The 121,896-nt window shown below is 39.4% G+C and overlaps 1 protein-coding gene across 2 annotated transcripts; it reads right to left on the bottom strand.

Moving 5' to 3' along the window:
- Window positions 1-13,048: 13,048 nt before the first annotated feature.
- GADL1 (glutamate decarboxylase like 1) lies at window positions 13,049-96,228 on the bottom strand. Of its 2 annotated transcripts, XM_039711158.1 has the most exons (16): window positions 96,097-96,228; window positions 85,392-85,497; window positions 84,801-84,970; window positions 83,873-83,999; window positions 82,104-82,194; window positions 81,406-81,512; window positions 79,821-79,936; window positions 73,182-73,261; window positions 73,012-73,066; window positions 69,630-69,746; window positions 62,827-62,891; window positions 62,509-62,590; window positions 55,467-55,666; window positions 51,160-51,211; window positions 48,059-48,148; window positions 13,049-15,377 (listed from the first exon to the last, which is right to left on the bottom strand). In XM_039711158.1, exons 3-16 carry the CDS (start codon window positions 84,948-84,950, stop codon window positions 15,204-15,206), a joined length of 1,506 nt encoding a protein of 501 aa, XP_039567092.1. In that variant the 5' UTR covers window positions 84,951-84,970; window positions 85,392-85,497; window positions 96,097-96,228; the 3' UTR covers window positions 13,049-15,203. The 2 variants fall into 2 exon arrangements, with proteins under 2 accessions (XP_039567092.1, XP_039567082.1); XM_039711148.1 differs by lacking the exon at window positions 85,392-85,497 and having other exon boundaries at window positions 96,097-96,212.
- Between the last annotated feature and the right edge of the window lie 25,668 nt (window positions 96,229-121,896).

The raw sequence follows: 121,896 nt of genomic DNA, 5'->3' as shown, positions 1-121,896 counted from the left end.
TACTTGGCAAACACTCCTGCAAGTCGGTGCACACCATGTGTGTGTTGAGAAGGCTCTTGCTGTGGGGGGGATGGCAAAATTTCGAGTCTCAGCCTGGGTCAATGTAAGTGATGCCCCTCATTGCAGGATTTTGGTGCTTTGTTGTTTTTTTTTTTCTTTCAGATACCTATGTCCTACTTGGTTACATTTCCCAGCACGACCCACAAGACTCAGTTGGCTTGAGCCCATGGTGCCCCAGCCTGGTCATCTGGACCCCATTTCCTCTCCATGTCTTCACCTACTGGCCACTCTCAGCTACTTTTGACCTCTGGGTGCTGAATGGTGCTTCTCATGGGCAGAAAGCTGGAGACAGTCATTGGTTTGTTGAAATACAGCCAAATTGTGAGGCTCCTGAGACAACCATGCCCAGGAAATAGATTTAAAATTCTTGACTAATGAATGCTTTGAGCACCATTTAATCACTTCATGAAGAGGCAAAGGCAAAAGGCAGCTCATAAATTATCTGTTGTGAATTATTTGCTCAGCTGTAATGGTGATAAAACAATCTCTTCAGATAGTTTCATTTAGGTAGCTAAACTCCTAAAAAGATTAGACAGTCACCTGATCAAGTTTGGCATGATTAAACCCTCACTGCTAAAATGTCTCTCTCACAAAGACGTTGCCATGTGAAACCAGGGAGAGAAAAGATCCCTGGCATTTCTTCCCAGGCTGACCCTGTCCTGTGTCACAGGGGGGAGCACTCACAGCTGAAAACACTTCTCTTTCTCCTCTGCTGCAGCAAGGATTTTCTGTGGAAGAAAAAACAAAAAGCAATTCACCTTGCTCTTTGTTCTTTCATCCATGGCCTCAAGCCCAGGCTGCCGGCAGCCCCTCCCAACCACTCCTCTTCCCCAGCACCCTCAGATGCCCAGCAAGGGCTGCACGGTGACCTTCCTCTCCCCTCGGTTTTGGATCAGGGTGCTGGTCTTCCTCTCACAAAAACTCCCCTCTGTGTTTGTGTTTCAGAAAAAAGACCTGCAGCAGATATTGCATGACCTCCCAAAGGGCACCTCATCTTTGTTGCTGATCAGGCTGGAGCTGTGCCCTTCCTCCTGCACCCCTCTATCCCCCAGCCCCATCTTTACCCCAGCAGAGACTGCCCTGACCACCAGGGTCTGTCCTCCAGAAACAGTCCCTGAGCAAGCAAACCCACTGCATGCACCTGTTTAACACACTGCCCCTTGGCTCTCTTAGGGCAGAAGCCATACAGAGGAAGCAAAGCCCAAGAGAACCACACATTGGATGTGTTTTTAACAGGCTTGCACAGACATGGTGATGAGGTTTCTAGCCAAGTTTGCTGTCTTTCTGCTCCCATGAGTGGTTGCATGAGGCTCTCTGGCCCACAGTTGTCTTCTTCTCTTTCTGGAGCAGCAGACAACCACATAATCTGCTCCTGGTACTGCTGGGGTGAAACTTCCATCAGTTTGTAACACACATAAGCAACTTGCATTAGGTCCCCCAACCTCACTGTCAACTCTCAACCCCCTCCCCATGAATCCCAGGTGCTGAGCCAGAATGAAAACAGTCCTACAATGCTTCCAGGGTTTCTGTATTTTGCAGCTCAGCCACCTGCCAGTGTAACATAAGGCTCTCTGAAATGTCCCAGTTTTTACAGAGTGCTTCAGCCACCAGCTGGCAGTGTGTGGGGCATAGGCAAGTGCTTTATTTTGGATTGACTGAACCAGCTTGAGATGCAGGACCTGTTGTCAGACCTGTATGCTGAGCTACAGAAATGGAGCTTCCCCTCCCCCATCTCAATAAAGCCTGTGCCACACAAAGAGCTCCAAAAATAGATTCCCTTCCGTTAAAAATATGCCAGGATCTTCATGATTCAACCTTTCAGGAGACAATTTAAGGTTAGAAATTTTTTTACAGAATCTATTGATTGCATCTAATTCCTGCTGTTGCTTGAAGGTGAAAGCTGTCTTTCTAGTTCTCAAACTGAAGCCAGTATAAACTTCTCCTCAGATAAACATCTGTCTGTCTGTGGCTGCAAATGTTCAGCTCTTAAGGCTGGGCTTTATCTGACTTCCTTATACATGTATGTGAGTGCTCTGCACTCACTGATCAAAGCTGTCTTTGCTATGACTACTCAGTAAAAAAGGATTTGAAAGATATCCATATTAAATTGGGAATACATTGTTTGGCAACATATAAGAAATACTTCCCCAGAACCAGAAGTGCCAAGGGTTGTTGCTTCAGTGATTGAGATGGAAATACAAGGCCTATTCTGGGGTCTCAGAGCATTCTCACGTGACTTTTTGAGAATCATTTCAAGTAAAGTACTGTTTTTTGAAAGAGCAAAGCTTTTTGCATGCCTAGAATGACAAAAACCAGTGTTTCATCTTTGATCCAACAAAACTGAAATAAAGGCTGTCAGGGAAAGGATCCAGTGAAAGAAAACACAAAGCCCATCTGCTCAAAACTGCTGCCACCAAGGAGAATTACAATTTGCAGCACATGGGTTAGCAGACAGCACATTCAGGAGCAGACCGTCAATAAGACAGGCACTAAGCAAGTTAAAAATAATAACTGCTGATACTTGAATCCAGACATTTCTGGAAAGATGAGGTTTCCTCCTTTCATCAAATTAAAGTCAAGCTACTGATTCTCTTCAACAAAAATACTTGCTTCCATAAGCCATCTGGTGCTTCTGGAGGCAGAAGAAAATAGGCTATATCTTTAATTAGCTAAAAAAATTTAGACAGGACATAAATCTCATACCAAGACTTTTATTTTTCTCGTTGGTAAGTCCCGTACAATTCTACACAGACTCACTGATGTACTTTGGCTACCACCCCTTTTGCTCATCTAATCTCCATGTGAGCAGCAGGAGCAGTGTTTCTGTGAAATCACTGACACTTCAGCCCCTACACTGAGGAAGAGTCTGCAAAAGCAACCTGCAGGGGATTGGATAACAGGAAAAAGTTCTTCATCCAGAGGGTAGTTGATCACTGGAACAGGCTCCCCAAGGAAGTGGGCACAGCATCAAGCCTGACCGAGTTCAAGAAGTGTTTGGACAATGCCCTGAGGCACAGGGTGTGACTCTTGGGGCTGTTCTGTGCAGGGCCAGGAGTTGGACTTCATGATGCTGATGGGTCCCTTCCAACTCAGCTTATTCTGTGATTCTATGATTCCAAGTATTTCTTGTAATGCTTATAATGCCATAGTGGAATGCTCCTGTGTTTTGAGCATAAGAACATCTCCCATTAAGCAGCAGGTTGTTCAGCTGGTGTACATCTGGAAAGGACATGTAAGCCTTATTAAATAAGAAGGATGGGGGGGGGGGGGGGGGGGGGGGGTAATAGCCACCATAATTTCATTTTAATGTAAGAATGTTAACATTCATTTTCTTGCCTTGAAATAATTTCTGGAATAGTTGCTTTAAGAACCTCACCTTATGAAAGCTGTAGGAAATGGAAGAAAGAATTTAAATTAACTTGTTTCAACATTTCTCAATTGTTTAGGTTAATCACAGTAAACCAAACAGGATCCAGCCATACTTAAACACAGCCTTTGCACAAGTATAAACTGTTTACTCTAGCCATGACACACAACCAGACAAAATTAATTCCTGATCTGGAGAAGAGTCTAATTTGCTTTTATTAGGTCTAGATGAAAACATTTTGGCAGAATAAGGTTTGCTTTTCAATGTGAAAGATTCTCAAAATGTCCGGAGAGCAAGCAGGCGATGCAGCAGTGTCACCATCCTCACCACAACATCAGCTTGGCCCAAATGTGGCTCCTGTGGCCAGGTTGGAGCAGGGATGTGCAGGGAGGGGCAGCCTCAGCATGGGCAGCAAAGGGTCCCACAGCTGAAGCCTGGAGAGGAGAAGCCTGCTCCATGTGCTTTCATGGGGGTGCTTTGGGATCATCCCTTTGCTTCACCAACACTGCTCAGGTCAGTGGAGATGTGCAGGGAGCCAGGGGCAGCCTCAGCATGGGCAGCAAAGGGTCCCACAGCTGAAGCCTGGAGAGGAGAAGCCTGCTCCATGTGCTTTCATGGGGGTGGTTTGAGATCATCCCTTTGGTTCACCAACACTGCTCAGGTCAGTAGAGATTTGATTTGACTTCAGCAATTTGACTTTGCATGCAGGCAGGTTTTCAGGACTGACACCATGCTTTGCCCACCAACACGTGGAAGATGCTCACAGAATAGCTCAAAGACTGGTTGTTCTATCCTTTAGAGGCCTTCACATTAATGCTAATAATACAAAGTATTTAGCTAAAAAATTGAAAGGCAAAAGTTTTTTTGTAAAAATCCATTGTATTTCTTGTTTGTAAAAAAAAACTTTTGCCCTTCAATTTTCCAATGTGCATTTTGACAATGCTTGCTGAGGCCTGATTGCCACGTGGGATGGCTAGGCTGGAGCTCTCTATTTTTGCACTACTTGTCCTGATGTTCAAAATCAAACATATTAGCTTCTAGAAGAGATAGATTTTTTTTTTTCATGAACAAATGCATGAAATAAAGTTTGGATACAGGGTCAGAAAGGTCAATGCTGATGTTCATATTTTCATCTCCTTTTCCGTGTGCACAGCCAACACATTAGCAATAGGAATGTATGAATGCTATGAAGTGAATACCTTGTCTTTACCATCTAGCAACACACTTCCTGCTTGAGCTACATATCTTATCAATCATAAAATTATTAACTTGAGGATATGTGCTGGGGTAATTTTCTTCCCAGTGGTTTGTACAGAGCTGTGTTTTGGATTTGTGCTGAACACAGGGCTGACAGTACAGAGATGTGTTTGTTGGTGCCGAGCAGGGCTCGCACAGAGCCAAGGCCTTTCCTGCTCTCCGTACTGCCACACGGGCTGGGAATTTGGGAGTGCATGGGAGATTGAGAGGAGACACAGCTGGGACAGGTGACCCAGGCTGACCAAAGGGATCTTCCGGAGCTTAGGACATCATGCTCAGTTTATAACATAGGGGAAGAAGGGGGAAGCAGGGGACGTTTGGAGTGATGGTGTTTGTCCTTTTAAGTCACTTCCATGTGATGGGGCCCTGCTCTCCTGGGGATGGCTGAACAGCTGCCTGCCCATGGGAAGCAGTGAATTAATTCCTTGTTTTGCTTTGCTTGTGTGTGCAGCTTTCACTTTCCCTATTAAACTGTCCTGATTGATTCTGGCTGGATGCCAGGCACCCACCAGAGCTGCTCTATCACTCCCCTTGCCAGCCGGACAGGGGAGAGAAAATGCAGTGAAAGGTTCATGAGTTGAGATAAGGACAAGGAGAGACCATTCATCAATTATCATTACAGGCAAAAGATACTTGAATTGGGGAAATTAATTTATTACTAATAAAAATCAGAGCAGCATAATGAGAAGTAAACCAAATCTTAAGACACCTTCTGCCTACTCCTCCCTCCTTCACAGGATTTACCTCAGGATTTACACAGTGGCACAGAGACAGGGAATGGGGGTTACAGTCAGTTCACCACAGGGTGTTCCTGCCACTGCTCAGGGAGAGGAGTCCTTCCCCTGCTCCAGCCTGAGTCCTTCCCATGGGCTGCAGTTCTTCACAAACTGCTCCAGCATGAGTTCCATCCATGGTGTGCGGAATTGCATTTTTAAATGACTGCTTTAATTGTCTTCCAGTGGTAATTAAAATGAAATCATAGGTATTGTGAGCTGCATGTTGTGCTTTCATTAAGACAGTAATTATGGGGAAAGAGCTCTTAATTGGGAAGGGGAATGGCATTTCTTTTTTAATGCCATATCTCCTACCATATTGTCTCATCAGGTTCAACACTCCAGGTCCAGAGCAACATTTTTGTCCTCCAGTTCTAAAGAAACCTAAAAAACTAAATGCTGAGGGTATGCTTTATGAAGAAAAACATTTAAAAAATCAAAAAACACACAGAAAATAAAACCCACCAGGAAGAACTGAAAAAGAGAAAAGTAACTGGAAAGGTCAAACTGTTTTGCACTTGTTTGGCTATATTAGTCTTCTCTCTAACTACAATCAGAGAACAAATTATTAATTTTCGAAATAGCACAGCATAACAAGAAGGTGAAGAATGCTTAGTGTGTCTTATTGTTTCAGCCTGACTGATCTGGATGAGATGCATTCTCACAATCTCCTACTTAGCCACACTTCTCTTTGACTACTCTGACTTTCCTGCATAAAATGAGAGTATATGTCTGTCTCCAAATCCAGATGCACGTCCCAACCACATCATGACTCTGTATCAAGGCAGGATTCCAATGTTCCCTCATCTTCCCCATCCCACGACCTTGCTTTCCCATGGAGTCAGCAGCCAGGCACACGGCCTCATAGCCCTTCCTGCACCTGCCAGCCTCAGCTCCATCCACACCCAGCCTGGGGTTCAACCACTTCAGGAACAAATTCTCCAAGCTGCAACATGCCCCCAGCTGCACGTCTTACTCCCATGTTGTCCAAGGGGCAGAGCTGCTACTTGTCATCTGTAAGGGTGCAAGAGGAGCTGGGGAACCCATTCAGTCCCTTGTATCTCAGATAATTACAAGGGGTGGGAAGGATCAATTTATAGACAACTGGAAACCAATGAGAGAAGAATAGGAGACAGCATGGATTTAGGCAGCATTTGAATATGGTTCCACAGTGACTCTAATTCCTATCCATTGTTTTAAATAATAGCCTAGGTGATGGACAAAAATATCAGCTTATTAAATATGCAAACTGCATCATGCTGGGGAGGCTGCAATTGTTCTGCAGGACAGACAGACTGACAATTTGAATTGTTCTTGGCAGATTAAATAAATATTTTGAAAAAATATCATTCTCTTTAGTGGAAACACTTACTAAAGACTAATTAAATGTACAGATATCTAATGGGGAAAAGCCACTTAGAGCAGTTCACCAAAGAAGCTCTAATTCCCAGGGAGGATCACAAACCTGGCAAGAATCAATCATGTCTTGCTGTTACGAAAGAAGGTGAACTGTGAACTGTTTAGCCACTGTGATGGCTAAACAACAGTGGTTGCTGAGACATGTAGGTGATCCTGCAACTCTTTTAAATCATGGTAAGGTTCCAGGGGACTACTCTGTCTTGTTTTGGACATAATAATCAGAAGATTTTAAAACATGGCCTCTGAGGAAACATAAGAGCAATTACTAAAATGCAGGACCAGACAAGAAGACAATTAAGGATTAATAAGATTAGAATCTTTGATGATGTAGAAAACACAAAGGGGGAAAATACTTGTTGGCCCTAATCATGGTGGTTATCAAGGATGTAGGAAAAAATCTGAAGCATCCATTACAAAAACCTCATGGGAAGAATGCAGATTTTCCAGAATTTTTGGTCATGAATTATAGACTAGGAAAAGGTTGGACACTAGTTCTCTGATATCACTGATCTTGTTTCAGGATGGAGGTCATATTTTCTCAATGAGATCTTGAGATCTTTTCCTGACGCAGATGTTCCAGGGCTGTGTTCAATCAATGCCTCCAAATGTCTGAGTTCAGAGTGGCCAAGAAGCTGGAAATTTTGTTCTGTGGGAAATTGCAAAATGTTCTGGAGCATGGGGGCAGGACATCCTCTTTTGCAACTCCCTATAGAACATTGATATTTCTCACGGAAAGGAAAATTTAAAAAACCCCTGACATTTGGATTGCTTCAGAATAAAGGTCCTGCACTTCTCTGTACTGGTGCAGACTCGTCTGCAGTTGTGGGAGCAGATTTGGTCACCACAATGTAGAGAAGACATTAATCTATTAGAGAGTGTCCAAAGGAGAGCCACAAGGACAGTGAAGAGTCTTTAGGGGAAGTCTGGTGAGGAGTGGCTGAGGTCACTTGGTCTGTTCAGACTAGAGAAGAGGAGACTGAGCGGAGACCTTATTGTGATCATCAGCATCCTCAAGAGAAAAGGGGAGGGGCAGCTACAGATCTCTTCACTGTCATGACCTGTGATAGAAGTCAAGGAAATGGCATGAAGCTGGCTCAGGAGAGGTTTAGGTCGGATACCAGGAAAAGGTTTTTCACCCAGAAGGTGGTTTAGCACTGGAACAGGCTCCTCAGGGAAGTGGTCACAGCACCAAGCCTGACAGAGTGCAAGAAGTGTTTGGACAATGCTCTCAGGTACCTGGTGTGACACTTGGGGTGTCCTGTGAAGGTCTAGGAGGTGGACTTGATGATCCTGATGACCCTTCCAACTCAGCTTATTCTCTGATCTCTTGATTATAAAATCAAGCCTGGAAACTGAGCATTCTGAAGCCATAAAACATCAAAGTGGTTTGTACACTCCTGAATTCCTTTTTTTTTTACCTTGGTAAAAAGCAAGGGTAAGGAATTACTGCTTGGCTGGGGAGCTCAGAATCAGGGAAGTGAATTTTTCATTGTTCATCTTGGTTGCCTCAAATGCACCAGTGTCATAATGGGTTACAAGCATTCTGGTCACTACTTAGGCAGGATAAAAACAAGCAATCACAGGTCTGCATATTTTCCCCCAAAGTCCATCGAAATCCAACGTTTTTAAAGGAGACTGCCAAAATCAAAGCAGCAATTTCTGACAAATAATTTTTGCCAAAAAAATCCCAAGATATTTCACTTCCATTCCCTCCTCATCCGCATGTGGGAGGCCCAGGAGTGCTCTTTGGAAAAGACCCCCTGGGTGTGGTACAAGTGGGTTACCAGAGGATACACCAGTAGATGGAGCACATGACTCTGCAGAGCCATGCTTTAGCTCTGTAGCGCCAATCAATATTTTCACTATTCACTGCTCACAGCTTGATGTACCAAAAGAGCTGGACCAGCCACTGAGCCTGCTGCCCAGCTCGAGTTTCCTTGCTGCTGTTCTCCAGATGACAGGCTAGGTCTGCTTTGATAGCCACTGAATTTCTTGGCTGAGTTACTTTATTTACATGTTATTTAGGCTTAACTCATACACTGCTTTTTATGCCATCATTATACTTATCTTCATAATTTTCTGGTTTGCAGGTGTTTAGTTTGTCCTACCTTAAACAAAAAAATGCTTGCTGCTTTTGCAAGTCCCCAAAGATTTTGCACTTTTTTTTACTGTCTCCTCTGCCACACATACTTAGAAGTCACCTAGTTCTCCATGTACATCGAACTCTAAAATTTCCAAGAAAATTTCATCAGCAAATTTTGTGAACATATGTCTGATCTTTCTGGAAAGGTTAGTGATGACAGTATGAAGTTAGATTGGCTCAGAATCAATACCAAAGTATCATCCTGTCCCCATTACTCATCTTTCACTAGTAGTCCTACTCACTTTACATTTTCAGTCCTGCTTCCCATCTTATGTAGATTGTCCCAAATGATAAAACAGTAAATACTTGAAGAGTCTAGTCTAGAAAATCAACTAAAAATAGCTCTCTGCCTAGTCTAGCAGCACTCCCACTCCCAAGCCCATATCAGAGTATGCCCCATTTTTCACTCACTGCTGTCTCCTGTTAGTGACTTCTTCCACAATTTTTCTAAAGCTACGGTACAAGTTTTCGCAAAAATAGAAGTTTTAAGTTCCTTGTGTATCATTCATCTGTAAAACAGGACAAGTAACATTTCTCTCTGTCCCTCTTTGTCTTACTCAGTGTCTCAAGGCCAAACTAGTCTCCCATGTGAAGTCTTGATTTTGGTGTTACCATAGTTCCAGCAGAAGCTGTGGCTGCTCATCATCTGAGCATCTGGACAAATCCATTACTGGAAAAAGGAAGGCAAAGCATCCCACCAGGATAACCTGAGCACTACATTTGCTTCAACTTTCAATCTTAGCCCTTATGCTACTCTGACATTTTTCCTATAGCTCCAAATATTGAAAAAACCCTCTGAAAAATAACTTTACAGGCATGAGAGAGGGTACAGAAGCAGAGAAAGAATAAAAATCCATATCAACTGGCATGAAAAGAAAGGATAGATAAAGCTGCCAGTGTCAGTGCCTGACAGATTTAAGGAGTCACTTCCCAGAATGACAAGCTAGCTGAGAGTTTTCTTAGAAGAACTGTGTTGCAAAGTCCTAAAGAAAAATGTTACTTTCCATGGGTCTGTGCTGTTTCATGGCAAGTGCTTTCATCATACTTTCAATTTTTAAATAGCTTTGTACAAGTTATAAGAAATAAATTACTGAATGAAATCAGAGCATCTGTGTTTGACAGAATTATTGAGTCCAGATCTTTCTATTCTTTGCCTTCGTCCTCGACAAAATTAAAGATTTTACAAGTTTTCTTTCATGAATTTTAGAAATGTGATCTATTGTTCTTTAGTTACACATGAGGTACCAAGGCTGAAAGTGGTCCTCTCTTTTGGACTTTTTAAAGATTACCCCTTCAGTGTCACTTTTCTTACTAAGACCACTTTAAAATGAACTTTACCTTGATACATACAAAAATCATCAATATACGACAGTGTCCAGACTTCTGGAAGGGCTTCTTTAGGATATTGGATGGGCCGTGGCATGCTGGGGCAGATTGCTGCAGTGCCAGGGCAGGTACAAGTTCTTTGATGACTCCATGAGTGGAACAGGTTCCCTGCTCTGCTCCTGCAGCACAGGCACACAGCAATTCACTTAGCAGAGGTTAATCATTCACATAGCCATTCTGTGGGCTTGCCTTGAAACCTTTGACATTCTCTTTTTTATTCCTCTTGCAGAACTAATTTCCTTGTTTTGTTTTATTACTCAAAGTAATTTTTTTGTTGATTATTGTGCAGTTATAGAATTAGAGTAATAACATCTAATTGTATATCTGAAGAAAAAACATGTAATTGTGGGAGAGTAGATTCAATTTAAAGAAAGAAAACCCCTCCACCAGAGTTTCTTGTGGTGTACACAGTGCATTTGCCAGGCAGTGCGGCTCTGATTGCATCTAACCAGCAATTAGCATGAGCAATTAAGACAAAATTAACCTGTGCAATTGTATTATTTCAGGATTTAACAGTAGCAATATTTAGCAGTTACCGCACTAGATGCAGCGCTTATAAGCTCATATAATTACTAGCATTTACCAGTTACACCACCGAAAGGAGGACAGGAATGAGTGGGCTGTACCTGCAACATCTGATTTCCAGAAATTGATTTTCCACACTCAGCCACTGAAAAGCCCTGAAAGTAGCCAATGGGGAAGAGAGGCTGGGCAGATGTGGCACTGTAGAAAATGTGGGACTCAAATGTCACTTTTAGCTCACTTTTGCCTTGTCACAGAACTCCTGTGTGATTAACAGAAGAGATCAAACTCAACATTTAGTAATTCTGAATTGTTCTCCTCTGCCTCCAACATTTCATATCAGTTTTGTAAGCCCTATCACAACACTTGGAGATTTAAAATAAAAACCACTTGAGCATGAATCAGTGCTGTGGCCTATCTGTATGAGGAAGCCACATGCACATAAGTTTTTACAAACCCTTACTTGGCATTCTGGGAATGCAACTCTACCAGTTCTATTAGGCTTTTCTTAAAGAATATTTCTTGTTCTTTAAGGACAGGTCAAATGATATTTGAAAAGCATCTTAATGCATCACTGAAGGATACAAATGAAAGTATGCTTCAATTCAGTCTCACAAAAATAAAGATAAATCTGAATTTCTAGGCATGAACACAGAGCAGATAAACTGAGGTGCTCAAACTGCTGTTGAAATGAGAGATCCCAGTGGTAAGACTTAGGGTCCAATCCAGCAAGGGCTTCCAGTTAAATCAGTAGGATTTAGAAGAACTAAAAGCATATGCAACCAGACTGTGATGATTAGCACTCATTTATCACAGAAAATCATAATAGAAATCCTGAGACAGCAACTGCTGACCCTAGGCACAATGATTTATGTGGATGATTTTGCATGTGAACCCATAACAAAATGCCCAAAGTTTTCACAAGATGCAGCCAGACAACCAAGAGTAAAACCTACCTCTGTTTCCCTTCCAAATATTTCTTTCCTTTTCGATTGACAAAATTATTACAGGTAGAAACAAGAAATTACAGGCAACAAATGGATCAGCTTCTATACTGATTTATGCATGTACCTCACTACTTCCAGAACTTTGTTTAGCATCCTGAGTGATGGAGCTTGCCAGTAACTATAAGAGGGAGCTCACGGGCCAATCCCAACTAGCTAGAATAGCAAAAAAAAAATTAAATGTCTTTTTGCACAGACAATTTAGCTTCTGCATTTGAAAGCAGGAGTAAGATAAATTGTGACATGTTTTCACCCAAAACGTTTATTAAAGATGATGTGGGCACAGCACACAGATAAACCACATCCTGAAGCAGGCTTAAACTAGGTTTCACATTTTAAAGCTGAAGTGCTATTTATCTGGAGTGCTTAGAGGTACTTCTGTGTTTGTATATGCAGTTTTAGATTGACAAATGACAAAGACAGCCTGTATTTATAAGGGTGTCATTTACTTCACTTTTTATTAAAATCACCAGCTACAAAATAGACATTTTGTACATACTACTCCAACATAAGCAATTATGAGAAAATTACATTAGTCCTGAAATGAAACCATCATATTGTGCACCTGGGACATGGTAAGAGGTCAGAAACAATGGAAAATATATGGAGATTGGATAAGGTACTCACATCACACTGGAAGGTTAACTATAGCTTCAAAGAAATCAGTGTATATGTTGATCAGAGACTTATTTTCTTCAACTATAAAAAAAGTTCCAGTTTACTCTCATTTAAAAATACTACAAATTACATTAGTCCTGAAATGAAACCATCATATTGTGCACCTGGGACATGGTAAGAGGTCAGAAACAATGGAAAATATATGGAGATTGGATAAGGTACTCACATCACACTGGAAGGTTAACTATAGCTTCAAAGAAATCAGTGCACATGTTGATCAGAAACTTATTTTCTTCAACTATAAAAAAGTTCCAGTTTACTCTGATTTAAAAATACTATAGCCACTACTGCTACAGAAAGGAACTGTGTTACTTCTGCCTGACATGTGCCACAAATGTCACAGTGTCTGGAGAACATGAAGAGAAACAAGACAGTAACACTTTTTTGATAGTGGTGGTGTAACAAAACAAATTTGTTTTTTGTTTTGTGTCTGGAGAACATGAAGAGAAACAAGACAGTAACACTTCTTTGATAGTGGTGGTGTAACAAAACACCACAGACCAAATTCTTAGCTGATGAAAGGTGTTATAACTTCTCCATGAATCAAAAAATCAGGTACTCACCAAGAATCTGGACCATAAAAAAACATCCTGACACTGTATTCTGTCTTTGCCTTCAAGGTCAAAGAAAGAGAAGGAGAAGGGGTAATGGTCCTGTCTAACTCAAAATGAAAGCGCAAAGTTGTCTCCTTTATGCAGCATTCCTTGTGCACTCTGCACTCCACCCAGAGTGACTGGGAGGCAAAAAAAAGCCTTATGGGCCCTGCATTTAGGCTTTCCAAGATCAGGATAACTGCTATAGCCAGAAGCACACTCCGTCAACAAATGATAGAGTGATTTGTAGGTACTGAAGAGCAAAACCCAGGGGCCACATTGTGATATTTATTTTATTATCAACATGAGTTTTGCTTAAAGTCTAGTGTGTCACAATGATAGCACAAGTATATCCACTTCCAGGACACTGCTAAGGGCACCTGTCACAGGCTGCAGGTGACCCTTGCTTTTAACTGCTGCTCTGACTGTGTGACCCCCTTGGTTACCATGACTTTGGTAAGCTCTGCACACCATCATCCTGGAGACTGGAAGTAGGAATTTCATGCAATGTTGGATCCTAGTACAATGTAGGAAATGAAAACAGGGAAGCTTTGTGTTTATAAACAGCTTTCAGGAGGACAGAAAACATTATAGCAGGAAGGTTCATAGTGGTCAGTGCTATTTCAAATACAGAATAAGGAACAAACAGCAAAACATTAACGTTGAGCAGACGTTGATTACAAGGTGAAAGACATGGCTGTTTCCACTGGTTTGCTGCAACAACTTCATCACAAGAAATACATTTCTATCTTTATAAAATGTATTATTTTTACAGAATAAAAAACAGATGAAAAGTATATTCTAATTATTAACACAAAGTGCAGAACTTAATTTGTAATTTAAGATTGACCAAAAATGTTCAAGCTGTTAATACCCTAAAATCACAGGAAGACCTTCTCTGATCACCACTACTGTAATAGCAGAGTAAAATTACAGATTATACCCTGATAACATAAGATTGTGTCATCTCAAATCTGTAGGAAAATACAATGACAAATAAGCAATTTTTCTATATTATTAACATAAAGAAATCATGCATAAAAATAGGTATCTTCCAGGTAAATATATATTTTTTCTGTGTTAAAATTTTAAAGTGCATCTAAAAGCTTCTAAATAAATCTTTACACTTTAAAAATTAATGAAGGTGAACAGCAATTCAGAAATTATAGGTAACTCCTGTTGACAAAGAAGTAAGAAGCTCTAAATGTTATTCCAATATTTTCAGCTCTCCTAAAGTGGTGATATTTTAGATGGGCAGCACTGGCAAACACTGACTGGACCAAATGACTGTGTTTCATAGAATCACAAAATCCTATGGGTTGCAAGGAACCATAAAAGGTCATCTGACTCAGCCTGCTCCTAGCAGGGTCAATATTGGTTACTCAGGGCTTTGTGCAGGAGCTTCCTCCTGGTGCAATGACTGCACTGAGCCTCATTTTACTGACTGCCTGTGCTCACAGTGGAAAACCTGGCCAAGGCACCTAGTTAGGTAGCCCTGAGGAAACAATTTCACATGAGTTCACAATTTCCAGTCTTATCATGTTAATTACCAAACTAAAATATTGACAGAGTAGATAAGAGAATTAACTAGCATATTAAGGCTCACTGACAAATCCACTTGTAACAGCAACTTCAGAGGAATTTTGCCTGCATGCATAAGTGACCAGTTTGAGCTACACTGTGCACAGGCACCCAGTAAATAGCTGCCTTTCCTGGGGCATAGACACCATTCTCAGAAGCACTCCCTTCTTGAGGAAACACTTCCTGGAATGGCAGCAATTGTGCTGGAAGCACCAGCCTGCCCCCCAGCCCCTGCCAGCAAATGCTTTTCTGTGAAGGGATGTTCTACCTCCAGAGTTCTCAACACCAACCTGCAAAATGACAGTTTCCAAACTATAAGTCAAGCTTTTTACTACCTTTCAGAAAATAGCACCAGAATGCTGCTGCCACTCTCTCCATAAATATCACACCTGAGCAGCACCTGATGCTGTGGAGCTACAGCTACAAGTCCTTAGCAAGAAGCTCGATTTCATCCAGCAGGAAGTCCATGTCCTCTCGGCTAACTTGTGGGCTGATAACCACCTGGCGGAAGAAGTTGACTTTGCCCCAGTGAGGCTGGTACCCAAGCATCATGCTGCCCTTCTTCATCATCCTCTCCTTAATTATAGGAGCAACCTAGAAGTAGAGACAAAAAAAAAAAAAATTGTTTGGTGTCACACTCAGAAATACAGCATGTTTGGGCAGGAAGTGTATTTTGTGACTTACGGAGTTTTCTGAACTGAGTTTTGCACTCCTTGCCTGACTTCCCTGCAGCCTGCCCCAAGGAAAGCCAAGCCCAGACCTGCAAGTTTAAACCACTGAGACACTTGTGTTCTGTAGTTCCTGAAAGAATTGGAGCAAGATCTAAACCTGGTGCTTGAGGCATTCATCAGTGACCTGGGAAAGGCTGGGTTAAGGTCCCTACTCTTCCTCCTTTAGATCAAAGGTTTGAACTCAGGAAGAACATCAGCTGCAGCTGGTTAAAAGCAGGGTTTTTCTCCTTGTGCTAACCAGGTTAAGCATGACTTCTTGCCCTTGATGACCCTTCTCCACCACATCTGCAAAGCAGCTGTTCCTAGAGGACATTCTGCTTTGAACCCCTGTGAAACTCAAGTTGCCAAAAAACTCAGTGTGATGCAATATTAAAGGACAAGGCCTGATTCTGGCACATAAGATTTCATCTCGTAGATTTACGATGTGAGTAGCTTTTGGCTACACCACTCTTGTGTTGCATGGGATGAAATCTTACTACAGAAAAAACCCCATGAGAGAGACTGGCAGTCAGGTCCTATGGCAAAGAATTTGATCTCATCCCAGCAGGGCTCATGACTTTGGCCAATCAATCTTGTGCATAGCTTAAATCATGTGAGTAGTTCTGCATTGTCACGCTTGAAATAGGTCATAAGCTTAAATGCATTGCTGGACTAGACCTTGGAAGGCAGAACTAAGTATTCTGACAGGAGTATTTTTTAAAAGAGCTTGCATTTTAATATATTAGTAATAACACCAAAGCATTTCAGAAGAGTGAGTTCTTCTTCTATTTGTGATTATTTGACTTTGAACTAAGAAAATAGGTGTGTGACCTAACCTTGCTTTCTGCATTAATTTATTTCAGCTCTTAAACTTTGTGCCTGATTTGCAAAAGAAAAATGAAATGCCAAACCTACCTAATAGCTTTATTTTTACATTACATATTTCAGTAGCTTTTTTGCTCAGACAGAAACAGATAAAGTTCTCAACACTAATAGCCTAGCTTTACTGTGTTTCTTTAGTGGCCAAGTCCCCTGAGAATGGGTCACAGCAGCAGAGGAGCAGCTGCCATTTCCTCAGAACAACATCCCAACAGCACGGACATGAACTGCAGCTAGTTACTTCTAAATGTATTCATCTAGTTTGCTTGTGGGAGTAGCATGCAAATTAATAACAAATTTAATTTAATTTATTTCTTAAAAAGCAAAGTAAAATCCTCTCCACTTCAGACCAAACATATTCCAAACTGCACCTACACCATTTGTGTCCTGACATTACCTTGACACTATGACATCGTGCCCCAGAGGTGGTGTGCTGGGCACCATGTATACACAGAAAAGAAAAATTCCTCCACCTCTGTCCTTGACAGAGCCCCCGGGTGACTTCTGCTCATGGAATAAAGACACTACAAGTGCAAGGGGAGAAGTGAATTCTTCTTAATACACTTTCTCAGGCTCTTCTTTAAGATTCAAATCCCTATGGCAGCTTTTAGCCTTTATTGATGTTCCATCACAGTTATTTCATCTTTTGTATCACACTATTGATTCTTTTCATCCCAACACCTGATGCTCCATAATCCATCATCCCAAAATGTGCAGTAGTACAAACAGAGGCCATGAAAGCAAAAACATTTACAGCTTCAATAATTTGAGGACGTAAATATACTGCATTTCTGTAGGTCTTCTCTCATGGTAAGGAAAGGTAGAAAAACCTCATTTACATTACCTCATTTCTTATCTCATTCATCCTCCATGCTATGAATCTGTCCTCTTAATTTGAAATGTGTTCATCCCTTTTTGAAAGCAAAAAAACCTCTTCCTACACAAATAAAGCAAAAAAAAAAACTACCCTGATTTCTAAGCTTTTGATGGGATTGGTTTTGGAAAGACTTTCCATCACATATTTTGCATGTACTTTTTGCTAAAGTGGTGCAGTCAGTGTAACAAAAGTGTCAAGGATCCTATCCACAGAAAACAATAAGGAACAGAATCTATGTTCGAATGTTTAAGCACATGTCTCACAAAAGAACCATTAAATGATACCTGCATGCTGAGGCTGGGACTTGAGTGGCACAGGGTATGACTGCTAACAGAAGGGAAAGGCAGCTACCACTTTGCAGCAGAAAAAATAGACCTGTAAGAAACTAATTGCCTAGTGAGGAGTTCAATGAGTTTAATTCTCACTGAAGTCAATGAGAAATGAGGATGCTCAAATATCAGAAAGAGCTGCACAGTCCCATTCAGGATAGGCTCCTTGGAAAGCAATTTAGTGAGAGTGAGATTGCTTCACCAGTCAAATTATTTTCCTACGGAACTTTGTTCAAATTGTAAATCTAATTCTTTATGTGGCTCATCCATGGAGCAGTCTCAGAATTTTAAGTGTAATATACACTAAACCTGAAGGTCTCTTCTCTCCTTTGCTCCCTTCACTTCTTCCTTCCCACTGCTAGTCTCCCCTGCTAATCTACCCTGGGGATTATTGTTTCAAATACTCACTACAGCAGAGTAAAAGCTATCAGACAGGTTCTTCTTCCACCTCAGAATGCGGGGAGGAGGTGCCGTGTGTGCAAGGCCATTCTACACCAGAGTTTCCCACAGTACACTGTGCAGCCAGAGCACAGGGGGCTTTTCCTAAGGATTGATGGGTGCATCACAGTCTGCTGTGCAGAGCTACACAGCTGCTGTAACAGCTCATACTTCCCTTTCTTCTGACAGCAGAGCTTTTTAAAACAGGACAAAGATTGCAGAGTAGTTTAGCTGCTTCTCTACCTACTTGAGTGACAGGTTAATCTCTTTTCCCACTCTCAGCCAGCACTCAGCCACACTACCAACAATAAAAAGTTTTAGCCCTAAACTTTAAGCTGTTTCTATTAAGTGTCCAGACCACAGCTGATCCTCATACATATTTACATGGAAGATGTCAATGCTTCTTCCCAGCACATACACACACAGAGCAGTATGATAAGTAGCTGGGATCAGCTTAGACACTACAGCTGAAGTATCTAGTGCACCACAGGGACCAGAAGAGCAACAGATGTCCTTCTCCATATCTCAAGTATCCTTGATAAAAGTGATTCTGCACAGTCACACCACAGTGCAACATTTTTTTTTACCTTTAAACCACTGTGTCCTACTAATTGATCCATCAATGAAATTTAATCCAAATTTCTCCAACACTTTAAGAATCTCCATCAGGCTAAGGTTATAACAGCATAGCAAACTTCAGCAACCACCATTACAGTCTGACTCAACAAAAGGATAGAGCACATTCTCACCAGGAGAATCCCATACCCAGTGTCTCCAAGAGTTAGCTCCCAAATTTGGACAATAAAAATCTATTCAGAGGACTTGATGAAAGTCCTATTTGAGAAAATTTCTTTTTCCAAATAGCAAGTCCTCCAAAACCATTCTCACCCTTGGTCAAGCTATGCAAACCTTTTTCTTAGGCCAAGAACAGCCTACTAGCACATGGGTTTGTTGTGCAAAGGGAAAGAGGCAGAGCAGCTCTGTTAAACAGGTAATGTTCTCACTCTGTTAGTCATGGAACAGTATTATGTTTTGGAATTCATTCACCATTATCTGCCTTTTGGTGAACATTATGGACATTTGTAAGAACTGGTTTGTAGATTTTATTCTAATAACAAAACAAAAAAGAAAAATCACAGTATAGGTAACAAAGTGCTTAATTTGTTCAAAGCACATCTCATTGACTTCTAAAACACATACCCCACTATCACCAGTTTGTAGTTCAAGTTACGCACTTGGTCCAAAATGGCAGATACCTTCAGATGTGAAAGAACACAGAACAGAGTGACCTGGCTCCTTTGTTCATACCAGTTTGTAGTTCAAGTTACGCACTTGGTCCAAAATGGCAGATACCTTCGGATGTGAAAGAACAAAACAGAGTGATCTGGCTCCTTTGTTCACATGAGGTAAATGCACCGAGCCCCCAGCCCCAGCTGCACTGGTGCTGCTGGGCATGGATAGCTAAATAAGTTGTCCCAAAGAGAAGCAGAATGCCCCAGAATATGCTATCTTGGATTTATTTTTTTTTTCTGAAGCGAAGAAATCAGCACCTACTGGTTTTAATTAACCCCCTACTTTTCTAAGTTAATGTTGCCCCCGGCAATTGCAATTAACAGATATGCTGAACGTGCAAGAAATCTCAGGCTGGACAACTGCAGACTGGCTTGCTGATAATGGAAGACCATGTCAACCTTGATTATAAATTTCTTTCTCTAGTATCCTCCTTTAATGTAAGTGACCTCATTTTAGACCTAATTGAGTAATTTCAAACTGTCCCATCACAAATTATATTCCCTGCCCCTGACACATTTGTTACCTGGATGCCACCAGTTACTGCTCTCATTCTCACAGACTCCAGCTGGATTTCTCTAGTCATGCCTGATATTACATATCACAACAGTTTTTCCAAGCTGTAGGCTAGAGGCTATAAGCTTTAAAAACAACATTACATTTTTGTTTTTTTTTTTTTTTTTAACACTAAGGCAAAAGGAGTGAGTTGCAAAATTCCTAACAATGCTGGGTAAAAGTATTCTGCTAAGCAATGATTTTATGAAAATATAGTGCTTTGGGGGAGGAAAAAAAATGTGAGTTTGAAAAATAGCCTAAGATATAATCAGCCAGAAAAAATAAAGAAACCAGAAAAGACTAAACTTTTTCTAAACTTTGGAAACAAACATATTTTGAGTATTTGTTTCAAAATACTGTTTTCAATTAAAACTTAAATTCAATTGAAAATTGACCCATTTTTATTAAAGCCCGTAGAAAAGGACAGAGAAAATCTAAACTATGTGAATTGCTTCATTTAGCTTGCCTGAAAACAACTTTCTGATCAACTCAAACTAAGAATTTCTTCCAGTTTCTCAATTCAATGGCCAAGCAAAAAAGAAATTAATTATTTGTACAACCATAAGTATGTGGGATCAAAAGTGCTGACACTGCTTAAATAAAACATCTGCAGAATTGTTGTCCCTCAGAAAAGAGAAGAAAGTATGAGAAAACTCAAGGGACTGCCCATTATGTTGGCCAGACCTGTCTGGACATCCCCTGTGAATAGTTTTGAGTAGAGTGGATGAGTCTAAATGTGCTAACCCAGCAAGGACTGCAAAGACAGAACGCCTACAAAAACTAGTGTTGATATTGGCAACTGCTATCAGAAACATTTTTCCAAATCTTTTGAATAGTTCCCAGGTGGCTGAGCATCTCTGCAACATGAAGCTGAAGGGCTGTTCCAGTTGCTGCCAGCAGTAACTCACGGGACCCCATTCTGCTTCCCCTGATATTAATTTCCAGAATGCCATGCACTTCAATGGAAAGAGAATGTAATTATCTAAATTTCCTGCTTAAGCCTCTGCTTCAGGTGGCAGTTTGCAAACAGCTTTCAGCTTTTTCTACAGAAAGTCACATTCACAGTAAATCAATAACCTTTCTAGGGATCCATAAAAGCAGGCTAGACAGCTTTGGAAGAACAGGAGCATATCAGCAGCTCAAACTATTTCTCTTCCTCAAATACAGCCTTGATTAAATTTTCCAAGGTACAGAACACCACATGAGGAACTGGCTGAAGATTCGTAGCTAAAAGACAAAAAAGCTGCCCTTTTGACAAAATGGAAAGATCACATTCTCACGATTTCACAGATATGGGAAACACATTTTGTGTCCTTGTCTAAATTGTTCCTTGCAATGGAAGACAAGTTTATACAGAACAGTCCCTCTCATCTGACCACAAAAATCTATTTTGTCTCCCCCAGAAGGGGCAAATTTTCATTTGGAAGTTCATGATTTTTACTTTAAAGGCAACTATTGGCTGTTCAAAGCCTGACAAGTTATTCTTTCTGCTAGTAATGACCAGTTTGAATTCATGCATATTAAGAACAAAACAACTATTGTACAGCAAATGTCACCAAAAAAATTAAAAGTCAATAAAACCCCAATTTATGAAGTATTTTGACACAATCTTAAATTTTTACATAATGATCTATCAGTTTCAGGGGTTTTTCACAATACAGTTTCTTATCTTGCTTAAATGATAGAACAACGGTTTGAAGTACTGGATACAGATTCCACAAATAGGACTGGTCCCAGACCCTGCCAGAGGCTGTTTGGACAAATTACTACATCTCTTTTGGGTAACACACTTCTTTTTTCCTATATAACCATTCTTCATTCCAGTGAAGTCTTTGTGTGGTCATACATTGGTGAGGGTTGGTCTCTTCTCTCAAGTAACAAGCAATAAGACAAGAGAAAATGGCCTCAAGTTTTACCAGAGGAGGCTCTTAGATGGGATTATTTGAAAATTTCTTTACTGAAAGGGCTGTCAGGCACTGGAGGAGTCTGCCCAGGGAAGTGATTGAATCACTATCCCTGGGTGTATTTAAAAGCTGTGTAGATGGTTTAGTGATGGACTTGGCAGTGCTGGGTTAATGACTGGACTCAATGACCTAAAAGGCCTTTTCCAACCTAAATGATTCTGTGATTCTGTCTATTGAAATTAGCCAACCCACTACACCATGATACAAGTGGGCAGAGCATTCACAAGGTATGATACATGCATTTTATAATTTTTGTGTTAAGCAGGTCTCACAAAGACCTGACACAACATGCCTGCTGCATTTCCCAGCGTGGCTGCAGAGGATAAGCTTGATATCAATTACCAGTCAATATCATGTAAGAACAGTAGCTGACATTTTAATATCCATCACTGGATGCAATACAAATGAACAAAACACTTTTCTTGGTTGGCTGTAATCACAAAACTAGCTGAATAGTATAAATATTTGGAAATTATAGTGCTTTCATCATATTTTAACACCGAGGAAGTGTATTCCCCACTGTTAAATATCTTTTCTTGCCTTTTGCTGCAACATCAGTTGCTGGCTTTAAAACAGGCTTTTCCCCTCCTGGTGATAATTAAAAACAAACTCAGACCATTTTTCAGCTGTCACAGCAACCAGGACAATCGAAATACCAAATATTTGCACACCCAATCACAGCTTTGTTCCTGTAGCCAAGGCTCTCTGCAAAACCCAAACATGTTTTTCTTTTGTCTAGAATTTGTTCTGGGCCCACATCCCTAAACCACTAATAAATTATTGCCTTACACTATTGCGCCAGTGTTCCCTTGTGCCACACCACGCAACAAAAGCAGAAATAAGTGCATTTGTCAAAATAGCACTAACCACTTCCACGTTCTTTGGGCAACTAACATACCAAAGAAGAACAGATGCTGCTGCATTTTTGTCCCAGAACCAACATTCTCTGTGCACCTTCGACGCACACTCAGGGCTGCACACTATGTCCACACTACCATACATTGTACATCATCTTCCCATCCACTGCTTTTTGCCAGAGGACTTGTTATAAATCCCAGAAGTCCCTGAATAATAGGAGATGGTGGGCTGGCTTCAGATTTTGATTGTCTTCAACGACTTCTTTAGGCTGGTCATTTATAAAGAGATTTATACATAAAGAGGCAAGAGAAAATAGCCTTCAGACAAAGTATTGGCCTCTTAAAAGGAGGAGCCAGGACAAACAGCCCTCAGAACAGAATCAGCACTTGAACAAGTTTGTGTGTGTTTTTGCTCGCAGCTAAAAAGTACATTTTATGCTTGCAGCTAAAAAAGCAGAAATAAGTGCATTTGTCAAAATAGCACTAACCACTTCCACGTTCTTTGGGCAACTAACATACCAAAGAAGAACAGATGCTGCTGCATTTTTGTCCCAGAACCAACATTCTCTGTGCACCTTCGACGCACACTCAGGGCTGCACACTATGTCCACACTACCATACATTGTACATCATCTTCCCATCCACTGCTTTTTGCCAGAGGACTTGTTATAAATCCCAGAAGTCCCTGAATAATAGGAGATGGTGGGCTGGCTTCAGATTTTGATTGTCTTCAACGACTTCTTTAGGCTGGTCATTTATGAAGAGATTTATACATAAAGAGGCAAGAGAAAATAGCCTTCAGACAAAGTATTGGCCTCTTAAAAGGAGGAGCCAGGACAAACAGCCCTCAGAACAGAATCAGCACTTGAACAAGTTTGTGTGTGTTTTTGCTTGCAGCTAAAAAGTACATTGGTGAGCAACAGGTGCATAGTCCCACGTCTGCTTCTGTCTGAGCACATGTGGTTTTTCAAGACAATTCACATGGAATTCTTATTATTTTTCTGTCATTTCTGTGTTGCTTTACCAAGATCTTATTAACAAGCCATATAGAAAGTGCAGGCATTAAGATAACACCAGAAGCTAGCACACAACACTATGATTCCAGTGTTCTGATCTGTTCAAAAGAGTTGAGCACTACTGGTTTTATAAAAGCAATTATTTTAAGAGCTTTTGAAGCTTACACAAGGTTCTTTGTGCACCATTTTATTAAGTTCCCATTTTAGTGACTAGGATTTCCAGTCTTTCAACCCTGCCAAAGCTCCCCTTCTCCATCCAGGATGAAAGGGTACCATGTCATCTTGAAAGCAAGAGTAATAAAAAAACCTATCCTTTTGGTTTACACTCACAGGGCTGAGATTCCCTTCCACTCCATTGAGGGAATAAAGAAATCATAGTGCAATGTGAATGTCTGGGGCTGGGAGAAACACTTTACAACAGGAGATGTTTGCATTACATGGTGACACAAGTTCAGGAACTCAACATGCTTCTAGTGTAGAAAAAGTAATATCACTTCAGAAACTTGGAATTATTCCCCACTGTTAAGATCTTATTTACTATTTGCACAAGTCAGCTTCTGGTATAAGATATCAGCACCTTCTACAGTAAGAACTACAGAGCAGAAATGCATATTCTTTAACTAGATCTAAAGACCTAAAATTAGGTAACTTTCATACCTTCTTTTTTTCTCCTTAAAGTCATCATACTGACTCTCAGAGGCTGCATGCAATTCCTTGGGGAGCATGAGGGATGGTGCCTACCATGACCCAAAATGCTAACACAAAAGCAAGGTAGTTGTCTAAATCAACAATTAGGTAGTCACCTAATTTAATATAGCAAATGATCCCATTTTCCCCTCCACACAGTGAAATACAAGACCAATAATTGTTAGTTATCAAAATTGCTTTTCTACCTGAGACTCCATTTTGTGAAGCCTGATATGGCTGTGAAATAAAAGCCACTGAGCCCTATCAAAGTCAACACAACATTTTTCCCATGTACATCTTCCCCCCAGACAATGTTCACTCCAGCTCAGCCTTGCTCCTCTCCTCGTTCCCAGTGAGCTGTTTTATCTTTTTTTTTTAATCCCCAACTGAAACCCAACATATGTTACAAACCTCTGTGATTAATGCATGGACGACCAGGAAACTGAAAGAACAAAGCAGGATCTCTAGGGTGTCAAAATGTGCAATTCTATTGCAGTCTGAAAGGGTGAAAAATGAAAGGAAAATAATGATTTGCACCTATGAGTATTTGCAAACTAAAGACTCACAGTATAGGTAATGATGATTAATAACAGTCTGAGGTAAGTAGAACTAGACTGCATTCAATCCCTAGATAATTTAAGGTCAGTTGAAGGGGGAACAGCAGACTGGGCACAAAATTTAGAATCCATTTTCCAAGGATTTGTTACCTCAAAGGAATACACGAAATAAAAGATAAAAGATCTGCTAACCTTGGGCCTAAACCCTTAGAGATATAGTTATAGCTCAGTATTCAGAGGCACAGGTGAAATTTTCTAGTCCCGTACACCAAATTGCCCTGAGGACCTTATTTTTTCACCAGTCTGACCAGGTATTCCCTACTTGCCATGGCAAATGACACAATTTCCCTTAGTGCCACATCTACCTATAAATCACACACAATCAGAAAGAAAATAAAAGCAGGGTAAAGTACTTGCATGTTTTTGTCAAGGTTTTGCACCAGCATACATAATCTTACAGAGAAGGAGAGAGAGCAAGAACAATGTTTTGAAAGCAATTATGATCTGCTATACAAACCTTATCCATTAAAGTCTGATAGATCCCACTTCTATTATTGAAAAAGTTCTGCAGAACTCAATAAATACAAATAGTGTTCCTACAAAAATTTATAAATTTTCTGATTGGTCAGTGTGTCTCGAAAAGTTTCTCTACATTAATCAACATTCACGTACAGAATTCTGCTATTGAAGTCACTGGGAGTTTTATAGCTAAATTCACCTTTGATAGAGTTAGACTAACCTATGTTTCCTTATTAATATCAACTACTAAATTATCTATTAAATTTGAATGCAGGGTCTAAATATCTGCTGAATGGATATCAGTCTCAAGGATTTTTAACTGGTTTAGAGGAATGGTTCTCAGTTATAATTTTTTTAGACTTGTAGATATTTCTAACCATACTGACCCCTTTGGAGCGTAACAAGAAATTGCTCCCTTGTAGGCATGAAAAAGAAATATATTCCATCTCTTTCCTCTTGAAACTCTTACACCTAGAAAGGAATCTGTGCTTAAATATCTGAAGCACAAAATGGAATCCGAAGTCCTAGAAACAACTTTGTATCTCAAAAGGAGCAGGATTTGTATGAAGGAGCAGGATTTCCTCCCACTCAACCCCAAAAATATTTTTGACAGCACTCACATAACACAAGTACAAAGACTGCTTAATCATGCAGATGATGCAAGCTGTACACCTTTTCTGTGGCATTAATAGTAATTGATTTTTTCTGAACATTTCTGAAATTTCTTATGAAGCAACAGTAAGGAAGGACAGTTTTATGAGAAGAAAGGACAGTTTAGGGCCCAGATCCTTTTTCTTCTATCTGCAAATTCAATGTTTACCTTCAATTCCTGAAATAAGTGTTTGATACAGAAGGAGAGAAGTGCAGCTGCCCTCTCCTCCTAGTGAAGTTGGTGATAGGAAACAGAAGAGTGCTAATGTAATAAGTAGATACTAATTTAAGTGGACACAAGCTTAAGATTTATTGACCTGAGAGCAAGAGGTCAATATTTATTCAGAGAACAATAAATCTTTATACTTTGTTCTAACAGATGTTAATCCAATGTATTATTAAATCCATCTTATTAAAGTTAATTAGACTGTGTGTCCTCTTGGGCCTTGTTGCCAATAGTCATTAGTATTGCATGGGTCGTTATTACTGTGCTTTGATAATTAAATCATATAATATTCAATAAAATTAAATATATGGGGATAGAAATATTTATTTTTCTGTATCATGACTATTTTGTTGCACATTTCATTAGGTTCTCCTTAATGCTGCTATAAACCGTTCTTACATTCTTCTGTCATGATCAGCACAATTAAGGAATCAAAGGTTCTGTTTGAACTACGCCATATTTTAAACTTTTTCATGTGTCTTAAAAACCTGATGCTCTTAAAGCCACAACCATCTACTTGTCATGCTCTAGGCAGGTAAGAAGGAGAGACACAAATCAGTAAGCGGCTTTCCAACCTAAAAAGAAAAAGAGAAAAGAAAAAGAGAAAAGGAAAAGGAGCCATAGTCCTAAGTATAAGTGAAAAAATCCTTCTATTTTAGAGTTTTACAGTGCTTTCCATCCTCACATTTCAATGTACTTCTTAGATAAGAAGAAATACTATTATCTCCACTTTAATCTCTGAAAGGAACTGAGTCACACAGAAAGGAAATAATGACTGAGATCTTAATCACAGCTCTATACCAAAGCTAGACATCGCTCAGGTACACTAGTGAGCAGGACAGGGTATTTTTAGTGCAAACTGGCCTTGCAAATATTCTTGCAGAATGCACATAAACTCATCCAGTTTGGGTCAGAGAGGTTTTCTTCCTGGAGGAACCTCAGCAGCAGTATGCAATGCAGAGTGCCCCCCTTGCAGTGCAGATGCCAGCACCCCACAGTTCACACCCAGGGCTGCTGACTGCTGTGAGCTTCACTCTCAGTGAAGGCTTAGTGAGGGACCACAGAAAATCAAATCCTGGTCACTCCATCTTCTTTATACCACACACATCACCAACACAGACTACTATTTCCCAAGTTCCACCTCTGTATATTGACTTAGATTGATCTTTGACAGTATTTTTCCTTCAGGACCCACACTGTTTACAGACTGTAGCTGGTTATTTTTGTAAGAGCCTCACACATAAGGGGAGCTTGAGAGGAAGTGTTAGGTACATTGAACTTTACAACATGTTACCCAGAGACACAGCCTTCAGCACTGAAGATAAAATGTGGAAGTAGGATTCTATTCCCATCATTTTGGCAGTGTAAAGGTTAGACATCTAGCCTATGCTAGCCATATAGGCTTTGCCTTTAGTTAAGGGAGAAAAAGAGGCACTGCTAGGGAGTGATTAATCTCATCCTAGAATAAGATAGATGGGCTCAGTTTGGAAAATCTTCTCTCCTCCTACATAGGCTTCAGCAGAAGACCTCTGCCTAAGTTTTGCTAAAGCAAGGTGAGATGAAGTCCATGCAGACAGTTTATCTTGAATCAAAGCTATATAAAACCCATGTTCCTCTGCTGTTCCCAATTTATGGTGGACTGCTCCAAAAGCTGCACTGAATGAAACACAAAGGGAGGATATCCAGAATACAAGAAGATTCAAGGGGAACCAAGTGTGAAAAATGCATTATGCAATGCTTAGGTGAAGAATCAAAGGTGTGAACAGAGAGAGGTCAGGAGGTCTTTTCTGACCTAAGTGATTTTGCACATTAAAATACAGGGAAAATGAGCAGATACAAACAGACATATGGTCAGCACCCTTACCTATCTCAATCCTGCACTTAATCACTGCAGACTATCCTTTATTCTTATTAAATCAAATTTCTTTCTTCTGTGTGGGTGTGTAAACATTAACAAACTCCAAGATGGACAAGCCAGATAGCAGGACAGGAGGTCTGAATACCTGCAACCAAGGTGTCAGCAACTCTACCCAATTTCCAAAACCAGCTACTAGAGAGATGGGAATATATGTATACTGCAAGACTTCAGTCCTTACCAGCTGAAGAGAATATGATTGTTTGCAGTGCCCATGTCTGTATGACATGATTTTAGATGTGTTCATGGGGATGTCAGTAAAGATACTGCCTTCTGTGTTGATCTCTGCAGCCAGTTGTGTGTATATCATGTTTGGGTTTGGTTGTTGTTTTTTTTTTTTTGTGTGTGTGTGTGTGTGTGCGCGCACATGGGCACCACTTGGAATTTGTGTACTTACTGGACTTGAGGACAGGGAACCACAGTGGTCTCACACCTACCGGGCTGAAAAAGGAGCAATGTTGCTGGGCCCAAGTCCAGCCACCTTCTGATATTGTACTGAATTGCCTCTGCTCTCAAGTCTTTTTTGTGGCTGATGAACCAACCCAAACCATTCTATGACTCTGGGGTTTTCACTGAAATGGTAGGGATCTGTGCTTTGAATAATTTTCTGTATATAAGAAACAATTTGCATTTTATCCCAGGGGCATCCCATTGGTACCACAAATGCAAACTGATCATTAGAAAACTCTGGGGTGGAGCTTCATTTGGCATGAACTTGAAATGGAGCTTCAGACTAGGATTAAATCCACATATGTTTCTACCTCATTATTTTGGCATATGTTAAATTCTCTAAGATCAAAAACTTAAACTGCACAGAATGAGGCAATGTGAGGTTTGCATTTCTGATGCTGTTTGAGCAAGAGCCATCTTTAACCAAGAACAGTTGTGAGAATACGTGCAAACACCATCTAAGGGTGTGCCTCAACTCTCTTGACGCTATTTCCTTTCTATGTTTGGAGCCAGTTTTTATAAATTTAGCATATACGAATTCCTTCGGTGCACTACTGCCAAGCTGGCCATGTATACATGCAAAGATCAATTTTTCCTGAAACCACAGATTATTGGCATGCATATGTTACATATATGTATACATGCAGCTGTGTAGGACCAATTTAGAATGAAAGCCAGGGTTGCAGTGGACGCCTCCAAAAAACACAAACACAAAAAACAAGCCAAAGGAAAAGCTCCATCTTGTACATGGAACAGCTCTCCAACAGGCTGCAGAGCAAATGACTCTTACATCTAGCATGGCTATAGGCTACTGCCCTCCTACGAGCTTCAAACTGTGGTTATTTTACTCCACTCAGATGATTCTCATTATAACTGGGATGAGTGCTGAGTGAAAAAGTCAGTCTATGAATCATTTCATCAATTCAGATGTCTGGAATTCTGCTTTTCCATGCATTTCCTCATTGCTACACAGATCACCAGTGTAAAACATGTTGTAGCTGCATCAAATTTCCTTTTGCTCTTTTAACCCTACAATTGCCTGTGAGCAGATATGCACTTGCTGCTATCCAGCTTCCTAATCACTGATGATCTGTGCCTTCACTGCCTGCCTCACAGAAGTCACAAAGAGTTACAAATATTTACACAGAGGTTAAATCCACGGGGGATCTCTTTATCCAGCTTCTGGGCTAAAGAGTCTGTACTGAGTGCCTGTGTTCTGCTCAGGAGGAAAAAAAAAAAAAAAGAAGAAGAAGGAAAAAAAAAAGACTACCCAGATGTTCAGTGTAAGCCTAATTTAAGCCATGCCATTGCTCCGTGCACCATCAGATCTCATCCATCTTTCCATACATGGAGGTGGCTCCAGAGCACTGCATCTTCTGCCATCGCCATCATCCATGGCACCTCCTCCCACACTGCAGAAGAATTAGGGTTCTTTCCACCAGCTTTTAACCTTGCCAGAGGAAGGATGTATGCATGTGAGTGGCTCTGAGCTCTAGTCACAAGACAGGCTTCTACTTCCTTACAGATTTACACAGAGAACAAAAAAGAACTTTTCCATGCTATTAACATTTACTGTTCATGTGACACTCTCCCTCTTTTAGTTGTTTATTTGAACTATATTTTTTGGCACATAATAGCTATAGTACAGTCCAGTGTGTGTTGTACATCATCATCTTACAGTCCTGTGTTTTGTACATTTCCCTCTTGCTATCTAAACACTGCACCACTGGTATTTTCTACCTACAGTCACTCTGCACTGTACTGCACTAGATTTCCCCTTGTCCCAGATCTATCTAGGTCCACCTATCAGCCTCCATTCCTGAATATTATACCTTGCCTTTTCCAGTAAAAGAATATTTTTGACTGATTCCCTTCAGTGGAATACATTTTTTTCCAGCTACAGAGTACAAAACATGTCTTGCAATCTTCCCTTGAAGCCAGTAGTAATCTGAAAGTACAGAACTAGAGCAGGTTTTATAATTTTAGGGTGGGCAGTACAGAAATGTTTTTTGCTTGGTTCGCTTTTAATCTTATAAAAGACTGTAATCATGTTTTCAGAAAAATGCCCTCCTGCTTTTTCATTACTACCTTGTCTTAGCCAATGGTAATCAATCTGTACATTCAGAGACTTAAGTTTCAGTCCATGGCAATTATTCCAAAACTAGTATATCTGAATTCCTTTATTATGGAAACAACACTAACCCCAGCTTGAAGTTATGGAATATTTGATGAATGTTTTACGATCTGACAGAGAGGAGCATTTCCTACACTTTTATCCAACAACTGATTTTTAAAAAATCACAGAACAGGACATATGAATTTAGCAGCACCTTAATCTCTAAGATGATTCTACTAAGTAAATTTATCATTACTGGACAGCAAGAAAAGTTTAAAAGCTTGGTAGGAAAAACTGTCAGTCTTGTGCTTTCATTTTCCAATGTCAGCTGTGATTTTCGGAAGAAGAGAGAACACAACTTGGGCTGCTTTTGATCACCATCTAGTGCATGAATTAAAGAACTGCACAGTTTTAAGGACTGACTGATTTAAAGTTAAGCAGCAGCAGGATTAACAATTCTTTTCATCATTTCTAAAAGACCTCAAATAGGCTTAGTGAACTTGAAAAAGCAGAAATTTCCAGATGCCCCTAGCTGCCTGATGAAAGTCAGTTGTTTCATGAAAATACTGTTTTCTAGTAGTCTTGACTATGATGGTCTAAGGACATAAAGAAAGCAAGACCTGCATGGTGAAATAGTGTCTTTTTCAGTTCAGCTTACTTAGTGAAAAGGAGCAACGTGTTTTCAAGCAAGGAATCCTTTCACCAAGCCTCTTCCATATGTTTAAATGCTACATTCATTTCACTGTTTTCTGATTTTTTTTGTCAAGTCAGAAACATTATTTGTAAAATTCTTCACTTACAAAAATTAACTGTGTTCATTGTTACAACTAAAGCCCAACATTTATCCATGCAATGGGGAGGACTTCAAGCCTGGTAAATCAGCAGGATGACTGGACAGAGGAAGACTATGACTACCACTTTGGATAAAAGCCCCTGGCAGCTTTAGGTGTTGACCATTGCATATAACTCAGGACAACTTGGACTACACTTTTCAACAGTACTGGCCAACCAAGGCCAATTCTTGGACAACAGACTCACTTTTCAGAAGTCATACTGTGGCTCCACCCACAGAAACTCAATATCTTCACCCTCAGGAACCTACTTAAAAAGACCAAAACAAAACTGAGAATATGTCTTTACTAAAACAGGCCTATACCTTCAATATTAAATGTTAATACTTTCAGAAGTCATACTGTGGCTCCACCCACAGAAACTCAATATCTTCACTCTCAGGAATTTACTTAAAAAGACCAAAACAAAACTTTACAAAAACAGGCTTATACCTTCAATGTTAAATGTTAATAATGTGAATTTCCACCAAAGATTAGCAGGAGTTTCAGGAGACACTGGGAAGAAGACTTTGCCTGCAGACAGCAGAACAGCCTTCTTTTTAAGGGAAAAAATGCTTCCTTTCCCCCATTTTCTTATGAGGCCAGGTGAAGGAGCAGTCAAAGATGCTTCAACACCATGACTTACCAGTAGCCTACAGACACTGTTATACAATATCTAGCCATGCTAATAACCACATACACCAACAAGCCAGAAATAACTTCTATAGGTATCCCTTTACATCTGAAATTCAGACCATCAGCTGAACTTTCAGGGAAAAAGGAAAAAAATACAAAAAACCAAAAAACCCCAAAACAAAACAAAAAAATAGCACTCAACTACTGTTAAAAATGTATACTAAGTCCTCAAATATTACTGTGTTCAGACTCCATATAAGGCACTCAAATGCCTAGGAAGAACAGTAAAATCCTTACAAGTTTCATATTTTATTAGACACTGATCTCTCAATGACAATTATTCAATACATATTATTCAAGGTAAGTTTTTGGTCTAAACCTTGCAAATCAAGATATTGATATCAACTTTAAACAACGGACTGAAAGGGAGGAAAAAAATAGAAAAGAAAAGAAAGGAAAAGCTAGTGCTGCTGGGAAACTAGGGGATAACTCATGCTTGCTAGTTTATTCTTTAACAGCTCATGCCTTCAAAATAGAGCTTGCAGTATTACTGAGGAAATTATGTTGATTTAAGAAATGGAAGAAATTTCTTGCCCCCCTCAAACACAGGGTTTTTTCCACGGCTGAGCCAAAGAGACATTACCAGCAGCCTGAGCACTCGCGAGCAGCTCCGGCGCATTGCTGTCGTTCTGGTGCCCCCCGATGGTCACGGGCCCTGCTGCTGCCGGCGGCTGGAAATCCTCTGGGAAAGCCGCGCTCCAGAGGTGAGCCCCAGCTGCACGTGGAGCTCCGCAGCCGGCCGGAGCCGAGCCCTGAGCCCTGACACAGCTACGGACACAGCACAATTCCCATCTTTGCGATCCAGAGCGGGGCATCCAGGGCAGGTTCTCCAGCCAGGTCCTAACCACCATCCCTAACCACTTCCAGCAGAGCACCTTGGCAGCTTCAGCAGTGAGTCCTGCACTCAACACAACCACCTCGTAGCTATTGTTGATTGTGAAAAACAGCCTGATTCACAAGCACAAATGCTACACAGAATAGTCTGAGTTGACCTTTCAAGGTCATCTGGTCTGATGATGCAGCAAGCAGGGAAACATTCAACTACATCAAGGTTGTTAAATGTCCCATCCAGCCTGACCCTGAATCTTTCCAGGGATGGGATAGCTGGAGAAATCTACATCATATTAATCAAACTGAGGCATCATTCAAGCAGCCAAGACACATGGATACCCAGCACTGTCTCACCTTCCTTCCCCAGCAGTCACCACATCCTGTTACCACACATGGATCCATCACATGCACAGACTCTAATTTGTCACATTTATATTTTCTGAAAAATCCCTTTGCCCAGGATTTTTCTCCTGGGAAACTGAGATGCCTCAGAGAAAAAAGAAAACAATTTTATCTCATTTGCTTCTCCTGTATTTTGCTCCTTTGGAATGTGGTTGGAGATTGTTTATCCAACAGGTTACTGTTTCATTAGTTTCTGGTGAGAATTATTTTGAGTTATTAGCCAACCAGGGTCAAGCTGTGTCGGGACGCTAGAGAGAGCCTTGAGTTTTCATTATTATCTTTTTAACATTCTGTAAGTATCCTTTTTGTATTCTTTAGCATAGTTTAGTATAGTATTCTTTGATATAATATAGTATTATAAAATAATAAATTAACCTTCTGAGAACATAGAGTCAGATTCATCATTCCTTCCTTCATCAGGGCACCCTGCAAATACAATACTAATTCATACAACAATCAGTTTTGCACGCACTGTCCCGACTCATCAGCAGACCCAGTATGATACATCTTCATTTCCAACCATATTGTGGCCCAAAGAAATTACTCACTGGTCTATAAATCAGCACTTCCCCCTGTGAATTCATCACAACCTAACTATACTCAGTGAAGCCTAAGGAAAAGGATGGTCACAATCACAAAGACTGCTTTATAGGACTTAATTTCCAAAGAACTTCAGGTGGAAAAGATAGATGAAGGCTTAAAGCTCTTTAAGAAAAGATTAGATGGCCAAAAGCTGCAATCCTTCAATCAAGAAAGAAGACAGCTTTATCTAAAAGCCCATCCCAATTTATTGGCAAGGGGAAGATAGCAAAGCAATATTTAACAAGCTGAAAAAGGGAAGCAGATCAGATAGCAATCAATACAAATGTGACATGAAGAAAATTTATCAGAAGGAAAAGAAAACCTTGACTGACAGGACTAAGGAAAGAAGAAGAAGTTTAGTATGTACATTAGGGATGGCTGAAGCCCTATGCATGGTTAAATCATTAAAAATGCAGGCAAGGCAGAAACGTTCAATAAACTTTCTCTTTCTGCTGGGAGGGATTCCTACCACAAATCTGATGAGCTTTCCAAGCCATCAGCAGCCATCAGGATGTTAAAGATCTACTGAAGGGAAATTTTTAGGTCTATAGGCCTGGATGGCTAAGATTAAAAACAGCTCACTGAAATTTGTGGATAATTTTTGAGGATACTGTGGAAACTTCAGAAAACAAGCACTAGTATTAGAAGTGGTAAGGAAATAGACCTAGTGAAATAAGGTTGCTTAAGTCAATGTGAACCTGAAATTAAAATGAAAAGCTCGTGCTGGATTTAATTTATAATGAGTTAAAGATAAGAATACATAGAAATTCTAAAATTTATAGAAACAGATTCAAAATGTAGTCTTTTGTGTTCAGTGATATTTATATCTTTGCCAAGCACATTTTTTTTGGGTCAGCCCACCCTCATTATTTTGCTGATATTCCAAGTTTTCTTGATGATTTATTTGCACTTAGAGCATTAATAGGAAAGCCTTACACAAGCCATTTAAATGAAAAATAGCAGGAACAATTCACACAGGAACAGCACAAAAAATCGGGACCACACAACAGGAATGCAGTTGAACCAAGCAAAATTTGAATAACTACCATATCTCTCACACAGGAAAAACAAAATGTCAATCAAACATTACTGCTAGTGAGGCTCCACAGAGATCAGGATTAACCTTGATGCTGATCCTCACTGTTGGTTTTCTGAAAGTCAACAAATGACAGCTGATACCATTTGCAAGTGAGAGACTCACAAAGGGAGAAAAACAAGGAAGATAAGCCATTGCACAGACCTGGACTGCTCAAACTCACTCGAAAGGTAAGTTATGCATGCAAACAAAAAACCATAGACAGCTCAAAATGGATGACTACCCTAAAAACAGTGACTCTGAAAAGACTGTAGCAGTCAAAACCAAAACAAAATTCATATGAGCTTCCAGGTCACACATCAGAAGCCAAAAATCCTTCCTGGTAAGAAACTGACTTCTCTGCAATTGTTTTTGCTCTATACCCAAGCCAAAATCAGCTTTTAAAAGTTCTGTCAAGAGGCAGACTACAAAGTTTTGTAATTAGGTCATTTATGTGAGTGCTTTAAAACAGTCAAGACTGCTCTTAAACAAAGATTCATAGATCATAGAACCACTGGTTTATCTGGGATGTCAGCTTGTTTTCCTTAGGCCAATGGGAAAAATAACCCAAACCAACCAAGATGTCTTGACAATTTATTTTGTGCACAAATTAGTAATTTATACACACAAGAAAACTTTTCATTTCATCATTCATCATCTATACATATATGTATGTATGTATATGTATATATATTTTAGAGACAGAGCCTCCCAAAGAAATACAGTAGAAGAAAAAATGTAATATGACCCACGATTTTATAAACAAGTGCACAGGCCTTAGGGAGACAATTTTATCTCCACTTACTGTAGTGGAAACAGAGGTGCTGGTAAGCAATACATAGTTCAGATGTTTGTTGGGGTTTTTTTACAAGAACGAAAAATGGGAAGGATGATGATGACAGCCACAGAAATAACTCAATGTCTAATGAGGACCTAAAGATATTAATGTATTTAGTTTATAAATAGAAGAATGAGAGGTGACTGGATGATAACTTATGAGCAAAAGGGAAAAACACATTAGAGAAGGCTATTTGAGTGTGGATAAGCTTTTTTTCACCACCATTTTGTACAGGAAGGCTAATTAGCTATTGAAAGGAGGTACCAAAGAATATGTTAGTTTTATCATTCCTTGATGTTTTCCAGTCAAGAACAGATGCCTTTGTAGAAGATGTGCTTATACAAAAGTCACTGGTCTACCCAGAGTCCCCAAAATACAGAGCTGGCCAAGCAGACAATGACAGTACCCTAAAACAGCCTCTAAACTATTCTTTTATTGAATATTTGTGACCTATAAATTATGACTGCAATTCTTTTTTAGAGATGCTGCATTTGCCCAATTGCCCACATCCTTTGAAACTCCACTGACATGGGAGTTCCCCACTTATGTCTCATATAACAAATAGAGTGAAATATTTTCCCAGATAGGCTAAGCCAGTGGTGAAATTATCACCCTGTTTCAGACTACAGTGGAAGTTTACCTTTACTGCGAGGCAAAATAAAGACTTATTCTGTTCAGCAGCTGCTCTTTTCTGGTTGATAAAGCAGAAAAAAATCTTATTTTCCATCAGACACATAGTAACTCATGTTGTAGCAGTCCATTAATTAAGGGTGAAACTCAAAGATTTTATTTTCCTTCTGTCTAACTCATGAGAAAATGACCAAAAAAAAAAATCACTATGTTATTTATCTTATGATCACTATTATTGCAATATGGTCAATTCACTGCTGTTATTTATTAAACATGTCAAACCCAACAGAATGCTAGAAGACACTTGTTTCATTCAGAAACCACAGCAGATACCAGCTGGCAGGGATGGTACCCCCACCAATACCACCAGAAAGATTTGTAACCAGAAGGAACTTTAATCAGTAGTGTGGAAATGGTTCATTTAAAAAATCACTACCAACTGACCACACTACTACTCACTGTCCATCCATCCACCTGCAACTTCTGATATTCAAGTACCTTTATGTCTAAAGCACTCAGAGAAGGTCCTGTTACCACACCCTTGCAGAGGGAAAGACACCAAGAAATGGTGCCTTCCATTCCACCCTGCAGTTTAACTAGTGCAAAAGCAAGACAAATAATGCATTAACAATTAAACAACTGCTCAGAATAATTTTTGCTTGGCCATGCTCTTTGCTTTCATTCTCATTAAGATTCCTCCTATGCACAGGAGCAAGGGGAGGGGTAGATATTACTGTTATCCTACACGTACCCTTCAGCATTGAAATACCAATTATTAGTGAGGTTAATGAGTATATATAACCATCATAAAGAAATATATATAGCCATCATGTATCAAGCCAGTGGCTTGGGTGGGCAGTTCCCTCACCAGTCCCTAGTGCACCCTAAAATGCTCACCTAAAAATCACTTCAGTCCTCCAACCCCATTCAGTTCAAACTCCCATTGTAAAACAGATCCTCTGAACCATGTACCAAAATCCTCCCAGGGCCAGGGAGTCACAGCTTGGGCAGCTGCAGGAAGGCAGCTCTAGGAGCAGCTTACAGGCACAAGGTGAAACAATGCAGTGAAAACCTGCTGGTCCTCGAGGAGCGCCATTAAGCTCCGTAGGAGGGGACTGACCTGGGCTGCAGGGCTGCCTCGCTGCCCCAGCCCCAAGGGCTCCAGATCAGCCAGCACAGCCTGCAGCAGCCCAGTCCTGGCACAGTCCCACATTGCAGCCCCAGCACACCAGCCAGGGCGTGCCCTGTAATACTCAGTCAAGAAAGGTTCAAGGGTCTCAATCTTGGCAGGATTCCTACAGTTTCATCCCAAGTTTTTTTCTTTGCCAGGGTGCTAGAAAAGTCAATCTTCCTTCTACCACATTTAAATAGGAAAATAATTTACCCCTTGTGCAAACCACAGAGCAGCAAGTCCACAAAACCCTTCTGTTACTGCTGTTTTTCTGAGACGAAACTATCCTCACCATACCCACACAGAACCACCTGTGCAGCTTCAGGCTTGCAAATTATTGCTTTCCCATCACCAGGAGACCAGTAAAGGATCCTTCAGAGAGCCCCTGAGGCTTCTCATATGAAAGGAGTAAATTCAGAGCTGGCAGACAGATAGATCAGCTTCACAGACCCAGAGAACATGTTCAGTGCTCCTGAGGGACCATTCTGCAGACACCAAGGACAAAGATGAGATAGCCATGAGTCAAATGTACTGGAGATACTCTGAAATGCTAATGTCTCTCAAGGACTGCTTTTCTCATTTGCAGAAAATTAGGAGTTGGAAGGGGCTGAAAAAGGGTTTATTGTTCCCCTGAACATCGGATAAAATAATTTAAGTGAGTGCTTTAAAATATTATTAAAATTCATTATAAAATAATAGATGATAGGGCTTTTTTCAGGTAAAAACAACACAGAATGAAGCTTCTAGGGACCTCAGCACTCCAGTACTTAGACATTCCCAGAATGCTTCAATTATTGAGTTCCCCTGTGATATATACTGGGTTTCATCTTGATCCACAGGCTATTAAACATGATCTATGATAGTTTCAGAAAAGCAGTAATTTGGAGTTCAACATGTAACTTGAACTTTTTTTTCTTCTATCATTGGTTATTAATGTGCATATGGCACCGAGAGAGCAGAATGAAGGGGTGCACAGATATTCAGGAGCACAGTGCTGCTTTAGGAGAGCAAAGTCCATAAAGTCAGGCAGAACAAAATGTGTTGATGCCTTCAAACTCCTCTTTCTTGCTAAAAGCAGTACTCTTCACAGAGAGGCACAAAAGGGCATTTAAAATATTAGCCAATATGTTCTAACTCCAAAATGAAGCAAAGGAAGTGTAATTAGTACCATTTAAGCAGAGGAAAATACATGCTGATTGGGCAAACAAGTGCTAAGTAGTCAGGAATCTGAATGTAGTTTTTCATGTCAGGGTGATGAAACACCTGCCCTGGGAGGCTATGGAGTGTCTAATCCTTGGAGATATTAAAAAGTCACCTGGACATTGTCCTGGACAACAGACTCTAGGTGTCAGGAGCTCAAAGACCTGCAATGTTCCCTTCAAACATCAACTGTTCCATGATTCCTTTTACAAGTTTTTTTTACAATGAAGTTACTTGAGTAACTCTATATGTTATTCCATCCTCTCCCTTTCAATACTAATTTTCCTTTATATGTTCCCAGGGGGTTAATACGCACCCATATACATGTATGCATAGGAACACATATGCATTTACACTGAAACACTGCATATGGACAGTTCTAAAGAGTTTCACAGTGTTGCATTACAAAATATGAATTTGTTTTCATTTCTATAGCAATAATGAAGAAAAATGCAATACTGTTCTGTGGAGCAACATGACTCCAAGTAAGAAGTACATATTTTTGTTATGCTATTGGGAAATGATGAAAGGTACAAACAAGGATGACATTGAAGTGCTCTTAATGCAAACAAACAAACAAAGAGACATGATAAACCCTTACATTCATTACAAATTCCCTTTTGCTTTCTATACTCAGAAAATAGTTTAATATTTGCTTTTTAAAAATGTCATAGTTGACATAATTTTCAAATTAGCTTTTTCAATTGTGCCCAAACACAGAGAAAACAATTTTTGTTGCCAACTAGCTGCTTAATTTCTATGAATTGCACCATTTTCACATAGTCCCCCCAAACATTTACCTTTCTGGAAAAGAAATGGGGTTGTTTTACCCTCTTGGTCTTTCCACAGTTTAAGAGACGCTTAACAATGGGTGCAAAGCATCTGCTGCTCTTGGTAACAGGTTGTATCTATTTGAAAGCCATACAAATTAAAAAGTACTGTCTTTGTTCACACAGAAGCTCTTATGCAGTGCTTAAGTGCCCTTTAGTAAATTGAGTCTGGGCAATAAAGCAGAGAATGCAGTTCCACTGAATCCCCACCACCTCTGTCAACCTATGAGTCACAAAATAAGACTTTTTAGAAGCTTCCTGTATACAAACAGAAAGATTCATTATATGTGAAGCTTTTAACAATGCAAAGATCGAAAACAGGTTATTTTCAATATCTAAACTGAAAGCTAGAATGACGCTCAGGAGGCAGCCTGCAAAAATTGTAAGACATTGGACAAGTGGAACCCATGTTTTCCCTGTAAGAAAGGATTACACCTACACAAAACATATACCACCACCACAGATGACTGTTCTGAAAGAACAGTCATGTCAGCTGTTCCTTTTTTAACCTGAATTAAGTACCATGTTTAGCCTGTGGCCATATGGCTCCTAGTACTTGAGCCAGCTAAGGTATCATCACAGAGCATTACACACCATGATGGAAACACCTTGTAGTCACCTCCTTGGAAGGTTTGGTCCCTTACTTTGAATCTGTGGGTCTCTTGTGATTTTATTTCCTAACCATATTTCCTTCCACTTTGCCTACTGCCCCCAGCTTCATTTCATGCCATTATGTCTATTACCACATGGAGAAATTATCGGACCCTCCATTATCCTTAAAAGCATTTCAAGCAAGAAACTACTAGTGTGAAACTTACTTCATCTCAGGAGATCTGAGCAATCTTGCTCTGCAGGTGGCTTGGGGAAGATGAAATCCTTGTTCAGGTTGAATGCAACATATGGAGTTGCAGCAGACTCCCTCCCACCAGCTTTGATCGTTTCAATAGGCTGAGCACCAGGGATCAATAGACCTCAGTCCCCAGTGTGCCTTGAACACACACAGCTCAATGTTAAGTCCCTGACAAAAGCTGCCCTTCATCTGGTAAACCAAAACCATTCAGCATCAAATCATTGGGGTTTCTTCTCTCTCTCTTTTTTTTTTTTCCCCAAGAATTGAGGTGTAGTTTTAGCATCTGTGCAGCAATGCTTTTAAAATAGAGTTGTTTGCTGACAGATGTATTATTTAGCGACACTGATTGTTGCCTATTTGCATCAACTGAGACAAGCACCACTGGCCTAACATATGTAAGGATTTCTGCATGAATGGGACTGTCTTTCACTGGAGCCCAACTGCTACTACACATCCCTGAAAAGTCAGTCTGCAATAAGGGATGAAGTAGAAAGCTAGAACAGAAATATGTCTGAAATATGTCAGAAATATGACTGTCATGTCATGAATTACTACAGTATCACTTAGGACTATTACAGAAAGCACAGGTTGGAAGCAGTTCACAGCCTTGTCTTATCTTATTACATCTACTGTAGTTACAATACAGGCATAGAAATATACTTCAGTTCTAGCCCCATACACACACCTGACATCCCACAAGAGAGCAAGTGTGGGATCACATCACTCTCACACACCACTATAGGTGGCTGAAAGTTAGGCAAGTGTACAACCTCACCAATGTAAAATATAAACTGAAGTGCCCCTAACACCTGGGTGGAGTCCTAAGGTGAAATGGGCACTGTCAAGTGCATTGACTCCTACTTCTCTTGATGAAGACTTCACCAGCCAATTCAGACCTTTAGACTAACACCACTACTTCAGTAATCAAGCAAGAATAAATACAAAAGAGAAAAAAATCCCCATAAATTCCAGTTATAAGCAGATACACACTCAGAAACCAAAATATTTTACTTTGAATTAACATTTTTTTTAAAAAGCATGTTATTTTTATATTCTTATAAGCCAATTCTATGGAGAATACATCTAAAACAAAGTAATGTTAAATACCCTGTTTAATTAACAGCTACAGTCACTTTTGTACTGATGAGTTATATAAAACTGCAGAAGAAGACACATATTAAAAGGGAAAGTGTGCAAATCCCTCATTAACGAGGTACTGAAACACTGCTATAATTTTTCTCTGCTATTATATTATACTGTACTATTTCGTCTCATTTATCAAAGCTTAGACCTTTCTTCTTAACAATAACAGTCATTTATATGCAGCCAAACTACAAAAATTTTATTCATCTGGTATGGTATATTATGCAGTATTAGTTGCAAAATAAGAGATGTTGCTACTTTAAAAAATTCATGCCTATTTTATTATTAAACTTCTAAGCATCACCTTCTACTAAGGAATGGTCACACTACAACCTAAATCCTGATTATTATCTTGTTATTCATTCTGTGGCTTTAGTGCTTGTTGAGCCTCTTTCTCCTAAGGTCCTTGCCTGCCTCCACGGGGCCTCCTGATTTCACCTCTCCTGGAACGCTGCATTTCTGCCCCTCTTGAACACAAAGATGAGAATGTGGCTAGGTCCATTCAATCAGGAGGAGGTTTTGCAGCCCTTCTCCCCAGAAGCCTGTGAAATAGAACTCTAAAACAGCATACAGCATGCTGAGGATTTAGTGTTAGGTTCTTTTTAACTGTATTAGAAAGAACACAGCCAATCGGGGGTCGTGGCACCTCTTAGGTTCCCCTTCTGAATAATGAAGTCTTTCCCAAAGGTGCTTCTGACTGCAGGTTGCCTAAGTCATGATCTGGGAGCTCCTTTCTTGTTCTCTGTGTTAAAGATGGTGGGAAACCAGCTAGTTCCTCAAGCAGCTTGCCTGGGTAAGTGCCTTAAGTTTTACAGAGTGAATCTGAAGCTTTTGTTCACCTTGATTTCCCTGACAAATCAAATTTCTTCAAAGAGCCCCATATCAGAGCCCATCTGATATGCTGAAATGACAATTCACCAATCCCCTGTCTAAAAGAAAGATTGCCAAAGCAGTCTCTTCCTCCTGCGGACTTTTGTTTCTTGAAGTCCACAACAGATTTGAAGGGTACTTTAAGAGAATCAAAGACTTTGAGAGACAGCACCAGTGAAGTGTAGATGGACAACATCCATGCCCTTTCCTTCCTCACTAAGCTGGTCACCTTGTCATGGAAGCCAATGATTCGGCCAATCTAACTCCTGTATCTTTCTGTGTGCAAATCTTACCATTTGTTTTCCTGTCATTTGCTGTGGCCCTCCACCAAAACTGGTGTCAAACTGAGCTAGATGCTAGAGACAGTAGGCTACTCACTACCATAAAAGTTACTTAGGTAAGGAAAGTTCACAGAATCCTGTCTCTGCCATTACTCTTCAAATACACACATTAAAGTATTGTTTGTTTCCTTGTTCAAGTGTAAAAAAACCTCAAAGTGTGGTGCACAGGGATGCCAGCAAATAAAATAACATTTTGCACACAAATCCCAATCAGAAATACACTTGCAGTGACATATATAGGACCTTTCTTATGCATAAATCTGACTTCACTGCATTTAATACTGTGGTTATAACTTATGTGGTTTTTGTCTTGTTCTTCCAAAATGCAGAGGACAATCTTTGTCAATATAACCAACTGGAGATATTGTTTTCCCTTCCTATTCAAATCTTGTATCATAATCAATAGGTATTTTAAATACATAAATATTGCTGAATCTGGTCCTTGATTAGGTTTCGGGTTTTTTTATTTATGTTACAAAGACCACAAGATTCAGGGGTTGCCAAGGCAACACCTCTTCAACCTTCTTACATTTATGCTTTGATATGAAATCTCTCATTACACAAATGTATCACACCATTATTCAGGATGACAGGATATTTTACAAATATGCTTTCAGATAACAGATATATTCTTCTCCTAAGTAGGAGAGAAAGACTGGAATAAGGTTACCTTTCACTAAGGTGAAGAGAGGAGGGGCAAAATGGCATTCCAAGCTATACAGGCTTTAGTAGGACATTACTACTTTAATATGACTTTGCATCCTGAGCCAATAAATCTTGTATTACTTGACCAAAAAACCTCAAAAGAAAAAGAAGGAAACAAAACCAAAAAACACCAACTGCATTACAGAAGTGAAGTCTGAGATTCTAGAATCTCAATTACTGAATCTAATAACTGTGTATAAAAGCTTTACTGAACCACTGCAAATCGAATACTCCAGCATATGATTTTTAGAACTACAAAGCAGGCAAAGTTTAGTAAATCACAACAGGCTTACTAGGAACCTACTGCGGGTTTTGAACCTAGATTTTGAGGTCTAAAGTGGCACTTAGCAATAAACCACTAGCCTTCTTTACTGAGCAGTATTCATTACATAGTTCTCTACCTACATTCATGCTCCAGGATCGTTTGGCAAGGCCAGGGTCCTGCAGGAGGAGGGGTCTGTTAAAACAATTATTTTTGCGTTGTCTTTTAGCCTGCAAGACCAAAGTCTGAGTTTCACCAGACTACAAACTGGTCCAGAATGAGTAAGACATGGCTAGCTGACTGGGTTAGCAGCAGGACGGCAACAGGACAGTTCCAAATGTATCCCTCCAAACTCTTCCTTGTGCCCTAGCATTCCCTGTGCTGCCAGGAGGCTTTCCAGAGATGCTGTCACTAACAATCAGCTAATTCTACATCATCTGCATGCATTTCAGTATAAGGTGAGAAAGCTGACTTTTCTAAAGAGAAGACTGTTACAAGAATATGCATGGATATTTGTAGGTATGGAAAAAGCACGGAAATTTAAATTTTATCTGCTTATGTGCTTTTACTTCTTCCCTCACTCCCATTTCTGCCTTGTAATTCCGAGTTCAGCTTTTCTCACCCTGATTCCGTGATACACCGACCATTCTCAGCAGTAAACAAAATAAATCCTACGGTGTGTCACCAAAGGAAAAGGAGCAAAATTCCCACTGGGGGGCGCATACAGTACTGGCAAAGCCATCGCTCCTTCATCCCGACAATTATGCCAGCTCCAGGTCAGAGGCAGCAGTCCCCAGTCTGCAATGACAAAATGACACTGCAGACAGATACTTCAGTTGGCTCTACCAGCAACTCCTCAATTACCACAGAGGGCCCGTTTGCAGGGTTTCTACAAGAAGAAATCTCTCTTCACTTGTGAAGCATGGCGCTGGAAAACGCTTTACAGGGGATCATTTATGGGCTATACCGTCTGCCTTGCCTCAGCACGCTGCTCAGTGTTCAGGGCATGGGCTGTCTTGGACCATTTGACTGCATCCAAAGCCTTGCTGCTCTGTTTATAGAACTATAGCAAACTGCTGCTGTAATCCCAAAAGATCAAAGCGGTGTCAGACTGTGGATGTGCACAGAATTCCCAATTTCAGGCACAACAGAGGCATGTACCATTCATGCTGTTCTTTACTTCCCCCACCGCTGTGTTGTTTTCTCACTCCCTAAATTGTTCAGGTGATTAATCAAATGACCAGTTACTGGCTGCTCCAAATCCTTCAGGCTTCTATCACCTTTCTGTTTTGAATGTAGGAGACTCCAAAGAGCTCAAATTTCACAGCTGAAGGCTCCAGAATTTAAAACAAACAGCTGACCCAAAAAAAAAAATAAAATTGAGCTTCTGAGAGACACATTCTATGTAGGACAACAAGAAGGCTGACATCAGAATCAGGTATCGCGCTACAATCCAGTCAGTCCTGACACACTTCCATTTAAAATGGGCCATGGAAACTGGAGAAGAGCCAGGACAGCAGAAAACCTCCAAGGTTATTTTGCATAGGACTATGCAAATTCTTCACAAAGCTGAGGACTTTAGATCTGAACACTTTGCTTATCAACTTTCAGCAGCACTAAAACTCCTATAACTAGCTTTAGAAGACAGCATGTTATTTTGAACAATATTGCTGAACAAGTAGTTGAATAAAATCAATTACTTGCCCTAGGGATTTTTAAAACATATGTTTCCTTAATTATTGTCAGTTATGCAGGTCAACAAAAAGGAAGATTGATTTCTGGATAAACAGAATAACTGTGATATTAAAATGTGGTGTGAAAAGAGAAATTGTGAATGAAAGCATTTTAATGGTCATTTTACTGACATTATGGGAATATTCAAGAACTGCTTGCAATCAAGAAACTGTCACAGCCCCATCTGTCAATCAACAGCACCATGTAACAACCTCTCCAGCCTTAATGCTCCTATCATTTACACCTTGCTGATCAGGATGGATTCCTTCTTGTCCAGCAATATATTTGTATTGATTAATGTAATATAATGACCATGCAGATTGGATCAGCTATGCTAAAACATATTGATCTTAGCTGAAAAAGTCAAGTCATTCTTATTTTTTCTGACCCAGTGCTGTCATCTCATCTGCTCACTGATACATGTTGTGCCCCAAACTGGCCCTCAGCATCCAAAAAGCAGAGTAACCCCAGACCTATCCCTGTAGAGAATCGGGAAGGTGAAATAACATGTTATCACTGTGAAACAGGCTCACTTCTGTAGTGTCAAACTACTTCCCAGCAGTGGCAAAATAACGCAACTAACAATAATCATTTGTTGTTTCCTCCAGGAGAGAAATTCGTGCCATTTCCTAGGGAGCTTTTGTCTGTTTTGCACTAGATTTTTTTTTTCAGGCTTTTGTGGGGAAGAGTGAAATACTTTATGTCTTAGAATTTGGGATTTCTTAGCTTTTCCTCAGAGGAGATATAAGAATCAAGAAAATGTCACCTTGCCCATGAAAAGAGTAGTTGAGATCTGCAGCAGTGGTCAGTTCTTGGAAGAAATTACATGCAAGCTTCTTTCCCTCCAAGTTTCCAAAAACACTGGCTAGGAAATCTGTATTTCCAGAATCAATCTATCCATATTGGTACATAAAATAAAGGCAGGTATCTATTCCCTACCCTGACCAGAAGCACCATAGAGCAACAGAGCAAAGAGCCAGTAAGTTACACTCCATAAGCCACTCAAATATACGTGCTGAAAGCCATTTGTTGTGCTTCGTCCTTTCCCTCCTTGGTCCCATCTGTAGCCACATAAATCAATCAGTGACAGTTGCAGCATTTTTTCTTCTATGCCTTCCAGTCGCTCATTCCCAAATCCTCACTCCTCCATGAGTAGATGAGCTATTATAAAGCTCTGTATACATACACACATGCACATATATATATATATTCACATATAAGCCTTCTACTCTGAGGAGAGGACGGGAAGACCCAAACAAAAGGAACACAACTTTGTGAAAGGATGGTAAATGCCAAGCCCTTGCATCCATACTGTGGCTATGCATGGATCTGGACTACAAAAGTATACTTTCCAAAACAATACACATGGAGTTAAGGAAGATATTTCTCCTAAAGACAAAAATTGAAAGCAATTCCTGTGAAAGCTGCTGAAATAAGGGCAGATGTTACAGGAAGCATGTATATAAAGTATGTATGCCTATTTACATAGTATGCAGATGATATGCACATCATTCTTCTAGTTTAAACTTCTAGTAGCAAATTCTATTAAAACATAAACACAGAACACCACAGCTCTTCCAGAGATGAGCGAACAATGAATTAAATTCAATTCCTCACAGAATAATTTATTCAGTAAAACATAATACCACAATGTCTAGCGGTTTCTTAATTAAGTCTTAACTAATGATTCTCCACTTGTAAATTCAAAATTTGACTGCTGCTTTTTTTCCAAGATGTTCATGATTTTCTATCAGCATGTCAAAGAGTTACTAAAACACTCATCTGTGAAGCTTTTCCCACAACATTTTCCCATTGTATTCCTGTTGCCATTTATGTTTAACATCAGAAATATATTCTTAAGCACTTCCTTGCTTGCATTATTATAGATTATCACAGATAATGCAAGCCAAGTTCCAAGGACAGCACTAAGTATATGAAACAGGTAATGAATAATCTGTCTAGACAAGAGATGCGCCAACACTGTTCCTCTTCTCTCTGTTCTGCCAGCTGCTAACAGCTTGGATAGCAAGCCGAATTACTTGTTAATGCTTACATCTCTTATAGTAAGAAAAAAAATTAATTAGATTTGTCTAAACTAATACAAAACTTAAATCTTACCAACGTCTACTTAAGAATTAAATCTCTGGTCTACTGACTGGTTCTAATGGTAAGCAAAGCCAAGGGCTATTTCTTATTCTTATCTGGTACACAGATTAATAAGAAAGCCTCAGGTAACATGGGACACTCACCTGGTGCAGCTTTTGCCAAAATTCAGGTCCATCCTCCATTTTTCTTAAGCTTGGTGGAATGTACCAAAAGCAGACATTTGCATACTCCGGCTAAACAAGAGAACAAGTAAATGTTTATAAGATGCAATAGGGACATATATCACAGCTTTTCAAAGAGTTCTGCTTTATTTTCTGTGGGTGTGAAACCTTTGAGTTTATACCCTTTCCTTTAAAGCTTCCTTCTCAAAGTCACCTTTTGTTTCTTTTTTTTGAAACTAGAAATAATTTTTCATATCATCCATTCCTCTTCCTGCTGCTAGGGGCTCCTTTTTAATTTCTTCTTCCTATATCCATCTTTAACTGTGTTTTACTCAGTAAAACACTTTGGCTAGAAAAAGTATAAGAGAGGTGCAGAAGGTAAGTTACAGAATTCATATTTGAAGCAATTTTAAAGAATACATTTTCTTTTTAGTGTTTTGGGGTTTTTAAATGGAAATTTCCAATTATACCGTTTATACAAAACATAAAAACTCAATGTTTGTGGCCATTTAAGACTTTCTCACCTCGTCATTTTGCTACTGAACAATGCCAATCTCCTCTCATATCATAGAGCAAACTATACAGCACTGGAGTTAATGCTGAATTTCTCAATTTACACATTTTATAAGAATTTCAAGACCCCTTGCAGGGTATGCACCATATCCTGAATGTATCCTGTCTAATTTCTAAGCAGGCCTTTTGAGCAAAGACTAAGACTTCACATGTCTGTTTCTCTCCAGGGAAATTTTGCCTTTAAACTCAGCAGAGTTAGCTGCAGGGCTCCCAGCAAAAGTGGCTGTTCACCATGCATTATAAAATAAGGCATTTTGTGCTTATGAGGTTTCTGTATCACATATGATTGAGAAAATGCTCCCAGCAGGCCAGCCCAATGTCTCTACATTTCCTGCTAATTTGGAACTTTTTTTTGTTTACCTGTATAGAGAACAATAATATGAGTAAGAGATACACCTTGCGATGCCATCCCACACAACCCATAAATCACTAAGTCAATCTTGATCTCCACTATTTGCAGCACAGCATTCAGATGGCAACTAGATTATAATATGGATTCTGATAATTTGGATTGTGAACTCACACACCCCACTCCTCTCCCACATGCCATCCTCATCAGTACCAGAGGAAAGAAAAAAACACTGTTAAAAGGGAGCTAGGTAGCTGAATCACACCATCCCTTTGCCCCACTGTGGATGTGGCTGCTATTATAATCCCAGGCAGTCTCCTGAACGAGGAGATCCCACCAGCTGAGACGTTCTTCCATGAAAGGCCACTGAGAGCTGCTCATATCATTTTCTGCTTCATTCAAAGAATGCATTAAAGACAGTGAAATCATCAAGAGGAATATCATTGTCAGCAGGAACTGAGCTGCAAACCTGCCGTGTGCTGCTGCTGAATGGAATAAAGATCAGTTCTTAAAATCCCATTTCTTCCCCCAAAGAGCTTGCTTTGAGTACACATGTAAACACAGACTCTGAAAAGGCAGTGCCTTCCCCATAAGAACAAGGACAAGCTCAGTGTTACAGGGTTTATTGCAAAATTTTTTAACTATTTAAAACTATTTAAAATCTGGCAGGAGCAGACAGATGGCATACATTACCATATTGCCATTGCCTATATTGCCTTCTTGATTATCTCAGTTTCCTTTCACACATCAAATACATCATTGCCCTCTGAAAATACCATTCATCCTAGAAAACTACCCCCAGCTGTGCTTCACACTCTATTTCTGGGTATCTTGTCACAGGTCTTACTCAAGCAGGTAAGCAATTTTACCACAGAAGAGTTCAAGATGACTCAAGCACAAGTGGCATTTCCAGGCCATAGAGCAATTCTCATTACAGGTTTTTCCTCACTGCATGAATCAGAGGATCATTTTCCTAAGATCCTTGTCTGAAGCCCATCTTCCCTTCAGAGAGACCTTGCACAGCTGGGCCTCTCTGCCTCATAGCATCTCTTCTTTGAATTCTCATTGCTTATCCCCTGAACTCCTGAAAACTTTCTTAACCCTTTCAACTTCTCAACTCACAGAAAAACTCATAGGATTCAATAAGCTCAACTTCTTTCCCACAGCCCATACTACAACACTCCTTTCAAAACCACTTTAAATCCAGGTGCCCCATTCCTGCAGGAGCTACACAACAGTCTCTGCTCTTACCAAGAGTTTTCACAACTACAACAGATCTGGGCTCGCTTCTAAGGTCTGCAATAACAAGAAATGGACAGCTTTTAACAGAGTTGCCACTTTACTGACTCCATCCTGTGCTGCTGGCCTAAAATTCTTCAACTGATCAGCAGTCTTCAAAGTCAAAGTTTACATTGTATGAATAGTATAAAATATTTTTCATATTTTGTACCTTGTCTAGCCTAACCTGGAATGTTCATGGTGGCACTTACTCCATTTCCCATCCTTCTCCATGTACTCCCTTCCTCCTGATCCCACACAGCTGCCTGTCTTTCATACAAGCACACTTCCAACAATGCAAAGGTTTTTATAAAAATGGCAGGTCTTTGCAACATCCTCCAATATCAGCCTCATTAACCAAAAGCTGAGGACTCAAGCTCTTTTCCCTTCACCCACTCTTCCCCAGGCAAGATCTCCTAACAGGAAATAAGCTGACAGGTTTAGTAAAACAAGTGAAACACACAACTTTCTGGGTAGTTTTTAGGAAGATGGGAGTTGAAATAGAACTAGGAGAAAAAATATGGACTTTAATCATGAAAAGTCCATTTCTAGGATCAAACTATTTTTTCATCCAGCAGCCAATCTTATTTGTAGGTCTGACAAGCACTGCTTTTTTACAGCCAGCCTCTTCACTCTCACAGAAAAGGGCCCCATCTACACCCCCTGAGGCAATACAGGACCAGAAGCTTAGAAATTAGGTAGAATGATGGTAGAGAACACAGCACATGTTATGTGTGTTGAATCATATCTGTGGATCTTTAATACGTAAACTTACTGGATTAGATACTGTAAAGACAATTTGGTAATTGACTAAAAAGAACAAAATCAAACAATTGGGGCTTCCTAACAATAACAACAACAGTTCAGTTCTCATTTCACTTACCTCTAAAAGAAGCTGGAATCCCTCTCTTTTTTTAATTTCCTCCACTAGATATCTGTAATTTAAAAATTAGGGGTTTAAAGCATAGAACAATACACGCAGACAACAGCAAAAGAACAGGGTCCTAAACACGTATTCCTTTTTCAGGTTGGTTTTTTTTGGGGGGTGGTTTTTTTTTGTTTGTTTTTGATTTTTTGTTTTGTTTTTTTCACACTTAGTAAACAACAGAACTAAACCTCATTTCTACCTGCTGTGAAAATGCAATAGCTATCAGTTTCTGGAAACAAAAGAAGGCTACAGCTAGCTAAGGAGCACTAAGGAGAAGCCAAATTCTGTCCTCAGGCACAGATTTTCATCAGAGCCACATGTCACAAATTGATCCTATTTGCATCAGGTTGTGAACTTTCCCACTGCAAATTAATACCTCCATCCTTTGTTCTCAAGTGCCAATGCTGGGCTGCCATGTTATTTCATGATCATTCTGACACATCTTGCATTCTACTATCACCAGGATATCTTAGCCCAGAATTTAAAAATTTGAATATACTTCAAACTCAGCAATTTTCCCAGTACTGCCCACATTCCACACGGTACAACAGCACAACTTTCCATTCAGTGGGCCACTGCTGATGTACAACAATCCTTGGACCTCCTATGCTTACAGGTATTAAAATGGGAATTTCTTTTCTTTCTCACCTGCCACATGTGAACGACACAGAAGCCTTCAATGGAGAGGTGGGTTTGAATCAAAATTTTGGATACAAACAGCTCAAATTTACAGAAATTTTTTAAAACATGACCACAACTTTGCCATGACACATATCACACAGGAATTCTGAAGCAAAGAGGACATAGATGGGAATTCTCTGTTTTCCCCTCGCTCAAAGCCTTACAAAGAAAAATTTCAACAAATTCACTTCAAATTCACACTGCTTTTCCATTCCAACAAAATTTTAGTCTTTTACATGAAGATATTGCTGTCTAACATTAATAAACCTGACACAGTTAAACTACTGAATGTGCATAAATCTGAATGTGTTCTTCTTTTGCATTCACTATTTGTCATTTTCCTGTCTGAAGCTGCATTGCTGCTCGTCACACTAGTAATTCTTTTCGGTGAGAAATATTGTGAAAATAACCTCCCTTGGTCCTACCCACACACCTGACACTTGCCCCCAGCAGGGACACCCCTAGCACAGCTGTCCCTGCACTGCCTTCTCCTCAGCAGACATGCTGCAGGAAGGCTGGCTGGGCAGGCAATAAGCAATACCCTGGATGGCATGCATTTTTGCAAGCAGCGCCTGGGGAGTTGTCACGCTGTTTGTCATTGCCAAGTGCTGTGCCTGTGACTCACTGCCTGCCAGCACACATCCCAGCACAGGCAGCGCTGCGGTGCAGGGCCAATGGCCACGGCACACAGCCCAGGGGTTGTGCTGTGCACTGGGGAGGGGTTTCCTCTCCCTGGAACAAGTCAAGGTTCTGGTCCTTTCGGCCATCACTGTTCAGATCCTCCTGTGTGCACTTGTTTGTTATCTGGCTGTTAATGTCCACACTACTGCTTAGGCTGAGAGACGTGATTATCTGTAAGGTAATTATCTTATGTCAAACAAGCTTGCTGCTTCTGTCCTGTTTATTAGAAGATGCTTGTCTGTGCCATAAAACCAATATTCAACAACATCAGTAGGCTATTCATATGGCAGTGGCCTTCAATTAATTTTTTTCTTTTAATAAATTATCAAAGCAAAACCTATGCATAATCACTTTCCTTTTTCTTCTTTTTTTTAAGGTCTTGAATTGTTAGAGAAATTTGCAATGCTTAATATCTTTCCCTCTTACCTCAAGTGCCTTTATTTTATATTCCTTAGGTATAAAATCTGACATAGGCTACCTGGTGTCAGTCAGGTTCACAACACTGTTAATCATGTTCTTAACTACACTGCCAATAATCTAAGAAGGCAGCTGTTAGAAAATCCATTGCCCATGATTTATCTTGCCAGGATCATTTGATGGCAGTGGAGCAATTTACTTTGTGCATCTCTCTACAGCTGACAGTGAAGTTTTATTATCATGTCACAATTGTAGTATGTTAGAGGGGCTTGAGTCTTAGTGAAGACCAAAGTACACAGAGAAATGTCATTTGCTGTGATTAAGCCTTGCAGAAAATGAGGGGTGGAGATCTGCCGTGGAAGTAGACATATGTCTGCTAACAGTGGGTGTCAGAAGAGGAAACAGGCAGAAAAATTCCAAAGAAGATGAAGCATAAAATGCAGAGGTGCTTATGTAGTAACTATAGCTGTATTGTAAAAGCAGTTTACATCTCTTTTCTTTTTAGTGTACTTTATAGAGCAACATCCCTACATCAAAGATAATTGGGGGGAAGAAAATATGCAAAAAAATTCTGTAGCAATCAGCAGGATGCTTTACTCTACATGTTTAAAAAGCTGGCCTTTCCAAATAGACAGCATCACAATGTTCCCGGGATATTCAATACCCTGAAAGCATGATTCATCTCCAGAACAAGAAGATACTACTGGAGCAGCCAATAGGCAAAGTTTGCTGCATCAGAAATTCATGCCTGCAATTACCCTAAAACCTTTGCAGCTCTGCTTGACGACAAGCAAAAAAAAAAAAATTTAAAAAAAAATAAAAGCAATCTTGCCCTTGCCCTTAAATTCTATAGTCAGTGGACTAATTCCAGAATTAATCCAGGTCTTTGTTCAGGAACAATTAAATACTACCCTTGCAATTGAAGTAACATCTAATGTAACAAATGAGGAGAAAGGCTGCACAGCTGCACGTCTGAGTAGTTGGTAAACCTGGTACAGTGCCCAAGTCCATACAAACTCAAGATGGCAATGCCACCACTGTGAAGAACTTATTTCATCAGATAATGTCTAAAAATTAAATTTCTTCCTAATGGAAAAACAAACCAAAAGCAGAAGAGACAAGCCAGTCACTCCTTAGAAGTGTTACCATCTGAATCCTAATGTAGAACAGAAATATTGATCCCAGAAAGGTCATTAATCACTACACAGTCAGTCAAATGACCTTGGCCAGTGACCTTGATAAGGCTGAATTCTCCAACTGATAGTGGAAAGAATTACTTACTCTGAGCAGACAAAGAACAGTACAATGCTTTGCAACAAAAACAAGATGCAATTTAACCAGAACATATTAAAAAAGACATAACCAGCCAAAAAACCGAGTGGCTTTAAAGAAACCAAACAGAGAAAAAGTCACAACTTTTTTTGGTTCCACTGGTTTTGCTTTTTTTCTTTTTATTCCTTTCAAATCCACTCTGGGTTTAGGCTGGGGCATTTTTATATTTTTATTTTCTCTTTAACTTCATTAGAGTCAGACTATTCCTTTAATTTTGATTGAAGTAAACATTCAATTCTTTTCTACTTGTTATTTCCTATAAAAGTAAAATGTCAATACCAATTATTTGACTTAAAGCAGTGTGTGTCTAGCTTGGCGTAGTTTTCATTGTGCTTTGTCTTGTATAAATTCTGAACAAACATTTTACTTAAAGTGAACTTTTTTTAATGGGTCGTTATCTTACTTCAAAATTATTTCCTCTAAGAGAAGAGAAAACCACCTGTGTATGGAAGTCTCTTCCCAGAAACAAAGACATCACAATCACTTTATAAGCACCTTCTACCAAGTTCTGCAAGACCAAAAACTTAATGAAATTGAAGAGCTCAGGAGTGGGGATGATCACAAGAAAAAGCTGTTTCAGTCCCTAACAGAACATACGGTAAGCATTAAGAACTTCAGCAAACTTGAGAAAAACCATTCAGTATGTCAGAACAATATTGCTTACATACTAGTTCCTAATATTAACACAGTGTCCTCATATGAGTTTTTCATTATCAGTTTTTTGCATTTCCTCTTTCACAAGGAATGACATGAACAGCAACTTTGGTTTCTGCCAGACACAGCTTGGATTCTGGCACATAGAACTTCTTTTACACCAACACCAGAACACATAGTTGAACTGAAAAGAAAGTGTTTTAGTAACTCTGTCCTATGTGTGTAGTGCAGGTGACATAAATGCTCCACAATACAGACTGATAGCCTAATTTTGACTTCCACGTTTGCCAACATTTATGCTTATTGCTAAAAGCAATAATTACTATTAAATATTGTAGCAAATATAATAACATTAATTACTATTGTTATTAGTTCCACCTATTACACACAAAGAAAAGGATAGAGGCAAAATGTAACAATGGGGTCTCTTCCAGGATATGGAGCATGAGCAGCGCCAATATTTCAAACTAGACATACTTAAAACTGTGAGGTGATACCTTGTCAAAGCCAGTGCCCTGTTCACTCTCTCCTCAAGGCCCGTAGTTCCCAATGCTTTCCACATCAGCCAGAATTTGAATGCATCCGGACGCCTGCTGCACTGGATGGACTTGTCACCAGTGTCGTAGCTGACATCGTAGAATTTGTCCTGCTGGAACAGGTAGGCAGCCTCGGCAGAGTAGCACTTCTTCAGGAGGCCCTGCAAGGAAACAAAATAGAGGCTTTTATTGGTGATAAGCATTTTCAAAACTCCTCACAAGCCAAAGCCTTTCTTTTCTTGTCTGTATCAAATGCTTATTAAAATAGATCTGGATATGCAGGATACTATCCAAAGTTTATGGTGGATAAGAATCCTGGATGAGCCTAAAGTCAGTGAATTCACACTGACAACCAACATTTATTTATGATTATTTTCTTCATAATGTCATGGAAGAGCAGCAGGTGGAAGTGGAATTTTGACTCAGATCTCAAGAAATCATGGGAGTGGGTACCACAGAAACAGTTGCCCTAAAACATATATGGATGAGAAAAAGAGAGAAGAAGGAGACACCTGTGTCCACTGCTCCAGTGTTTAGCTTACAGAATCACAGAGTTTTTTAGGCTGGAAAGGACCCACAAGGATCATTGAGTCCAATCCAAGTGAATGGCTCATACCAGGACTGAACCCACAGTCTTGGCATTATAAGCACCATGATCAAGAACAACCCCTGAGAAACTTCCTACATGTTCACAAATGGAACTTCCTACATGTCCACAAATGGCTCAATCCATTCCTGCTTTGGTTAGTTGCAGATAGGGAAGATTTTAGCACAAAGACATAAATGTTTAGCCCTTACCACCAAACAGTCACTGTGGATTTAGCATAGGCTGGCTGTTTGAGCAGAAAAACCACAAGGAGATTAGTACAACCCATTTTTTTTCTCTTTCACATTTCAGACAAATGTAGCATTTGAAAATAAACCTAAGAAAATATACTTTCATATATGCTAATCATGATTTCTAAATAGAATTATTTTTATTCAGCAATCTCCAGCCTACAGCTTCTGAGGGACAACCCGGGCAGAGATGAGCAGCACAAACAGACAAAATTAATGAGTGATGCAGCATCCTCCAGCAGAGAACAAGGCTGGGAAACAGAAAGCACAGAGGCTCTTACAGATTTAAAGGTGCAGAGTAAGAGAAGAGATACAGCACTGGCCTTTGGTTGAAGAATGAAATATCAAAATATCCTCTGTAAAACTGTGAAGTAGAGAGAAGGACTGGTAGAAAGCAGGTCACAAGAACAGCGATGAGGGTGGCCCTATAAGAGGCCCAGGAGACAGAAAACGTGGATCTGTCAGTGCTAAGAAGAGCACAACTAATTTTCCAACTCAATCTCACTCTTCAATTTGAGCAAACAAAAAAAGCATTTCTCATTTTGCCCTTTTCTCTGCAGCTGCTCCAAGTTTGATTTTAAAATGGCACAGTGTCTGATATCACTCTTAATCAAAGTGTCCTATTCCCACAACAGAGGTACAATTCTTGATCTACATTCCAATATCCTACTTATGACTTTGGGACTGGCAATAAAATGGAGTAAAAAGGTCAAGACAAAAAAAAAATTAATGAACTGGCATACACAGAATAACTCTGCCTCTCTCCTAGACTTTTCAATTCCTTCTAAAAAAGCAAATCAAATAAAAAACCCCACCTACACACGTATTAATAGAGCACTCAAGGAGAACACCACCAAGGTTTCTCCACAACTTCTGTAAGGGTTTAAAAATCTCATTGTAATATTTGATAAAAGTACAGCAAATTTTGTCTGAACTGTTTAGTCACACAAGCAGCACGTTTGGCCTGATGAAAAGACAGTTTTTATGACAGCTTGGGGGAAAAAAGTGTTGGGTGTCTACTCTCCCTTTGCAGAGTGATAACGTGCAGCTGCAGCACAGGGTAACCACAGCTGGACACCAATGATGGATGCAGTGTTTCGCAGCATGTAAGATTCCAACACCTACTTTCCAATTTTCTCAAATAAAGAAAGGCAAGAAGATAACATTAGAAACGACAGAATAGTCAAGCACTGAGTCATCCATACTTTTCTGATTTTTTACAGCTTTTTTTCCCCTCTGGCTAGCAGCTGCACAACAAGAAACAGGAGTCATTCTGTCAAGACATTGTGCTCCATTCATTTAGACCTTCTTACCTTCACTTTCAGGAGAATAACAAGTTTACTAGACATAGTGTTTAAAAAAAGAAAAAACAAGCAAAAAGGCAGCAACATGCACAAATTTAAACTAATTGCTTTGTCTCTTACTGACTTAAAATGTTGAATGATGTATCTGCAGCGTGTGTACAGCGGGGTTGATCAATGACGCACTACCTTCTGCCTTATCAGAATGCAATGCAGCTGCACAATAGATGTCACAGAATAGTAGTTCCCCTCCTGCCTGTCATCTGATAAATAGTAACCATTGTTTATCACAAGAAACCTAAACACAGTTGGCAATATTACAAAAGACTGAGAAGTTCACTTAAGATCACAGAACATTTGCAGAGTTACATAGTTTAAAAAAATGCTCTAGACGGAAAATCAACAAATATTTTGATGGCCCTGAGACAGCTTGTATTGTTGGCAATGTAGTTCATTATTTAAAAAAAGAAAAAAAAGGCAGGTACTGTCTTCATCTCCTGGTGCATCTGAAGCTGACAATACATGTGACTTTATGACCCTTTTCCACCTGCTTATCTTACTAAGAATGCAACATGCTCAGGAAATCCTGCTGAAGATACTGATACTATCAATCTCCAGAGGCAAGTACAGTGACATCCTCCTGCATGTCACTAGAGCAGAGAGGAAAAGAAACAAAAATCATCCTTTGTGAGAAAGAGAGAAATATTCAAGAAGTGGAGGAGAAAGAGAAGGGAAAAGAAAGGGAATAGAATACAAAAAGTAATCTCAATTTTCCTTGTAAAATAATGGAAAAGTAGAAGGAAAAAGAAAAGAAATATGCCTTAAATGTGCTTTCTAACTCAGCATGCTCAGTCCCAACAAGAACCCAACAGTTTTCCACACAGTAACTGAGCTGCTACATCTGCTCAGAAAAATGGCAAAAGTTTCATTAGAACTGCCCCATTGGACAATTTTGAGGTCCTTTCTTCAGCATCTTTTATCTTTCTACCCTTTTTAATGCAAGTTCTCAGCCTTATTGTCAGTCTGTCAAAGTTTAGGAAATGGAAATACTATTTTCATAGAGGCCCCAGTCCACTATGAAGTTTCAAAGAGCTTTTGATTTTGATGAAGTCTATGTAGAATTTTGTGTGTTCTGATTAATAGAAAATTGATGAAAAAATATTGATACTGAATACAAGAGCTCCAGTTTCATAATTCAATATATTTTTCTCATTGAAGAGACTTACCTACAGCAAGTCTTCTGATCTCTTTCCATTTCCATTGCTAGTTAAAAGTGAATTTCAATTTCATTAATAAAATATCTTTTTCCCCAAGACAAGCCTCTCCCTCATTTGCCTTTTCTGAGGCAATAAGGACAATCTTTTGACTAGCATACTTGAAAATTGTCAAAAGCAGTATAGTATTAGAGGACATTATAGCAATGTGTTTCAAGGGGTGAGAAGGAGCTCTCAGTTGTATTAAACCCAAGCAAAAGCATTGAGAATAGAGCATTTCCTGCAGCTGCTCTGGAGGGGAACCAGGCAAGTAGATATCTCTATGATATTGCTAATGACGAGGAAGAGATTATATGTGGATGGCTGCCATCATCACCTGCACTAAAATATATTCTGCACTAAAATGAGATTTCATTAGCTACATTGAGACTTTATTCTAAACTAATAAGTAAAAATTCTGCTTATCACCTAGAACTGATTCTTAATTACCTAAACTAGTGCTTCACTCTCACGAGTCACAGAACTTCAGCACTGGTGATAAACAGTAGTTCTCTACTTATGTGTAGATAATATTCACACAGACATGGATGACAGCAAGGACAAATGGGAGTAGCTCTGTGGTTTTTAAGGGAGTATGTGCAACCCAACACCAATTCCTAGCATTTTGAGGACATGTAAGACCAAAACTGGCTTCACCAATGTTTTGAGATTATTGGCCCATCTAGCTTTGCATTTAAACAGTCACTGCAATTCATGATTCAGCAACAGCAGTGTTTTCTGACTAAGACTATCTTGGAGAATTGATGAAAGTTACTCAGGGCATGGCAGTGAAAAAGGAATTGCTGAGCACTTCTTGAGTACTTTAAGCACTGAAGAACTACAGCCATTGATCTGAGCTTTTACAAAGGATTAGCCCATCTTTCTTTCCCTTTGGTGAAATTGCTTCTCTCTTCTAATCAAGTCAAACACTTATATCTCTTTTCTAGGTCTACCTTCCTTGGAAATATTCCAATTTTGTTTCACTAAGGCTGGAAGATATTCTTTTATCAGCATTTCACTGCAGTTAATCTTTTTTTTCAGTTTTTTTTTAAAAATCTGTAAGGAAAATATTTAATTACAATGTTTCATTCTAACAAGCCAGTTGCAGTGTTAGTATACGAACACTCTAAACCCCATTGAACAAATATGGCAAAAGAAAAACCCAAAGGAAAAAAAACAGCCACTATTACCTATGTTAGTAGAAAATTACAGTGTTACCAGAACAACTGAAATGTGATTATATCTTCTAAAGATTATCTTTCATACAGAAAGTATGAAAGAGAACAAAAAAAACTGAAGGGGATTAATTTGCTCACTTATAATCAACTAAGCCTAATTCTGAAGTATTCTTAATTTCCAAATGGACCTCAATGCAAATGGGAAGATGGGCTAACAAAACTTCCTTAATCAGTCTTTCAAAGGGTAAGGCAATCCATAAATGGGACTTAACATTCATAATTAACATTTTGCTGTTTTGATTTCTTGAAGAATTCAGAACTTCAGCATCTACCTGAGGTTCCTTGAACATTCACTCACAGAGCAGTGTGTGCCAGACTCTTCCAGCGCACATCTCAGCATCCAGTTACCACTGATACATTCTAACCACAGTGTGAAGGAGTTATAGTCACATATAAACGTGTGCTTCATCTTAGCCATAGGTATTTATGTGCTTTATAAGAAGTGGAACAACCTCCCAAGTGAGAAACTGATACATGTACTTTTCTCTTACTGGTGCAAAAATAGCATTTTTAATGGGAAACTGGATTCAGCTGCCTCTTCTGGTATGGAGAGGATCAAAGTGAAGCAACACTTCTCTGTCAAAGTGTCTCAAATATGCATTTGATCTTTTTTTCTTAAGGATTTATATTCCAGCTAGTTAATAAGAAAGTACTCAAATCTGTATGTGTGTCTGTTTGCATATAAAGACTTCACTGGCACATACACAGGATGAGTAAGAGCTGATTTTCCAGGAATTAGACACAGAGTAAAACAACTTTTCTTCCCAATGCAGACAAATCTTCTGCATTCCAGAACATGTCTCACTGTACAACAGGATCTGATGCTGTGACCCATAATACTTCTGTTTTCACCCCTCAAAGACCTAAGATTCAGCTTTACAAGTATTTCTAACACAATATTGTCTAGCTGTGGTTTAACGCGGGAATGGGATCACTCTACCAGACCTTACATTGCACAGAAGGGAACCACAAAAAGGCTGCCAGAGCCCTGAAGTTTGAACAGTGTTCATAAAGCAACTTGAAAGGCTAGAGCAGCTAGAACAGTTCAACCCTCTACATTTCTTTCCTTTGCCTTCCTGAGAAATTTCCACTATTCCGTCCAAGTAGCCTAATCATTACCTGGGGCGATATCTATGTACTGGGCCTAATTAGTTAAAAATATAGCACTGAAATCTTCCCAAGCCTGCAATTAAGACACTGCATTAATCTTAGTCAATAACTTTATTCTGTTTGTTTTTCAGCTTGGAATAAAGATAAAGTGATGCATGGTAACCCTGAAATCTAACCCTCTTCAATCCCACAGGCTCTAATCCAAGGAAATGAGGTGGCACACTTCTTCTTGCTGTCCTGCCAGGTCTCACCCCTGACCTAGAGCAATCAGCTCCAAGAGAGTGCTGATTAGCAACTATGCTCTTTGGTCCTCATCAGTTCTTACCAACAGAAGTTCATAACAAATTACATGGATAGGTAACCCCAGCAGCTGAATAGAAAATATCAGTTGTTTTGACAGAGATTTATAACAGCAATTTATGAACCATGGCCACAAAACAGTGATGCAAATCTTAGGGGCTCAGTATCATTGTGAGGTTCAGACTCCCACAACCTACTGAGTATAAGGTAAAACTCACCCATAATGGTGGCCAGTTGGCATAATTTTCAGCAGGTCTGATTTTTAAATGAATGTTGAGATAATGAACCTCTTACTGTTTGTTAGGGTTTTTTTTTTAAGACAAAAGAATGCCACAAAGATGCAAGGGATTTTTGCTACATTGCAGTCATTTTGAGATTAGAGCTCTGTTATTTTCTATCTAGACCTTTAAATTAGTCATGGCTTTTGGGAAGTCTAAATCACCCTGCTGATGAGGAAGAGTTGATAGTGTGGACAGAAGGCTCAGCACCTTTACCTGCATGTGCTCTGACTGCCACCCCTCTCCCACCCTGGTGCTCCCTCCCGTACAAGGGGACGTGCAGATGAGCTCTGCCTGCCTTAACCAGACGCAGCACTGCTGCAGTCCCGATGGATGGCAGCTATTCTGAGGGCTTTGATGAGCTCAGTGTCTCAGTGTGCCAGGCCCAGGTGACAAAATACTCCATTCTGAATGCAAATTATGTGCACAAGCTAACTAGCAAGGGCACCAGCTGCAAAATTTGACCACTTGTGAGTACAGTGACTTGGATTGTTTTCACCCTTCTCTTTTATTCACCCTTTATTAATTAAGTGGTGAAAGTCAAAATAATATAATTCAGCCTTTGTACTGCAGTATAGTAAAACTGACTTTTAGCTGTTTCCTAATTATTTCCACTTTCATATTACAACAATGACAGCTTATTAGAACATTAAAAAAAAAATAAAAAAAAAGTCAGGAGGGCTTACAGAATTGTCTTTCACCAGAAGAGCACAGCACTGGATTCCTGCCAACAGCATTTTATGGGGATTCCAGGCAACAGAATCAGCCCTGAAAAAATCATAAATGGAGAAAGGGAGGTGAAAATTGCATCTATAATCATGAGTACTTAAGAATCAAAAAAGACCAAACACAATCCAAGCAGACAAATAAGATTTCCCATACACCCACACCCACCACAGGTTCAGAAATCTCTCCAACTATTTTTAAAAATGCAGCACTTATGGAAGCCAACAGGCCACATAAGTTCCACCTCAATCCCTAGTAAATGGATTAAATTGATTTACCTGTGGATACCATGAAGAAGTCTGCGATGCTTCCTTGATATCAAAGCTGAGCCACCCCAAGAAGCCTGTTGGAACATTTATAGAGCCAACAAATATTATTGGCATAAAGTTATTTTGATAATATTTCAACTAATAATTTCTAAAGGTGTCTTATTTAAAACTTTGTTTCCTACACGGTCAGTGGGCTACATTTTGCTTTTAGTTACATCTCCTGAAATAAAGATGACAGCCTGGGACTATGCCTGAAATAAAGGAGGTCGTGGTCTGTGCCAGAACATGAGCCACAAACCAGACTGGCCCTTCTGTGTAAGCAAAGGCAATGAACTGGAATGTCCTTGCATAGCTAGACTCACTCCCGATACCAAAAAGTGTTGCTTCCTTTCCCCCAGCCTTAAACTATCAGTAACAGCAGAAAGCCCCACTTTGCACATCTTCCTCCTGCTAGCCAATTCCTTTCTGAGAATCTCACAGGGGAAACAGTGGGCAGTGATAATCTCTGGCAATTGCAAAGGCCAGGCTCAGATTTTGCAGAGGTATGAAAAGCAAAGTCTGTCAGTGGGCAATAGCAGCATTTCTGCCACCAGCAACCCAAACAAGCTTAAAATTACTTAAGACTCCCTCAGCTCATCTAAGAGCTAAGTGTGTGCTCTAAGAGTCACTTAGAACTTCTCTGTAGTGAGGAGCTCTCCACTGAAACTCCTTTTTTACTTACATCTAATCTACACACCCATCTTTGGATGATACCTTTGGCAGATGTGTCTCTCCAGGGACTATAGAAGGAACCCAGACAACATATTTTTTTATTACATATGTTTAATTTCCGGACAATTTGAATTAGGGAATGTGATACTTTTTCATGAATTCTGTAAGGATCATCGGCTGCTGTGACCCTTCAGCTCCCAAACAATAACATTTATCCACAATGGAAAGGTGAGGAGATCATGCAAACACTAAACATGTCACACAGAGAATTTGAGAAGTTACTGCTACATAAATAAACATATAAAACTATTTTTAATATTCATGAAGGCAGAATGCACTTAAGCAAACCATCTATGAAGCAAGAAAAGCTCTTCAGAGACACACAAAAGACATCAATCCACAAAACATTTGGACTCAGTTTAGTATTTTTTTTTAATTGTAAAGAAAAAGAAAATCACTGATGTAAAGATTCCTGACCTAAGCATAGAAAATATATGCTTGTTTGGTTTTTGTTCTTTTTTTCTTTCCTTGAGATAAAAATGTGTGATAGCTGATACATTAATTTATCATGGGTATGGCTTCACAGGCCATACATTAGGAACGAGATCAGCCATCTCTGGGAGACAGGATGGCAAAGGCTCACAAGGGAGATGAAAGTTATTAACTTGTCTTAAAAAGGCATCCTCATTAATGCCACACATTAACAGATCACATCATATTTTACATTGTCATGCTCACAACATCCTTCCTGAGACAAGGGCTGCTACACAGACTACAGGTGGGATCCAAGGCAGGAAATTATTTTGCCTAAAACTTCATGGCAATCCTGCAGCACTATGACTTGCAACTTTTTTTCTCCAGCTAGTCCAAATTTGCCATGCTATGGGACGACAATGAAACTGAACTTCCTATTCAGAGACAAATACTACTCCTCTCATTCTATGATTCTATAAAGTCAAAACAGTCACTAAGTAATTCCCTGATTTTCAGAAATTATAGACAATACATTTTTACAAAATTTGCATCCAAAATTTGTGTTTGAAAAAGTTGACATTCTCACACGTCATGCTCACAACATCCTTCCTGAGACAAGGGCTGCTGCACAGACTACAGGTGGGACCCAAGGTAGGAAATTATTTTGCCTCAAACTTCATGGCAATCCTGCAGCACTATGACTTGCAAATTTTTTCCTCCAGCTAGTCCAAATTCTCACATTGTTTGTGAAACACAGGACTAGAAAGGCACTTGAGAGGTCATCTCAACAGTGAGCCCCCCCAAAGGCAAGATCAGCCCCACTCCTCTCATTTCTCTCAAGCCCATCTTTTTTAGAGATTATTAATCAATGAATCAATTACTCCTGTAATTAGCATTGAAGTGAAAAATGAAATGCAGAGAAAGACCAGCAATTGCTGCCTTCACAGCATTATTTGCCCTACTTTTTGCCTTTTTAAAAAAAAAACCACTGTAGATCGAGATGAGAAAAATGATTTTACTCTCCTTGAGCCACAGTAATACAAGATGAATTTATGATCCATGTTTCTTTACCCAAAGAGGAAGTGCTTAAGGATCATGGGCTGGAAAAAACAAACAAACAAAAAAACCAACGCAGCAATAACAACCAACAAAAATACCTAAAAATCCCAAAATCAATCAAAAAATCCCACAAAAAAACCCCCACAAAACACCATGAGTGAGAAGGCATTCAAGGAGACTGAAATCACTGGCTTTGTCTGGTATTAAACGCCTCTCTAATGATGGAGGCTGCACAATTCCACCACTTAATTTGTGTGTAACAGGAATAACACCTTTTTAATTTAAAGTGTCAGTCCTAAACAACGTTCCCATTTGTCACACCCCCCACCCCACCCCCCCCATTGGTCAGGGGAACAGATTAGTTCTTTTCTTTTAGCAGCACCTTTTGAAGCTTCTGTAGACTATTATGTTCTGTTTATTTGTCTTTTCTAGTTTGAATAACATCAGTGCTTTCAATCTTTCCTCATTGGTCATAATTTCTAAATATGATTCTGTTTATCTACATTGTTTCCCATTTTCTAATCTCTGTCCGGTAGGGCCTTCTTGAACTGCATCTTTTTATTTGGACAAAATTTAGATGAAGCAGATAGCGTGTGAAGCAGAAAGAAAGAATCATTTTATGTACCTCCTTTATTCAATTCTGAAAAGTATTTAACTCTATTTGAAAATATCACTGATTTGTGAACTAGGAAAATATCTGGGCTCTACAGTAAAGATCTGCTATCTAGTCAACACTCCCCAGCCTGTCTTTGTGCACTTGATTACTGCAGCTTAGAATTCTATCTTTATTGAACTGTAGCCCAGTTTTTCCACTTTTTTCTCCAAATTGTCAAAATCCCTTTGATTTCTAATCCTGTCTTCCCACTGCCTTTGTCAGAAGTCTTATGTCATTTTCAAATTTGTCAGCACATTCTTTTTCATCCAAGTGGTTTAACAAAAATACCAGATAATTTCTACCCTAAGACAGACCTTTGAGGAATCCTGCTCAAATGTTTTTCCCCCTTCAAAGAACCACTGGTAACTGCTCTGTGGGAATGGTTTTCCAGCCAGGTTTTCACTCACTACCAGAAGTGCAGCTTGGCAGGTTTCTCTGGCTTTTTGATGAGTTGACTGCTTCTCCTCCATCCACAGGACTACAGAAGGAGGGCAGATTGATCAAACTAGAATGACGCATTTTGTTTAAGACAAATCCAGCCGAGAGCAAGACAGGGTAGGTCAAAACAGGACTCTTATCAACCTGTGTCCCACACAATGTAATTGGTAACAAGGTACAAGAAAATTGCTGTTTCATATGCAACAAATCATTTACAGCTGAATGATGGGAATCACAGTGTGCACTGCCTGATTAAGCTAATTACCTAAGCATGGGCTAATAGGTCAAGCCTGATTTTCTCTACAGGCCTAATAATAGGAGGGAAAAAAATAGTCAAAGTCAGGACCACCAGGGAAAAAATACTCACTCATAGCATTTAAAGCCACGTGAAGACAATACATGACAAACACAAATGCTGGAGGGCATACTGATGATACAAAACAAGTTATTAAGAAAGGCATCAGAGATGGAGGTTAAAATACAATAAGCAACTGTAATGCTGTAATGTGAACAAAATAAGCTTGGTATAGCCTGTGTTCTTAGGCTTGACTGAACAGCTTGACTGCTAGGGCAGTTTGGACCTACTGGTATTATCTTCTTAAAACATTTTCCTTAACTCGCTTTTCCTCTCTGGTTTGTCTTCATGTCAGAGCTTATCTACTATTTCTGACTTTATTGAAATTTATCTTCCTGAAGCTTAGTGAATTTCTGTTGACATTCTCCCTTTTGCCCTTCCTAAGAATCACAAGCTTTATCATTTCATATTTAATGAAAAGAGTCTCCCTAAGGCAAACACATCAATTTTGGGGATCAGAAAATATTCTGAAATGAGATAAATCAGTGTAAATCTGGAAAAAAACACCACTGACATTCATATAAGATATCCTCAGTAACAGCTTGAGAGAGCACTTACAGTAGATAATCCTGATGCCTATTAATGATACATGAAAAGTCCTACATTAGACAGCATTAGACAGCACTTAACCTGGGTTTTACTCTTTGTTTTAATTGTACTGTACTTTTTGTTTTCTTGAAAGTTACAGCAGGCCTTAACAGCAGTACAGAGATAGACCGCATAATGTGTAAATCATTCAACAAGAAGCCAGGCCTTTCAGCAGACTGTAGATTCTCAAAGATTTCAAAAATATTACATTCTATCCTATAGTGGTAAGAGGTATGCCTGCTTAAAAAAAAAAACTTCCTAAGAATCACAAGCTTTATCATTTCATATTTAATGAAAAGAGTCTCCCTAAGGCAAACACATCAATTTTGGGGATCAGAAAATATTCTGAAATGAGATAAATCAGTGTAAATCTGGAAAAAAACACCACTGACATTCATATAAGATATCCTCAGTAACAGCTTGAGAGAGCACTTACAGTAGATAATCCTGATGCCTATTAATGATACATGAAAAGTCTTACATTAGACAGCATTAGACAGCACTTAACCTGGGTTTTACTCTTTGTTTTAATTGTACTGTTTTTTTCTTGAAAGTTACAGCAGGCCTTAACAGCAGTACAGAGATAGACCGCATAATGTGTAAATCATTCAACAAGAAGCCAGGCCTTTCAGCAGACTGTAGATTCTCAAAGATTTCAAAAATATTACATTCTATCCTATAGTGGTAAGAGGTATGCCTGCTTAAAAAAAAAAAAAAAAAAAAAAAAAAGGTAAAAGGAAAAATCCAACTCTTCTCTGTGTTTCTTATAGTCTTTCTGAAGGGTAGAGACTCAGTCTCACTGTATCTGCTCAGATATAATTTGAGTAAATCTCTTTCTAGCAGTGCTGTGAGGGGAAAAAATGTTACACAAAGAATCACAGTCTGCTCATTTCACCATAGCACACTTGCATGTACATGTGTGCCTGATATCACCTCTGTGGAAAGCTTTCAGTCCTTTCAGTCTTTCCCTATATCTTATCCTCTTATAAATACAGCCAGAAACTTTTAACAAAAAATAGAGAAGCAGCCATCCACCCAACCCTTTATATAGTGCAAAAGATAGAGAAAATGCTGACAGAAGTTCTGAGAACCACTGAGAGGTTCATAACATGAACCACATATTAAAAGAACAATTGATATTCCAGACTGTAAACCTACTATATTACTGGACATTTGTCCTTCTACTGGGAAACAATTAACATCTGACACCTACAGTCATTTCAAAACAGAAAATAACTTAAAGATAATCCTGGACATGTTTACCTTAGTTTAACATGAGGCAAAATCAGAAGAATAAAGTTATTTCTTTTCAAAACACTAACAAGTCACTAAGGTTCAGAACAGGACCCAGGCTTATCCCACCATATTTTAGTTCAGCTACAGGGAAACTGCTCACTGTTCTCCTACAGCCCCTGGAGATGGCTCCAGCCACATCTGTTTGACTCACCTAACGTCCAACACAGATTCCAGCCACATCCCCCTTTCCACCAGCTATACACAGACACACAAGAGAGCTGTGTAACAGGAGTGTTGCACTCCTGCTGAAAATCTGATGAGTTCTTTTCAGCAGCACACAGCCGTGAGGAGGCTTGGCAGACATTTTAAATATTAGGCCTAAATTCTGCATTTTTGTCTCCAAGAATATAAGAAAACTCTTTTGACTCACACATACAGTGACTTTATTTATTAATGTCTGTGAGACATTTATTTGAAACATGCATCACTGCCTACATGATCTTTCTTTAGATATTCAACATTATACAAACACTTCAGAAATTTAGAGCGGGTCTGGAAGTCTCCACAAATATTGCTCCAGATTCTCGTATTGCTCCATGACTTTTAATCTAGCCATTCTGGATTTGTGGCATTGCAATTATAAAGAGAATGCAATTTTAGAAAATATGAAGTGGCCTATCTTTAGAAAAATACATTTCCAGCTAACTCTTTCAAGTCATAAAAAGACACAGTGATTATTCAAAAAGATTCATTACAGGAATGAATTTTAATATCCAAACCTAAAATTACAAAGAATTTTTTTTTACAAAGAGATAAATTTCTGAACAGTTTAGGAGAATGTAAGGACATATACATGAAATTAAAATCTGTAAATATGAAACAGAATAATTTATGACTGATTGAGTCAGAAAGCATACCTTTATTTTAACCTGTAGGAACCTCACACCACAATTCTAATGTGTCTATTCCCCAACAGAATGTGGGGAAAAACAAAACTTATGTTTGTATATCACTCTTGAAGCATTTTTAGGAAGTAGCAAGAAGAAGAAATTGATTATAAAATAGTTTTGAAATATAACCTGACAATAACAAATTGGCTTTGGCTGCTTGTCAGAACCAAGTTATTTGCTGGGTTTTAGCATATGTAACAGAGTCAAATCAGAACATATTTCTGGTCCCTATGTAAGGAAAAAGAAATGTTATTAGAGCCCAGCTTCTAAAAAAGAAATATCAACAGTTAAATAGCAATTATAAAAAAAGCAGTGCTAAACAAAACCATGCAGTATACAAACTCACATCAACATGAAGCCAGAGGCCATTCTTTTCACAGATATCAGCAATTTTATCCAGAGGATCAAATGCTCCCAGCACAGTTGTGCCTGCTGTAGCACAGACAAGAAATGGTGCTGACCCCTGCAACAGGATTCAAAACAAAAAAAAAGTTATCATTTGCAATGCTCATCTCTTCCTTGTGTACTTGCAGAGCTAAAGTATAAAAAATATCTAGGAATGTAGGACAAAAAGTGACAATCCATATTTTAGTTTCCCAGCAGAAGGTACTGCATTTAATAGTGCTGATTTTTTTTTTTTTATTTAAAAAAAAAAAAAAGGCATTTTCCATTTCTGCTTAACACCATTCCAGGGCAGACTTCTGCAGCTTCAGACTGTTTTGACAGATGCTAGTTTTGTCAAAATCAAAACATACCAGATATATGACATCTCTCTTTATACACTGATTTTCAACTCTCAGTTTTTCACATCTCACTACCATATAGGCTGTCATTCTGACTGATAAAATACAGCAATTAGCTCAGCCAGCAGACTACCCATGCAAGGAAAGGGCTCATCCCTTTAGGGTTTCCACCTGCACTGTTCTCTGCCTGCTGAAGAGGAACCTTCAGCTAGGGAATGTGATTTGCCTTCAGCCACATTGGTGCGCACCGTGACAGGGACAGTCACCGCTGTCTGATCCCACGCCTGACCTGCAGCTCAGTGCTATTCCCTTGCTCCCACTCCTGTTTGGGAAAGAAGAAGGGCTGTAGATGCTAACTGAATGTTAGGAGAGAGACTACTGGAAATCTCAGATGTTAAGGGCAGCCAGGTGGGATAAGGAAAACTTTTGTCAGGTTGGGTCTCAGACAGCCACTGGCAGCCACCCATCTTTGCTTCCCTTCAGCTAGCAGCATTCCATCTCACACTTGGAGATCTGTGTTGGGTCTGCTTAGGAGCAGGAACTGCAACAAAAAGAATGGGTGGAGTCTCTAGCAGCTCCATGCAATTGGGGGTACCTGCCCAAGCAATGACTGCACAGTCTCACTGCTGCTAAGTGCCTGCTGAAGAAGCTGCTCTGCACAGATCAGCATCTGGCCTACAGAATAATTACTGCAGAGGCACTGAAGGTGTTATTAAATTGTGCAAGCTGGGATCACTGAAGTTCATTTGCAGTGAATTAGATCTCTCAGATGATATGTGTAACTCAATGGAGCTTTAGTGAAATCAGACATCAGCTGAAAAATCAAACTCCACACAAGTCTTCCATGTATCTTCACTCAGCTGCAATCTGATTTTTTTTTTTAGGTGTTGCTACTTTAAGCATCTATAGAGACAGTCAGGCTTATATCACATTTACACTCTGACAGTTTTATCCTTCTTTACAGTGTAGAGGACTGTTAGAATGGTGGATAATTATGATTTATTTGTGTTTTAGATTTTCTTTACAAATGGCTAAAGCAGTGAAAAGTAACATTGGAATGAACTTAAATTAATCCCATACATTCACAAAGACTTACCAGCCTTTAATTCACTTCTTGGTCATTTATTCTGAGTACAAGCTACCACAATAGTTAATCAAACTTACAAATCAGCCTGAATCTTGAGTACAGAACACTTGCAAGTGAGGCTAAGATGTATCCAATGCATCTATTTTCTATTAGTATTCCCAGCAATTTTGCCCCACAGCTACATCAAAGTCAAAGGTTCTCAAGCAGCCAATTGCTAGCACAACTGAATACAGGGACAAGTCTCAGATATCTACAAATTCCAGTAATTGCTACCATTATACTTTTCCCACAAAGAAGGGGATTACATTTTTATTACTCTTGACAATATAGTTAAACTAATCTTCCTGCCTAAGTTCTCTAAAAAGAGAACTCTTGCCTTTCATGTTCGGTGATCATTTTGTGCTTCAATCACTAGCAAATACATCCTGTTGTCTAGAGTCATCAGAATATTTACTGTAATTTACTGAAGCATCCTTCTGTAAAAGTTGTAACAGACACAGTTGGACAGACACACTGAAGCTCTGATTAAATGAAAACCTTCCAGTACTCCTGTAACTTCCTTTAAAATGCAAGTGAAATCATGTTTTTTTGCAAGGAGAGCATTTTAATATAGAACATTTGTTTTCAAACTGCAGGGTACCATACTGAGGTTGACCTTTTTAAAAAAAATCACAAATGCCAGATGATTTTTTTTCAAATGATTATTACATGTATTGTTACAAGAGCAAACAAGAATAGTGTTTTTGCAAAAGCAAAGAGATTATTCTCCTGCAAGCCTGCTTCCCATTGCTTTATTTTATTTCAGTACCTTTTTACCCCCACAGCTTGCTCAAATGAGTAAAGTACAGGTTGCTTTTCTCAGAAAATGCGAAGTAGAGAAAGAGGCAAAAAAGAGTTTGCTAGGTCATTAGGGCCCCCATTTATCAACAGCTATGCTATCCAGCATGAAACTCAAATAAGAGATGGTTGTTTGGCAGAAAATGTATCCAAATGAGAACTTACTGTAAGCTGTTGTGGCCATGCCAGTGCAGGACAGGACAGGACTGCCTTGGCTTTTCTATCAGCCACAAAGGCAGATTTCCCAAGATAGAATTCCATGGAAGGTATCATCCATGCCATGAACATTGCACTAGCTGCTTTGTATTCACCCACCATGGACTAAGGGCTGAGCTCTGAATTCTACTGCTCTGATGCATAAACTGGAAGTGAGAAATAGGGTGAGCTTAACCAAGCCAAGAGAGGATCCTCTTGGAAGTCACATTCAGTCCTTCAAGCTCTCTAAAATAAATTATGTTTGCTATAGGTAAGAACTATCTTTCAGATTGTGGGAATGCACATTAATGTTGTCCAAATACACATCAGTGCCTGTCCAAATTCTTGCCTTTGACTTTCTACTTGGCAAAGCCCCTAGGGGAAAAGAGGCACATCTCTGCACTCTCACTCAAATTTAGCATTTGAAGCTTGTAAGATAGTTTTAGGGACTAAGCCACATGTACTTGTTCTTGCCTCTGCAGTGAGCAATAGAGCAGTAGCTGCTGTAATTAACTGAAAAACCGTTTTAAGAAAACATAGTGTATCCATTTGAAAAAGGATCGAGGGCAAAGGAAATCCTATAAGAAATGTGCTAAATACTTCAGAGCAGCATTGTACTCAGGACTTTCACCAGCAGTAAACACCCTGTGGAATTTTCCTCCCTTCTAAGAGTGTAGAACGCATAAGCCTTGGCTTGTTCCACAAGCTTGTGGCAAAGAGATTGCGTCTGGAAGAAAGACATTGTTACATTAACTGCCCTACTTTTAAGATTTTGGTCACTCTTAGTTTTCCTTCCTTTCACTCAGACACAAGCACACAGTCTGCATACATTCCTCTCTCCTTCACACTCTCTCTCCCCCTCTCACCTCTTTCCTGGCCCGCTGGACTTGTTTCTCCAGTTCCTCAGGTATCATCTTACCTCTAAGGGACACAGATTTAAAACTTTTTCAGTTACATTCAAATAGGTTAGTTATGTACAGCACTACTGCATTTTAAAAAGGCTGAGAGATCAGAGTCATGGCTTTTGCTTTCCTACCTTTCATCTGTTTTGATGAAATACACATTCTCTGTACCAATTCCCAGGAAGGAGGCTGCCTTCTTCATGGAGTAATGGCACTGTAAGTGAGAGAGGCAAAAAAAAGGACACACAATTAAACAAGAGAAACAAATTCCTGAACATAGGGAACAGTGGCAAGTACGGCAGAACCTAACAACCATGACAACAGCACATTCTAAATAAAAAGAAAACTGATAAGGTACATATCACAAAACCCATCTTCTACTTTACACACAGAAAACTGGAGAAAATAAGACAACAAAAAGGTTGTGCATCATGTTTAAAATGCAGGCTTGAGAAAAAAATTAGAAGCTCTATTTCATACAATTTTTCTTACACATTGTTCTGCATTAAAATGAAAAGTAGAAGCTTTGAAGTGTCATCAGAGAAGAATTATTGTTTCAAAATGTTTTAATAGAACTGAGTCAAAAATATCAATGAGTTTAAGAGTTAGGAAATGCATGAAGAAAAGAGACTTAAGGCTCTTTAACTCAACAGCCTGGAAAAAATTAATTAGGTCTGAAAGTCCAAAAGCACCACTCCTTGGAAATCGGACCCTTTGTTAGGATATATAGTTGAAGCTTCTATTACTTTATGCTTGTAACAATTCTGTATGCTTTCTCTAATCCTCAGCTGATGGCCACTGCCAGAGACAGGATACTCTGCTAAACTGACCCATGGCCTAATACAGCAACCCATGTTCACAGGATCAAGGAGCTCAAGTCCCAAGACCTACCAAAGCTTCAGATGTGGTAAAATGGGGATTTGCAAGGCTTTCAATGTCCTATCTCTGCAGAAAGGTCTGGAAATCATGGTGGTGTGAAGATAGTGCATGTGAATGTGAGCCTTAGAAACTACAGTGAAAGCAAGCAGACCTTGGACAGGACTTCATACTTTACTGTGGATTTTGCAAAAGGTTCCAGTGTGGACCAGTCTGCATTTTTCCAGAAAATTAAGTTACTATTTTAGCAAAGAATTTTAGCCAGGTCTCACCACAGGGACATATCTGAATGACTACACAGACATGCAGCCCACTTCTCACTCTGCACTGAATAAAGGGTATCAGTCTATGAAGTCTGTGGAGTCTAAAAGAGCATTTTAGAAATGGTTGTTTATTTAATCAGAATGTGGTAAAAAGACTGAGGTGGGAATGCTATTCAAGCCTACAGACCACTATAAACTTTTTACAAACTTTTCTCTTTTCAACAAATAGTAATGGTTTATCTAATCATATTTCCAACGTTCACCTTTATAAGGACCTGCTCTACTGTGGGTACTATTGTTCCAGCACAAGAACACTTTGTCTTATTCCAGAACAAGAGCACACTGATCTCTGCTTAATTTGTCCTCAAGATTAGCCTGGGAATTCAAGATACAGTAACCTTCTTAACCCGAAGTTATTCAGACATCAAAACTACCCACTTAGGGCAGTGGAGTCACTTTTGAGAGTACACCACATCCCACAGGACTAGACAGCTCTTCTCAGAACCAAGACCATCCAACCCTTGGATTATCACTGCTCTCCTCAAAAAAATAAATTTGTCTCTTTTACACATTATTACTGAAGAGTTAAAATAACGCATACTCCAGCAAACACAAGGATGTCTAGAATTGCTACTTTTCATACAGGAGGTGAAGCCAGGTGGTTAATTAATTCCATTTTCTTCCTGAGAGTTCACACAAACGCAGTTACTGCAGAACATAATTATGAAAAATGTACAACATTTTAATGTGTGGGCATGAATATATTAAGGGTATTAAAGCCTGTCACGCTTATTTTGATGAGATGGATGATCTCAGAGGGCTCTTTTTCTTTTTGACAAAGAGGTCTCCCCCACCATCACCCACTTTTTAAACAAAGGCATACAATGACATGATGCTACTGAGTAGCTTTAAGAAAGCTTAATTTCTAACATGGCACATCCGCAAGGGCTTTAGGGCTCAGTCATTTAGACTGCTACAAGAATAATAACATACATAGGTGGATAATTAGTCTTACATTACATCAACAAAGGTAATAATGACTGTAAGTGACTGTGTGCTGTTCAGCAGAAGTTTGGAGATGTTTTTGACTGATGAGTGACTCACCTAAAATACAAGTTGACTCCATCACTGATTTCTAGCCATTAGTTTCAAATGAAAGGTATGAATCACCAGGAATAATCAGATCCTTCCAAACTGAGTAAGACATGCAAATTCAGTGTACTAGTAAGCAGACAATCAGTAAATTATATATTTTATTATAAACAATGGTATGAGAGACTGGAAGAAAGATAAAAGAGGCTTGAGTACCTGAGAGATTATACCAAAAAGCAGGGGAAAAGAGAACAACAGAGGGAATACAAAAACAAGCAGTCTCCAAGACAAATTATTTTTCCTCCAGAAGAACCTCCGTGCTTCTTGGAAAATTCTGTCTTTCACTAGGACAGACTAATACTACATAGACTTGGAATATGCTTTCTTTGATGAAAAAAGAGGTGTTTCAGTTATATTGATTGAAAACATGTAAGATTTTCTCCCCCCCCCTTCATTACTAGAAGCCATTATGCTAAACTGCATTGCATCATTTTAAGAAAAATATACCTAAGAGCATTTAGCAGCTACAGTCACAAGAGCACCAACATATTCACTTTTCATAGTTCCCTTTCCAAAAAAAAAAAAAACCAGGAAATATCCAGATTAAAAGTATTATTTTAAGTACTGTGATTTCAGGTTACTCTTGCCATGTCTTCCACAGTTTAGTTTGTTTGAACAAATTATTGAATCTGTTGCCATTTGTAGTAAGAAATTACCATCTTAGAGCACAAGATCAAATTGGACTATTGGTGCATTTAAGATGTGCTGCTGCACTATTTTACCTATATCTAGGCATAGTTTTCATTTCCTAATAATGTTTGCAAAGACAAGGTACTTTCTACCTGTGCTCATTAAAACAGAAGATAAATTTATGTTTTCTTGATTTAAAAAAGTTTCCTAGAAACATGATTGCATAAAGCAATTACCTTATTATGAGATTGTTTTATTACCCATTTTTGTCTGTTGTAATTTCAACAGGGGACAACATGATAAGTTAATGTTGTGTTCTCTCGCTTTATTACTTTCATGATCAAGTGGCACTGGGGAGGAATTTAGTTTCATTTCATCTAAAAAAACTGCTCACTTCAGCATGTACATTTCAACTGTTTACACATCCTCTTTCCACCCTTACTTACCTCAAACTTATCAGATTTCTACCTTTCAGCTCAATGTAGCACATACTTGTGCCAGAATAAAGTCTAGATGGGACTCAGATAGCAAAAGGGAATAAAGAGGTGGGCTGATATCTATAACTAGAACAGCATTTATCTCCTACAGAGCCACAAATCATGCCTCCAGAAAGTGGGATAAAACAATTACTCTTCTGCTGCTGCTGTCTCAATGGGAATCACATTGCTATTGTCCAGCAAAAGTGTTACAGAGAAGCAGCATAAACAGTGTTCACTGCTTATCACCACAGCTTTGAATATTTAAGCATTTGCTTACAGGAAAAAGGAACCTTTTTATTCCTTTTTATTTCTGAAGGCCAAGCAGAATATGTGAGGATCTTGGGTGGGTCATGCATTAAATATACATCTTTATATTATCCAAGAACATACAAAAAATACATAGCCCCAGATAACATAAGTCATTGAAAGTCTGTGCATCCCCCTGCTTTGCAGCAAGGCAACTCTTTCAACTTGACAAGTGCCAAACTAAAACTTAGAGACTTTGATTTTATTTCAGCCAAGCCCTAAAATGGCACAAGGGCCTTGAACAGTCACGTCTTTTGAGTCCTTATCAATATTCAGTTCATTATAGCCTCATGGCTTCTCATGTCAATGGTCTTGCCTGATTCACGATGAAGATAAACCCAGGTTTTGTTTTACTTTCTGTTTGTTTGTTTTGTTGGGGAGGAGGTTGACAATTTGCTTCTCCAGGTACCTCTTCAGTTAAAACAAAACCAACAACAAAAATCCAACAAAAACAAAGGATGTTTGGATGAGGGGATTGTACCTTCAGGAAGCTCACCCACTGATGACACCAAGCTGGGTGGGAAATTGATCTGCTGGAGGGTAGGAAGGATTTGCAGAGGAATCAGAACAGGCTGGATTGATGGGCAAGGCCAAGGGTGTGACACCCAACAAGTGCCCAGTCCTGCACTTGGGTTACAACCCCAGGCAGCACTACAGACAAGGGGAAGAATTGCTGGAAAGGGGCCCAGTGGACAAGGACCTGGGCTGCTGGTTGACAGCCAGCTGAACAAAAGCCAGTGTGCTCAAGAGGTCAGGAAGGCCAATGGCATCCTGGCCTTTATCAGCAATGCTGTGGCCAGCAGGAGCAGGGCAGTGATTGTCCCCCTGTGCTCAGCACTGGTGAGGCCACACCTCAAATCCTGTGCTCAGTTTTGGGCCCTTCACTACAAAAAAGACACTGAGGGGCTGGAGCATGTCCAGAGAAGGAAAACAGAGCTGGGGAAGGATCTAGGTAGTGAGTTTTATGAGGAGTGGATGAGGGAGCTGGGGTGTTTAGCCTGGGAAAAGGCTGAAAAGATGAGACCAAGCTTATTGCTCTCTACAACTGCCTGAAAGGAGGGTGTAGCCAGGGAGGAGTCAGGCTCTTCTCCCAGGAAACCACTGACAGGATGAGAGGACACAGCCTCAAGCTGTGCCAGGGGAGGCTCAAGTTTGACAATAAGAATTTTGTCACAGGAAAGTTTAAGCACTGGAAGTTTGCCCAGGGAGGTGCTGGAGTCACCATCCCTGGAGGTGTTCAAGAAACAACCAGACGTGGCATTTAATGCCATAGTCTTGTTGACAAAGTGGTGGTCAGTCAAATGTTGAACCTGATGATCTTAGAGGTGTTGCCCAAACTCAATGATTCCTTGGTTCTGTGATTCAAAGTTGCAAAATGTTAAATAAGACTCAAAACAAAAACAATAATTAAAGAACTAGGATTGTATGACACCAGCACTTCTGTACTTTATCTCAAGTGTGGACTACTGATTACAAATATTCTCAATATGGCACATCCAAACACAAGATTCCAAAAAATCATCTAGCTTGGACTCAGTACAGGTGGAACTAAAACAATTATAAATTCATATGCCCATTTCCTCCCTCATAACACTGAATAAACACTAGTGATCTTAGAAAATAGTCACATTATCTAGTTATTAAAAGCATCAGTTTCACAGTAACTGATTATTGAGTACTAAAGACTAAATAGTTCTTTGAAGCAAACAAAGTATTAGAGATCAAAAGCATGGCCTTACAAATAATTTACCAATCTATTTTTCCTGGTCATCTTTATGTTTTATGGTTTCGGTCTTCTTGGTGAAGCAAAGACATAAAAATAAATTTATTCTGGCAGACAGTTAAAATTTGTTTTGACATGAAATTAAATGTTTGCTTATTTCAGAATAAGAAAATACATTGTAGTTAAACCATGCAATGAAATAAAACTTTACTTTATGACGAAAGTTTCATGGGCTTCACTTCAAAAGCATTTATGGAACTTGCCTCAAACTCATTTTTTCTTCCTTAACTATTTTGAAGATGTAACATGAGGGATTAAATATGAACCGGCATGTATTTTTATACACACACTTTTCAGGGGAAAAAAAAAGAAAGCAAACAAGAAAAAATATTTTTGGGGGGAAAAAACCAAACAAATAACCTTTATTTAGAACATGTGGGCTCAGTTCCAAAAGACATGTTATCTTGGAAAACTTACACAATGCCTTCATCCCTCAGGCTTTTTCAAAATAAGCCTCTCATCTATTTACACTGCAAACTGTTTGGAGCATAAACGTCTGAGCTAAAATTATCCTAGTAAGTCCATATTTTCTAATACAACAAGGTTCTGTGCAGGCAGAATTCTGTAGTCAGAATTAATAACAACTCTACACTAATCAAATTATAAACTCTCAAAACTGAAGGGACAGGGAAGAGAAAAAAGCCTCCAAAAACTATCTTCAGAATAAATGTATGAATGTAACTCAACTTCCCACAGGCATTTCGGATTGATATAATTCAAAAACTTTAAAAGCTGGCCAGATATTTTCAATTATTTAAAGAAAAAATGTCTAAAGGTCCAGATTTTTTTTTTCTGGGAGGCATATGGTGGGTTTGACTCTGTAGCACAACCAATCTGTATATTCAGACATAGGGCAAAATGGGAGAACTGAGAGCCATCTCACAGGCCCACAAGTACTCAGTTTAGTACAAATTAAACATGCAGAAAAAAACCTTTGACATCCAAAACCTATCTACAGTTCCTGCTAGACTTTGTGCTGAGGGAAAACAAATGCTGCAGACTTCCACAATACAGCACATGCATTCTGCTTCAGGTTTGCCCCATGTACAACCTATTCTTGTGTCAGCAGTTTTCAAAGCAGCAACATCTGTGTTTGTTTTCTGAAAGCAAGAAAGCTTCTGCAGGGAAATTTACCATCAGACTTCTCCACTTCACTCCAATATTCCACATCATACACTGATGTCAGAATTATTCTACCAGTGCCCCATCAGGCCTGTAAATTATATAATTTTGCAGCTACTGAAAAAATAAAGTTCAAAAAGCTTTTCTTTGCTTTCGTTTTACCTCTTCTGAAGCGAACAGAACTAGTCTTGGCAGACCTGAGAGCCCCTTCTCCTTTATCTCAGGGCAAAATCTGTACCTTGCTAAGTTCATAGCATACATGTTAGAAACGGAGCCACCTGCAAAAAAGGACATACAAGTATTGTATTAGCCACAGCATGAGTACCTTTCCTGCGTCTGAGTGCTTGACCTAGTAAGGGAAAAATAAACCCCACACGCATCCTAGTGATGAATCCATCACAGTTTATTTCCTCCCTCAAAGGCTACATCCATAAAATGAACCTTGGGCATGCAGCAGGCATGGAAGCAGAGCCTGTTTGGATGCTCTTTGAGGATATTTTCCTCTTTGAGGAATAAGCAGTCCTTCCCCACAGAGAAAGCCCTGCCACAGCCCCTTCCCCTCTATGCTGAAGCAGAGCAAGCTCAGCTGCCTGCACCAAGCTCAGAGCCTTGGAGATCTCTTGGGCAACCAGGCCTCAGAGGACCAAGGGAAAAAAACATCTTTGGGAAAAAAAAACAAAAAAAAACATAAAAATAAACACAGTGAGTGGGAACTGAAAGATCTGCAAGGTAAGATCTGGACAAGTTTTGCTCACTTGGTTTTATTCACCTAGAAGAACAAAACCAAAGCAGTAAGAAAAACTCTTACATAAAACTAGAACCAAAACAAGGACAACTAATTTATTTTCTCTCAGTAGATCACTAAGTATTAAGCCAGAAATTATTCTGTAAAAGTAAGGCTTCTACCAAAAATACACATCAAATTTGATGTAAAAAGAAAAAAAAAATCCATACCAGCAATGTATTAAAAAATAGGGATTTTTAGCTTATTTATTTTTCTACTACTCATGTGTAGGCTAAAATTACTGATTTTTGGTTTTGAACTGAAATTTGTTGGGAGGGGGAGTTTAAACTCATATACTCATTTAATTTCTCTTCTCACCCCCAAAATAGATATAAAAGCTTCACATCTATCCCAATTATTTGTTACCTGAATAATCTGTGAAATATCACCATTATGCTTCATTATTTCAGTGTCGTGGGCTGAAATACTGCCTTACAGAACACTTGAAAAACATGAATTATCAAGCAGCTTAAGAAATATATTTTGGCCTGCCTTATTGTAATGTTTAATAAAATTATAAAAATTCAAAGGAGTTAAGAACATGTAAATTCTTGCTCCTACAGTTCATAGGCAGTATACACAGACCTATGCCCCCAGGCACCATGGATTGGCATCTAGCACATAAATCAGCTCCCTGTCTGTCAGCTAAGTTGACTCCTTCCAATGAAGCTGTTGGTATTGTTAATAAGGTTAGGAAGAGCATCAGTTACAAACAATTATTTCAAATAATTCCATATAATTATATTTAGAAGTGTTTTCATTCATTCACTGGTCAGAATCACCAAATTATTACTAGAAAACATAAGATAAGCCTAGAAACAAAAATAAAATAAAACAGTTTTGTGTATCACTACACTTTTGCATGCATTTTCAAATATGCCATTTACATTACTCCAATGTTCATAGAATTAATGGTACTAGGCAGTTTATAATGACTCAGCTTAAAGTCTGAACTGTTCCTACCTGGATTAAATATACCATCCCCTTCTTCCCAGCCTATGAATTCAATCATTTTCTTGATGACTGCTTCCTCCACCAACAGAAACACAGGGGATACTTCATATGTGTATCTAAAGAGAAATAACAGCATGACAATTGGTATTAAAACTACATAACTCATGGCACAGGGCATTGCTAAAACTAGATAAAGGCTTCTTGCACCTTTCTCTAGTCTATCAGCAGCTGATCACCACCAGCAGTAGGACTCTAAACTAAAAACGTCATGGATCTGATACAGTAGAGCAATTGCTTAGTTTCTGGCAGCATCTCATTGACACTTCCACTCTCAAAGTGGAGTTTTTATTAATGTAGGTCACATGCTTAAATTTCAGCTTTACATTTGCAAGTGAACAGTAGACAGGTAACCATTTGCATTCAACTGTGTCCAGAATGCCTCAAAGGAATGAACAACTAAGTCTGATTATTTTATTTTTATGTACTAAGATAAAAGTCTAAGTTTATAAGCACTGAAAAAACAAATCTCTCCTCATAAACCCCAACTTCAGCCAATCTAATTCAGAGGGTTTCCTCTCCCAAAGTCTTGCACAATTCCTGCCTCTTCTGTAACACTGAAAACAGAAATCAGAAGCAAGGAAGCAAAAAAGCTGTTATTCCAAAAAGCATACTAATTCATCATCAAGAGAACAAAGAACCACACTTACACACTGGGGTTCAGTGCTTCTGTAATGAAACGAGCCACTAATGAGTAATAATCTATTCCAGCATACAGCTGATTGAAAAATCTTGGATGATCTGGAAATAGAGATGAAAAACAAGTGACAGGATATACCACAAAAGGGAATACATCACACTCCTCTCAGCTGAATGCTGATCATTGCAAAGCACAATTGACTCCATTCTCTCAGTATTCTCTGGATTTGCTGTCCTTTCCTAAAGTTAGACATTCCTTTGAAAGTAAATTTAATAAGCACTTTCAAACTTCAAAACATGTCTTGAGAAATGCAAGTGCTGCACAGAATAATTGTGAGTTGTTAACAAGTTTTATAAAGCAAAAAATAAAAGGGATTGACAACTGAGTATACATAGTGCCTTTAAACAGTGGTTTTTAGTAGCCACAGTCAAAATTTTGCTCAGCCAAATATTTATAAGCCATAGAATACAGGATCCCAAGCAGCTCTGCCTTTTCTTCCACCAGAGTTTCAACACAGAGAGAGAGAGAGGCAGTCTAACAGCTTGGAAAATTTTGCTGCACACTTAAAATGAATGAGAAGTTAAGAGAATTTATTTACCCTCCTTTAAACACTGAGATATAACTAATTTTAACAAAATTCTATACTATTGCTGACTATAAAAACAACTCCGTCCAACAGTGGGGTCACCACCTAAATTTTAATGCATAGCACAGCATTTTTACATGCAAAATCAGGTAAAGAGTACGGCTCCATTTATATTATAACTAGGGCTTCAATAAATGTCTATACTCAAATTAAAGACTATTTGCACAGCATATTTTTTATACACAGCATCCTTTCTAAGGTGACATATAATAATCTAAATGCAATTTGCAAAAGTAAGATAAACAGAACATCTTCCACTAACTCAGTAATTATATCTGCATATTATTAGTCCACTACCCCTGCAGATCAGTATCACTACTCTTCTGCAGTTTTCAAAAGCATAAGTTCCCCTTCAAAATTATTTTACAGTTTTACTCTGCAGCAACAGTGATTGTAGCAGGGAACACAGCCCAGAAATGCACAACAAACTATATCAAATGTCTTTCTTACTTAACAAAATACAGCCTGAGCCGTTCAACATCTGAAATGTTGAGCTACTGATTCACAGTGCTATTTCCTGAACAGATGTTGTTCATCCCCTTTCACCAAGATTGAATTACCCTGCACACGCTGCAGAAAGGTTAGCTATAGAGAACTAATCCTGCAGAGCTGTGGTGTACTGTCTCTGAAACACTGCAGGCTCTCTTCTCATGGTGTCTGGAACAGGAATTACTGCCTATCAGTAAATTAACAACCTACAAGACTATTTCTCAAATAGAACAATAATAAATGGAGGGTAATCATCACTAAGAACATATGAGGGCAATGATGGTGACTCCAAATCTCATCACTCAGACAGCAGGAAATCACACAAAAAGGTCCTTCTCTTGCCTGTTTTGCTAGACTGTTATATCATTTGTCTAGGTGACTTTCCCAAGTCTTCAAAATGACAGAATCTACTATGAATGCAAATGGCATTACATTAATTACTTTTGATTAGTTTGCCATTATGACACGTATTAGTCAAGCTGATAGTGACCAGAATTCAGTCAAACAACTGTTTGCACCCTTGTATAGGCAGGAGGGAAACAAACATTCACACTGCTAGTTCTCTGAAAGGTGACAGAGGTTTGTAAACATTATCCCATCTAAGTTAGCATGCAGAGCAACAGTGCTTAAAAGCCCATTCCTACTGGTTTTGACGCTGTATTTTATAACATCACGGCAGAGCTGCAGGATCTTCTGATGACATTCTCCCGTGTCCCTCATTTCCAGGTCAAGAATCTGCTTAAGCTTTTCAGGGGCTTGCCATTCACAGACCTAGTGATGGGGAGTAGGGCAGACACCATCAGTGAACAGCTTAGCCAGGAGCAAGAGGTTATAGAGCACAAAGTAATCACCCCGTTCAGCTCTGCTTTCACAAAACTTCCCATGGCAGGGCAGCATGCCACCAGAAAATATATCCAGTAAGCTGGCCTCATGGGATGTTGGTTTTGTCATGTCTCAAGCAACACTCAAGCATAAACATTAGAATGGGAAATACTGAAAGGGAGAAAAGAAAGAAGCCTGCAGTTCCAATTCTGTCGTTAGCTAAGGATTTGTAATCACAGCATTTCAGATGCTGTTCTGCCAAGGGGTGGGAGCAAGCAGTGCATGCCCAAAGACAAGCATGGTTTATTTGCAGGACCTCTTCCCATACACCCTCTTAAGGAGGTTCTGCAGAACCCACAGCAATCTTATAATGTTGTCCTCTCACGATGGTACCACACCCACTTTCCTCCTCCTTTAACACCAGTGTCTCTGATGAGAAAACAAATAACTCAACCCCACTCCAAAGATGAAAAACACTACAGCCATTTGTGATCTCAAAGAAAATGACCTTTGTATTCTGAGATTTTCAAAAAATCAACATTTTCTGGCAGATATGTATGCTAATTATGTTATTGAAAGGTTTTATAATACATTCTTTATTAATTTGTAAGGCTGTATGTTATTTTGGAGCCAAGTACGGACTGTAAACAATTTTGAGGCTACTTAGAGTGCAATAAAATAGAGCTTATAAAAAATGGATTTATTGTTCATTACCTTCACTACAGTCTCAACAACATGCTCTGGCTTTACCTTTTCTGTTACATCATCCGCTTTCTGGACAACTTCTTCCATTATAATCTTACAGGCCTCTTCCACAAATTTCTCTCCTGCTTTTGAGTCCATTATTGGACCATTTAGGATGACCCCATCCACCAAAACAGCATTCTTCTTCTGGAGCATCTCCTGCTTGCAAACACCAACTGTAAGAGAAATAACTCATCATTACACCAAGGATAAATAAATAATAAACTAAAAAAATATTCGTTCACTGCTGGAGATTTAGTCAACTTAAGAAAAACCTCACATGGACTTTTTACCCATACAAAAATCCTAGATTTTGGTGGAAGAATCTTTACAGACAAAAAAAAAACCCACATTATTTCAAACAGAGATTGTTATTCTGCAGGCAATAATAGCCTACTTGTATTGTATCTACTGCTTTCTCTAACATACAAAAGCATGCAAGGAACCTTCCAAACACAGAGGAAAATACAGTTCTGGCTTAGAACATGTTACAGCTGTCCAAATAGAAATACAGAGAAAGATAATGGCCATTTTTCTTAACTGAAAATGTTTCCCTCCACAAGCAATCCCTCTGCTCCCATTTTTTAATGAAATTACTTTTAGCTTTGTTTCCTGTATCTTTATGCTGCTCCTTCCCACCAGCCAGTCCTCTTGCTCAGAGTCTTCTGCATTCTTTGCAGAGTGCTTCACTGACCCACACTCCCTGAAAAAAAAAACCTTTTGATGCCACATACCTGTAGTTCTTTCTGCCCTTACCCCATTAAGTGCCCTCAGTCACTAATTACTATAATCTGCTGGGCAGATTATCTTGTTTATTCCTTTCTCCAGTGATGATCTCTTTCCCCTCCCTCACCTTTACCCAGGAGACGTACTCTCCTCCGTGAACACATTTTTACTTCCACCTCTGCACTACCCCTGAGAGCTCATCCAAGATGCTTGTAAGACACTTGCCAACAGTGGCAACTACGTATCTCTTTCATGTATCGATTTCATATGGCAAGATCAGGACTCCAGTTTTCACCAGCATGAGGATGAAGATGAAATTGAGACATTTGGAGATATGGAGGGAATAGATATTTGAAACAGTATCGCACTGAAAGGAGAAGCAGTAACTACCGTAACCAAATTATCTGGGTTACAGACAGGATCTGTTCACTGATCCTGCTGTAGAATAGCTGAGGTCTGTAGAGCCAGGCAGCACTGCCACCACAGGTTGTCTTCATTTACCGTGAGGATGGGGCAAGGCTGAGGTGTATGGAGAAATTGCTGTGCCCAAAACAGCTTTATCTTTTTGCTTTACTTTTGGTTCCACTTACAAAGTGGAGAAGACAGGTGGCTCTTTCAAAGATCCAAACAACTGAATTTCCAGAGGACTGCCAGGCACTGCAGTCTGACACATTCATCATGCTTATCATAATTACAGCTCCTCATGCACAGGAGGACTTAGAAGAACAACAATGCTGCTTAGAAATGTGCATCACTTCAAGGTCCATTGATTGAAAGAAACCCTGCTAATCCCATGAGCTTTTGTTTTCTGGTGACTCAGAGAAGCTATTCAGTCCACTTTGACTTATCCGGAGAGATATGACAAACAAGACAAAATTCTAACATGAGATGGGACCTCACACTTCTCATAATGCTGCCAACAAAAATAACATAACACCCCCCCCAACTTTCTGAAATTACTTCTATTTTTAATTCAAATGGGCAGCATACTAAATTTTTCTGAACAGAGTGGCCTTCAGCCCATTGTTATAGGAAAGACATAAATATTCCTACTGGACACATGGAGAGCAAGCAGGCAAACAGTATTAAATCTTCAACAGGCAAAGAGGGAAAATCACAGAAATCAAAAATGTCAATTCTCATCATGCTTTCCAGCACACCACAGCAGAGGCACTGTAAAGAAACTGCAGCTTTGAAAAAGTCTTAGATGTTTATCTCTGGAAACACAAGCTAGTAGGTCAGCTTTATAAGATTTAAAACCCTGGGTATTACCAGGAAATGGAAGGCATCAGGGCTTTGGGCAGAGAGAACAGAGACTAATTTTGTGTTGAGACTTAGTTACTTGATGCATAAATAGCTGCCGTAAGTACTATTCAGAGTTTAACATAAATACAAAAAAGAATTTCAACCCTAACATCACCTGGAGAGTCTGTGATCTCTATGTATGCCAAAGGTGTTTTGTTTCTACGAAAAAGAGGACAGGATCTAAAAAAAACCCTATAATGTGGGAGATTAATATCTATTGCAGAGCACAGTTATTGATACTTCCTTTGACTACAAGCAGAATAGATGGCAGAGCAAGAGAATTCACTAACTCTTTAACTCCTTTCTTTGTTTGTTTCAGGTATTTTTGTTCCTGTTTGATGGATTGGTTTGGGGTTCTTTTGTTCTCCTTCAAACTCAATGCTGGAAGCAGAGTTGTGAAAAAGATTTCTATTGGTAACTCCCTTAGTCCTATTCCTGTCACTTTTGCACAGACATAAGACATTGGTATTTCCATTACTTTACAATGATCAAAATATCATTACAGGAATTCTGCAACAGCAGAACTTTGCATTACTTTTTCTACCAGGTCTTTAGAGAACTGAGTCATAGGTCTAACAGCTTCCTGTTTGAAGCAGGTCTGTTCACCTCTACACACAGGTTTACGGTCTCCCTAGGATGCTTTGTGGATCCTGAGGATCCACAAGAAGATATGATCTGGAAAATGGGTGACAGTCTACCCTTAATCCCCACATTTGTTTCAGAACTTGAGCACAGCCTATGAAAGAAAGGCAAAGCAGAAGGAAGAGATCGATGACACACTTCATTTCAACAGCATTTCACCCGTGTAAAGCTCCAGCAGAGAGTTTGTAACTCTGCCCATGTTTTATTTCATGGAATAATACTCCATGCAATTATTTACCACTTCCTCAATAATTTTTCTGGTTATCACTTATAATTTCAATCTGAATTTGTTGCAAATTCTGCCCTGGAATATACCATAAGACCATCACCTGAAATTAGCAGAAACAATTACTTCACAATCAGGTGTTAAATCAAGCCCCAACACATTTTTATGAGGTAATCTTCAGGTATCAAAAACCACTGCTGGATACATACACTTTTCTCATCCCTCATAATCTTTCTGCAATTGATGATTAACCTTCTAGTTATCTGACTTTGGGAGTTCTTATGAGATGACCAAATTCTTCCCTATCAAAAAATTAATGTGCGTCCTCTTGGTTGCAGTAAAACCCTGAAGAGGAAAACTAAGTAGATGATAAACATCTGAAATTCCATAATATTTTTTTTCTTTTTATCACATTTTTAAAAGAGGCCAATGATTAATTTATTATGCTTTAGATAGATGAACCTCCAGAAAGATTCCAGGTTCACATTCTACGTCACAATTAAATAGATGCCTTTAACACATTCTCAGAGCTCAACATCCAAGCTAAGAAACACACACTATGCTGATGATATATATTGTGTCTTAAAAAAAAAATAAAAAAATCAGTCATCAAATGCTCACATTATTTTCCAAAAATTTTGGGCCTTTTATATATGTGTCTCAGACACATCTGATTGCACTAAAGGAACATCACTTCCTTTGATGTGGGAAATCCCACTTCATAGAAACAGCATCTTGTCACATACACCTCTTTTGTTTTCAAATATGATAGGGAAAGCATCTAGAGATGTGACTGTAATAAATGTGTTCTTTCCTATTTGAGAATACAGAAACATACTCTGAAGCAGACTCAGAAAATAGACTTCCAGAAAATACATCAAATACAATTTCAGCCAAATGGCTCCAGGCATGAAACAGAACTAAAAATTTAGCAAATAGAAGTGCTTTAACACAGAGATTAAGAATTACTGACTGTTTAAGACATTTTTCTGCAAAAGAGAAGACTCAATACTGCTCCAGTTGAAGGCAATTGGGCATTCAGCCACTGGCTTCAGCAGCAGCAAAATCAAGCACATAACTCATATTTCATCCTGAAAGAAATATTCTATTATAGAAGCCTAAGTATTTCCAACCAGCATTTCATTTTTATGATCAATATTATTTTCCCAGCAGCAAACATAAATTAATTGGAGTTGGAATAATGTACAGAAAAAAAATAAATATTTTTTCAGATGTTTCTATATCTTTATGTAAGTACTAAATATATTTCAAAAACTTCATCTGTTTCCATATTTGACTGCTAAATTCTTGTACTACAAAAAGAAACTGAAGCATCATACTTGGCCCATTCTGACATATTTGGGAGTGTAGCACGAAAAGATCAAAAAGATTTACTGTTCACAAGGTGAATGAGGAAACAGAAGGGGTTCTTGTGAAAGAGTAGCTTGTGCTTGAATGCCAGAGCCAAATCCTGTTCAGTTTACACTGTATTAGCCCCACTGATTATTCGAGGGAATGCAAAAAGCTGGCTTTGACTAAAGGCCTACTTCTGCTTTGCAACAAATGCAGTAGTAATTGCCAGCATTAATCAGAAAAATGAAAAAATTTTCATTCTGTATAATCTAGTCGTGTGTCTTCTTTTAGTGTGTCCAGCAAAGGAAATTAAGTGCCTTCAGTGTCAAGACTCCACTCCACCATGTTTAATGAACTACTGTGGTGCCAGATCATGTATCAAAGCATTAAAACTTACTTGTCCCACACTATGCAGCTATTTGAGTCCCTCGATAGAAACAATCTTTAAAGCCACTTCTGTTTCTTTAATCACTGTTTTCTGTACACATTAATAAAGCAAAGCCACTGCAGACTTAGGGAAAAAATATATTGTTTCTTCATTAACTGATTTCCCAGGCCTGTCGCCAAGTAAAGGAGATGCAGTTCTCTTAAAATCCAGTATATAAAATTACTTCTTGTCCTGGAAAAACTATCCATATGAAATAAAGGAGTAGGCGTGTGTTTGGTAGGGCTTATGCAATTCCCCCTATATTACATATTCTTGTTTTGCAGATTTATGGACCAGGCCTGTGGATAGAGAACAAGGTGGGCGCTTCCCCTCAGAAGGTCAGCAACAGACACCCCCACACAGGAATCTTCTGACTGGGAGAAGGCAAATGTGACCTTTATAGAGAAATGACCCAAGGAAAACAAAAGTGCTTGTGTCTGGGCTCCAAAACCCCTGAATAGACTCATTGAGTTCACTGCCAGCACTGAACAGTAACAGCACTACAAATGGGTCCTATTCTCCATCCCACACCTGAATTTCCCTTTCCCAAGGGAAGGGTTGGGAGAATGAAATGAGGAGAGGAGACCCAGAGATGAATATCTGTCAGGGAATGTGAGGACCACACTAGGACAGAGGTCCTGCTTTCAGAGGTATTTCCTGAGCTGGGGAGGGACTCTTTCTAGTTGAATGCACACAACACGTCATGTTGTGTGGTCCTAGGTAGGATCTGCTTAAAAAAAATAAAATTAAAAAAAGGCAAGTAAAAGTTTAAATATAAGATTCAGACATTTTTATGCAGACAGTCCTTAGGAACTGATGTCAATTTTTCATAACAACTCTGCAATGTCCTAACCAATAAGTGCAGGAATGATTTGTGCTGTAACATTTCCAAGAAAGGCTGAGGAAATTCGGAATCCACCTTGCTGCAAAACTGAGAAACGGCAAATGCCAACTATGAAATGGAAATCCCAACTCCCCGACCCCAGTGAGATTCCTTCTCACATGTCCCAACACTTAACACCTGCTAACAGTGTAGGAAGTATCTGAGAAACAAAACTATTTTCATTTTAATTAAAATTATTTCAATGTAATTAAAAATTCATTTTAATTAAAAGTTGGGTATTGATGATGAACATGTAATGAACGTTCCTTTTTCAGTGGAAAAGTGATTGAATCTGCAACATTCAATCAAACCACTGTGTATGTATAGGAAAGTTAGCTTCAGGAGGCTGAGTTCAAAAAGAAATTATGAATACAGGTGTGACTCACATAGAACAGATAGAATCCCTGAGACTTTTATGGTCCAGTGGGAAAAAAAAAGGATACAATGAAGACACAAATAGTTTTTTTTATCCAAATAGAAGTTTTACAACTTGTTTTATAAGGTTTCCTGACAGCCAGCAATTTCATGCAAGAACTATATTTTTAATCATAATATAAAACCAGCTTTTAGCTCCAATCTTTCAAAAATCAACTAAGAAGGTAGTAATTTACTAAAACTCAGTTTTATGGGATTCAGTGGAAGCTAAAATGCAGAAATAGATGAAAAGTCTTAATTTCATTTTAGGAAGTTTTACCCGCACATTCAAGTTCCAGTCAAAACAAGTCTTTTCCTCACACTTTTTCATATCACAAACACTTCCATATTTTCTGTTTCCTACAAAGGATTTCCAATTGCTGTTCAATAACTCATGCCCACAACATAACTCTGAGATATGCCCTTATTTACCAACATGGGGAAGTTAGTGCATAGTTAATCAGGATGTAACTTTCCAGACCACTAGGTTCTCTGAACTAGTTCCTACATAGATATTCATAATTTATTAGCCTATCAATTCAATGCAAAAGTAGTATAAAGTAGCTCAATGCACTGTCAAAATGGAGCAAGCTGCTTCGCCCAGGCTGTTATGATGCTGCTGGTCACATCAACAGAGATGGGTCACACAGATGAGGGACCCAGCAGGGCTCTGGATACACCATTTCAAGTTGTGCCTGCTGTAGGTTTACTACCTGATTTCGGGAAAACACTCCTGAGCTGCAAGAGGCCAGGCTGCTGTATGGCACTGGCAGGTGCCAGCAGAAGACCCTGGCAGTCCTTTTCTAGAGCATTAGTCTGGATGGTGCCTCGTGGAAGCCCAGATCTGATCCTACTGTGCACGCTAGGGCTCAGCAATGGCAAGCTGAAAGAGACCCAGACAGAGCCACCACACTGCCTGCAGTCTGACTGCACCCAGAAAATGGACACCTTATTTTGTTTGGGGTTTGTTTGTTCCGACCATGCCAAAACTTAAATCAGTCATTTGACCTCAGCATTAGCACTGCAACCAAATACCAGGTACATCCAGCATTTGTCACTTGCTCTTTCCCCTTCAGGCTGGTGCCAGAACTTTTTAACATGATCTATTGGCCCCAAAGAGGGCTCAATAATCCCTGAACAATGGAGTAGGGCTGCTTGTGAAAAATTAGTTTAAGCAGCTCAATGAGACCCGGCAAGCTGTCTTGCAGTGTAACCAGCAGAAGGATGCCAAGCCACTTAAAGACAAGCTTTCTTGTTGAAACCCAGACATTTGCCAATGGACAAGATCATATTTATAAGGCTTTTCAGCATACATAAGATGAGATGTGACAAAGGGCAGAGATAGCTAAGCTTTAGAGACACAAGCATTTCCAAATTACAGAGATTTAACCAACTACTTCATAGTCATTGCTACTTTGCAGACAGAAGACCATGGTCACTAAGAACCACCCTTCTCATGATATTCATGGGACTGAAAAGCTTCTGATCCAGTGGCTTTTACTATGAAAGACAATTCTATTTGCTGACACTTGACAAGTTTTTCATTAAAAAAATAAAGATCACATACACTCAAGAAATGGTAACAGAGATGGACATTCATATATTTGAATCAGGTCAAAGACACCTTTTATTACCCTTAGATGACGCCTGACAATAATTATCAACAGCAATAACCATTAGTGATGCGCTACAAGGCAACAACAATTTGCCTTTTCAATTTATTATTCCCTCATTGCATATGTATAAAGCCCAGTAATGCTAAAATAAGAATACTTGTGTGCACAGATGGGAGAAAAAAAGGGGGGAAGTGGCGCAAAATAAGCCACGTCCTGATGAGTATCCTGGACTTATCAATGCTTTACCAACAATTACCTCTTACAATCTCTGCAGTTTGTGACACAAGACAAAGCAAAAAAGGCCATAAGAAATCTAACTTCTGATTTCTGCAAAGCTTGAAGAGGTAGTTTCTGTAAACATCTGGCATGAGCATAAAAAACTATCTCAAATTGGACCACAAAGTGGGAGGAAGTCAGAAATACAGACATGTACTTCAGTGTGTCCATTTTTTCTGTCTTGAATATGGAATAAATGCTTATGCAAATATAAATGATCTTTAAAGAAGCAGGCAGCTTAAAATAGTCAAGAGCAAGGAAATTAAGGCAAACGAAATCTAAACCGTTTAATAGGCAATAATAGCTGAATCAGTATGCAGCAAGACCTCATAATGGATTAAAAAGTGACAATTCTTGGTTGTATAAGTGACAGTTTAAAAGATGCCTTAATCAAGAAAGAAAAGTTATTTATTGAACTTCTCAAATGTCAAATTAAGCTTCTTCACTAAATGTTCATTAATTGCCAAGAAAATTCTTATAAATTTTAAAGCACCATGAATGCACTCACACAGAATGACTTTATTTGATGCAAGCTTCATTTCTTGCAAAATGATGTCTCCCTTCCTTTGATGAAGTGATATTAGAAAAGATCCAAGTACCTCTTTTATCAGATCAGATTTTAAGAGACAGGAGAGATCCCATCCCCTTGCTCTGACCAAAATACTAACCTGAGTGTCAGATTACCAGTGCCTTAAAGTCTCCCTAACTCCCAGAGTGTTTTATCACGCCTCACATTACAGCTGCTTGAGATGGCAACATGGCAACACCTTACACAAAATGTTTGCCAGCTCATCCCCCAGTCTGCTGGTGGCATAAAACCACATAACTCCCCATTCATACCAAATACGCACTGAGCCACCAGCAATTCAGAAATGTAAAAGCAGCATATTGCACAAATTCTGGCTGCTCCCTTCCTCTTGTGATTTTCAGCTCTGACTCTGTTGATGAGCAAGCAGCCTGCTTGAAACTCTGCTTAGCACACTCAGATTCACGTCCCACAAGAAAACAGCTCACCTATTTTTGTTTTCTCCAAGTACAGAATTTGCCAAGCCATGCCAAATCAACCTTGGAAAACTACCCTGATGCCAAATGACTGAAGTGTATATGCAGTGAAGATTCCTTTCTGCAGCTAGGAGTAGGAATTTACAACTTGGTCCCCTATCATTAATGGGATTTTGATGTCTTTTGTGTGAATGAAAGCATAGCAAAAAAAAAAAAATCCTCTTACTCATCCATGCATAGTCATTAAGGCTTCCCTTGTGGACAGTGGTGATGTCAGAGAAATTAGGCTCAAGTAGCAATCATAAAGATGAAATTCAAATGGTCACTTTCAGATACACTGAGGGGGTATAAAAAGGAAAGGGAAAAAACCCAAAAAGAAGAAAAAGAACCCAGAGTGTCACCCCCTCAGAGTGCTCCCACTGAGCTCCCCACAGCAGCTTCTGCAAGTGTTATTCTCTGCACATTCAAGTCTCCACTCCACTTTGCCAGCTGCTCCAGCTGTGCCAAGCAAACACAGTGCTAGTGCTGCAACAGGCAGGTGCCTTCAGCCTCTGCAGCAGATGCCTTCCAATAGGACTTTAAAAGATAAGAGCCCATAATATCGGTACTGAAAGGAGTGCACTGAACAGACCAGAAGGTCTTTTAACAATGGACTCACATTTGCTTATGAAAAAAAAATAAATGTTTCAGCAGGCAGCAAAGTTCTACAACCTCAAGAACCACAGAGCCAAATTTCTACCGTAACTTGAGCTTCTAGAGAAAGCTACAATGTAGCCTAACCTCATTCACCATCCCACTTAGGAGAAGCTCATGCACCAGGTAGAACCTGGCAGAAAACAGCAAATCACCAAAGACAAAGGAAAGAAAGGTCTTTGAGAGTAAAGGTTTCCTCATGAGAGGGAAAGTGCAAAGAAATAACAGATGCTACTCATTAATAAGGTAGAGAGACTGGAAAACCTGCAGCAACACGGGTGGAGATCACATTACCATTAGACACATTCTGTTTTACCAGGACAAGGAAGGAAATTTACCAGGATTTTGGAAGGAAATTAGGACTTCTGGTAGCATACAACAGGCAAAATTTGAACAAGAGCACTACTACCCAGCTAAACCACCAGGATCTCAGTCTTAGTGACTGCTGGCAGCATATCTTAGGGGTTGTTTTGGCACAGGATATAAATATGAGCTGCATCTGAAGCAAATGACTTTGGGAGCTGCTGTCACTCATACAGTACAGTTCCTGCTACTCACGTAGTTCAGCTGTCCTTACAGTACAGCCTGAAACTACTACAGGCACCAGAACATATTTACTACACACCAGAACTGTCATACAGCTTTCCAATGTTCCTTCAATTTATATCAAATACAGAAAAAAGGGATTCACTTTCTTAAAATATTAAGTTTGTGCAGTTTTCTTTCAAAAATACGATTTTGTTCAGAGTTTTTTTAACTAATATAGTGTTAATAATTTGGATGACCCATGAATGCAAGAGACTTCTCAACCTGGGAATAAAAGCTTTTTCACTGTCTCATCCATGTTTAGGGTAAAACATAAAATAAACTTATTAGGTCTCAAGCCTATTTTGATGATTTTCATAAGAGAGTCACAAGTTGAGATAAGTTAAGAAATTCTTATCAAGAATATTGATCTTGTGGGAGAGGGGGAGAGCCATCTGCAAACACTTTTACTATTTTCTGCCTTAGCAATCAGCTTCCATTCACAACACCAAGGACTTCCTCCTTTCTTAACCTTGCAAATTTAATCGCTGCATTTTCTCAGCTCCTCCGGCAGTGTCATTATTGTATTAGCCATAGTTCATGCACAGTCCCAACTTTTATAAACATATGGCAAATGTTCACTTTTCATTAATGATGCAAGGTCTTCATGTGGGCAAAGGACTTGATAACACCTTTATAAAACAGGATTAACTTCTCCCTCACTGAGGGTGCCTGATGAAAAAATATATATATATATTGCTATATATCACTATGGTATTCTGGTGCCTGATGAAAAAAAAAAAATTAATTTAAATTAAAGGCACCCCTCTTTACAGATGATAACTTATTTCAACAAAAAAACCACTCTTCTGCAATGTTTTTATGACAACTGTTGCAAAGTCTGTACCTTATTAAGCCACCCTGGCTACACCATGCTGCGCTGTAGCAAAAGGAGGTTACAGGTGGATCCCCGGCAGGCAGCCCAACACCTGCGCTGAACCGACCCTGCCCTTTGCTCCTGCCCCAGGCCCCTCTCCTCGCCCAGCCCGGGTTACCCGCGATGGGGAGGCTGCAGGAGCCCCGCAGGACGAGGAACGCGTTAAACGTCCCGGGCGGGGCACGGAGCGCTCCGCTTCCCTCCTCCCAGCCTGTCCCCAGCCCCTCCGCCCTCAGCCCGGCGACAGAAGAACAAGGGCCGTGTCCCCAGCGTTTACCCTCCATCCCGGCGTGGCGCTGGCACCCGAGAGGAGCGGGGGCCGCTCCCGCTGTGCCCTGGCCGCTGCCGCAGCCTCCGCGCCGCCCGGGCGGCCGGGGCCGCTATAAATACCCTCGGCACGGCCGGGCCGCGCCGCCCCTCCCGCGGGGCAGGGCGGGCGGGCACGGGCACGGCCCCGGGCTGCCTTCCTTGCCAAATCGAGGGGTTGTGGCAGTCGCTGCTTGTGATAATTACGGGATTGCTTGGCTGCCTCTAAAGCCCGAGCCGGGGCTGCGTGGCTCCCCTGCAGGCAGGCAGCCCCGAGTAGGCCGCGCCCAGCCCGGCCGGGCACCGCCGCCCGCCGAGGGGAATTTTCACACAGTTTTCACGCAGAAGATTCTGAATTGGAAGGGATCCACAAGGATCGTCAAGCCCGACTGTTAGCGCTGCAGAGGACATTCCCAAGAGTCACACCATGTGCCCAGCAGTACTGTCAAATCTTGAACTTGAATGGTCAGGCTGGTGCTGTGACCATTCCCTTGGGGAGCCTGTTCAGTGCCTGATCGCCCTCTGGGTGAAGAACATTTTTCTAATAATATCCAACCTAAGCATCCCCTGACAACTTCAGGCCGTTCCCTCGGGTTCTGTCACTGGTCACCATAGAGAAGAGATCAGTGCCTGCCCCTCTGCTTGCCCCCACGAGTAAGCTGTAGGCTGCAGTGAGGTCCCCTCTCATTCTTCTTCTCCAAACCCAACAGACCAAGTTTTAAGGGCTCTGGATGAGTTGCGTTCAATGAGCTGTTCCAGTTCATTCCAGGACACATGCCCCATACAGCGCAACATAGGCCTTCTTAATCCTCATCCCTTGATTTCCTCCTAATTACTGCCTCTCAAAATAAATTTCCTCCTAATTACTACCTTTTCAAAGAAAAAGGTAAACAAGCTTTGGTTTTCAGCACTGTTGTAGTAAGAAGGTCTGAAAATGTCCAAAAATTAATGACCAACGTCCCCAAAATGTTATGCCTCCCCTTAAAATTGGATCATGATTAATATTTGACAGAGATGCTTGGAAGTAGTGAAATATTCACATGTGAATTGAATATGTATTTACAGTAGTATCCTAATTTTTCTTATTTGCTGGGAAACAAGTGTAGCCCTTTTGTAGCTTAACAGCAGATTCTACCAAGCCATTAATAACTTGTACAATTGGAGAAGATAAATGTGTAGCCCAATAGATATCCTACACTGAAAGAGTTAAGTATTTGAACCTCATTTGGATAGATAAAAGGGATTGGTAACACTAAATTAAGAGTTTGTAGTTGCCTGGGAACAAGCAATTGTGGTCTGATTGTATTCAACATGGATAAAAGAAAGACAGCCCCAATCAAATCTATGCATTTCTGCTGCTTCAAAGAGCTAATTTCCCCAAACTGAGAATAACAGTAGGGACAGCTGACAAGGAAAAACATATTTAGTGTGAACGTCAAAAGAGGGGCTCTCATAAAGCATCTGTTAAATGGCCAAAAGACTGACTTTGCAATCACAGAGAGCAGTAACTTTACCATAAAACCTCAAAGGTGGCAATAAGAAAGCAAATGGAAAACAAAGAGAAATTATATGAATTACAGTTGCTATAAATTGCAAGTTACAATATCAGAAATTAGTAATTTAATAGGGAAGAAAAAATATCCATGGTTGTGACAGCTAAAGACAAATAGGAAATTTAGAGTATGTCAGGAACAAAAGAAAACCTAGTGGTGATACTGGCCCATGTAGTGAATGTAGTTCATAAGTGGTTTTGTGCTGATGTGTAAAATGTAAACATGTTCTGTAACTACTTCTGTGCTACAAAAGAAACAAGTAAATCTATCTCAAGGGGATTATTATTGAAGAACTGCTCCAACCTGCTAGTAATTAAGAACTATAAGAATCATGATTTGTGAAGTTCCAAACGGGTGTTAATCTTATAGCAGTAGTCAAAAAATTAGCAAGTGCATGAGAAGAAATTGCAGCCAACACTGGCACCCTAAATAATAAAGGGAGAATAATTTCATTCCAAAATATTTCAAAGTAATTAATTGAAAGAATTCCAGTCTTTTTTATGAAGACCAGGTCTAATCAAAGTTCTCTAAATTCATTCTTCAGTGAGATTGCTTGTTGCATGCATACTGATGGTTCAGATTTTAAGTCTGAAAGAAAACATGATACTCCATGATACCATTAAAGCAGATGTTAAATTGACTAGGCCTTGCCTAGTCAATTTAACTGATGACAAAAAGCAACAAAATGTAAAGGAACCTTCTTTGAATGGGTATTTTTCTCTGAAAATTACCCCAAAAGAAGAAAAATGGCAAAAGTACCAAGCAACCAAGCGAAGTAGTCTGAATTGAGTGCCAAACTGGATCTTGTCAAACAAAATACATCTGCTATAGCTAAATCCCTGTAATAAGCCTGAAAGCTTATTCAGGTGTTGTGCACTGAGCGGGTGATGGCACTCCCTTGGAGCGATTTAGGGGCTGTAGTCACCAGCTCATCCTAAACACTGACTGTGATGTTGCTAAAAGAGGGATTGACCTGCATCAAGGGAGTAGCAAATAGGGAATATAGCTTTCTCTCTGGGTGTATCACTGATTATACCAATCTTGCATACTGCGTTCCTGCCCATGTTTTGAAAAAAAAGTTGAAAAATAGTAGAGAGGGCAGATTAAGAGCTGAAAATGTGATTTGAGAGTTGAAGAAAAATGCTGCTAAGTGAGACGTAAAGAGCACAATCTGTTTATCATATCAAAAAGATTGACTTGATTACAGCATATAAGTACCTCGATGCGGAAAAAAAATACTGGATTCTGAAGGGCTCTTTAATCTAGTGGAGAATGGCATAACAAGAAGCTGTGGTAAAACTGAAGTCAGGCAAATTCAAATGTAGCACAAAATTTTTCTTTTTAAGGTGACAACACATCACTGAAGCAGCTTATAAAGGCACCAAGAAATTTTTAATGGTTTTATGTCCCTCAAGCAGGACAAGATGCCTTTCTGGAAGACAGGTTTTAGCCAAATGCAGGCTACTGCTCTCACTGCTTGTACATATGTGAAATTTAATGACACAGGATACAGAGGAGATCAGACCATATGACTAAATGGTCCTCTGTGTCTTATTTAATTTTTTCTTCTTATGCTAAGTAATTATAAGAAGGGTTGGCTACTGGTGAGCATCTGTTCAAGATGATATTCTTTGTCAACTGACTGCAATCAGTCTGAAAAAAATTACTACCCCGGGTGTGTAGGATTCTAAATTATCGCAGCACATAAGACATTCTTGGCAAGCAGCATATGAAATACCAGAAGACAATCAACATTAGTCACCTATTTTCATTTGTCAGTGCACTAAGCTGACAAGATTTCAATTCATTTGTGTCAAAAAGGAGCTCAGAAGAGCTTGAGGAGAAACTGAAGGAAAGGGCAGCAGTATGAATCCATTAAAAAGACTGGCCATCAGACTTAGGTAATGTGGTAATTAAACACAAACTTTGAAATGCTGGCAGGCAACCAGACAACTAATTCAATATGCAATATTTCACTGATAAATATACATTTTCAGTTTTAAATATTTATGGATTTCTTGCCCAGTTTGTGCATAAATGAATCAAATTACCTCACCTGAAGATATGATCCCCCATAATGAGCTGTGGTATGCAGTGAAGACTAAAAGGTTTGACACAAGAAGTAATGCCTACCTCTCTGAAAGCAGCCAGGACCACACAACTGAATTGTGTTGCACATAAACTATTGAGAACTGCATTAAAATATTAATGAACTAATGTTCTTCTTAAATTGTTGTATTTGCCAGGATGTGAACTTGCGTCTTCTCTCTGCTGCTTACCAAGCTGATATGGCAAAGTTACAACATACTCTTGCTGATGTTACAAAGCTGAAAGCTCTCAGCAGCCTTCCTGATCTCGTTACCCATCCCCCTGCCTGAAGTTTATTCTCTGAGCACAAAACCTTTTCAACAAGTCAAGAACCTCCTCTAAACTATGCAGAATGCAAATTCTGTAAACAAATAGTTAACACAGAAGATCAGAATAACAATTCATTCTTTACAGAAGAAAGAAAGAATTGTGTTGAAGAGGAAAAGATAATTTTGGAGATCAGATGTAATATTTCTTTTTTCAAATCCACTACTACAAAATTCAGAACAAGGGTGCTTTCCAAGCAAAAAACTTAATTTTATCCAAAAGAGGCTCAATGATTTTGTAATATCTAATACTGGTATGCAAATTCTAATACCATGTGATTGGTCCTGACTTTTACAAATTCCTTAGAAAAATGCTAGGGCCCTTAGATGGTCTTAAAGATGGAAGCTTTTAAAATTACCATATACTCCACAAATCTAGCCTGAAAGGTGCATAAATTAGGGTCTCAGATCTTCCTCTGTCTTTTCCTCAGAAGAAGATGTGGGCTTCATTTTTAGAATGAAAAAGAATTCACAACTACCAATGGAGAAAAAAAAAGCTGCAGGATCCCTGAGCTTGTGAAAATCAGATCCAGATCTGAAAGAATTCACAACTACCAATGAAAAAAAAAAAAGCTGCAGGATCCCTGAGTTTGTGAAAATCAGATCCAGATCTGAGGGCATTAATAATTGACATGTCATGGTTACCTCCACTGGTGTCAACATCACCTATGGAACTCAAACATTAGTAGCCTGGTGCAGGTAACTGAGACAGGGAAGAAAAAGCTTTAGGGAGCTGAAGGGCATTCATTACCTTTTTGATGCCTAGAGGAATAATGTTGCTGTGCTAGTGGAGGCCAACCAAAGGTGAAGACTGATCATTCTACACAGTAAAGAAGTAGTAGGCTCTCAAGTTGCAGCATCTGATGCCTTCAAAGGAACAATATGGCATTAGATGGCTGGCAAAACACATAGTTCAGAACATCAAAGCAACAAAACAGCAGCTGCCAAGGTTTGGACCCTCAGGGCATCTGCAAAGACAACAAAGTCAGCAGGAATTTGAGAGTACTGAATTTAAGCTGCAGTACGGGACTCTTTTTAGAGATGATATTTTGCAAATCAGAGATGAACAAATGTCATTCCCTTGACACAAAAATAGGCCACATGTTATTTTGGACAGCACATCTGCAGCTGCCCAGAGGTCACCTATATAATAAAGACTGGGTGAAAGAACCAGGGGGAGCAGTTCACAAATAGCAAAACCTCCTGGATCATTATAAGGCAGGGCAAGAACATGACAAATGCCAGGTCTCAGTGGTGTCCCTGCTGGTGGTGCCAGGGGCAGGATGAACAGGAAAGAGCCTAAGAGTCAGAGGCACTGGAAGGACTTCTCAGCATTCCACTGAAGGCCTAGGCTGGACATCCAGCTCAGGCAACCTGTGGCAATTCTCAGCATTCCACTGAAGGCCTAGGCTGGACATTCAGCTTGGGCCTGTGGCAGCCTCAGGCTGCTAGTTTTATCCAACTTGCTGCTCAAATGGAAACTTACTCCATTTGAGTAAAACTCCTTAAAACTTTACTTACTGAATAAATAAAACTCCACCTCTTGGCAAGTCTTTCATGGTTTCATAGACCCAGCTTAGATACCCATGTTGTGCATTTAAATCTGTTAAATCACATCTGTATTTTATTGAAAAAAAAGAGTAGGGTAAATCCAAATAAGTCTGTTTATAACCTTTCAAGGCTGACTGTTGTTCATTCAAGTCAATAATGAGAATTACAGATCTGTTATTATTCCCGTGTTTAATAAAAGCAGCCATGCAACATATATTATTAAACAGCAGACTGCCTACAGTGCCTGATCTCAAAATTGAAATACTGTTTTTGAATAACTGGTATGTCTTGTACATTGTCCTTTAATCAATCTTGGCAAAACAGGTCATGTCATATCCCTTCTCTAATGTTGATTTTGGTGGGAGGTAAAAGAATTTAAAATCTCTTAGGAGGAGGAACCTCTCAAGATTTGGGAATCGGCATACAGTTTCACATCTTCATGGTGAAATAATGCTTAACAAATCTCATTACTCAGGTTTATGGAGTTGCTTGCCCCTTCTGTAATACAGAAGGATTAAATCGCTCCTGCAAATTAAAAATAGGATAAGCAACCGATTAGAGCAAGGCTTCTGTTTGCCATTTGAATCAGACAAAGAGGGAACCAGCATAATAAGGAACTCACAGTTGAAAATTGCAAAAAAAGTGAGGATATAAAAATAAGACACTAATTTTATCTGAAGATCTTATTGATTACAAAGAAAATGTCTAGACAAGCTTAATTCCTATGATTTACAATATTACCAAAATCTTTTCATAGATATATAACACCCATTTTTGCCTATTTCACTGTGTTTCACTAGACAGCAAAACGTAGGGGAAAATAGCTTAAAAAGCAAGATAGTTTCACCCTCATTATGTGTCTGTATTTGATTTATTTTAATAAACAAAAATATACAGACATGCACATGGCTTTTCTCATTCTATTTTTAATGCAAGAATCTTAACCTATTTTAAGCCAAGGGGATCACAGAGAGGGATAGAAGAAATTAGAGAAACAGTAGATATCACTCTACTGTGGTCACTGCAGCTAGTGTGGGTGTGTATGAACTATCTCTAAATTAGCAAGGTTAGGTATTGCTAAAGTATACCAAAAGTAACACAATTCTCCGGGCAAGCTGCAGACCCTTGCTGAAGGATGGGTATTTGGCTCATGGCCCCCACACTGCTGCAGCTGCAGTGCTGCCTTGCACAGGGCAAAGGATCCTATAGGCTGGCTGAACAGATCTAAGATCAGTCCTTGGGTCATCTTGGAAATTAGAAGACAAAAGCCATATATGAATATCAGAAAAGTTGAAGATTAAATTAGTAAATAGACAGGGTTTCTCTCCTCAGTCAGCTACATCATAATTAGATTCTCCCACAATGTCTCTTTTCCTAATTTTTTTATAGATACTGTTGAATTCCTGAGGCAATAAACTCTGAAGGGCATGGAAGTAGAGATGGTGAAGCATCATGGAGAAGAGGCAACCCTCCATTTTGGTGTTTTGAAGGGTCAAGAATCTTAAGAAAACCCTATATACACATAAAGTAACTTACATGTTTATTCCACGCCTAAAAGATAATCCTTTGTGGTTTTCCAAAAAAAAAAAAAAAAAGAAGCTGAGAAATTTTGAGAAGGCTGAGTACATGCTACCCTGAAATACCTTTGCAGCAAAGGATGTAATTTTCACATTAGCAAGCCATAAAATAAAAGGCATGAATATTGTTTCTAGAATCAAATTTATATCCTTTGTAATATGCAGCCCCCAGAAGGTAACACAAGTCCAAAAAATGCACTCAAACAGGTCTAGCTCTCCATCCAGTACAGCTCGTTGTGTGGAACCATTTGGAAGCAGACAGACACACCAGACTGTAAGTGAAAGACATCCATTGTCTCCCAGAGCAAGTAACCATGCTAAGGAGGGTTAATGCTTCAGCTCCCACCTCTGTAATCTCCAGGAAAGAATGAAGTTTATATCAATTCAAGACAGATTTTACATGAATTCTCTCCTGTTGCAAAACAAGAGTCACAGACCACATAACATTTAAAAAGGATGCAAAGCAGCAGGCGATTTCAGAACCACACTGAGCAATGTTATTTAGCAAAAAACTAGCCTGTGGGTTCTGCAAATGAAATTGCTCCCAACTCGCACTTCCATGGAAAATGTAGAATTCTGTGTACAAACAATGCACACCAAGCAGCATGAAACTGCATTTGAGGACTAAAAAAAAGCTTCTTTGAGCCATCTTCAAACCTGATTTGACCTTTGACAATTTCACTGCAATGAGCACAATTTCTTCTCTTCATGTGAACACCTGTTTGGATAAAGAAGTCTCAGGTAAAATGAAATTGCTGCATGCAGGGATTTTAACAGTTGATGTCATGGCTGGGATACAAAGACTGGGAACAGACAAGAAGCAAACAGCTGTCACCATCCCACACCCAGAACAAAGAGGTTTTTTAATGGTGGCATGTTTTAGATAATGTAAATACTGCATGTAGATTAGAGAGACAGTTTCAGTTGAGTGGCTTACTGCTTTTCAGTCTTCCAGGAGAAATGGAGCAGCAATAGGGAAAAGCATAACTTCAGCATAGTATTAGCTATGTGCAACCAGAAGGCACTTTTGGCTCTCCAATGCTAGCACAGGCAGAAGTATTTCAATGGCTCTTTTTTGTCTAGTACACACTTTGTTAAAAAGCACAGCTACACCAAACAGTGTGATTGTGACAACTAAAAGTGGTTCTGATGTCTAAGTCCCCCATGCAGAAAGAGAAGTGACCGCTCATTTCCAGTGGACACACGTTCAACTGTGATTCAAATCTGTCCTGTTGCATCTGGTTTTCACACGGCTTTCACAACACTGAGCTGTATCCCCGGTGCAAATAGGTAGCATATACAACAAGCTGACCTTGCAAAATCAGGCTTAAGACCAGGAAAGAGATGACTGGAAGCTGGACACTGTACAGTGCATATCAGTAATATTTGCAAAATTTTTTTTTGGTTGTTATTTTTACAGCAGATTTTTACTAGCAAAGGAAAAGGTTAGCTGGTGACAAAGCATCTTTTCTGAGATCAAAGAAGATAAACAAGAAATAAAAGCCCCTCTCAGGCCAAGCATTATGCTAAGCAGCTCACTCCTCTTAGCATTCTAAGCTCTTATATAACTTTAAAAGTCCCCTTTGTTAGAGTAAAGAAAACAACCTTTCATGCAGCCAATACAGGGGACAGGAGAGTCAAAGCAACACCAATGTGTTGCTGGAAGTTAACTACTATACTCCTGAGCAGTCAAGGATCTGAACTCCCATCTCCTGCATCCCTGCACATGGAGCACATTTCACACTTTGAGCTTGGGAATGAGCCAGTGAATTTACATTACGACAAAATGGGGGAAAACAGAAGTGGAAATCCCAGCCCCTAACTGGGAGAAAAGCCGAATTCTTGTTGCCAAAACACTATAATCCCTCTTTCTGCTTCTCAAGGACTCAGAAGACCACGTCTTCCAAAGAAAACACCATGGAGAGTGCCAGATGCTTCTGCTGATGGAGCTGAGGCAAACCTGGGACAGGTTTACCTGAGGAAGGTGCTGATACAAGATGTGGCACTTACTGAGGATAGCACAATTTTATTCCTGGACTGTATCCTTCTGACATGGATACCTTTGGAGACCTTTTGTAATGTGAACATTATATAAATAAATTATATAAATAAAAAAGAAACTGGAGTTTTTAGGCAGAAATGGCAGTGTAAACATGAGAAAATAGAAAAATATTGAATAAAAGGTTGTTTTCACTGTTTTCAGCTCCATTTTCAATTTGGCAAAGACACAGCTGAAGGGCTGAACTGGAGCCTGTGTGCTGCCGTTTCATTCTCACCAAATGCTTTTAAAGCACTCTTAGATATTAGGATTTTGTGAATTGATCTCCTGAAAACAGAACTTCATACAGTGGTTTTGAGAAATTTTAGGGAGAAAAATAGAAAAAACTTAGCTGAAAAACAACAACTGCAACTTGAGGGAAGTGTTTTAAAATCCTGGATCTTTTAATCATGTAGAATTCTTCATGAGATGTGCTGGTGTTAGGCTGCTCAGGCAGGAAAGAGGAATCATTATTCCCAATACTATTTTTTTAAATTTAATCTTTTAGAACTGATTTTCTCCTTAGACATCATCCATTCAAACTTTAGTTGCATTCTCTGCCAAGACGTCTTTTCTCTTGGGGTCTCTCTGGATTGCACAGGTAAAGAAATGCCAGTGACTGCTCACTCAACCAGTTGTACTAAAAATAGTAGAGATGACAACACTGCACAGTCTTCTGTACTTGACAAAATGGAAGAATACAAAGATTTACTCTACAAGCACATCAGAAGGAAAGGAGACAAATTAGTCACAAAATACAAGGCTTGCCATCAGTGAAATGGAAAGAAAGCAAAAAGAGTATTTAGAATCTTTTAGAAAAGTCCCTGGTAATATTTTACAACTAAACTGAACTGTAGGGAATATCTGACAAATATATAAACCAAGATGGCAAATATATAAATCAATGTATAAACCAAACACTATTAAGAATTAAATAAAGAGAAGATGCATAATTTTAACATATTCTTTCAGTACTACTTACATAAAGCAGTACAGAGAAATATATAACACATTTAGAGAGAAACACCATTAAATTCTATACTTCACAACCAACTATAGCACATTAAACCCATTGCATTCCCTTCTGCATAACAACTACCCTCAAACATTTAATGCCAAGAGCAACTTAAAACCAAAATATGTAATTTTACATCCTCTGTATTGCATCCTGTACAAAAGCAACCCATTTTGAAAGGTTTGTCTAGATACACTTCTGGTGTATCAGTGCAGCAGTTCAGACACAGAAAAAAACAGCACAACCACTGAAACAGATTCTCTTACCACTGGTATTTAAAAGTGTTAAATCACTAGATTAGACTAGCACATTTTAAAATTTCTTTTAAAATGAAGCTACATATATTGACACAGATAATGCTTCTTAATCATGTAGATATTTGATTTCTCTTCAAAGGTCAATCCCTATAGTTTAAACCTTCTCAATAAATAGTATAGCTCCCTAATATAAATTGGCTTATTGTAGCAAAATTAGATATCTCAGATTACTTTCATTTTTACAAGATGACTCTTTAAGGCCATTTGCTTTTTATTGCAGCGTTTGGCCATCATGAGATAACACTGCTAATATTTTTGACCCTTCCCTGTAAATGCATGAATATACTCCTTAATCCTGGCCTCTTGTAACTCAGTTCATTTACAGGGGCAGAGTGACAATGAAAGCTTTTGTTCCATTCTGGATGTCTTGGTTTCTTTACAGATGTCAAACAAATTCCTGAGTATTCTTAGTATTGGAATGGATGTAGCAACTGTGACATTAGAGTTTTCAAGAAAAACCTCCATTGACAGCAAAGAGGACTTTTTGCTTGATAATCCCAGCCCTGAGAATCTTGCACACTTTATCGTTCTCATTTTCTCAGAGGCTAATTTTAAGAATGGGTTTAATGAAAAAAATATCCCAAAGAGTACTCTCTTTTCCTTTCCAAAGCATATATATGTTTGTTGGAAGAAATACCTAAATGTCTGACCCAGTCCAGAATCATTGGGGAAAACCCATGTTTATAATTTTGTTACTCTGAGGCTTTTTTCAGTATTCTAATTCTCACAACAATAAAAATTAGACACTAATTTGTTTCATAATTAGGCAAGCTATCAAAAATTGAGAGAGTTAATTAGTATTTCTCCCTTACCAGTCCAAGAAAAAATTCTAATAAAAATGTTGCAGCTCAACGATAAATAACAGAACTCCATTCAGGGAGTTTCTAGATTCTAGTCAGCACTAAAAGGAATAGGGAACTTTTGGTATATTGAGGCTTTATAAACCAAATCTTTCCCACCTGTTGGGAACTATGGATGAGACTTTTCATAGGTTTGCAACTCAGAGTTGAGTTTGTCTGTTTGGGAACTACCTGGTGATTTGTGATTTGTGTACTGCAGTGACATTTTCTATCTAAGGACAGCATAACTATTAATGCCTCTTTCACAGTCTCCTCTTCTCTGAGTCCTGCTCCAGAGTGCAATATAGAACCTCTTAGTTTAAAGAATGTTCTGAAGCTTTTCACTTGATTTCTTGTTTACAATGTCAACACTTCTGCTTTCTTCTCTTTTGTTTAAAGGCTAGAAGCATATGGCCCTTAGTGGCCCTGAAACCCCAAAGGGTAATTTTAACAGACATTGTCTATGATAGAGACTCTAAAAGTTAACCTAGTTTGACAGCAGCCCCACCTGAAGGAGTTTAATTTATAAAAAATTTATAGGAAAGGACAGATTTTTCATCTGATCCATGCTACTGTAGACAACAAGAGAGAAAAATAAGACAGACGCATAGAGTGACAACATGGGGAAACAAGCCTACAAGACTCCTGTGCTAGTCTCTAATGAGCTCCTTCTCCCTCACCCTGCAGAAAGATCTAACAGAAAAACAAACAAATATTTCTAAAAAAAGAAAGAAAAAAAAAAGAAAGAAAAAAAAGAAAAAGGTTAGCTTATTTTCAGAATATTATCTTTACAAGGTTTGACACAATCTCTCTAACAGTGGACCAACATAAGATGCATCTGAAAGTCTGTGTCCAGTTTCTTGTGTGTCTCACTATCACTGTATCCAGGATCATCAATACTAACACAGAATCTAATTAGCTGTCTCAGAAGATAGAGGCCAGTAAAAACCAAAATGGACATGGAGGATGAACAATTGTCCAAATCAAGATGCATCTTGCTCAGGCACCAAGGGTTAAACTGGTCCCCAGGAATGAAGCCAAAAAATCCTTCCAAATTAGATTGGAAAGAAAGGCTTGGAAGGTTTTGGTCTGTATCAATAACATGATGGATTGTTTACTTTGTAGGACCTTCTAGACTTCTTTAAAGGACAAATTCTCCTGGTACTTTAGAGTCTGAACACACTGCACTGCCCCAGTCTCTTCTGCTTTTTTTCCTGTCATGTGGTGTGTTTTTGTGTTTCTGCCTTTTATATTACAGCCTTTTGTTAAAACGAGTTTGGGGGGAAGTTCTGTGGCTCCCAGGATGTACACAGAGTAGCATTTCTGTGACTTACTTGTATTAAACATTTATCACAAGGCTGCCTGCTACTGCAAAGGACTATATTTGATGGCTGAGGTGATTCCTTCAAGATTCTTCTTCCTTCAAGGTAGTCTTTACAGATTATGCATTGGGCAACTTACTGCGCAGCTCAAAGGGAGCATACTGCAAACCCACCCTGCCCAGCCAGCAAAAAGAAAGTTAGACAGTCTCCAGAGCCATCAACACAACATAAACTCAATATTGCTGTTAAAATAAACAGCACAAACAGAGATTTTTTTGGTCTGACTGCAGCTGCTGCTGCTTCCACCATCTCCTTTCTTACCCCAGGGAATCAAACTTCGCACTGCAGATATTTCTACAAAATGTCCTCCCGCCCAGCTGCCTGGTGTTTTAACACCAGGCTCAGAACAACACGTGGTCTCCATCTACCTTTTTAATTGGGTGATTGTAACCCTTTGGCTTCAGATTTTAATCCCTTCCCTCCTGAAATTTACTATCTTACTTTACACATTTTTTCTCCTCAAACTGTCATTGTCACATGCACAATTCCAGAGCCAGTGCTGAGGGCAAACAGCATAATCAATGTGCTACCTAGATCCTGTCCTTAACCTCTTCAGGAATTACAAGGAGAAATGCTGTCCCCATGTGAGTAAAAAAAAACCGAATTACTACTAACTCTAACAGAGTCCGATTTTTCAGCCTTCGTTACTGAAGCTCCAAGTAAAGCACTTTATACTGAAAGCTTCCCCTGTGGCTGCCACCAGAGGACCTGAATCAATTAGCAAGATATTTGTAGGAAAATACAAAGGCAAAAGTGGATCCACATTCATACACACCCTCCTTCATCCATTCTCCTTCTCCAAACCATCAATATACCTGACCCACTTTCCAACTCCCTGTTGTTGCAGATGTTGCTGATGCAAAGCCTGCTTCAGCTTATTGGGAAGATACATTCATCAGAGAAATAATGCAGTGCAGCACTGTCTTCTTTTGTCAGGAGCAGCTGGAATTATTGCTTATTTGGTGTCACCCCAAGGCATTCATAATTAGGAGCAGAAGATGTGTGTGCCAAGATAAGCTGTAAAAGACACATTTTATGCCAAAAGCAGGTTGGGAATGTCTTTGAAAGTATGGCAAATGGTTTCATTTGTACCTTAATGAAGGCAGTTTTCTTGGATTTCATTTTTGCCATTTGCATAGGAGAATTTGATCTGCTGCAGTAAAGATTGAAGTAGCATGTATCTATGATGGCGAAGTACCAAAGTTCATTATTTCAGTCTGCAACAAATTCATAATTCTATGGCAAAGAAAAAAAAATCTCCCTAACTGCTCACAATTCTTAGTATTTAGATATGAATCTGAGGATTTAATTTGACAATGAAAGAGCATTATTTTACATGATTTTCAACTAATTTAAAATTAATTTCAGCATGAGGTGTATTAGTTTCAACTCTGCTCAAAAAGTTTTTAAAAAAATCCCATGACGTCCCAACGCACCTGATTGTTGGCAATACCAAAGGACATGTGTTTCCACTAAGATGGTAGACTGTGGATGGAAATGGCAGAGGCATGGATACACCTTTCTTTTTGCCAGGTTTGCCACTGCAGTAGTAACTGCTGGCAGAGTAGCAATCAGCAGGGAAACTATAAGATCTTAAACCTCTGCATCTGTTTTCTTAGCAGTAAACTTAGTCTTAACTGCAAACACACAGTTCTATCAGCCTCCAAATGAGTGATAAACTGTTATCCTGTCACATTTCTTTGCTTGGCCATGATCTGAGTAGAGGTATCTGTGAAAAAAGGCTGCATCCAGCTCAGGCTCACCACCAGGACTGTTCTGTGTGGTTTCCCAGTGGGACACCTTCCTGTCCTCTTCTCTCCTGAGGACAGGCTGAGTAAGCCAATTCATCAGTCTCTGAACAAGCCTGTCAGGAGCCTCCCCACTCTCAGAAGGAATTATTGCTACTTATTACTAAACAAGTCCTGCCAAACCTCTGTCCAGGACTATCCCCATGCATCTGACACCAGCCATTCCTGTGAGCAACTTAGCTGGGAATACCGTGTTACAAAAGTCTTCAGTGTGACACATTGCAGACTACTGACCACAAACCTTTTTAGTCCGAGCCTCACTCTAGTGACCCCTTTTGCCACCAGTCACAGCCAGGAGCTCTTTGGCATAGTGTCTTGGTGGAGGGCTCTGCAGAACGCTGGGTGAGCATCTCTGCATCATCTGCATGTGAGAGCAGACCAGTCATACCCCAGAGGTCCAAGTGTTGAGTTTCATTACTTAATACACAAACATCCCCCATGACCTCAAGTGCCTCTGTACAGTACTCAGATAAATCCCTCTGCCAAGATCAAGTTGCAGGGGCCAGAGACAATCGCATACTACACAATGCCATAAAACGCTGTTTTCTCATATCTCTTCCTGGATAAATAAAACTTAGCCTCCAAATGATAAAATATTTTTACAAAATTTTTAAATAAAACAAACAAAAAACTTATATATTTCAAATATATTATCAATTTCATTCTTTATCAGAAAGCCTTTTAATTGGAATTTTCCAGAAAAAAAAATATATCTGGGATTCCCAGATAACTTTATATTTTAACCCAACTGAGTGGATGACCATTATTCTAAAAGCAGAAAAATAAATTAACAGCCACAGCACAGAGGAAGAAAACACTGATACATTTTGACACTTACGACTTGCAGATCAGAGATCTATGAAAACAGTACTGTACTGTCAAAATTTAAAAAAAATGAACTGGATGAAAATCACCTACAGAATTCTAATTAGACCTATGCTTCTCTGTCCATCCCTGACATGCCACATGTTGAACTTCTGCTTCTTCCCGCTGCAATTGAAAGTCAAAAAGTGGAATGTCTGACATTTGTTGCTGGGCTGTGCTGACCATTAAACAAATAAATGAGGTGACAGGAGATGTATTTGTTGGGTCACCTTATAACTGAGATGAGACCCGTGCATTTTTAGGGATGAAAGGGAAAGCACAGGATTATGACCACATGATCAGGGTTGTACAGGACAGAGTACCTTGAGACAAAAGCCTGAAAGGACTTGGCTCAGAGCAGCGATGTGCAAATGCAGAGTTTCCATGGGAATAAACTATTTTGGCCCAAAAAGAAGCTACTTGGAATTCAAAGTGGGGCAACCCTTCTAAGGCAAAAGCACCACAGTTTTTTCTCCCTTGAAGGAACAATTTTTTTCCAATCTTACTCCACTTCCACATGCATAGTCACAGAATATGTAACAATTTCAAAGACAATAGACATTGTAAGTGGACTAAGTCTTCACACTTTCACAAAGTTTCCTTACTATTGCTGGAAATTATTAGGCTTTGATAGCAAAGGTTATTTTCCTTGTTGGTCAGCCTTGTTGCTAATTTGCCTCTTTATGGCACTACCATCACAGTGATCATCATTACAATGTGTTGCAGTGGAACATAAAACACTCAGGAAGTTCAATCATAATAACTAAATACTGTAATATATAGACAGAATAAATTCTTTACTGTTGAAGCTGGCCTGGCGCTGGACACATTGCCCAGAGAAGCTGTGGATGCCCCATGCCTGGAAATGTTCCAGGCCAGGTTGGATGGGACATTGACCAAGCTGGTCTAGTGGGCAGTGTCCCTGCTGATAGCAAGGGTTTGGAACAAGATGGTCCTTGAGGTCCTTTCCAACTCAGTGCCGTGGTTTTTAGCCATGTGAAAATGAGCTAAGCTCCACTACCCAGCCCCAGCTTTGACTAGCTTTAGAGGCACTGCCCCAGCACAATATTCACAGTACTGTGCAGCAGAGTCCCCTCTTAAGGCCAAATTTCTGAACTAATTGCCACCTGGAAAGCCCTCTGCATTTGTTGGTGTTGAATCCAATGACAGAGAGGGGAGCTGACCTCAGATGCATCTTAGGCTTTGCACTACTCTTACAGGTGTGCTTATCTACCAGACGAAGAGCTCTGAACTTACTCTGAGCTCACTGAGTCTCCTCACTGAGAATGAAGCAATTTTAATCATTGACATGTGGCCAAGAGGGTCTGTTTTTAAAAAAAGTTCTCTGAAATAGAATAGGTATATATTTAGGTGTGATAAAACTAGAACATTTTTCCAACAATAGAAATCATTTGACACTGCTCACAGAATCTGTAAAACTTTCACTGGAAGAGTTCAGATCATCAAAGTTTAGTCACCAATTTTTTTTCTTTTTGGAGGAAGAGAAATAAAAATAGCTGTTGTATTTTGGAATCAATAATGACCTCATGTAAATTTTTCCACAATGTTTACTCCAACAAGGACAATTTCAGCTTCAGCAGTCTATGCCCAAGTGCAATGGATGTGAATATATAGTGGGTTTAAAAACAATAATAAGACATTATATAATAACATATAACTTAACATATAATAAGATAACAGTATCTCACTGTCTTGTTTTGATTCATCTTCAGGATATGTTCTCCATATGGATGTTTTCCTAATGTTACAACTGAATCAAGGGCCTGTAAGACATTTTGAATTGTTTCAACATCATCAAGTAGATAAAATGCTGTTGAAGTTGGCAAAGTGTAAAGTTACATGAGATATTAAATTAAGAACAAGAGAAAAGGAAGATGCTGAGTACTTGGGAAAGGAAATGGAAAAAAGAACATTGAGACCAAAATTTCTGAGAGATCTCATTCTCTGCAATATCAGTGACCTGTGCAGATCACAACTAGGTCAGAGTCCCTGCAAAACTAGAGGACAAAAGATGAGAAAAATCACAGAGTTCTCACAGAGCTCTCCTGAGCTAAAGGCAAGTCTCAGGAAAGAAGAACATACCCTACAAAGGCTAAAGGCCAAAATAATAAAGCAGAGGGGCAGTTTCGAATGTCTCTGCCAAGAATCTAAAAGAGCAAATTCCAAGTCCCAGAAATATTAGACAGCAATCCCTAAACAGAGATACCAGTTTAGAGCATATAAGGACTGGGTATGTGCACACAGATGGAGAGGCCAAGATCGTGAAGTTCAGAATCAAATTTCCAGAATTCAGTGTTTAGGGTATCAGTGCTCAGGTATAATAGGAAAGAGACATGGTCATGAATCAAAGAGCCTGGATTTAATTTCCAGCAGCTAACTGGAGGAATTCAGGGCCCTCTGCACTACAGTCTCTGGACCTGAAAAAAAAATATTTTTTGAACTCTCATACATCAGAGAAGTCTGTACAAGATCAGTTTACAGAATGGAAATATAAATCAGTTTACAGAATGGAAATATAAACTATATTCTCTGCAACAGAAATAATTAGGAGGGATCTGTACAAAGGAGATTAAGGAAAGACCCTGGCAAAAGGCTCCTGAATACTGGATCTCATGAGAGGGTGTAGTTGTGTTCCACGTAGTGCTGTGGCCTTGCCTCTCTACCAAGCCACAGGTGCCACAACAGGCACACTGCAGGTCACACTGGTCATGCACATCCTCCATCAGCAGCCTCCACAAGGCAGGAGAAAGGACAGGGTGTTTCTAGTGGATGGCTAAGGCGATGGACAGTCAGGTGAGGAAAATGAGATGCAGTGCCATGGCAGGAGCAGGCAGGAGCCTTTGAGCAATTGTGAGATGTGACAGGTCTGTGATTTTCTTAATGTAAAATAAAAAGAACATGTTATCCTTTTAGGAGGAAAAAAGCTCGGGGCCCTTAATCACAGTGACAATCATCCTAATAACATCCTAAAAATAATCCTAATAACAAACCACAATAACTGAAAGGTCAAAGAAGGATTGCTGCTAGGTTTGGCTAAGGAAATTCTCTTGTGGTTTTAATTAATCATATGCAACTGGCTTTAAAACTGTTATTTGGGCTCTTTTCAGCATGTCTCACAACACATTCACGGAGCCTTCCTATCCTAGACTGCAGGAGAGGAATTTATGATTGTCACTGAAGAGCTAAAGGTGCAAACACCAACATAAATGGGTCTGCCTGAGCTCCTAAACTTGACTGTACCCCTCATGTATGTGCTGCTGTGGATATTGTGGGGGCTGGTTCTCAGTTTCTCAAACCACTTGCCAAGCAGGAGATAGTTTCAATGAAGCATACAAAGAGGAGAAACCAGGACAAGAGGCTTCCTTGATGGAAAATATCTGATCAGATTTCTCCAGTACCAAAAGCATACAAACAGATCTTTCCGTATTCATCTTGTCAATAATTTACAGTTAAATTAGCATATACTTAAAATCTCCTACACAGAGATGGACTGGAAAACTTCCATGAAGCATTACACAATCAAGAGGACAAGTGGATGTCAGATTCAAGAGACCAGGGATCAAAAGCAGGAAGCTGCAGCCAGTACAGACAGAAGGGTCTAATAAGAGACTCACACTAACATTGACTGAAGCTTCAGCTCGCAGCAGAGAGCAGCACGAAGCCGCCACTGAATGGAACTTGCTTTCTGAACAGAGACAGCTGACAGGGCTGAAATGGGCTCTGTCACAGTTAAGGGACCAACTTTATTCTCCCACTGGTGCTATAAATATTCCCTTGATTTAACTGTTTTCCAGCAGTTAATGCACAGACATGTCAAGAGAGAGATAAAGCTTTTTTTTTGCAGGATTTCAAAATTGCAGTCTCAGTGGCTTGCTTTTAGGGGGGCACATAAGTGTCAATCCAGATTGGAAAATCATGTTTCTAAATGGCCTCCTTTGATGTCCCACACTAGAAAATAGCACATCTTGACAAGCAGAAGAGAATTATGGTATTTACCAATGTGCAAAAACTCACAGTTGCTAGAAATATGTATATCAACATTTTTGCTTTACAGTGTATAGATGGAAAGTGAAAAATGCTAGGCAGTGCTCAGTTAGCCTTCTGCACTGTGAAATGCACTGTGGCCTGTTCTGTGTTCTTGTGCATAGCAGGGTAACAGCTCCCCAGGCAGAGCACGGGGGATGTTCAGTGCTGCCTCTGACATTCTCCCCCACCTTGTACATTTGAGTATGCGCTGTACTGACCCTGCTACAACTATTAAAGATTACAGGAAAGGTCGTGTAGACTTTTATAGTGACAAATTCAAAAATAAGTCTGATGTAAGAACCATGTGAAGAGAAAGAAGCCAAATGTGAAACTTTCTGGCCTGCAACAAAGCGGGTTCCAATATCCAAAGCACTGTGCACAAGATGGAGCTGTCTGAGGAAGTGCTGCTGGATATTTCAACAACTTCACTAGAACATCAAAACTTGCATCCCATTAAAAATAAACACCTGTCTCAATGCAATCCACCATGTTTTCAAGCACTGCACTGTTACAATCTGGAATCCTACTAATTAAGCCTTGCAGGTGAAAAAAATAACCCCCTGCAGAAATAAATCAGATCTTCTAAACTTTCTTCTAACTACTTTTCTTTGTGTAACTTGTAGAGCTGGCACCAAACATATATTACTGTGGTTTTCTTGGCACAAAGCTGCAATGGCAGAAGGCCATGTTGTTCAAGTGAAATAGATACTAAGTACCAGATGCACAGAAGGGCTGGGGCATATACATTTCACTTCTCTCTGTATTTACCTCCCGACCCTGAAGCCTGGATACGTAAAACTGCTGCCTGTCTCCTTCCCTCTTGGCATATAAACCCTGAATTCCCTCAGGGGACTTAAGCGTAAATGTGAGCGTTCCCTGAGTCTCTGGAAAACTTCTGGCCATGCACACAGATATTTAACATCACTTGGCAGTCGGGTGCCAAGCCCTGCTGGGCTCCACCAGTTGTTGTTCCATCTGAGGGGTGATCCAGCTGGTGGACTATCAGCATGTCTAAAGGAGGAGTGTTATTGCTGCCTTTGGAGGCACAGCTAGCAGCAAACCACTGCTCCCACTTCTGTACCACAATCTAGTGGTAAATTCAGCAAGTGAAAACATAAATTTACAGCCATCCTCTGCCGGATGGGATTCAACTGGCCCCTCAAAAAACTTCTCTTACCACAAGTGCTTGCCCGTTTTATGGGGCAGAAGTCCTTACAATCTCTCTGGCTGTGTTAGCTTCAATTTGCATGAAAAATTAAAAGCTCGTTGAGTGAAGGAAATTAAGTTAATTCTGTCACCTAGTGGTCAGGATTCCCTCCATGGAGTTTGCAGCCCCAGGTCAACAGGAGCGATTACAAATTTTGCAATCAAAACTTACAATAAACAGACAACACTGGTGAAGGGATAATGTCCCAGAACTTCACAAAGGGGAATCATTAAATACAAAGCATACCCCTAACATCTTTCATTATTTAAAAAAAGCCAACAAACAACAACAAAAAAACCCAAAACAACAAAACAAACAAACACTAAGAAAACAAAACAAATTAGGGAGTGTCAAACAAGTACCATCCCTTATCCTCAGACAAGGACAGTTTCAGTGAGAAAGATGAGTTACATTCCACTCATCAGAGCAGAACAAAGTGCCCCAGTGTCTCTGTGTGCTGGTTATTGTCTCTGAGCTGTTTTGCTGCTGTCTCATTCTTCAAACATAAAGGATCAACACAAATCTAGGCTTAAGAAAAAATGCATCCTGCAAGCTGAAGGGTGGCTGAAACACAGCAAATCTCACACTCTCACAATGTACAAATTTGTATTCTAGCACTTGTACCCAGGGATACTGGGAGCCTCTGAGCTTGGTTAGTTTGCCACCCAGCAACCATTTTACAGGTGCAAAGGACACCTGGAGAGTCACTGTGCTGTTCTGTTTAGACAATCATCTTCTGCTTGTTTTTTTCCACACGGAGAAATCTCTGAGTCATCAGCATCATTACTGCCTCCTTTTTGCTTACCTAGCCTCATTAAGAGGATTAGACAGATCAGCAAGGGGCAGCAATTTAACCAGTACATACTTTACAAACAAAGCTACACCAATTTCTTCCACCTCCTCTGATATTTTTTTGCCACATGAAGAAACACTGTGGCCTGATTTTCCCTATGCAGGACTTCTGTTCTTGAAAAGGCAGTGTTTTTTATTTGATGTCTCAAATAAAAAAAGGCCCACATATTTTAATTCTTCCCATCAGTCTAGCATCTCTATCTATATTAAGCTGAAGATGCCTATCATGCTATTGTCCAAGCAATTACCCATACACAGCAGAGAACATTAAATGCTCCTTAAATCCCATTACAGCCAGAGGAAGATGAGTCACTGGATGGCAACTAAAATAACCATGGTATTCAAGTTGTTTTCAGTGACTGTTGCACATAGACTATGGAAAAAGTCAGGATGAGTGACATCAAGAGCCTACTGGTAAAATCTGCCTCTTTTCAAAATAAGATAACAGTGGTTGAGATTAATGTCTTAAGGATCAGAAAGTATATATATGCTCACACCGAGGTACACTGCAAATATCTGAAATACAGGGAAAGCCACTTTGCAAAACGGTCACAGAGTCCAGAGCAGTGTTAGGGGACATGAGTCAAGTCTTATACAGCTGAAGGATAGATTTGGCCAGGGAGCATTAAAGGTGAGGCCTGTTCTGCCTCAACAATAAAACTGATGTAATAGTTATGGGCAACGACAGCCCTTCCCTCCCCTTCAGTAGGGAATTCAGTCTAATTCTCTTTCTTACTCTGCTAGGGCAGCATTTGATGCTGGCCAGGAAGGGGGAGTATCACCTACTGCCCTTAAAAGCACCGTTCCATTTCAGATGAAAATTATTTTCTTGCCAGTTTGCTGTATGAGCAGGCACCCTGCCTGTCCTGCCAATTTACCTATAAGCAGCTTGTAAGCCTGGTGTGATACCAGTGTTTATAGCTGAGGACAGGAGCAGAGAATTCTTTATCTGTGGGTCCTGACTAAGCTGATACTTGCTACTCTTAAGTGAATGCTGAAGTCCTTATTCCTCTCATCTCAACAGGATTTCTGCAAGTGAGGTATCAAGGCACAGGGATGCAGTTCTCGGGGTTTCTGCTGTTCTCAGCTGCATCTTAATATTCTACAGTTATTGTTAGAGAAAAACTAATGAATAAGACTTGGCACAAAGTAACAGAGCAAGCTTTAGATCTTCTGTTTATTGCATTTCATTTAATGAACTTCCTTACATGGGATTAAAGATTTGGCTTTCTACAGCAGCAGCAAATATTTTGATTTCTAATAAAAAAAAATCATGTTGATTATTCAGGCCAATGGATCCACAGCAACCGTGACATTACTTATGACAAGTGATGGGAAGAGTGGATATTTTTCGCTAGAGATAGTAAATTGGAAGACAGCTGAAAAATGGAACCAGCACTGGAAGAGATTAATGAGGAACTAAATGATTTACAAGTACCATGTCCTCATTTGACTGGGAATTAGATAAATTAACAACAAAAAAAAAAATCAATGCATTAATGAAGTTGAAGGGCAACTCCACAAATATATTACAAATGGACTTGGAGACAAAGAGAGGGGAGAGGAGGGAAAAAGCAAGCAAAGGAAAAAATGACAGCCTACATTAAAATGTGCTTAGCAACCCAGTGGAAATGGGAACAATTCAAGCAGAAGCCCTTAGTGTTGTTTCCTGAGGGTGACAGACAGGGAAGGAGAAGCTGGCATAAGATAGTTGATACGTCTGTTAATAAGAGGAAACTTTGTACGTGGGGAAATCTTAAAAGAGAACTGAGTCATGCTACCAAAATGATAGCAGAAGTTTAATTTTAAACATAATAAGTTGGATGGATATAGTGTTGTAAATGCGAGAGGTAGAGGGAAATTTAGCCTATATTACGGAACACACTTTCGAGGATCATTCAGGATACATTCCTCTGGCAACAAAAAAACGCAAAAGCCATGTAACATGTCCTACTTCAGCAGACTTCCATAGCCACAAGATGAAAAATATTGATTCTGCACCAAAAATAAATTCTATATGAAAAGAAATACTTCTTGGGAACCTGAAAAACGTTACCACATAGCAGGATTGTTACAAAGGAAAGAGCAATGCTGTTTTTCAATAATTATCATCACCAGTTCCATTACTTGGCCACTGAATTCAATCTTATCCTTGACAAACCAGAAAAGGGGCTACAGCTCAACAGAGAATGACCAGTTATTTATACATTAATGGTCATCCCTCCAGCCTGTTGTTTCAGTAACACAATTTTCACTGACTCTTGAGCTGAGGGCTGTTCATACTTAGCCAGCTTAAGCATTTTAACAGGCCTACTTATTGGTTTGCTTCCAGCATTCAGGTCCCTGGAAACTGGGAAAGGATTCACAGGAAATTTTTACAGACCAGATTACCCCTGCAATTCATTAATGTAATCCAGTTATGTCTTGGTAATAAAAACATCTATAAGATTTTACTCCCACTCCTTTGGTGAGAGTTTGCAACTGCAATAGCCATGTTTGCATAATACAGTCTATACAGTTTCACCTGCTTAAAACTTCCTGCTCTAATGCTTAACATAATAATTAATATGTACATTACTAAAAGCATATTCTTCTGAAGCTTTGCTCAGTTATGAATAAAACTGAAAAAAAATCCAATTTTTCTGGTTCATATTCCAAACCAAGAAATGGGAAAAATATTTTAACACTAATGTATTTGTTTTCAATTTGAATATCATCTTTAGCATAGACCATATCCAAATATTTGCTTAACCAGAGAGGGACAGTGAAAATTGCTCTGTATGGCTTCAGGCCCTTTTGTAAAGGAAGCTATCTGGCTTGTCTCATCTGCTGCAATAAATGTTTCTGTATTATGCACACTAAAAATATTATGTCAGGAAGAGTCAACACCGTCTTAGAGGTGGCTAACAAGTGCTGTTTCAAGATGTGAGAACCACTGTTGTAATTTGGGCTGAACCTAGATTTAACACTTCCTCATACAAAGTCCAAGCAAGAACCACTGCATTTTGGGCTATTAATGGAGAACGGGATGATACCTTCCCTTTCTTCATTGTTGTAAGCTCCCTTCTGAATGAAATCTCTGATTAATGGTAGGGCTTGATGATCTTGGAGGTTTTACCCAATCTTAATGATTCTCTGATTCTGTGATTCTAATCCTGAAAATACTCATGTTTAGAAAATATTAGAACTATTCTTGTGAACATTTTCATCTCTTCTTGTTAGGCTTTGTTGTTGTTGTTGCAGCCAACAGAATTTGCTGAATTAATCTCAAATTCAAATATTGTTCTGACCAACAAAATACGACCTATTTGTCATTGAAGGAAGGAAAGTAGGAAGCAGGCAGTGTGCAATTTTGCTCTGGGTAAAGATATTTTATAGGTTGTGTATGTGTAAAAAAAGGTTAAGGACAGGTACCATAAGATGAGCTGTCCTTTTAGTGTGACATATAGCAAATTTTAACACCATCCTTAGAACTACTGGAGAATGAAATTCATCTCTGTGTAGAAAATTGCACTTAAGCCATCAAAACAAGGCTATAAGTGAGAGATAATGGTCGTATATACCTTTTCCTGGCTCATGAATGGAGCTGAATTTCCTCCCAAGAGTTTAGGATAAATCTGAATACCCTTCTGAAAAACTGCAGAAATGCCACAAGTAAGCACAAAAACTTTGTTTTCATGAAGGCTTTCAGTGAAACAGAGAGGTGTTGTGAATTCCTGCACTCTTGCAGAAGTGCCCTTAGTGCACATGATACTTCCTGGTAAGTGTGCTCGTGCTGTGCCACTTCACTGCTTGGTAGGCACAGCCATAAAAGCCATGTGGATTTTTTAGTGTTTACTCTTGAGGATTTTCCTTTCTATTCAATTTCACTGCTTAGGTGGTACAGAATGGAAACACACCAAAAGTATCATGTGTTACTGGTAATATTTCAAAAAAAGGGCAGTTAAAGAGAGATTCCTCATTTGGTTAAAAAGTTATGCTAATTTTGCTGGACATATAAACATAATCAATGCTTTCAGTGGGGCTTTCTAAAAAGATTCATAGATTCTCTAAAAGTGAGATCCAGTTTTTGATCCAATCAGCATGCAAGCACATTTTTTTTTCAAGGATTTGAATATCAAAATAATGGTGTCATGGAGCAGCCCAAAAGAATATTTTCCTTAACATGACATCGAGTGCCCATTAAAATCCAGTTTTGCAAGGCAATGAGTAATCTGATGAGAGCCTAAGTTGTCTCCATGCTTTGCATAAAGGTTCTCAGACTGCAGCAGAAGGATCAAATTGAAGGAAAAACAATACAAAGATGA

Source organism: Passer montanus, unplaced genomic scaffold (genome assembly GCF_014805655.1).
Source record: "Passer montanus isolate IOZ18808 unplaced genomic scaffold, ASM1480565v1 scaffold10, whole genome shotgun sequence".
Taxonomy (NCBI): Eukaryota; Metazoa; Chordata; class Aves; order Passeriformes; family Passeridae; genus Passer; species Passer montanus.
The sequence above is the reverse complement of the archived record's forward strand: the minus strand, read 5'-3'. Positions and strand labels throughout refer to the sequence as shown.

Coding starts and splice junctions, on each gene's coding strand:
- GADL1 (XM_039711148.1), bottom strand. Junction 62,892..69,629: donor GCCTCTGGCTTCATGTTGAT/GTGAGTTTGTAT, acceptor ATGTTCCAACAG/GCTTCTTGGGGTGGCTCAGC. Junction 51,212..55,466: donor AGGGCACTGGCTTTGACAAG/GTATCACCTCAC, acceptor TTTAAATTACAG/ATATCTAGTGGAGGAAATTA.